We start from the raw sequence: 124866 nt of genomic DNA, 5'->3' as shown, positions 1-124866 counted from the left end.
CTTTCTTTCTTTCTTTCTTTCTTTCTTTCTTTCTTTCTTTCTTTCTTTCTTTCTTTCTTTCTTTCTTTCTTTCTTTCTTTCTTTCTTTCTTTCTTTCTTTCTTTCTTTCTTTCTTTCTTTCTTTCTTTCTTTCTTTCTTTCTTTCTTTCTTTCTTTCTTTCTTTCTTTCTTTCTTTCTTTCTTTCTTTCTCCCTTGTCTACCATTCCTTGATCCAAATGGCTAGATTAAAACCAAAATAAAGGCTCTGCTATGACTGACAAGACTTGTTATAATCTGATACCTATTACATTTCCAACCTACTCTCCAGTCTCCCCCCTCCCTTTATCACTTTTTTGATCATAGTGGCCTGAAATATAAAATTTTCTTCCCTCTAATCTTTCACACGCTGTTCTGTCAACATGGAATGCTCTTTACCATCTCTAAACTCTAACTAACATCTACAGATCTTCATATCATGGAGACACCATGTCTTCCGAAGAGAAGGCTTCTCTGTTATCACCAGACTAATTCACCCATGGTGAACAACTGTGGCTTTTGTGCCCCTGTATCCATTCAACCTTCTAATAATAAGCCTATCCCATCCTTTCTGGGGACCTAGGCTCACCCTCACTCATACACCACACATCTCATTCTGGTGGAGCTCCATGGGACACAAGCAGAAGCCAAAGTGACTGGCATGGAAATGGGCTTATTACCCAATCAGACCTTTTTCTGAGAATTCTGGTATAAAGATTCTCATTCTTTTCCACTGGGCTTGAAGTTGAGATGTAAGATCTAGAGCGGCTGTATCTGCAAGAGCCTTCTGTAAACAGCATGTGACATACACACAATAGTAGCAGAGATGGGAAACCAGACTTGGATGGCTCTGGAACCCCTACTGCGAGATACGCCTCAAGACGTCAACTCTTTAATTATGTAAGCAAATAAAACGCTGTTTTTTCTTAAGCCAATTTGATTTGGATTTTCCCTCATTTTTAAGAGAAAAAGTTCCTGAGAGCCCTGTGTTTTCTTGGATTTTGGCAGCCATGATAAGGGCAAGCATTTGTTCAATTTCTGTCTTTCACACAAATTAGAAATTCTATGAAAGCTGGAACCCTACGAATCTTATGTATTGTTGTGTTCCAGTTTCTAGTACAATGTGGAACACATAGTAGAATATCAATATTTTTGAATGAACAAAGGAATGAATAACACATGAATGGAAGATTCTAAGATCCCAAGGCCTGTCACCTTTTTGTTCCAAGGTCCTGATCTAAAAAGTGATTCTAGTTCTCTGTGTCTCATGTTGGACTCGATGTTCTGGAAAGAGTTCAATTAGAGGATGTTCCCACTTTCCTGTTACTCCTTCCTTCCCAAGAGAGTAACTTACCCGTGTGTACCTTAGTTCTGTAGCTTGGAAGCCTCTTCACTCACACTCCCTCCACCGCTGCACAACTCCTGGAAACTGCCTTGTGTGTGAGGGTAGTGGAAGAGGAAGCCTCCATGCAATGCAACTCCTTACGACCTTCTCACCCGCGCCGTGGTCTCCAACCGCTTCATTCAAATAAAGATGCTATGTCCATCTTCAGCCTGTCGACTCCATAGACTATCTCTCAGTGTCCAAACTGGGGCAAGAAAAAAATGGGATGCTATTTATTTTCCTTATGAATCCAACATTCAGTTTAATGAGCTGGAAAACTTCAGAAATAGAAAAGGGTTCAAATTTGGAAAACTAAACAGCACCTGTAGATTAAGGTTCCCGATGGGGCCATGATTGCAGGCTTTAGGTCATAGATTTTAGCAACCATGGGTTTTGTGGAGCTTTGACCTTATGCCAGGCAGCTGGCTGTTCTAGTTGTGGGTTGTAAGGCTTTTATCTAGTGCAGCTTGTGGAGGCAGATTAAGGTCTCAGGCTTTAGAAGTCAACCATATGGGATTTTGATGTTTGTAAGTCACTAGAGTTGATGGCACTTTTGTTCCGCAGGTTTGTAGCTTTTTCCTCAACACCCACACACCATAGCAAGACGCCCAACAAATGGGGGGGCTTAGTAAGCGTGTGCAAGCTGTGCCTATTCTAGCAAGAATTTGACCACAGGAAAAAAGTCTTGCTAATACAGCCCTGCAGGCCTTGTGGTGGGTCAGCGAGGAGCTGGGCAGTGTCCAGGAAGGGACCCTGCAGAACAACATTGGCTGTCTCTGCTGCATTTCTCCGACCAGAAAGGAGGTCTAGACTTTACACTTCAAAGGTAGACACTTTTCTAAACAGCAAGGACCTCCTGTATAGCACAGGGAACTATATTTAATATTCTGTAATAACCTATATGGGAAAAGAATGTGAAAAGATTATATATATAAATGAATCACTTTGCTGTACACCTGAAACGAACACGGCATTGTAAATCAACTATACTTCAATAAAAAGTAAATAAATATAAAAATAAATTTGTTTTAAAAAAGTAACCACTTCCCACCTGTACTGAAGAGCACTGTGATGTGACACGCTAGCTTTAAGTGTTTAAACCAGGAAGCGTTAGTCTTAGATCAGCTACCCATAATTTTGTTCATCTTTCCATGTTGTTTTGAAGCCCTTTTAGAGCCCAAAGAGGAAAATGAGGAAGGAATAACTTTGAATTCGTGCAGCTTATCTTAGCAAGAGTCACCCCAGAGTAAATGGTGTAACTTAATCACATATGTTTAGAAGGAGGCTTTAGACGTCGGAGTCCCAAGCTACAGCTCCTCCCACAGAAGCATATTATTATAGATTGTTTTAGGAAACAAAGAAAAAGGAAGGAGTCTTTAATAGTAAAAGAATATACCATTATCTTGGGAGGACATAAAGAGAAAAAAAAAATCAATGGAATCATTGTAAACCCAAATGCTAGAAGAGAATTTGAAATACCTATATTTAAAAGGCTTGACCTCTAGAAATCAAGCCTGCCTAGGAAATTCAAGAAGAACCGTAATTGTTTGCAAAATCAAAACATGTTTGAGTCATACAAACAGAACAGGGGTAATAAAAGATTAAGAAAAATTGCCCAAAACCTGTAAAAAATAATCAAAGGGGAAGATGGTATTTTCTTTCAATATCATACAGAAACGTTGAATAGGCCTGCCCAAGCATTCTTTAATTTTCTTGGGGAATTTGTTTATGTTTGACTTTCCTATTACAGTTTGATTATGGCCCAGATGCTGTAAAGTTTCAGGTTAACTAGCATATTTCTTTCTACTAGAGAAGATAATCCCAAAGGTTACAGTTTTATTGTCCTGTTGAACATTAACCAATTTGGTACCTATCCTAGCAATCTTATTCTAACATTCTTTTTTATTTTTTAATGCTTATAAAATATCCAGTTCCTCAAAGCTGTCCTCTCTGAGGCAGCTTTACCATCTTACTGGTTTCCTCAACGATGAAAAACTATGAGTAATGTTGGAGAAGTAGTCCTTCTACATGTGAATGAGAGTCATGTTTTTAACTTTTTGAAAATTATACTTTAACAGTTGTGGAGATCCCACTGAGATGCCTACAGAGCCAATTAAACTGAATTATCTAAGTATTCATTTCATGGAGCAAGTCCAGAAATCTCCTTTCTTGGTTCTTGGAGTGATTCTCAAGGGGCACAACAACTTAACCTGTCCTGACTCTTTTTCTGGTCTTTTCCTCCAGATTTTGTGTTTTTGTTTTTGTTTCTATACTTAGCCAAGTTCAGTTCTGGGTCTGATTTGTGCATGGCTGATCAGTTATTCCTTATCGACGGCAACAAGATTGGGCATCTAATTCTATTAATCTGACCATTTGGTGATTTCTCTTGGATGATGGGTATCTATTCTAAGCTGAGAAACAGCAGAGAATCTGTTTTATTAATTTTTGTTTGTCTGTCTACTTATGAGCTTAAATAAAAATTATATGTCCTCTGAGAAGGAGAACTAATCTTTGAGATCTAGTCTGGTGAGTCTTTTTGTTTACTCTGACCCATGGTTAAAGTTGTAAAACTGAAGCCAGGGCATCTCTTTGTATAAGGGAGGAAAGTCTTTATCCCTCAGTGTGTGAATGTGAAATATTTTTCTACCTCTAGAGTATATTAAGAAATGAGATCATAATGTATTTTAAATTAAAAGAGCTATGTTTTAATTAGTTTAACGAAAATAAGTGCTTATAAATATATATATATAACATTTTCCCAGAATTCAGAATATTTTCCCAGAAAATAAAGAAACTAAACACCTAATACTTTAAATATATTTTTAAGAGAATAAAAAGTTCTTTTCATAGAAACTGCTAGCCCAGAAGTATTTTTATGTAAAAATCCAAGTTTACATAATTAAAGTGAATCCATACTGATTTGGTCATTTTGTTTGAAAATAATCATATTTTCAAATCCTGATTTTATTAATGTTAAGTATAATATAAGCGTATACCTTGTTTTTATAAGATTTGATGTTCAACTAAATTAAAATATAATTTCAAGTTTTAACATGTTCTGTAATGTTTCAGCTTAAAAATAAGTGTAAAGATTCTTAGTTAACTTTAACTAGAACTGATATTAAATTAATTAATGACTAATCTCTGTACACCTGAATAGATTCTAAGTAAAATAGAATACTAAAACATTGATCATAATATGTACCTAATCTATATACTTTTGTTTCTTATTTTTGTATGTTATGGAGTGACTATACCTTTGGGTCATGTTAATGGATATATTTATTTTGTCACTTTAGGAGGTTGTAAAATGGGTGTATGTGACTGTGGGTAGTTGTACCATGTATATCATATCCTAGCAATTCTGCTAAAATGCTTACGAATGGACAAATAATTATCAATCACCTCCCTCCCAGTTTTTTTTCCTATGAAAGTAGAAGTTAGTTAACTTAGTTAAAAGTTATAGTAAATATGGGTGATTAATACTATACTAGCAGACATAGTGGCAATAAAATACAACTGTGTTTTCATAATAATGGGAAATGTTTTGGTTTATCAAGGAAAACATGAGGGTGGGCCAGCAGGCTGGACACCCAGGGAAGAGCTGGTGCTGCAGTTCAAGGCCACCTGTTGGCAGAATCCCTTCTTACTCAAGAGAGGTCAGCCTTTTGTTCTAGTCAAGCCTGTAGCTGATTGGGTGCAGCCCACCCACATGGTGGAGGGCAATCTGCTTTCCTCAAAATCCACCAATTTGAATGTTAATGTCATCTAAAAACACCCTCACAGGAACGTCCAGAATAATGTTTGACCAATTATCTGGGCACCTTGGCCCAGCCAAGTTGACACATAAAATTAACCTCCACACTATTGTTTCTCAGGCACCTGTGATACTGTCTTAATCAAGCCACCAAATCTACTTTTAGGACTCTTTTGAATTTAGTTTGCTAAGAGCATATCCCAAATTTGAAAAACAAACAAAAAAATAGAAATTGCAATTTCTTTTACACCCGAAACTATTTTTGAGATTTCCCAGAAAGCCCTGGACAGTCACAAAGATTTGTCCTTTCACCTTCTATAAAAAGAAATACTAGAAATGATTAGGTATACTTGGTACGACCTGTACTTCTTAATTAGCTCAGTGCTATTTTCAGAACAGCATGGGAAGAGTTGTTAAGTCAAAGGATAATTTTATGTAGGTAAAATGTCATTAATATAAATATTTCTGAAATTGTACACTTTTTGAATTGGAAGTACCTGGAGATTTATTAATGTCTTTATTCTCTATAATATGTTCTTATCCTCAGGAGAAACACTTGTCAAATCTTTATGAAATGGTTACTTATTGTCCCCCAGTAGAGAACTTTGTACTTCTCCATTTGGATATTATTGATGACTGTAATAAATTAACGACACAAACTATGGTTAATTTTATCCACACATATTTTCTGCTTTCCTCAGATGCTTACCTGAAAGCTCACAGCTTTTCATGTGTTTAACAAAGGACAATCTCAGAGCTTCATGCAAAGGACTCTACCAAGTACTGTTAACTATTGTTATTTCAAGGAGTAGAAATTCTAAAGGATGGGCTTCAGAGCTTACAGCTGACAATGCTGAACCAGGGGACTGTACCAGGAGTCTTTTTAGTTCAAAAGCAGATAAATTCAAGAACATAGACTGCTGTCCAAAATCCAGCAGCACAAGAATTAATTTCACAAACAGAATAAATTGATGAGGGATATTTCGTGACGATTATTTATTTGGTAGATGACTTATCTCTTAATGTTTATATTTTGATGGAAATAATGAGAAAGTTCATTCCTTTCCCTTCATAATCTACCGCAGATTTTCAATTTAGTAAACTATGCTCTTGCAACTAAAATAAAAACGTGTAAATGGTATCTGATCCCCAATGACCACTCAGAACTCAGAAATAATTTGAGGCTTTGCAGCCCATATGGCCTTGGTTGCAACTACTCAATTCTGATGAATATATCTAAATACTGAAACAGCCATAGATTATATGTAAATAAATATTGTGTTCCAGTAAAACTTTGCTTACAAAAACTGGTGATGGGCCTGATTTAACTCAGTGGGCTGTAGTTTGTCAACACCTGATCTGGAGTATCCTGAAGTTTCTCTGTTTTCTGCCCTGAATCTTGACTATTCCAGTGCCAACATAATTTTTAAGTCTAAAGTGTATCAGGCATAAGCTTTCTTTGGTGAATCATTTTTAGGGTCTTCGAGTTGGTGAGACTGTTCCTCCAGCTCTGTCTAAATGGATATTTTATCTCCAACATGGCAGAAGCTAAACAGCACCAGCCCTCTTCCACCGAGGTTGGAATTAACTAAGAGAGAAACACTGGCATTAGACATCTGCGGATCCGAGTGTCAGGCTTTTTTTTTTTTTTTTTTTTTTTTTTGCCTCTCCGGGGGCCCCCCACTGTTGTGGCCCCTCCCCTTGAGGAGCACAGGCTCCGGACGCGCAGGCTCAGCGGCCATGGCTCACGGGCCCAGCCGCTCCGCGGCACGTGGAATCTTCCCGTACCGGGACACGAACCCGTGTCCCCTGCATCGGCAGGCGGACTCCCAACCACTGCGCCACCGGGGAAGCCCCAAATGTCAGGCTTTTTTACAGATAAAATCTATTTTGGAGAACGCAGCTGAGGTTCGTAGCCAAGAGGGCATGCTAATACCTCATTCTGAATTAGACAGTTACCCAATCACAAGTACATCCGGATGCAGGCCTCTCCATGTGGACCTATCCCTGTAAAAGTCAGAGTGCAAGTAGCAAAGAGACACACTCTGCAGGAATATCTTGGGAGAGGAGTAGGAAGGGGGCTGAATAACACATGCCCGGGTGTATCTCCCAATTTCTCAGAAAAATAATTCCTCCTTCCCTGGAGATGTTTACATTAGGGGATTCAGAGGCCAGGAGTATTTCTTTACTAGATATTTATCCGCAATGAGATATAAACCAGGGTAAAAAGCCAAAAGATTTCTCCCATTACCTAAATAACCTTTGATCCTTTCACTCTCCTGATCAAAATGTTCAATGACCCCTCTTTCCTAGAGCACCAAGTCTGGTATCTTGCTATGGTATTGGAAGTGATTAGCTATGAGGCTATAAATTGCCATGGTTATATTACTATTAGCTACTACCTAGTAGCACTCCGGCCAGATGAGTCTATTCACAGTCTCTAGAAGATGCCATTCATATTGCTGCCTGCTTTTTTTCTGCATGCCATTGTTTCCACCTGGAATGCCCTTTCCTGTCTGCTCCAGCCTCTGCGAAAACTTCCTTGATGACTCTAGTTCTCAGTGACCTCTTTGCCCTTGAACTAGGGAAGCCTTTAGTGCCTGTCCCACTCATTAGGCATTTGCCACTTTTGTTGTCAGTAAATTTTGCACAATTACATTCTATCTCCAAATTTAGACTTTGACTTCCTTTAAGATCAGAAACATTTAGTAAGATTCTTTGTATTCTCAAAGCAGCCAGCATAGTGATTTCACCTAATGCAGGTGTTCAAATATTTGCTCATTGATTATATACTCTTTAAAATGATTTGTTAAATGTTATACAAATGTCTAACAACTAGGATTCTTCACTAATCCAAACTACTCCCGTCAGTAAAAATGAATGAGGACTCGCTCTATTCAGAATAAGTCTCCAGGAAATTTCACAGGTTTTATGCTGATGTTGACCAAGAACCATGAAATGAGTTTTTAGCTGGGCTGTTCCTACTTCTGTGGAAATGTGGGCTTCCTGGGCTTCCAGACCACATCCTTCTTGTGAATGGCACAGATATTAAGGGCATTTGCTTCCAGAGACAGAAATGGTGTATTCAGATCCTTTCTCCTTCAAGGAAGTCTGTTGAATCCTCTTTTGCAATTATACCAAAGTAATTTGAACACTTGCGTGGAAAGCATAGGCCTTTCAAATAACACTGTTTCGTAAAACATGAAGGTGAACTAGTCAAAGCAGGTTTTTCTACATCAGTAGCTCAGCTGCTGTGGTACCACACTGGTAAAAAAGCCTTAGAAATTGAAAATGAATTTTGCATTGTCACACCATTGCCATTTAGTGGGGAAAAGCCGGGGGAACTAGGTATCCTAGATACAGTGAACATTCCCAGGCAACGAAAAATTACCCCACATTCCACATGGTTTGTTTTCAGAAGTCCCTTCAGACATTCGTGTGGGTGAAAATCTATTTGTAACTATCTGAGCCTAATACTTAATTCCATTTACATATAAACACATAGGACCTAATTTTTGTACAATTTTAAAGCAGGGTTTCGTGCAGTTTGCATTTTCCATAAATGCAGCTGCTATGTAAATCGAGGGAAGACGTTCTTTTTTCTTGTACGGAAAATTAACAAGTTTTGTTAATCATTCTGAAAAGTCATATTGCCAAGGGCAGCACCACTTATGGCATCTGAATACCCATGCTACACACTCATCAGGTATAGGATCATCTTCTCAAATATTTTCTCCATATAGCATTTTCCAGAAACCTCTTTTTTTCCTCTAGATGTATTCAACCAACTACTCTATCCTTCTCTCGTTGACACTGTAATCCTCAATTACACTTATTAACTTGGGCTACACTTTTTATTTACACATGCATGTCCCAGCCTTTAAAAACATGAACATCATAAGTGGAAAGGCTGTGCGCCATTCATCCTTATATCTTTAAAATTTTGCCTAGTACCCAATATGTAGACGGCACTATAAATGTTTAGTGAATGTATTCATTAATTTTGTATTTGTTTTATAACAAATATTTATTTAGCATTTACTATGTACAAAACTGTGCTAGATGAAAAGAGTATTTCGGGGGGCAAATCTGATCTCATGGAGCTTAAACTCTAATCAGAGAGAGAAAAAAATTCTTAATTGCACAATTTTTAACTGTGATACAATTATCATATATGCCAAAATTTACTAGAACAAGGTGCCATGAAAATGGACAAATGGGAGAACAAGATCTGGGTTAGAAGAGAAACAGGAAGTGATATTGAAATGTATCAGCTATGATTTGCTGTATAACAAATCAACCCAAAACTTAGCGTCTTGAAACACCACCATTTATTACTGCTCACAAGTCTGTGTATCAACTGAAAGAATTGGTTGATCCAGGCCAGGCTCTGATCTCAGTTGGGCCTCCTCATGAATTTGTGGTTCATTTCCAGATCAGCTGGGGTTAGCTGGTCTGAGATGGCCTCAGATGGGATCCACACGCAGGCCAGACCAGGCTTGTTCACATGGTGACAGTGGGGTTCCAAGAGAGGAAGCAGAAGCCTGCAAGACTGCTGAGGCTCAGGCTCATCCCTTCTGCAGAATCCTGTTGATGGGGGCAAGTCACAGGCGAGCTCAGATTCAAGAAGGGGGAAAAGAGACTCTGCCCCTCCACAGGAAGTCACATGGCAAGAAGTGCCGCTGGAGGAGGGCTGAAGAATTGTGACTACTTTTAGTAGCTGCACCAAGTTAAGACCTAAAGAATAAGTAGAAGTCAATGAGACAAACAGGGAAGGGAATTGTGGTCAGCATGTAAAGACCCTGAGGCGGCGAGAAGGCTGGAACATTCCAGGAAGTCCAGAAGGCCCGAGTGGCAGCGTGCTGAGATTGCAGCTGTGCTGTGTGAAAGGAGGCTGGTCAGGAGGGTGGGGCTGGTGTCACAGAGTCAGGGAGGAAAGCCAAGCTATGAATCAAGGCCTTTATTCAGGAAAATGTTTAAAGCAGGAGAGGGACATGATCAGAATTTATATATACCTAGCTTCTGCCTGGACCATATCTCAGACAAGTTAAATGAGCATCTCTGAGTCTAGGCACCTGTAGTGATGAAACTTTCCCAGGTGATACCAATGTACAGCCAAGGTTGAACCTCTGTGTATCAGAGAAAGGAAAGACTTAAGAAGTTATTATTACCTGTTATCCAGGTGAGAGATGACAGTAGCTTGAATTAGTATGCTTGCTTAATGAATGAATGAATGAATGCAATTGAACCTCCTGTGAAAGGATCTACAGTAAAACTGTCTTATCTCAAAGCACGCTCAACCATGAACTAGCTGGGTGGCCTTGGGCATCTTACTTACTCTCTGGGGCTCAGCGCCCTCATTTTCACAAGGAGGACAGCAGTAACCCCTCCCTGCACAGTGTGTTATGAGGACTAATGGGGTCATCCTCCCAGAGCACTGAGTGCCGTGCCCGGCAAATAATGGGCGCCCAATAAACGTCAGCTGCTGTTACCATCATTGTTAAAAGGATGATGTCGGCAACGTCACATGGTCTCACGCAGTAATAGCTTTGTCCCCATCAGTCTCCCGAAGGAAACTCTCTTCTAATCCCAATTCCACTCTGTAGCTCTGACTTAGCTCATGTGGTTACGATTAAGCCAAAGGCCGATCAGGGACCAGATATTGTCTTCCTCCGCTTGGCTTGCCATCCATCCTCCCGCTGCCCCTCCTCGGGTCTGTCTCAGGCTCTGTCATCTGGCTTTAGCTCATCTGGGGGAGGACAGGGAGAAGCCAGACGGCTGTGAATCTTGCTGTCTGCTCGTGAATATCCGCCATCTAGAGAGGGCGGAGAGGAGCTCCTGTCAGGGAAACGTATAGCTACAGTAGCAGGGGCGATGCCCTTTGGCTGTGCCAGAGCCCAGGGTCAGTGAAGATCCTTCCGGAGACCACAGCGCCCAGCCAGAGCCTGGCTTTACACAGACTCCTGTGCAACTCACAGGTGATGGGCAAAGGGGAAAGGGGAGACTTTGAGCCTGAGCCCCAGCTGTGTACGTGGAGCTGGGGTCCCAGGCAAGTTCCACTCACAGAAGGAGGTGATCTTGCATCATTACACGTACAGAATTTCTTTGACTAAATTACATATTTTAATATGTATATGCTTTGTTGAAGTCTAGAAAGACGACAGGACCCTAAGATAGCACAATGGTAATAGTGATTGTCTTTGCTAAGAGTAGAGATGCTTTCATTTTACTTCACTCTTTTCTGCATGTTCTCATTCGTTGTCCATAAGCCTATATTTTAATAATCAGAAAAAAATGGAAAGTAAAAAATCAAATGTTAATTATGTCAAGAGTTCCCCCCACATTCCTAGTGAATTCATGAATTGCTTGTCATAATTCCATGGTACAGTTCTGGACACAAAACTTTCGCTTAGAACCAATCCCAATTTACTCCACTTGGGTGTATTAGACACACATGTGGTCCAACAAAGTGGACCCACAGTCTGCTCTGCCTTTTGCCCTTTTGCCTCCTTTTCATCAGCTCTCACCACTTAAGACTTCCCTCACCCATTCCTTAGGGCTTTAGAGCTCAGTTTACAGTATAAGAGGTGAGTTGAATCTGAGTCAGATCCTTCTTAGTCATGTAACCTCGGCTGGGTTTTGCAACTCAAGCACATCATCTGTAAAATGAAGATAAAAGGAGAATCTGTATTAGAGGATTTTTGTGAAACTTCAGTGCGATACTAGATATAAAGTACTTAGCAGAGTGCCTGGCATATGGTGACATTTGAAGAAAACTTATCATCTTTAGTCCAATCTCCCTGGCTATAGCACGCTTGATGTTGACTGTAATCTCTGCGCTCTGGTCCTTTGCCTGATATGACATATAAACAGGAAATAAAAAGGAAGTCAGATCATACAAACAGGCCACTGTTTTTATTATGCCAGCCTGTGCCTTATTGAAATCGGCTAGGCGGGATTGGCAAACACCAAATGTTTCTTGAGGAATGTAAGGAAAGAGGACCCTCCTCCTCGTATCTCTCCACCCGATAAGATGTCTCGGTCTGAAATTGGGAGTGGTTAAAAGCAGAGCTTTGAGGGAATTCCCTGGCAGTCCAGTGGTTAGGACTCAGCGCTTTCACTGCCTGGGGCCCAGGTTCGATCCCTGGCTGCACAGCACATGGCACGGCCAAATTGAAAAAAAATGGAAAAGCAGAGATTTGACAACAGACCTTGGTCTGCACCCTTTCTTCCCTACTTAGAGCACTGGGACTTGGGCAAGTTAGTCGTAGGCTTTCTCATCTCTCCTTGGGGAGCTGGGGTGCACACCCAAAGCCATGATGTCATCCAGCACACGCCCAGGAACCACCAGGAGGGCTTCCTCACTTCTTACAGGCTCTGATCCAATGGCAACCTGTTGAAGGGCTTTCCCTGATCAGCCCGTGTAAACAGGGGCTCTGCTCCATCTCCGACACGGACACACACTGGCTCTCTGCAGCCCACAGCTCTGCTTCACTTTCTCCAGTCTTCTTATGCCCAACTGACATCTCACAAGTATTTTTCTGTCTGTCTCCTCTCAGAATTCAGGTGCCATGAGGATAGGGTGGTTGCATGTTTTGTTCACTGCTTTACAAGTACCTGTCATGTAGTAGGCACTCCATAGTATTTGTTAAATGAGTATAAATGAGTAAGTTAGTAGGTGACTGGATTAATTAACTTAAGGACAGCAAATTCCTTGGGAAAGAAGAATGCATGAAGACCTCAGCTTGATGTGGGAAGAAGTCCTAAGATGGGTCTCAGACAACTACTTATTTGCTGAAGTGACCCTGGGCCTGTAAATTTCTCCCTGAGCCTCAGTTTACCCATCTCTAAAATGGAGACAATACCTTACTTACCTCAAACAGCTAGTGGGAGGATAAATCTCAACCACGGAAATAAATCTGTTTTGAACACCGTCAATCACCATATCAAAATGTGATGTTAGTATCACTTTTTAAGTAGCGCAGCAGTTTATTTCCAGGGTGACACCCAAAGAGAAAAACAGCTCCAGTTGGAATGGGATAAAGTCAAGGCTTCATTTGGGACCCATATCTGCCTTTAAGCCTTGGTGCCCCTACTTGACTCCCCGCACGCCCTCACTGCCATGGCCCAAGGTCCCAGCTCCACGGGCACCGCAGAGGGTACGGCTGGAACTGTCCAGGCCACCCTCCCAGGCAACACGCCTTTGGCATGTCCACAGCCCTGGAGCCAGCCCAGGCTTAGTCACGGGATACAGAGCTTGTCGCCGGGCAGAGGAGGGCGTGCGTCAGGAGCTGTCGCTTTCTGGCGGTTGCCTGGTGACCTTAATGGAAAATGAGCTGTGGGGACCTAACCCCAGGAGCCACTCCCGGAGCTGGCGGGCCCATCGGAAAGCCCGAGTGCCACAGCAGGGGGAGGGGCCGCCTCCAGAAGAGCTGTCCCCGGCGCCTGTGTGTAGGTGGTGGCGGGGATGGGCAGAGAAGTGCGGAACCGAAGGAGGGCTTGGACCAGGGCCTGGATCTCCTTGCAGCCTGAGTTGCTGTTGCCCATAAAGCACAGTCATTAGTGCTGGTCCCAGGCCTGATTTTAGGTAAAAAGCACAGCAGAAAAATCCCATCTGTGCTCCACACCCTGCAGCTCCCCAAACACATGAGGATGGGTTCTGAGTTTCTATGAGGTGCTCACTCAGACGCATGGCATTGCTGATTCCAGGAACCATACAGGGGAGGTTGGGGACACTCAGGGGGAGGTAACCCACCCAGGAGAAGCATCACACACAGGACAAGAGAGGCTTCCTGGCTCTGGGTCTATAAGAAAGAACACCGAGAGAAGAGTGGACCCTGGCTGGTTGGAAGATATACGCTGAGCTCCATCGGTGGGAAAACAAATTGCCTCGTACATTTAAAAAAGATTGAGCCACAGATTCAGCCAAGCCCCCTAAAATGCCAGCTTGTAAAGGGTGTGCAGAGGCCCTGGGCTGGACACCATTAGGCTCTCTCCCATCCCTGCCTCATTTCATCCCAGGGTTACTATCATCATATTTGTAGGTACTAAATGTCTTGTTATAGAGATGAAATTGAGGCCCAGAGAGACTGAACAATTTGTCTGAGGTCACACAGCTACCGAGTGACAGAGTCAGGATTGAATCCTTGCTCTTCTGATTTTAATTCTAACGTTGCCTCTGCTAACATCCCGCCAGCACCCCGGAGGGGAGAGCTCTTCTCCACCAGCACACCGACTCTCTTTCCCGATTCTATTCCCTTTCACCCAATCTCTGGTTTAGTATGACCTCAATGAATCAAGAACTAATTTCACTGATTTGATCATTCATTTTTTCACCAACAACTATGCACTGAGTAGCTACTGAATTTTAGGCATCAGGCTAGGTGCTGGGGATGCCACAGAGAACTGAAAGATGTGCTCTTAATCCTCAAGGAGCAGAGGTATCGACTTATCCCTTGAAAAGAGAGTTTACAGAGTTAAAAAGCAGCTTAGCAAATAAGACACAGCAAATAACCTTCTCTACCCGGTGCTCCCCATTACTACTGCTATATTTAGAAGTAAACAACCTTCATTTCGTTTCATCCTTCTCTGTTCAAAGAATGGCCTCAGTCAGCAATCTTCCCAGTCATGCTAGTGATAAGGGTCTATCCAATGAAGAGGTTATGAGGTTAAGAAAAACAATACATAACGCCCCTCTTTTTTTTTTTTTAACAAATCTACCCAAGGTAGCTCAAATATCTTACTGAAAATCAGAATAATTAAGAGTAGTGGGCTTCCCTGGTGGCGCAGTGGTTGAGAGTCTGCCTGCCGATGCAGGGGACGCGGGTTCGTGCCCCGGTCCGGGAGGATCCCACACGTCGCGGAGCGGCTGGGCCCGTGAGCCATGGCCGCTGAGCCTGCGCGTCCGGAGCCTGTGCTCCGCAACGGGAGAGGCCGCAGCAGTGAGAGGCCAGCGTACCGCAAAAAAAAAAAAAAAAAAAAAAAAGAGTAGTTACCACAACGGGCAATTTCCCAGTTCTTGGTGCCTTAACTCAGAAGTTTACCTTTTTTACTTACGTGATGGTGTGCTTTGGGTGGCCTCTGTTTTGCTTTGTTTTTGTGGCTTTGGAACAGACTTATTTTTTTAAATTTTTTATTGAAGTATCGTTGATTCACAATGTCGTGTTAGTTTCAGGTATACAACACAGTGATTCAGTTATACATATGTATAAATATATATATGTGTATATATATATATATATATATTCTTTTTCAGATGTTTTTCCCTCATAGGTTATTACAAAATATTAAGTAGAGTTCCCTGTGCTGTACAGTAGGTCCTTGTTGGCTATCTATTTTACATACAGTAGTGTGTATATGTTACTCCCAAACTCCTAATTTGTCCCCCCAACCCTTTCCCCTTTAGTAACCGTAAATTTGTTTTCCATGTCTGTGCGTCTCTTTCTGTTTTGTAAATAAGTTCATTTGTATCTTTTTTTTTTTAGATTCCACATGTAAGTGATACCCTATGATATTTGTCTTTCTCTGTCTGGCTTACTTAGTGTGATCATCTCTGGGTCCATCCGATATTGTCTTGATTCATGCATTTCTTTCTAGGAGTGAAAAAGATTTTGCTAAAACTATTTCAATGAATGTGTTCCCAGCACTTACGGATAGAATGGGCTTGAGTGCAAGGAAGGGTGGCTGAGACAGCTGAGATCCGCCCCATTCATGAGAGAACGAGGCAGTGACTCGGCCAGGAGTTCAACCCTCCCTGTCTACCTCCAAGCCCCTGTGTTTGGAGCAAGCCTCAGGTTTCTGGGTGCTTTAGCTCATCTGTACTTGGCTGAGGACGGTTTCCTGTTTCTAAGAAAATACTGCTCGGATATCTTACCAGGTCCCTTGGACAGTGAGTCCTTGTGGTCCAGGCATGACTGGGGGTAGAACCAGAGGGCAGGGACAGTCCCCGGGTGGCAGGGGGGTTGGTCCTCATTAACGCCCTCCAGCCCTAAGGTGTCCTGAGACTCACAGAATGAGGCTCTTACAAATATTTGTCAGATTGGCTGAAAAATGAAGAGAAGTTTACAACAGTGCTGAATATGCCCGAGTTCTCCAAAGAACATCTGGATTCGCTAAAGCCTGAGCCAGGAGACAGGACATGACAGGGACGATGGGGAGGGTCATGTGTGTAACGCCTTTGAGCCCTGGCGTGGACGCTACCCTCTCCACCTCCTACTCTTCAGCTCCCACCCCGTCTCTCTCCTTCCAGCTCGGTAGTCCGCAAATCACTTTTCCAGTGATATCACAGGCAGTTACCATGGAAGCAGCTGTTATGGCAAAACAGAAGTGGCCTATCTTCACCTCCCGGCTCAAATCCTGAGGCAGAGCGAGGAGGGCAGCCATCCTGCGACCACAGGCCTCAGTGGAGCGCTCGGTACAAACACAAACAGAAGCCCGGGACCCGCTGTGGTGGGGAAAGGAGACCCTGTGAGGAGACGGGAAACTCCCCTGGGAGGGCGGAGGGAGACTCCTGCTGCGGCCTGGCCAGCCATCCAGACTGAGATGCAAGGAACAGCTGCCTTCCCCACCACCAGCCCAGCCCCGCCCCAGCTGGACCGTTCTCCCATCTCCGCTGCTCCCTGCATCCGCTGGTCAGCCACAATGAACAGCATCACTTGAGCGGCTCTCAAAGCCCTTTGAGGGGAGGAGCAGTCTACAGAAAGTTGATGAAGCTGCCTGGGCTCCGTTCCTGGTCCCACACTCACCAGCGTACGACCCAGCAAAAGCCACTCAAGGTCCCAGAAACTTGAGTTTCCCAATTAAGATGATACGGCATCATCCCTCACCAAGTTGTTATGATAATCAGTTGAGATAATGTTGGTAGTTTCCTCCTAACAGATCTCCTGATTTCCCCTCTTGCCTCTTTTAATGCTTATCGACCAGCAGCCAGCACTCTCTCGAAAAGATGCCTCAGACCGCAATGCTTCCCTTCCGAAGCCTTCTAGTGGTTTCCATAGGGAGTGGGATTCTCACGGTGGCCCAGAAGGCCACGCCTGCTGGAGGTCCCCATTAAGCTCATCTCCTGCCCCAGCCCCAGGCCCAGGCCACCTCCAAATGCCAGGCCCTCTTTCAGGTTCTCAGGACCTTTACACATGTTCTTCTCTCCCAGGAACACACCCCCCACACACACAAGAGCCCCCCTGCCATGGGTGGCTTCATCCAAGTCCAGCACATCCATCACCTCTTCAGAAGGCAACTATCTATATAAAACTGTTGTATCTACCCTCAGAGACTCTCTTTCGCATTTTCTATATTATTCACTTCACGGTACTCATCAGTGTCTGAAATTACCTTCATTAGCTTCGTATAATTGTTTACCATCTGTCTCTCCCAGGAGAAAGTAAGGCCCAGGAGAGCAAGGATCTTGTTCTCAACTGAATTGCCAGTTTCTAGGACAGTGCCTGGCACCTAGTAGGCCCTAAATTAATATTTGTTTTATTAAAATAAATAAAAATATTTAAGGCAGTGTCTGTTAAATAAATACTAACTGCTTATATTATGAACTGATAAAATGAATGCATATTAATAGCATACTGCCTCGTTCGGGTAATAATAACAGTCACCTCTCACTCGGGAACAGTCCATTACGGATTGACTGGACGTGTTGGCACTCTCACCTCACCTGAGTCTCAGCTAGCCCACAGAACAGCCAGCACTGCTCTTGCTTGTATTGGGTTGGCCAAAAAGTCCATTCAGATTTTTCCGTAAGATGTTACAGGAAAACCCGAACAAACTTTTTGGCCAGTCTGATAGATGGGGCGTGAGGAGATTTGGCCACTTGTTAGATTCAAAACCTAGGCCTCCAAACTCCAAGACAGAGGCTTTTCAACCACTGAATGACCAGCCTTCAGATAACATGGCGTCTCAAACCAGGAAAATGTACGCCATCCTCTCAGGAGGCCTGGAGGGTGAGGTGAGGAGGGATTCCAGGCTCTAGGACAGGGGGCGGGTGGACCCTCAGGCCACCTTCAAAGCTCAGGATCCCTGAGAAGGGCCGATTCTGGCTGCTGTCATCTTGGTTGACCCACCTCCCTGCACCCATTTTCTGAGGTACGGATTCCCTCCAGGCCACAGCTCCCACTTCCCCGCCCTGTTCTGGTACAAGCAGTTAGAAGATAGGAAAACCACAGGCCAAGAGAACCTATTGTGGGCTCCAGGCCCCAAGAGCACAGAGCTCGTGTAAAGGGCACAGCAGCAGGAAGAGGGTTTGGAACCCACCCACCTACTCAATTCTTTTTCTTCCCCCAAAATGTCAACAGGGTTTTCCCCATCCAAGTATGGGGCATTGAGGCCAAAGGAAAAGGGGAGGACCTGGGACTACAGCTTCTGGGCAGACTGAGGAATTGGGGTATTTCCTTTTCCAAAGTATGGGATTTGGTCGTAAGAATCGTCAAAATAAGAATAATAGCCAAGTCTGCACAGGGTGGCCACCAGAGAAGTGCCCCACTGGGCTCTAGGAACTGTGGGAGAATCCAGGTCCTTCTAGATGAACTGGCTGATCCCAGCAAGTTCTCCTCGTTCGACCCAGACCTGGCACATCCATCACTGTTCTACGTCATGCACAGCCTTCTCCTTCTCTCCATCACTTCAAAGCGGGAGGGGAAAGTTGGAGGAATGGAATCACCTGTCATCTTCTCACCTTTCCTTTTGATTTGCTCAAAGAACGTCATATCCTGACATTTCCCGTAATTTGGACACTCCTTCACATATTTTCAGTGGGTACCAGTAATCACGTGCACCCTTTCCCGTTCCCACCTACCTCCTTACATGGAAATAGAATTAACACGAGTACCGAGACCACAAACATTGCCAGGAGTGATTCCCGGGAAGATGGAAGAAGAAAAGTACTAAACATCCAAGTCCTGGAGACCTGCCTTCTTAGTGCTCCAAGTATCAATTGTGTGTACTAGTTAGGTCAGCAAGGGTATGATAAGTGATGTCCTAGGAGGTGCTGGGCTAAATGTTGACTTACATCTCAGGCTCCACGGCTTCAGAGCAGCATCAAACATGGTAGGGGCACGTATAGACTCTGCAGTCAATCAACCGGGTACAAATACCTCAGCAAGTATTAGTTGCACAAATCTGGGCAGGTTATTTAACCTCTTTCCCCAAGCCTCTGTTTTCTCACACGCACAATGGGGGAAATAAGAGTAATTTCCTCTTAGCACTGTTGTGGCTTAGGCCGAGTGATTGGTACAGTGCCTGGCACACAGTAAGAACTCAACAAATGTTAAATGTTGTTGTTTTTACTATTATTATTCAGTCTAGGCTGCATGCACGGCTCGGCTGAATTCAAACATGTTTGTGCATTTCTGTCAAATTCATAGTTGAGGCCATCCGAAAAATTTTAGTTTTACTAGCCCTGTGGGGTCTCTGGGAGAGAACTCATTCCAAAAAAAGTTGGAGCTAGGTACAGGTATGGTGAATTATCCCAAGAGCAAAGCTTTAGCCAAACACACTGTGGGGAAATTCCCAGATGTTCCTGTAAATAGAATCAGGTAGGTCCCTCTTATGGGACTTTGCACTTTTGTTTGTAGTAGGGGGTGGGGTTTTCTGTTCAGTTCAGACACTCAAAGTCTCTCTCCATCGCCCTCAGGCTCTGATATTAGTCATGTACCTCTTAGTATGAATTCCACCAGACTATTGCCTCTCCCTCACAGTAGAAGCATTGAAAAAATTATTCTAAGGGTTAAATGGAAGTCTGTAGCAAATGTTGTAGAAAGCCAGAGGTTCTTCCTTGGAATTCTAAAAAATAAATTGGAAAGGAACTTGTGCAATGGGAACTTTTAGACCTAGGTTGTCAGGAATGGTCTCAATTTTAAATCATCTTATCTGTTATTCTCATAAACCATCCACATTTTTCTGGAAACTACATTTCCCAGGCTTTTTCTCACACTTGGATATGGTGCAGAAATCCTTTTTTATGCTTGTGAGGCTCAAAGTTAGTCTGTTAAAGTAGGCCGAGTCATTCATGGGAAGAACCCTAGACAGAGAATCAGTTCTGCTGTCACTCTAGGACTTTGATGGGCTGGCAAGTGGAGGAGACCACAGATGATACCAAACAAAGCACTGTACCACAAAGGCCCATTCCAGATCGTTTCAAGTTCTTCAGAAGGCTTGAAGTTCCAGTAAAAACCTACCCCCATGAATGATGACGTTCATAATAGAGAACTATTATTAACACCATTAACAGAATCTCAAAGCAAAATCTAGTCATTCCTAATACAGCATCACCTGAATTCTCCATGCTGATGAAACAAAGACCTGGAAGCTAAATGATCTATACAAAGTTTCCGTGTCTATAGGAGAGCTCAGACCGGAACCTGATAGTCCTAACAGGTTCATCTGATTTTCTTAGCCTGTGGAACCTTGTGCCCTAATCTGGCTCTCACCAAACGTGGATGTGAAACAGCTTAATTGTAGAAAGCAGCTTAAATTTTAAAGGCAACACTGTGATAGAGAAACTAAGTTTTACCACCAGCCCTAAAGAGATTCCAGAAGAGGGCATTTCCTACTACTTATTTTTTATGGGCTCACAGTCTCCCCTGCCTCAGTCTGTTCCCATTTCGCTACTATTCCCTCGTCCTCTGGGCGTGGTCTCCCTGCCCCTGTTTACTTTCCTGTGAAGTCTGTGGGCGGCAAGTGCAGAGCAGGAGCTTTGGCTCAGACCCAGGCTCTGCAGAGACTTTCTCATGGAAGGATACCCTTGTCCTTATGTGGATGGGGGGCCAGGAAGTGTAGACACGACTGCCAAGATTGAACCGCTTAGAGGCTTTGCCTACCGAGAACGGCAAGGAAGGGTCTGAACCATCCATGGACCTGCACACTGTGCGTGTGCACACACACACGCATGCACACACACACACACACCACAGTCTGCCCACTCACTCCCTACTCCCTACTTGTGCAGAGAAGCAACAGGACTTGGAGATATCCCAGGCCACCTTTCTTTACCAGCCTTTGCCACCCTCCCCTGGATTTGGCTTTTTCTAGTGAAAAATGAGCCCCAAAGCCCTGGAGGCTTCTCGGTGATTTACGGAGAACTTTACTTCCACAAGGGCTTTCCGGCTGCAGCCAACTCCAAGAGTCAGGGGGAGGAAGAGGGAGAAAATCATAAATGGATAGTAAGATGAGAAACAGATGTTCGGAGCCTTCGCTGGCCGGGAATTCTCCACCTCGATCCCCTCTCCTCATGGGATTAGAGAGGCTTAGTCCCTGAGAGCAGACTCTTACTCTTACCTGCATTTCACCTCCCACCCTCTGCCCCCCAGCAACTCCTACTCCAGCTCTCAAGGTTCATCCTGACGCCCTGCCACATGGGTACTGACCTTGTTGGATCATTTCTTCCCGATTTTACCCAAAATAAACGAATGCTAGGTGATCAGACCACAGACAGGTATAAACATAATCCTTTGCCATCAAGGAGCTCAAAAGGTAGAAAACGAGACAGAGAAATGAATAGGCAGTTCCAAGTGGGTAGGGTCTGTCCCGGGACAGAGGTCAGCGCTGGACACTGTGGAAGCAAACAGGAGGGGCTCTGAAACCAACCTTGGGCTCAGGTGAGTGGAGGAATGTCAGAGGATATGTGCGCTGAGTTTGGAAGATATTATTCAGTTAAAGGTGGATGGAAGTTGCTTTGGAGGTATCAACTGAGCCTGTGTCAATAGTATTTATTCAGTGTAACGCAGTGGTGAAGAGCAGCATCTCTGAAGCCCGAGCTTAAAACCCAGATGGGCAATTTATTATCCCATCAGGCAAGTTAGTAAATCTCTCTGTGCCTCAGTTTCTTAATTTGTACAGTAAGGATAGTAATACTTATCCAGAAGGGATTGTTACAATGAGTATGTGAAATAATATTTGTAAAGCATTTAGAGTAGTACCTGGCACATAGGAAGCACTATATGTTTTTTTTTTAATGAAAAGTTCAGAAGTATTTTGAGCCCACTATAGAGCAGGCAATGTGCAAGGCTTTCTGGATACTTAAATAAAAGTTGTAGTCCCTCTTTTTCAGGAGATCACAAACTAGTGCTGCTGAATTATCAATGAATTATGAGGCAGTATTTTAGGTGGTCAGATAGCGGTATTGATCGGAGGCATCTCATATGATCAAACCTGAAATCTAGGAGCCAGCATAGACCCTTATCTGTCATGTTCAACCACCATGTCCTACAGAGTCCACTTCTTTATGATCTGTTGAATCCCTCATCTTTGCTCCTTTCCCACTGTCATTGCTTACTCTGGTCCCTCAACACCTGTCACATGGACTCGTGCAAAACCAGTGTCCATACCTCCAACCATCTTCTTACATCCACCAAGTCAGTTTCTTTTTTGTTTATTACAGTTGTATTGAGGTATGACTGATACACAAAAAACTGCACTTTTTTTTTTTTTTTTTTTTTTTTGGCGGTACGTGGGCCTCTCACTGCTGTGGCCTCTCCTGTTGCGGAGCACAGGCTCCAGACACGCAGGCTCAGCGGCCATGGCTCACGGGCCCAGCCGCTCCACGGCATGTGGGATCTTCCCGGACCGGGGCACGAACCGGTGTCCCCTGCATCGGCAGGTGGACTCTCAACCACTGCGCCACCAGGGAAGCCCAAAACTGCACATATTTAATGCATACAATTTGATGAATTTGGAGACATGCAGACACTCGTGACACCATCACCACAATCAAGGTAATAAGCATATGCATCACCTCCAAAAGTTGGTCTCTTTGCTTTTTTTTTTTCTTTTTGTAGCAAGAATGCAACATGAGATCTTCCCTAAGCTCACAACATCACATCGTTAACTATGGCACTGTGTTGTAAGCAGATCTCTAGAGCTTATCCCTCTTGTATAAATATAACTTCATACTCTCCAACAATAACGTCCCATTTCCCCCTTCCCCATCCCCTGGCAACCACCGTTCTATTTTTGCCTTCAGCTATTTCAGATGCGTCATATAAGTGGAATCATGCAGTATGTGTTCTCCTGGAACTGACTTATTTTACCTAGTATAATGTCTTCCAGATCCATCCACGTTGTCACACATGGTAGGATTTCCTTATTTTTTAAGACTAATATTCCATCACATGTATATACCATATTTTTTAAAATCTATTTGCCCATCGATGGACATTTGGGTTGTTTTCACATCTTGGTTGTTGTAAACAATGCTACAATGAACATGAGATTGCAGATATCTCTTTGAGATACTGATTTCAATTCTTTTGAATACATACCTAGGAGTGGGATTGCTGGATCATATGATAATTCTATTTTTAAGTTCTGAGGAACCTCCATACTGTTATGCATAGTGCTTGCACCTTTATAGAGTCCCACCAACAGTGCAGCAGGGTTACAACCTCTTCACATCCTCACCAACACTTGTTATCTTTTGGTTTATGGATAACAGCCATACTGACAGGCATGACGTGATACGTCGTTGCGGTTTTGGTTTGCATTTCCCTGATGATTAGTGATATTGAGTACCTTTTCAAATTCCTGTTGGTCATTTGTATATCTTCTTTGGAGAAATGTCTATCCAAGTCCTTTGCCCATTTTTTAAATCATGTTATTTGGGTTATTTGCTATGGCGTTTTGGGAGTTCTTTCCATGTTTTGGAAATTAACCCCTTATCAGATATATGGTTTGCAAATATATCTCCCATTATGTGGGCTGACTTTTCACTCTGTTGTTTCCCTTGCTGTGCAGAAGCTTTGTAGTTTGATGTTGTCCCACTTGTCTGTTTTTGCTTTTGTTACCTCTGCTCTTGCTGTCATATCCATGAAATCGTTGTCAAATCCAATGTCATGATGCTTTTCCCCTGTGTTTTCTTCTAGGGGGTTACAGTGTCAGGTCTTACTTTTAAATCTTTGATCCATTTTCCATTCATTTTTGTGCATGGGGTGAGATAGGGGGCCAGTTTCATCCTTTTGCATGTGGATATCCCATTTCCCCAACACCATTTTTGAAGAGACTATCTTTTTTCCCATTGTACATTCTTGGCGCCCTAGCTGAAGATCCATTGACCGTAAATGCATGGGTTAATTTCTGGGCTCTCTACTTCATTCAACTGGTCTACATTGTCTGTCTTAAGCCAATACCATACTGGTTTAATAACCAACCCTGTTTCTTACCGCTGCTATAGTCATATTTTTGGCACCCAAATTCCCTCAGACCATTCCTCAATTCAAAATTTCTTAATGGATCCTTCACTGTTATAGGAAAATAACCAAATTTCTTAACATAACAGAGCCCTTTGTGATATGATTCTTATTTTCCTATCGAGTCACATCTCTGGAAACTCTCAGCCCTTCAACTCAGATGACACATTCTTCTATGAAATCACTGTGCTAATTTTGTGGACATGTTGCCCTCCATATTAGGAATAGTTTCTCTGTCCCGTCCATCCAGCACACTCCTACTACTTTACTAGAGAGTTCAAGCATCACCTGCTCTGTAACAACTGATCTGATTCCTCTTTGAGGGATCAGAACATAGCACCCCTTTTTCCTATCTGAGCTCTGAAATAAATTGTTTTAAAGATCAAAAAATAGAAAGCAGATGGAACTGGATACCAGAATATTACCTTTATTACTGATAAAGCTGACTTAATAGTGTGGAGTTTATACCTATGGGCAAGTGGACAAAGGAGCTTCCTAAAGACCCAAAATTTAGCTAACTTACCCTCTGAGGCACAGGCTCAGATGGACGGAGTCAGACTTCCCCACTGGAAGATTTATGGGATGCCCTAACAGAAGAGAATATGAATCCGCTATGAGCAGGATTAATCTCTTCTTTCAAAATTCACCGATCAAATGCATCACTCCTTGGAGCAGAGCAAGTAAGGGTCAGAGAAAGGCTCAGAGTGTTAGGCTAATGGACCTCCTTCCACATTTAAGGCAGCACCAGGAGCAGTACCAGGAGCAGAGAAGATGATTGCCTATCCCTTCCCCGATACACACATTATAACTCTCAATCATGTTATATGGTGTTTTTCTTTTTTGTCTCTCCATGAAATTAAATGATACTTGTAGTCAAGAAATATGCCTTTTCATCCTATATTTTCAATCTATACAAGTCAAAGACTCATACTTGGCACCAAATAGGTATTCAACGTATTTGTTAAATGTTGCTGAAGAGAGAGGAGCCAACGTATAGCAGGTTCACTTAAGAAGGAACAGCTGGGACTTCCCTGGTTAAGAATCCGCCTGCCAATGCAGGGGACACGGGTTCGAGCCCTGGTCCAGGAAGATCCCACATGCCATGGAGCAACTAAGCCCGTGTGCCACAACTACTGAGCTGGTGCTCTAGAGCCCGTGAGCCACAACTGCTGAGCCTGTGTGCCAAAACTACTGAAGCCCGTGTGCCTAGAGCCTGTGCTCTGCAACAAGAGAAGCCACTGCAGTGAGAAGCCCGCGCACTGCAAGGAAGAGTAGCCCCCACTCGCCGTAACTAGAGAAAACCCGCGCACAGCAACGAAGACCCAACGCAGCCGAAATAACTAAATGAATAAAAAATTAAAAAGAAAAAAAAAAGAAGGAACAGCTATATCAGCAGAAGTGGAGGAGAAGGAAAAATGGGGGGTGGGGGAAGACTCCAAAGAGCAGGAGATATTTGAGCTGGACTTCGGCAAACAAGTAAACTTTACCTCCACAGAAAAGCCAAAGGTGACAGTTGCATAAACCCAGAGGCATGAGATGGTATAGCAAATCCCTGGATGAAAAAAAAAAAAATCGTTCATGAATGTAGTACAGAACGTGGGAGGTGAGGTCGTTCTCCACCCGGGAATACTTAATAGATATGCCTAAATACTGAACAGCCAAAAGGGTGACTCTCTCCTTGAGTTTATTCTTTTTTTCTTTGAGTTGAATTTTGGTCATTAGGGCAGTAGGGACAATATTATAAGCTATAGGGAAGTCTCCTCTTCCTGTCTGCTTACACTTTCTTATCTGAAAATAACACGTATTAAGGGTACAAAGAGCCTCTGGGCTCACATCTGGGAAAACCCAGAAGACTGATGTCACCCCTGTGGCGTGGAGCAGCAGGGATTTGGAAGCCACAAACCCTGACATCAGGGGAATTACATACTGCATGTCTAGATGTTGAAAAATGAGGGTCTGAAAAGGCTGCTGATGGCTGGTGCTGTGATTTTTCTACTTAAATGAAAGCCAGGAAGATGCCTTTCTTTGCACTTTTCAGGATTTTTTTTCATGAAATAGTTATATGAAAATTTCCAGCCTAATATTAAGCTTTATTTACTTAGGGAACCCATATTTGAACCTGAAGTTCAGCAACAGTATGTAGAATATATCCCAAATTCTGACTTCAGACAACGCTTAAAGCCCTTTCCATGATGTTTCAATGACTCGTGTAAAGGCCAACGATAGAGTTTTTTCCTGATTATCCTGATTATCCCTCTCTTTTGGGAACAACACTCCCCATCCATAGGGCTGATAACCTCTCATATTTCTGCTGCATGACCCTGACCCCCGGCTGCATGTAATTTGTTCAGAAATAGGAACGTGACCCACTCAGAGACTTTGGAATTGGGACTGAAAGATATAGTCTGTCTTCATATGTGCCTTAAATCATAAAATCTAAACTTGGGGGCTGAGGATCTGCCATTCATTGCCTTCACGTGGATTGAATAACAGAGATAGATGGTGGACAGATCAGAAAAAAAAGATGCTTATGCGTACGGCCAAAACCTTGGCAAAAGATTAGATACAGCAAAGGAGGGAAATGCAGAAGTCCAGGTTGATGTCTCAGTTTCTGGCCATAAATATTATAAGACTTCTGGTTCTAAGGATAGAATAGAAAAGCAGTTAGCAAGGGGCTGTAGACATTGAAGATCATTATTACAAGAGTACTAAATGACATCACGAAAGTTGGTGAGCTCCCTGAGAGGAGGCACGCCCTGAACGCTGAGCCCAGATCCTTGAGACCCCCCAAAATCAGGGACAGAAGAAAAGGAGACTCCAGTAAAGGAGTGCAGAAATGAGTTGAAGACACAGGAGACACGCTCCACAGTAGGTGAAAAGCATAACGTGAGATTCTGTCTCTCCAATATTTCATTTACCTAAGCTGAACGTTACATTTGCAAAGCTTGGATGTAGTGGAACAAACAAGAGAGTTGTTCATTTATTTATTAACTTGTTTTTATGGCCCACATTTAAAAATTTTATTTCATCGGAGTAGAGTTGTTTTACAATGTTGTGTTAGTTTCGGGCGTACAGCAAAGTGATTCAGTTATACATATGCATACATCCATTCTTCTTCAGATCCTTCACCCACACAGGTTATTACAGGATATCGAGTAGAGTTCCCTGTGCTATACACTGGGTCCTTGTTGATTATCTATCTTATATATAATAGTGTGTGTATGTTCATCCCTAAGCTACTAATGTATCCCTCCCCCGCCCCATGCTTCCCCTTTGGTAACCATAAGTTTGTTTTTGAAATTTGTGAGTTTGTTTCTGTTTGATAAATAAGCTCATTTGTATCATTTCTTAAATTAGAATCCACATATGAGTGATATCATATGACATTCGTCTTTCTCTGACTGACTTACTTCACTTAGCATGACAATCTCCAGGTCCATCCATGTTGCTTCAAATGGCATTATTTCGTTCCGTTAATTTGATTTAGAAAGTGTTGCGCTTATATACCATTTGTGGAAATGTAGGCCATTTGAAGGAATTAAAATTGTCACATACATAAACTTTGACCCAGGAGAGTGGAAACACTGAGTTGCCTGCCCAGACACTGCTCTCTGGACCCCCGCTCACCCTACCACAAGTGGAGCTCCCAGCAAGAGGGTGTCTTTCCCCACAGCCAGAGCTAATGGTCAGGGGTAAGCATGTGACCCATGAATCAGAGCCCTTTTCCTGGGAGTTTTAAATTGTGACAGAGGAAAAGAGATTTGGCCTCTTGTTGTGTGGCAGGGTCTATGCCATCTAAGCTCTGGAACTTTCCCAAAGTCGTGTTTCCCGTCAAGAGGAGAGAGAATGCTACAGAAGAAATACAGAGGGGAAAAGAAGAGATGGATAGGAGGTCCTGATGACTTTTCAGTCCCTCGTTCTGGAAACTTCACAGTTCCAGCTGCCTTCCTGATGGTCACAGAGGCCGATCACTGAGTCCATGAAATAGGTGTTTTCCTTCAGAGAGCTCAAGATGCCTCCTGTTACTTGCAAATTAAATGAGTTTCAAAAGTAGTTTCACTTCTAAGAGTTTGGCCTTAAGGAATTAGGAAATAGTTGCAAAGTTATATATGTAAAGATAAATATCAGTGTTGCATGTAACTGTGATAAAATGGTCAACAATTCCAATAACTATCAAGTCGATCAGGTAAAGTAACACCTAGTAGTAGCAGTAGTAGATCAATATTGTTAATTAATACTTAGTCACTTACTTAACATTCATTTTGTACCAGGAGTTGAATTTTGTTATTTATTTGTTCGTTTGTTTGTTTTTTAAAGAACTGGTCACAGTGCTTTTTGTTTTGTTTTGTTTTGTTGGCCTCGCCGCGTGGCTTGTGGGATCATAGCTCCCGGACCAGGGGAACAGTGAAAGCACCGAGTGTTAACCACTGGGCCTTCAGGGAATTCCCTGTTTTTTACATATAGCATCTATTTTAGTCTTCATAGCAGCCCTAGAAGATGGGTACTATTATTTTAAAATAAACATGCAAAGTATTTAGCACATTGCTTTGCCTACAGCCAGAGTTTCTTCAAAATACTAACTACTACTATTCCGATTTTATGGGGAAATAAGAGCTAAGTTTTATGACCCCAAATTCCAAAGATGTTATTCAAATTAATGTAGTGTGGAAAATGGCATAATGGTTGGGAATATGAGAAGGGTGGAACACTCAACAGGTACCCCTCCCTAACCATTGATCTTGACAGTGAGTATCCGATAGGACCAACTTTGTCAAGTGGCAAGAGCTAGTACTTTTGTTCGTGATGTGTAAAAGGTAACAAAAAGAATTAGTTACCAAAAAAGTTACACTCAAATTATGGAATTAACTACACACAGACATACAAACACCTTTCCAAATGACAACAGAGCCACAGATTGTATTGGCAATTGTTACCCAACTTTGCCTCCTGGCAAAGGGAAACCTCAGCTCCCTAACTCTGTTTCCCTTTTTTCACTGTCACTGAGCTGCTTCTGTGTCCCATGATAATCATTACTAGTGAATGTCGGGATGGTCATTTCTTTGAATAAGTCCTTACTAACTGCAAAAGGTCTTTGGTAAGTGCCCCAAGGCACGGTTGACTATTTCTATATTTACAAGATACCTCACAAATATGAGAAAACGCTGGAAATGTAACTCTTCTCTAGTCACTACAAGTACGCCTGCTGTGACTACTTGTCTATGATATTTGCACTGCAACTCAGAGCTGGAAGTTTACAGTTTGCGGTGAATTTTCCAGACTGAGTTGGATCATAAGATCTTCCTCATTACACAAGATATTATCACTCAGTGGTTATTTCCCATTGCATGTTATGGAAACCTACACTGCCATCAGAAGGTGGATTTTTAAAACACCAAACTTGTGACTTCCCTGGGATTTTTTTGTTTACTGTGTTTTGTTCACTTATGTGTAAGATACAAAAGTACCTTCAAATTCGTAGAATAGCATGGAAATTATATCACATACTATACCTTCCACTACTATATTCTTGGCATACACATGATATTTGTCCATCATGACATTAAATCTATTTCTAGGTATGAGAGATTAATTTTTATCACTGATTTGACTTATTTGATGGTATATTGAATACAGGTCAGGGGATGAAGGGATTTCAAAATATTAGTGAGAGCCCATCTCGCTCTTGATTATGAAAACTACATCCCAGAATCATCAATGACCCTAAATATTGCAATAAGGCAAAAAAAAAAAAAAAGGAAATAAAAGACATACTTATTGGAAAAGAAGTAAAACTGTCCCTGTTTGCAAATGATATGATTTTTTTAGTGAAAATAAAATCCGAGGGGATCTACAGAACAACTATTAGAACTAATAAATGGATTTAGCATGGTTATAAGATACAAAATTAACATATAAAAATTAATGTTATCCTTACACACTAGCAACATACAATGGAAAACAAAAATGTATAAGTTCCATTTGTAGTTTTGCCTCCAAATATAAAATACTTAATATTAAATCTAATAAAAGAGGCCTAGGACTTTACACTGAAAGAATAAAATATTCCTGAGAGATATTAAAGAAGACCAAATAAATGGTAAGGTATACCATGCATATAAGTAGGAAGACTAAATATTGTAAAGATAGTAGTTCTTCCCAAATTGATCTATATATTCAATGCAATATCAACCAAAATTCTATCAGGCTCTGTTGTAGAAATTGACAAGGGGATTCTAAGGTTTATATGGAAATACAAAGGATCAAAGTAATTTTATTTAAAAAAATAAACCCAAAAGTTGGAGGTCTTAGCTGTTTATTGATACTTTCAAAGTTTATGATAAAACTACAAAAATCAAGATAGTTTGGTTTTGGTAGATAAAATAGACATGAAGATCAATGGAATAGAATGGAAGGTTCAGAAATAGGCTCATATGTATTTATTCAATTCATTTTTGACAAATACACTGGAATTGTTTGGATAAATCTTTTCAACAGATGTTAGTGGTAGTACAACAATTGCTTATGTGCCTGCTTGTTTGAACTCTGTTCGACCATACACAGAAATTAACCCAGAGGAATCGTAGACCTGAACAGAAAAGCTAACATAATAAATTTTGTAACAGCCAAAACTTGTAAACAACCTAATTATACGTCAACAAATGAGTGGATAAGTAAGTTGTGGTACATCTGTACAATGGAATACCACTCAGCAATGGAAAGGAATGAATTGCAACAGTGTAAGGGAATCTCAAATTTATTATACTGCTAGAAAGGAGCCAGATCCCCCCCAAAATTACATAGTACATGATTCCACTTATACAAAATTCTAGAAAATGTAAAGTAATCTGCAGCGATGGAAAACAGATCAGTGGTTGCCTGAGGACAGGACATGGGGTGAAGGATCGTGTAGGAGGAAGGTATTACATACGGCTTGAGGAAACTTTGGGGTGATGGACATATTCATTAGCTTTAATGTGGTGATGGTTTCACAAATTGTCAAACCCTGTAAAATTGTACATTTTAATTTGTACAGTTTATTACATGCCAATTATACCTCCATGAATCTACTTACATTTTATTTAAAAAAAAGAAAGAGAACAGATATTTAGATGCAAAGAAATGATATGAAAATATAAGTTTACATGTGTAAGTGACAATTATTTAGATCTTTAGTCATAACGTTTAGATCTAGTGTTAAGGGCTAAAGTAAAATTCAGAACTAAGTAGGATTAGTTAGAAATCATTTTTAGAAAAAAGAAAATGTAGTGCTCTTCGTTATAAACCCAAAGGCTTGCTAAGATCCATTGCCTATACGTAAACAATTTACTTGGAGAAATTATTTTTTCCCTTGTACTGGTTGTGGGTTTCCCTGAGCCATCCACGCTCAGATTCAATGACCTTAAAATTTAGGAAAAAGAGGTACATTTTGCTGCTATTGGAAATAGAAGCTAACTGACCTATGACTGGACTCAAGCTTATGGCCTTGGCCTCATTGACACTGGACATCAACAAAATGAACTAACCGGTCTCTGACAGCATCACAAAGAAACTTTATTGAGGTAAAATTACAGTGCACTAAACTGCACACATATAAAGTGTACAATTTGATGTACTTTGAAATATGTATATATACACACCCATGAAACCATCACCAAAATCAAAATAACGAATATTTAATCAACTCCAAAATTTCCTTTGTGGCCCCTTTGAAATCCATTCCTCTCTCCATGCTCATCCCGAGTAACTACTGAGCTGTTTTCTCTCAGTGATGAATAATTTCCTTTTTCTGTAATTTCATATAAATGGAATCATACCATGTGTACTATTTTATCCCTTATTATATTTAATATCTTTAGAAACTAGTTATGCCACCTCTCTCATTCCCGATATTAGTCAATTGTGTCTTCTCTCTTTATTTTTTTCTCATCGGTCTAGCTAGAGGGTTATTGATTTTAATGATCACCTTTTGATTTCACTGATTTTCTCTATAGCTTTTCTGTTTTCTAATTCACTGGTTGTGGTTCTGTTCTTTCTGTGTCTTTTACTTTCTTTAGTTTTTATTTGCTTTTCTTTTTCTAGTTTATTAAGTGGGAAGTTGAAGTCATTGATTTAGACCTTTATTTCTTTTCTAATATAAGGCATTTGGGGCTATAGATGTCCCAAGTATTACTCGAATCCACTTATTTCAGTGTTGTGTTTCCATTTTCTTTCAGTTTAACATACTTTACAATTTCTCTCTGGATTTATGTATGACCCATGAGTTATTTATGAAGATTAGCTTGAACTACTTAGAGGCTTTCCAGCTATCTTCCTGATACTAATTTATAATTAAATTCCATGTGGTTATAGAACTGATTTTCTATGACTTGACTCCTTTTAAATTTATTAGGATTTGTTTTATTATAACACATGGTCTCTCTTAGTAAATGTTTCATTGATTCTTGAGAATGTATTCTGCTGTTGTTGGGTGTAGTGTTCTAAAACTGTCAATTAAGTCAATTTGATTAACAGTGTTGTTCAAATCTTCTAGATACTTACCTTGCGTCTACATTTTCTATCAATTATTAAAATCTCTGGCTTCAAGTGTGGATTTGTTTGTTTCTGCTCTCGGCTCGTCACTTTTTGTCTCATGTATAATGAAACTCAGTTATTTGTTACATAAACATTTAGGATTGTTGTATCTTCTTGGTGAATCGACCACTATATCATTATTAAGTGACCCTCGTTATCCCTGGTAGTATTTTTTTGTTCTAAAATCGACTTTTTCTGATATTAATATAGCCATTCTGACTTAATTTCGACTATTATTAACATTGTATATCACTTTTCATTTTAATTTTAACCTGTTTGTATCTTTATGTCTGATGTATATTCCTATAGGGAACATACAGATGGGGCTTTCTCTTTGTCAGTATGATGGCTCTGCCTTCTGTCAGGGCTAATTAAACTCTTTCTACTTAGCGTGATTATATATTTGGTGAATATGGTGATTTAAAATTTACCAGCTGGCTTTTTTTAAATTACTATTCGCTCTGTTTTTTGTTCCCTTTCCTCTCTCTTTATGCTCTCTTTTGGATTAATTGCATATTTTTTATTATTCCATTTGATCTCTTTTTTTGTATTATTTTAATTGTTGATTTAGGGTTCATAAACTATGATTTAACTTATTGCAACCGGCCTTCAAGTAATATTATACCACCTTACGTATATTAAAAGAATTTTACAACAATGTACTTCCATTCTCTGACTCCTGAATTTTGACTACTGTTGTCACACATTTTATTTCTACACATGTAATAAGCCCCACATTACACTGCTCTTATGCTGCTTCAAACGATCAATTTTCTTAAGTAAATAAGTCAAAGAGATTTAAATAATGAGAAAAAAACATATTTTCTATTTCTCCACATAATTATCATTTCTAGGCTCTTAATGCCATTGTGTAGACCCAGATTCCCACTTAGTATTATTTTCCTTCGGCTGGAAGAATATTCTTTATGATTTCTTATAGTGCAGCTCTGCTGGTGATTAAAAATCCTTCAGTATTTTATTTCTGAAAAAGTCATTGTTTTGCTTTTGTTTTCAAAAGATATTTTCACTAAGTATAGAGTTCTCGGTTGGCTGACATTTTTCTTTCAGTACATTAAAGCTGTTGTACACTGTGTTCTTGCTTGCAGTGCTTTTGATGAGAAATCTGCTGCTTTCCTTGCTTTTCGTCTTCTGTATATAATGTGTCTTTCTTCGCTAGTTACTTTTAAGGTTTCTTTTGTTTCTGGTTTTAAACAATTTGATTCTGATGTTTTGCTGTATTTTTTTTCAATTTTCACGTGCTTGGAGTTTGTTGGACTTCTGTGTCTTACATCTGTGTGTTGATAGTTTTAGTCAAATTTGGAAGAATTTCAGCCATTAATTCTTCTTCATGTATTTTTTTCTATCACACTTCCTGCCCCTCTGGGGACTCTGATTACATGTTTATTCAGGCATTTACATTTGTCCCACAGCTCACTGACATTCTGCTCATTTTCTTTTCAGTCTTTCTTTTCTATGTACTTAACTTCACATATTTTTTATTGCTATGACTTCAAGTTCGCTATTTTCTTCTTCTGCATTGTTAAACCTGTCATCAGTCCCATGCAGATCTTTCATCTCATACATTACAGCCTTCATCTCTAGAAGCTTGACTTGGGTCATTTTTTAATATGTTCCATATCTCTACGTATCATGTTCTCATAACTCTTTGAACATGTGAAATTGTTACTCTCTTTTGATATCTTTGTGGACTAATTCTAATACCTGTGTCATTTCTGGGAAATATCCAACCATCTGATTTTATTCCCCCTCACTTTGGGTCATGTTTTCTTGCGCCTTTGTGTGCCTGGTAATTTTTATTGAATGCCAGACCTTGTGGATTTGCTGGATATTTTTGTATTCCTAAAAATATTCTTGAGCTAAGTTACTTGGAAATAGTTTGACCCTTTTGAGCCGTGCTTTTCAGCTTTATTAGGCAGGAGTACAACAGTATTTAGTCTAGGGCTAAATTTGTTCCAGGACTGATGCAAAACCTTTCTCAGTACTCCATCCAATGCCCCATGAATTATGAAGTTCAAACACTGGCAAAACTCACTTACAGTAATAGAAATTAGAATAGCTAATGCCTACAGGGTGGGAACTTTCTGGATATGCTGCTTACACAGATTTGTCAAATGGAACAATTAAGATCTGTGCACGTCGCTGTATGTAAATTTTACCTGAGTAAAAAAGCATATTTAGTATCAAATATACATGCATATCTATAAATTCTGAGAGAATTTATACCAAAATATCAATAGGGAAGACTAAAGGTGTTTTTTAAATTACCTCCTGAATATTTTTCAGTGTTATCTAAATTTTCAATAAATATACAACCTTTTAGAAAATACGTAAAATTAATATTTAAAAAGAATGAAAGTATTTTCAGGGGATTCTCTACCTTATAGAATGGATGACCGAGAGGAAACTAACACTTATTGGGCATTTGCTATGTATCAGTTCCTTTAAAAGCCACTTTATTACATTATTCCATTTGATCATATTATCCTATTTGCAAAAGAAGAAATGGTGCTTCAAACAGCTTGTTATGTGTCAAAGGTCCCCCAAGTTGATCTTAGGGCTGCATACTTCTGAAGTCCATGTTTTGATTTTAAGAGAATTAAGCCCCTAGATGGATTTTTGAAATTCAGAAAGTAAAGAGTACTGGGCAGGATGGAAAAGTCCCAGAAATTTATCACTGTCTACAGGCTTAGGAAATGCCACACTGGACTCTGGGAGTTCACTCTTAAAAAGGCAAAGCAAATTATTGGTGAAGGGAGAGTCACAAATCAAGCATAGTTCATCTGAAACTCAAGGAAGTCTGGCCTGAGAAAAAAAGAGAAGTGGGTGGCTCGGAGAATATCCACGAGCTCTACACCCTACATGGCAGGTGGAAGGAGAGGAAAGGAAGCTCCGTTCCCTCCTTACAACTTGTGGGCAGCTTATAAGGACAAAGGCTGCTTTGTCCCCAGATGGAGTAACCCCTCAGAGGCCAAGGGGTCAAGGCTGTCAGGTTACAGGAATAGGTGTATTCTCTGTACCAGCTGCCTCCTGCCCAGGCAAGCCTGACTCACAGGTTGGTCACCTGTCTGGAATGGACTGCAGGAGAGGTCACCGGTGAGGTCACCCAGAGAGCAACGGGCCAGAGCAGTTTCCGTGTCAACCCCTCAGGTCACACCAGCTCCCTCCATTTTTTGCTGGAGTCCGTTTCTTTGCGAAGTGAATCTCTTCCAATATCTATCGATACAACATACTTTGAACGCTAGGCTTTAACAACCTCATTTGCTTTTGCTTGCATCTCCCAGCTTAGAACTGTGAACGAAACGTTCACGGAGTGTTCTGGTGCACTCTGAAATGGAGCTTCTGACTCCCCACCAAGCTCTGCCAGGTCCAATCACAACGGGGTGGAGGACCTGCGATTCAGACTTGAGCCTGAAGCTCTGTTTAGAAGGGGGGTCTGAGGGGTAAAGGGCGTCCGTGTGTACACGTTGGTCGATGTTCCCTCCAAGCTGGCACGTGGCTTTTACGAGATCATCCAAATCCTAGTTGGAGCAACAGTCACGGGTGACAGTTGGCAGAGAGGAAGATGATGGCTCTCACACTTTGATGGCTTCACCAGTCCTTCATCTTGAATCCTCATGTGCAAAATGGGAGCCGGGGAGACGGACCAGAAGGACCGAGCCCCACTGCCCATCACGGCCCCTCACCCTGCTTCTTCCGTAACAGAGCTGGGAGGTGCCAGACCCTCTGCCGAAGGCCGGGCCCCAGGCTCGGTGTGGGCTTCCTCGTTTCCCCCCATGAATGAGTGAAGGCTCATTCACGTCTGAGATCTTTGGCTGATCTGCATCATGGTGGGGACTAATTATTGCCAATTGTAGCACTGCGGGGTTCCACCTTCTGACGTGGAAAAATGGTCTGCTGGGAAGCCAACTAAAACCAACACAGGGCCATTTATTGTACACTTGTTAGAAAGCCACCAGGAAGGCCTACCCAGGCTGGTGTTTAAACACATACACACTCAAATCTTCTTTCCTCTTACAGCCAAGAACAGCCAGTCCCGTGTTGAAAAGCACAGGCTCACCTTCTCGGTCACGAGGGAATGCTCCCTGAGGGTCAGAGTGGGATTTTGGAGAGAGTGAGCTCCATTCCATTTTGAACTGTCTGACCTTCCCCGGTCCCAGCAGAAGCAAGAGGAGAATGAGAAAGGGGGAAGGAGCGCTTCCTGTATGTTAAGTATTGTTCTGTGCGCTTAACATGAATTATTATATTGATCCTCAAAATGGACCTATGAGGTGACCGTTATTATTGTGATTTTGTGGAAACTGAGATGCAAAGATATTGAGTAGTTTATTGAGTGATGGAGTCAGGATTTAAACTCTGATTTTAACCGATTGCAAATGAGCTTTTTTCATCATGAGCAGAAAAATTGCTGGCTCACAGAAAATATTCCTTTAGGGCAGTCATCTCAAAACTTTTCTGGCCCTATATCCCCATCAGTAAATATCTTCAAGCACCACTTCCAATAGATGAATATTTATTTGTAGATTAGATGCACTAGCTAATATCTATTAGCATTGATTGATAATAATATTAGTGCCCGGGGCACTGATGTTTATTGACGACAATGAATGTAAGTCTATATTTAATATACTGTTGGTAATTTGGAAACTTTTTGGGGCCAAATATAATTAAATCATTGCTGTCTTAACCTCCCTATATGGATGACAAGTAATTTGTTCCACGGGTTGAAGAAGTAATCCGGCTTTTCTTTTTCTTGTCTTGGTGTGCCTGAATTGTTCCTACTGTCTACAATCCAGTTTCATTGCAGGAAACATTTTAAGCCCCTTGTCCATTTTGTGAGGATCGTTTGGTTAAAATTAGATATTCTGGGTTGTAAATCTACTCGTTGCGTACATGTAAACCTTAAGACACCATAATTTGCTGAAACAGGGGCAGCAGCGTAGACCCCCTTCTATGCTGCATGATCCCACCCTGGCCTGCAGAGATTTGAGTGCAGGCAGAGGAGCCAGAGAAGGCTGAGCAAAGGCACCGAGGTGGATAAGCATATTCCTTAGTAGTAAATAAAAGTGTGTCTCCTATTTTCAGAGTGAAAAGAAATAGGAATCAAAGTCCTTCCATAGTCCATGTCTTATTCTGTGCGATCCCTGGAGTGTGCACCCCCCGAGACCCCTGCTCCAGAAGAAGTGGACACGATAGTCCTGAGTTGCCCCTCACTGAAGGCCGAGGGCCTGGGTGAGAGAAGCAGCCTGTGAAGAGCTGGGCGGGTCAGTGGGGTGCGGGCACAAGAAGAAGCAACGTCAGTGCTCAGGCATCGGCAGGAGCAAAGCTCGAGGGCTTGGAGGCCACACCAGCCATAGGTTTTGGGCCAAGCCCAGCAGACCCCCATCCTGAGAGGGTCACGTGGGCCCCGACGGCCTGGTGTTCTCGACTTCATCTTTTCTGAGCCCCGCTCTTTCAAAGGCCTCCCTGGCAAATTCTCGAATCCCAGGGCAAATGGAGATGCTCTCTGCAGCACAGTGATCCCTTAAGGTTTGTTTTCCAAGATGGAAAATAAAGGCATTTCAGCCCTTCCGTGGATAAAAATAACTTGCCGTTGATTTTGAAATTTCAAAATCATTTGTCTCCCGCAGACCAACTCGTACAATGGCACTTTGTGAGCGAGAGAGCTCTGTGCAGGGGCCACCAGGCCCGGGGTCCTCCGCCTGCTGACGGGAGGAGACGGGGAGGCCTTGGAGCCGGCCCAGCGTTGCTGTTGGACGTCATTCAGAAGCCCCCGCTAGGCGGGGGGAGCCCAAAGAGGAACACAAACAGAGAGAAGAGTAGTGGAAAACGCTGAGTCCTGGAGCTGGCCAGAACAGCGTCCGCCTTTCCAAGCCTGGAGCCAGTGCTCTGCCCACCTGCAGCTGCGACAGCAAGCTGGCCGTGCCAGGCAGGGGAGCCTTGGCACTAGAACCTTCCGTGCTGAGGCCTGGGAGGGCAGAGCAGACACACCTGACTCTGCAGACAGCCCCTTCAGAGCCCTTACCCTGAATGCCGAAGTCTTCTCCTTGTCCCAGGAATCCAGGGGAGAAAACCGTTCTCCCAAAAGGGAGAAAAAGACTTTCTCGAGCTGTAGTTTCTCATTTACTACCGGGTCCCCTTACATAACACTTACTATGTGTCAAGCGTCAGCACATATTAAATGGCGATCACCGTACCAATCCTGTCCCGTTGATACTATCATCCTTATTTCATGGATGAAGAAATCGAGACACAGAGAGGTTCATTAACTTGCCCAAAGTCACACAGCCCCAAAGCAGCAGGGCTAGGACTTAACGCCATGCAGTTTAGCATCAGAGTCTCTACTCTTAAAAGTCACTGCCTTTTCTCTCCAGCCTATGACATTTCCTCTCTAGATATATAAGATAAGAGAGACAAAGAGAGGAAACTCAGGTGGAGAATAAAGGGAATGGGTGAGAAAAAGAGGAGGCGTCACCAAGAACTGGCATAACAGAGAGATTTAAAAAAAAAAAAAAAAGCAGGAGCCTTTCAGTCTCAGAGAAGCGGTGTGAGACCAAGATATAGAGATGGTAAGATGGCCTGGTAGTGAAGGGAAGCTGTCACAGAGCTGGTCAGACCCCTGCTCTTTCTTCCACGCCAAACGGGATTCTGGGAATAATGCTCAGCGATTGCGAAGCAAGGGGGGCTGAGACAGCTCCCAGCGGGCGGAGGAGTGACCACTGGAGCAGAGAAACCAACACCTCCTTTTTCTCTTCAATTTCAGCCTGGGGTGGAGGCGGGTGCCCAGGGCTCCATGGAGATCAGCACCCTGATGAGAGGAGACAGCCTATGTCATCACACCGGGAGGCCTGTCACACCCATTTGTAAGCTAAATAGCTCTTGTTCTCAGAAGGAAGGGAGGGTAGGAAGGAAAGAAGGAAGGGAGGGAGGGAGGAAAGGAAGAGGTGGACTCTTTCTTGCCTGTGCTGGAGGGACAAGCCCTCAACCTTCACGGGATACATAGGATTGGCCTTGGAGTCAGCAGAGCTAAGACCTAATTGTGCCTGTCACCAGTTAGCTATGGGACCTCAGACCAGTAACCTAAACCCCCTTCACCTACACGATGAGGGGACTGGATTTATCTCTAAAGTTCTTTCCAGATGTAACATCCATGCACTGGGGGTATGGTGACCGAGCACAAGGACTGTCATAGTCATCTCTGGGTACCACCCAAATCCCCGTGCTCGTACAGCAGCCTACCACCCACCCAGTCCCAGGGATTCCGTCACCTGAGCACCTTGCTCATCTGCTCACGGCTGACACTCTGGCAGGCTTCAAATGAAATCGTTTGCCAGCTGGTCTCTCTTCCTCCATCCTTGTCCCCTCTGATCTGTTCTGCTCTACAGGCAAAATAGTCCTTCTAAGGACATGTGACTTAGCCTGTGGGAAGATCCTCAGGGTCCCGCCTTACTCTCACCTGGCTCACAAGGCCTTGAATGATCTCCTCCCCATTCTCCCCTCCTCGCCTGTCACCATGACTCCTCGCACCCAGCGCTGTTTCCACAGAACCACTTCCAGACTGAGCAATGGAATCTTTCCTGCCAGGTCAGTAAACAAAGGATGTCGCAGTCATCACCGATTGCGGCCACCACTGCAATGGATGTGAGCTGGTGAGCCCCGGGGGAACTCAGGAAGGAAAGAATACCTGCCATCTAGCAGCCATCAGGCTGCAGCCACTCCTCACGGTGCACCCTGAGGAGACCCGGGATGAGAAAGCGCAGGATACTGGCCCCAGAGAGCTGAGGTGCACATCAAAGGAATGATTCCAGTGATATAAGCCTTCCACCACCCCAGGATCCAACCTGAACACTGGCACTTAGCAGACTGTTGGAGTCCATCAGAACTAATAGAAATTACTGTCACGATCAATTCTGAATCAATCAGTTTTATGCCGGGATGTTTTTCTGCCTGGAAAGCGAATGAGATTTAATGAGTAGAGGAAGCCGTTTGAGGCTGGGAGGAAGGGCATTAGAGTCAAGAATGAAATTTCAGGATTTGCCTGTTCCTGCCCAGGGCCAGTGTCTTGAGCTGACAGCGTAGAATGGGCAGGGAGAAGGTGGCGGCATTCTCTTGGCCCCCGGCAGCTCTCACAAGTGGCTACTGAAAACCTCCTTGCCCCTCCACATGCTATCATGTGGAGAGACCAGAGCCAACCTGACATCAAAGTTCTGAAAGATGCTATGGCCGAGAGCCCACTAGAGCCTGGATGGCAGGATAAGAGATTAAGCACAGCGGGGCTTCCCTGGTGGCTCAGTGGGTGAGAGTCTGCCTGCCGATGCAGGGGACACGGGTTCATGCCCTGGTCCGGGAAGATCCCACATGCCACCGAGCGGCTGGGTCCGTGGGCCATGGCCGCTGAGCCTGCATATCCAGAGCCTGTGCTCCGCAACGGGAGGGGCCACAACGGTGACAGGCCCGCGTACCGCAAAAAAAAAAAAAAAAAAAAAAAAAAAAAAAGAGATTAAGCACAGGACCAGCAACTCACCAAGGCTCTGGGGACTGCCCGGCAGCTGGTGAGAGCCGGCCACTGTTGAGTCCCCAGCGCTGCTCCGGGCAGATGGATCCCTGTCATTACGCTGGGCATCAGAACGTTGAGGTACCCCGGGCAATCGAATGGAGCCGGCTTTCCCAGGGCGAAATATTTTCCAGGAAAATGGAAAGAAAAACGAAAGGGGCTGGGGCATTCAGTAAAACAGGAAATGGCAATGACCAAAGGGCAGAGAGGCCAGAGCCACCTTTCCCAGCTAATTTGAAGTTGTCAATTCCCAATAAATGGGATTTTTCCCCCCCTCAATTTCAAGCCTTTTAAAATGTTCACTGGTCAATCAACACCTGCTTTTATCAGACTTTCTTAAATCCCTGCCTCATTGCAAGAGAAGCCAAGAAAGCACTTTTCTCTTCTGATATTTGCGGTTTCTGGAGAGGATTCCTGTAGCTGGGAGGAATCCCAAAGAGCAGTGGATAACCAGCAGTGTGCTGAGTGGTAAGCCCATCAAAGGGCATCGGCCAGTCCTCGGAGGGTCAAGTAGCCCTACACGTGAGCTAGAGAAAGGCCTCTGTACAAGTGAAATTGCACCACAAACCACCACCCAGCGCAGCGCTGGGGAGAAGCAGGGGTTGGAAAGGGCTGTGGGAGTGGAAAAGGCTTCCTTACTGAAAGAAGACTGTCCTTGTTCCACACGCGGTGCATGAAGCATCCCTCTTAGTAACCAGGGCTGTGGCTTCCAGGGAGGGTGAGCCATCAGCCAGCATCATCAAAGGAGACCTTTCAGAGCTCCTGGGTGGCAACATGGCGTCATGGAGACAACAAGGGTTTAGAAGTCAGATGGTTCTGATGAACCTGATGACCTCTTGTGCTCTCTTCCACTGCTGGTTTCCAGAATAAAATAAGTTTCATGCCAAGTAAACACGGGAGGTGGAGAGATACCTTCACGGGGTTGACAAACTCACATTCTACAGCAATGAGGCAGGGATGTAAATGTGTGGGGCTGAGCCATGCAGACAAAACAGGAGATTCCTGTGCATCTCGAAGTGGGCAGCCTCCACTCAGCGTCCAGGGGTGTTTGCTTTACAGGAATGACAGGATTCCAAGACCACCCCATGGCCTTACTGCCGGACACTGTTCACTTGAGTTGCAGAAGTGAGTCCCAACACTGTGAAGGCCACGCTGAACATCTCTGTGGCATAGACTCAGTCCTCAGTCAACCTGTGTGTGTACCCTGTAGTCTCCACTGCCTGGCTTCTTTCACTCAAAGTGCAAATTACAATCCTCTTCCTTTTCCAGGTTAAAATAGTTATACTTCATTATACAGGTAAGCTCTTTTTGGCCAATTTTTGGTCATGATTTATTAATTTATTTTTGGCATGGGTGCTATAGCTTGCTCCAAACCCATAGCAGTCTGGAGCCAGACTAGGCTTGGGCCATTACTTTACCCTACAACCGCCCAAAAGCCTGTCAAAATCTGTAGAATTTTGACCACCAGCTTCTTTTGAATGATTCCTCTTTTCCCTGCATCTCCTTCTCACCTTATCCCATTCCCCCAAATCTGGAGGGAGTTTTAGAAGATACTGTCTCTCCACCACCCCAACTCCAATATGGTGGTCCCAGCAGTGTCATTAAGAGAGCACCAAAGCCCAGGTGTCTGAGAGTTCCCCAGCTAAACTCTCTCTAGCTCCTAGTTTGAGAAACAGAGACCTAAGCTGTTTTCGTTCCAGTGTATCTTGTATCTTTTAACCTGGTCAGCATGAAATCACATACTTTGGGGGAATAAACAGCAACTTGTCACTGAAGGAAAGTTCTCTGACCAAATCCTAGACTGAGGCAGAAACCTATTCTCTGTGTCCTGTGGATTCAGGGGGAGAAGAGCTTAGATGTGGCCTCGGGTTGGCTGCGGAGTTGTGGATTTGCCCAGGTTGGCAGCTGAAGACTGAAAAATGTAAGGACCTCCAGCCGTCTCCCCACAGTGCCCCAGTGAGTGGCGGTGGCTTGACTGGGTTGTAGACCGGAGCCCTCCTCGCAGCCAGGCCAGCTCCCTGACCACTGGACCACACAGTCGGTGTTTAACGTGCACTCAGCAAACCTCAGGCTCCAGGCCTGAAGAGACCGATTTTCCAAAAACAGAGCTCTCTTTGTGAACAATTCAGCAAAAATTCTCTTTCCAGCTGTGAGTTGGGATTTGCGTTGCAAATGCTGGTGTTTTGAAGACATACACCTTCCACAGTTCCAACAAGAGAAAAGCACCACGCAGGATGTGTTCCTAAACCCTCCTCCCCAAAGCACCTATAAATACGATCGGATTGATGACGCTGGCTGCTGGGGGCTCGGACGGATATTATCATTCCCAGTTTTCAGCCCCAGTGAAAGAGCTGGGGCCAAGGAGATGGATGGGATGGGTCTGCATTGGCACAGGACAAAATGAATGTCAGAAGGAGGGAGAAGAATGCTGCTCCTGAGCATGGACCAAAGATGTTCAACTCCCCGTGTTAATATCAGAAACTTTACCTAGTTGAAATCAAATGTTTATCTGTTGAGTCATTAAAAATTTTCCTCACGTGCCTCTTAGTTCTCCAGACGCGATCAAAATGCGATATGATGAGGCCGGGGACATTCCACAAAGGATGATACCATCTATTTCTAATTGGGATGTCACATTACACTTCCCCCTATTCCTATTATAGTTCTCACTTTATTAGGAAATCTTTATCTGAAATGGTGTAGAGCAAGTTGAGATCAGCAAGACAGAGTTGCGTTCCTTCCTGTGCTTGTCTCTGGTTGGTTAATCTGTCCTGCTTTCACGCATGAACCAGACAGGAAAGACTGAAGCCAAACCCACATCATTATGAATGAATTTCTTTGCTTTTAATCTCACACAGTTTAAAATACAATATGAAATCAGGCTACAGTATATAAAAAATTCTCCAGCAAAATGATGTGCCAGCATCAGCTACTAAAATAAACGAACAAAAAACTCCCCCATAAGAAATTTTTTTGCATTTAAAAAAAAAACACATAGAAACTTACATCGCTACATCTCTAAGCTACCTCAGTTCTGATTTTTAAAAAGCACCTGCTTTTCCTTTTTTTCATCTTGCTTTTAAATTTTCAGCTTTTAAAAAATATAAATTATATGAAAATACAAGTTGGAAAATAGTCAAACACAATATAACATCTTTTTCACCCCATACTTCTGAGCTTAAAAAAAAAGTATTCTAAAAAAAGTTCAATAACTGAGGCAGTATTCCTGATAGAGATAATTTCCTTTTAATATATATATTTTATATATGTATATGTATACATATATTTATGGTTCCTCGAAACTTCTTTGGAATGTAGATAAGAGTTCAACACATTTATATAGACCCCAACAGAGAAAGCAGCATGCACAGCATGACTAGGATAGAGAAGGTGTCATTTTCACCATGAAGATTAGGCAGGTTAATGCTCTAAAACCCAGAGTGTTCGTCTCCAAAGTGAGGAAAAGCATATCTGATCTTTGAATGCTACCTCCAATCCCCAAAGCCACAAAACCAGGGCTCTGTGTAGGGAAGTCCCTCCCCTGAATGCAGAAGGGAACAAAAGTGACCCTGAACCCTACAGCCAAAACCAACACAGGTTAAGGCATCTCCAGGAAAATAAGAGTTTCACCCAGCTCAACCAGATTTGCCCATCCTTCCTCTGAAGTTAACATGTTTTTTTTTTTGTTTTTTTTTTTAAAGCAGAACTCCAACAATTCTGCTACATTTCCAGTGTATAAACCACCCACCACTCTTCCTGGGATGGTCTCTGGCCTTTGGACAGAAGGAGAAAAAGCATCTGGCCAGATCGACAAAGCTGTCTGAACTCATACACTATCTACAAATACTGAAAACGGTGCACTGAGAGAGAAAGGGCATCTGAGCAAACAAGCAGCTGAAGGGCATGAGGAAGCACTTGCTTACATCTTATCTGCTAGGGAATTATGGCAGGACTCACACGGGGGAGTTCTCAGCATCATTGTACGAGGGAAGGTTGTTGATGAGTTGAGAAAGTGATTTTATGCCTGGTGGCAAACAAGCAGTGACCGATGCCCGGCCTTGGTCCTACTCTCACCCACCACTGAAATGTGGAAAGACTTCACAAGAAAGCCCCGGGATTTTCTCAGCTGCAGTTTTGCATGTCTGCAAACACACACACACATGCACACGCACACGCACACGCATGCACACACATGCAGGCGTACACACATCTTTGCCAGTGCCCAACAGAGATCACATCATCTAAGAGAAAACAATGTAGTCCAAACAGTTCTGCCTAGCACTCCCTGAGCAGCTCCTAAAATATTTCGAGAGCTTCATTAAGGCACCTGCATCCGGAAGAAGATCAAAATACACAGCTGGGCTAAATTCAGCCTTTGCTTTCCAAGCAGACGCTCCGATTTCTCAGTATGAGGAAACGCGTGAATCACAGAGCTAAGTTCCTGATCATTCGGGGTCTCCAAGAGGACCTGGGAGAAAACAATCCACTTTCTTGAAGCTACGCTAGAAGGTAGTTAGTACTTCCAGTTTCTCAGCTGGAGCCCGTCCTAAATGTTTCTTCCCCTTCCTCACTGAAGCCCAAAAAGCCATCCCTCTGTCACCTTCCTTTGAATCAGGCACCTGTACAGCCGGGGAAGGGGGGAGGATCCTAGTTACAGGAGGCGCTTTTCCTTAGTGGTCAGATGTTGGTCCTCTCTCCCCAAACTCCATTTTCAGGTGACCCCTTACAACACCACAGTTGATTATGTTTGTAGTTCAACTTTGGGAGAACTAAAAGTAGATTTGAATCCCATGGACCACCTTATTCCTACACCCCAGCTCCTTTCCTAATAGTTCCTATATCCCTTCGAGTCTTCCTTCCTCTGCAATTACTAACCTTCACTTACCCTGTGCCAGAATAAGGGATCCAAAGCACAGGGCCCCCACAGCATCTGTGCTATGCACCTTGCTTGCCCACCCAGTCTCACCTGACGCCCGACTCAGCTGCCTTAAACTCTTCAAAGGAAAGCCTTGCACTTCTCCCAAAGACAGCCAAGCCCCATTGTATTCACAGGCTCCCTTCATTTCCACGGCTCCTACAACTCAGGACATCTAAATGGCTTTATCAGACGCTCTCCAACTCATGTCATGTCTGTAGTTACTCTTTCACTCACCCATCAGAAAGCTGTACATCTCTCTCTACTGAACAACAGAGTGGGGGAAGCAATAAATGTGGGATGCTGGGAAAATAATACACAAAGGAGAAAGTACAGAGTGTTAGTTGGGAATGACGTGCATTCAGGACTTATTTCTTAAGGCCTGAGGGGTAATGCCCATGCATACAGATTTTATTCCAAGTCATGTACGTTACAGGTCTAAAACCAGTAAAGAACCAGGTCCATCTTCCCCCTTCGATCCCCTTTCCATGACTTCTACAGTGCTCCTACATTTACTGTGGTGCAAAACCAGGGCTGCAAAATACATTCAGTTCGAAGACTTAATGCTTAGCTCAACGTTAAGTCCAGACTCTGAGAATCCACTAATGACAAGTAAGTAGAAGGGTGTGATCACAATTTTTAAAAACTTATAGGTGAAGTTCACATGCACAGTTCCCTTGTACCCAAATCGGCCTTATTTTTCCCTCCATACATCAGTCACATGAATTTGGGATCCCCGATCTCAGTGACAGCGCTTTGTCTTTCCAGTGGGGTCTATATAAACAGTTTCCTTTCACTGTGACAGAATCCTCAGCCAGCATATAAAAACAAGATTGCATGGTACAGCAATACTGAGACCACTTGAGAGCTTAAGACGATTTTTAAGAAAAAAAAAAAAAATACTGGCACAAAATTTAATAGAATAAATTTTAACACAAAAACCGTTTTGGTCCCTCCCCACTGAAGTCCATCTTTGTTTGGAAAGTAGAATAAAAGGTAAATAGTCCTTGGTTTTTAGTGCATCCCCCAAAAAAAGGCTTTACCCCACCTCCCTCTTTTTCACCCTCCCAGACCTAACAACAAAAGGAAATTAATTGCCTTTTATTAGTCTCATGACTCCTGATGCATCAATTTCTTTTGCTAATAGGTCCGTAACTCAAGACACATTATTTTTTTGTGGATGATTTTTTTTTTAAAATGATTGGACACGTTAGTCTCTTCCTCCCTTAAGCCAGATCCTTCAAGCTTCTAAGAAGGCCCTTGTCTCTCTCCTGAAAATCCGCTCAAGAATTTCCCGTCCCACCCACCCCACAAGTCCTGGCTCTCCTCCTCCAACGGCGCACAATTGATTATAGCTGCAGCTTACTTAGCTCCCACCCCTGAATGTAAAAAAATGAGTTCTGGAAAATTAAAAATAGAATAACAATTAAAAATTAAGAGTCCGACCAACGTGGTTGTTCTTTGAAATGTCTCAGCAGAGTTTCTCTGGCCCCTTGGTGTCCATCACTCATCGGCGTCGGGCTTGACGTCCAGCATGGCGTGCAGCTCCTCGGGCGTGTACCCCAGGAGGCTCTGCAGGTCACACACAAAACGGTACACATAGCGTTTCCCCGCCGTCTTGTGGATGATGTTTTTGTCATAATAGTAGCGAAGGCCACGGCTCAGTTTCTCATAATTCATCTTAGGTTTGTTTTTCCTTTTTCCCCATCTCCTAGCCACCTGAAATTTAATTTTAAAAAAAGGAAGAGGGGTAAACATCTACAGGATAATCCAAATGTACATGTTTATTTGCCTGCACCCGTCCATGGTGACCCATGATGTTCAAGAAAGGGTTAGAGATTCACGTACGTAGAAGTTACTTTTCTGACCAATCTTTTCCGAATTCCGAATTACAAGGGTTGGGCAACAATGACAGTGAAGTTGATTCTCTGAGTTGATGAAAACACAGTGGCCCTGAACTTCTAGGGAATGGAGTTAAAGCATCTGATCTTAAAAAAGAAAAAAAGAAAAGCAACACTATAGTGTCTCCTCTTACCCTGTATTATTAATAGAATGTCCTTGCTTTGAAAGCATGAAATCTAATGCAAGGGATGGACGGCTGAGCTGCAATCACACCTGCCTTTCATCAACAGGAAGCATTTTTTTTTGTACTGGGCACAGGGCTCCTCATGTCTGCCGGAAGAGAGAGGTTGTCTCTCTTGTTCATTGTTCTTTATCCTCAGAATTGGGCGTGGCACAGAGCAACCACTCGCCAAGCGTTTTTTTGTTTTGTTTTGTTTTTGTATTGAAGTATAATTGAGTACAATGTTGTGTTAGTTTCAGGTGTACAGCAAAATGATTCACTTTTATATATATATATTATATATATAAAACATATATATAATATATATATTATATATATATAAGACATATATTATATATATATATTTTATATATATATATATATATATATTCTTTTTCAGATTCTTCTCCCTTAAAGGTTATTACAAAATATTGAGTAGAGTTGCCTGTAGTATACAATAGGTCTTTGTTGGTTACCTACTTTATAAATAGTAGCGTGTATATGTTCATCCCAAACTCAATTTACTCCTCCTCCCCTCACTAAAGCATTTGTTAATGAAAACACAAGTTAATGTGAAAATTGTACCAATCTTCCAAGGCCTCTCAAATTGTCAGACCCCTTCCATATTCACAGAGCCACAAGACCAGGGAGGGCGCAAAGTGAGAGAAAGCAACTTGTGTCTACAAGGGCCTACTAGGTGCCAGGCACTTTATGGGCATCGTATCAATTAATCCTGGAAAACAAATGGCCAATGTAGATATTTTCACTATTTTCCAAATGATGAAAGTAAGGCTCAGACGAGGTCACCCAAGCAGCAGGTGGCAGAGCTGGGATTTGGACCCTAGAAAATGTCATCAACCCCCCAGAACCCATCTCCAGAGCTCTCTCTCATCCTCCCTCAACAGGAGACTCTGTGAAGTCACTCCCTTCTTACCTCGTCTGGGTCAGAAAGCTTGAATTCCCAGCCATCTCCAGTCCAGCTGATAAAAGACTGGCAGGATTTATCGGTGAGTAGTTCCAGGAGAAACTGCCACAGCTGGATCGGTCCACTGCCTGGAGACACAAGCCACGGTGAATCATCATACCAGATGCTCCACGCTCTCAGCAGCCAGTCCCATCGCAGGGCACTCCCGACCCCTCCCCTCTCAGCCCATCAGCCAGGGGAAAATGAAGGCGGCACAGAGCGCAAGCGGTACAGGAGGCGCTAGCAGCTTGAACAGACGGAACAGGTGAAGAATTCCTACCAGAACAGCCTTTAACACACAATAGCAAGTGCCCTATTTGGATCGACTTAAGGGTCAGTCCGTTTTTATTGCTAAGCAAACTCCAGAAAGAAAACACTGTATCGCTCCTCTGAGATATTCCAAGGCAGCAAGTCATTATTTTTGCCTTACAAAGGACTCAAGGTATGAACCAAGCAAGGAATGCCTTTACCAGTTCCAATCAGAAGTCAAAGCCCGTAAGCAATCTGGACACAGTGCGGCTAGGAAAGACCCAGTCCATATAGATGAAGAAAGCCTGGCACGCTCTAACTCATACAGGAAAACTTGACTTTTTTTAGACTCTAATCTTCAACCTGAGTTTCAAATTTGTCTGATCCAAAGTAAACTGAGATTCAATAGGAAACAAGCTTTACGTTGCCTCTCAGTCTAAAACAGAAATGTCCTTTACGACCTCTAAGGGCAAACTTTTGTTACGTCTTACACGTCTATAAGGCACGTTCACATGCACCACCTTGCTTGCTCCTAAAAGCCTCTCTCTACCCTCCTTATAGGCAAGGCCCACTGGGCTGACTGTTTCCATTCTACTGGTGCAGAAAAAGGTGCTCAGGAAAGTGATGTGACGTTGCTCCAGGCACAATTAGAGAATGGTGGGCCTACTGCCCGGACCTTGACTCCCAGGCACCAGGGTAACCTTGATGGACGCCTGTGAGCAAAGAGCAGCTGGTCGGGGAGCTTCCTTTGAGCTCTGGGACAGCCCAAAGAAGCAACTGCTATAGCAACAGCTTCCTAGTGGTCCCTCCTCAGCACAGCCCAGGCTCAACGGGGAAAACGAAATATCTCTACCTCATTCTCACTCTGAGTACTTTAAACCCATCTGGCAAGAAACAGCTTACACAAATTCTAGAATTAAATGATTCAGCAAATGCCTACAAAATATATTAACGTTTGAGGAAACAGTCCCAGGAGCCACACCGGTAAAGCCTTACGGTTCTCTGTTTCTACCCCTCGCTGAAGAACAATTTCATGGACAGCTCGGACACATTTGCAGCTTTCTTAGCAGTTGAATAGTCACCAGCTACCACCCTCTGCCTGGAGTAATGTCCTAAAGTGACTTCCTATGAGGAATCACTAAGAAGTCATCCGGATGGACAGGAGTAAGAAAAGAGATTTCTATTAAGAAACGCTATGGAATTTTTGGTGGCAAAATAATAAGAAAAACGCAGTTATAATAGCCCTTGTGACATAATAGGTTCCCTGAAGAAGTGGAGAATGAGTATAGATACTCACAGGATCCCTGAAACGAGACATGTAAGGAAAAATCAACTACTACGGTCCAAAACTATGTAAATAAGCCAGGGAGTTCACGGTCCTCTCCTGGGTCAATACCACATAACACAGACAGGAGAGAGAGTGGGGTGCTGCTTTCAGACACCTGGCAAAGGAAAATATGAACAGCAGCTATGATTTATCGTGTACCTACTATGTACCGTAGTAACATGCGATGCTTTATAGCATCTTATTTATCCCTCACAATAAGTCCATGGGTGGAGGCTGTTGTTATCGTATTCGTTTCTCCCACTTTACAGCAGAGAAAACTGACCCACTGTGAGGCTATATAACCTGCCCAAGGCCGCGCAGGTCAGAAGTGGTGTGGCTGGAACCCAGGCAGCCTGACGCCCAAATTCTTCATCTCGACACTCCATTGCCCCTAGGCAAGACCAGCCCAGAAGCTGGCATCTAAACTGCCCGCTGGCTGCAGTGGTCCCAGGGATCAAAGGACCCGGCTTTCTAAACACATCTTCTCTTGCCCGCTTCTCACAGCAAGCAGTCCAGGACACTGGGCGGCCAGTGGTCCTCCAGACAGCCGTCACTAGTGACCTTGGTGTCCACCGCCACAGGTGGCACTTCCAGCCCAGTCAGGTCCCCTCGTGGTCGCCGTTAGCCTGCGTAACTCCATTATTTCTCCCCCCACTAGTTACCTTAAAACCTCTCCCACACTACTTGTCTTAAAATCCCTTTGGGGAGACAAGGGGGGCTAATTATACCAAGCTGAGGAAAGGGAAAGAAATATGGGGATTCTTGTCCCCAGGCAAGTCCTGGCCATTGGCTGGGAACAGCAAGCACGTCCCGAGTCCGGGGAGGGCGGTCCAAGAGCCACCTCCGTCCTCCACGCTCGAGACGTGCGGCCATCAAGTGGGGAAGGGGCTTTGATTAGCGTCGCTGGGACCGGCGCGTGAGGAAGGGACGTCAGACAGAACTATTGCCACTGCTCATGCTGCCGCTTCCCGAACTGAGATGTCTGAGCCGCAGGCCCTGCAGCTCCAGACTGTTCTCTGTGTGCCTCTGACCCCTGGTGTCTATGGATGTGGCCGAGGGCGGGGTGAGCCCTCGCATGTGGGTGTTTTCGCTTTTCCGTCATTGTGAGTCTTCCTTTGCTCATAAGGAACATAAAACTGAAATCTGGGAACTGGGAGGCCAGGTCCTAGGTGTGGTGTCCTCTAACTCTTTTTTTTTCCTATTTACAGAAGGGAAGGGGGAGGATCAATACGAAAACCAGATGCCTAAAGAAAGCACAGGGCCTGAGATGGGGAGTCTCTGCTGGGCTGCAAAGTCAAAACAGCGGTGATGTCAGCTCAAGGCTCCTTCCTCAGTCCTTGAGGAAGAATCCAGCCAGCCCACTCAGGCCAACCACGCACACAGGGCTCCCACCCAGGGCTTTCTGGAAGTTGCTGCTAACCCTTCAGAAAGCGCTCACGGTGACCCCGAACGAAAGGGATCCGTGATGCCTCCCAGAGATTCCTCTCTTGTACACTTCTGCTGACACCCTGACCCTCCTTTTGGCTGTGGAGGCAACAGAAATGGGAAGGACGTGGGGTTCTTTTGCCGGCCAGAAACGCTGGGTCAGGGCAGGAATGTGGGCGTCAGGACGGCTTGTCCGCCGGCTGGACCAGTGGACAGTCCAACATGGGAGCCTGTTTCCACAACAACGGGGTTGTGGGAGGGCCTGGGAGGGGAAATCAGGGCCACCTGACAGGCCAGCACTTGGAGGTGGCTCTGGGGTCCCTGGTGACACTGACCTCCTGGCCAGCACCCGAGTCCAGCCCCAAGGGAAGTTCTCAAGCCCCAGACTTGTGCAAACAATGGCTGAGGCTGGCCCTCCCGGTCCGAGCTCTCCCAGGGGCTGTTTCTGCAGCGCTTGGAGTTGGTCTGTTCAAATCCTCAGGGCCGGGCTCCATCCCGTGCCCTCCCTCCGACACGCCCTCACGTGGTAAAGCCTTTTCCTCTATTTTCCTGGCACCTCCTCTCCGCTCTGGGCCCAGGCCCACACACCCACCCAACTGGACTGTGGTCCCAATGACCTTTGTCCCAGGGAGCAGAGAATGGTACTAAGAATAGTGCCAGTCATGGGAAGGGGGAGCTCATACACCAAATGTGACTCACAATGGTGTCCCTGTCCAGGGGCCCCGAGGCAGTCAACAGCGGCCTTCACCAGGCTGCCCTGGGGTGTCACACTTCAGGAATCCAGTGGCATCACTGGGAAACTATGCTTCAGAGCTCTGAACCGCAACAACAGAGGGGTCCCTGTTAGAAGGAAGTCTCTCCCCCAGGCGGTGCGGGAGGGAGGGCCCCTGCCCCACTCACACACACCACCCCCTACCCCGCCATCAACCCCCTCCCTGGCCGCAGTGGGGAATTTCCTCTGACTGCTTTGTTCTTCTCGGCTTCTGGGGGGAAGAGGAAAACTCTTAGCGCAACACTGACAGTCCTGATCTGAAGACTGTGACACAATCTCAGAAGAGATAATATCAGGTGGGTACCTGGAGGGACCGCAGGCCAGCAGAGCAAGTCTCACGAGGATGCTTCCCTTCAGAGGCGACCCTCAAAGCACTTCAAATCCAAGGCTACAATCTCTTTTTTTGTTAAGGCGAAGCTTCAAGTAAAGTCTTACTCATTTGGTTGTTTATGTCCCTTTTCTTTGTCTAGGGACTAGGAGATCCCCATATCCATCTCAATGAGACAGGGATGGTTATTTAAAAGCCCCTGCTTTTTTACTCCCTTGCTCCGAGGCTAAGAAGTGAGCAACTTCGGTAAAAGGAAAGCAACGGGCTAGGATGGGATGTTAGAAAGGCGCTCCAGATGCTCAGGATAATAATTCTTTCCGTGTGGCCACGTATAGGTATCTTCTCAGTTTCTAGGCTTGGGGGTTGCCTGCCATGGCAATGAGCTCACTGCTCATGAACGGGGGTCAGGGTGGGACTTCAGTTTTTCCTTTCCAGTTCAGCTGCAAGTTCTCACTCTGTCACCTGTGCCCAGCGCGAGGTTAACACACAAGAGTGGAGCCCGGGGCAGCGGCTCTCTCGGGCAGCCTCCCATCATGCTTTGCTTGCACCAAGACCGGCTCCGACAGCTTTGTTCTCCCTGCATCTCTCTCACCACTAGAACACATGCTCCAAGGGCGGGGACTGTGTGTTTTCACTGCTGTAACCCAAAGCCTGGGATGGTGCCTCACCAACAAACACCAGCTATCAAAAAGCTATTTGTTGTTAAGTGACTCCAGCTGTTGGCTCCCTGCAAGCCTGGGCTGCGTCTGATTGACCCTTCTGTGTTCAATGCCAGGCCTGGGACCTCGTCTCGGACAGGTGCTCGGTAAACATTTACTGAACTGCATGATTCAAAACAACCGTCCTCTGCAGAAAGGTGTCAGGGTTTAAAATGCGACCCAAACTGCTTCTCTCTATTAAACTATATTTGGGGCCAAACAATATGGGTGACTCCCAGGCTACGTTTCATCAACATGGTCCCCAAAATAAAAACGACCACACCTCCTGTCCTTTGGGGAATTCATTTGCTACTTTGAGAATCTAATCTCTGCAGCTCGACTCTCAAAGTCAAATACCTCAGTGTGGGCAGGACACCACATTTATTTTAACCTATGAAACTCTCATGGTTGGTCACCCTTGCAACAGGGCTCACTCTGCCCCAATAGCACACATCTGACAGGTGGTTCTAAAACAGAGGAACGGGACCGACTGGCCCCTCCCTTTCACCCAGGTGTCTCTACCCACAGCCAAACGATGATGGCAAAAACAGAACACTCAAATCCAGAAATGACCCATCTGTTCACAAGTGTGAACTGTCTTTCAGACTACTGCAGGAGTGCCTACGTCTGGGGGTGGTGGGTCACCCCGGAGTCTCTAAGCATCACCCCCTTCTTGCCAACCCCCTTCTAAATTATCATTCACAAAAGATCTCCAAGTCCCTCTGTTTCCATTCAGCCCTTATGAAATGACGTTTAATGACAAATTGAACAGAAAGCATCCTGTCAGTCTCTTGCCCTCTGGGCCAAACTCAACATGAAGCTGCACCGTCTTCTGCCTGAGGATGAATGAGCCAAGAGATGTACTGCTGGCTGGTCTGGCATCCAGAGCGCTGGGATTTTCAAAAGAAGGAAGAGTAGAGACTGCTTCATACTTTGGCTCGGCTTTATGCCTGTAGGTGCCTTTTCCCACCTCTTCTGAGTTATGTCCCTCCTTTGCCCTCAACTCAACCCAATTTCACCTCATCCCCAACACAATCTGTATATGTACGATACATTCCGTAACTGGCCAAGGTGCCTCGGTTCAATGAATCACTGTAGATCAATATGTTCTATACACATGTTCCTCTATCAAGGGCTAGTAACACAAGGGCAGCAATCAGGGATACGAGTTCCAATAATTCAACTCATAACCACAAACAACATTCTAACAGGCACTTGAAAAACACACCTCATGGACGTCATGAGGGGCAACATGTTCGTGCCCTTGTGTTTATGTATTGCTGGTACAGCCAGGACTTAACAATGGAAACAAGTTAGAGAACAATTAAAACCAGCTTTTGATGTCAAGTCCATGTCTCTGACACGTTAGACCAAATGAAAGGAGGAAGCATTTCAAAAAATTTAAACAAACAAACAAACAAAGATGTCGGGCGTTGGACATACTGACAGAGCGATAACAGCAAATAGTACCGCATAAAATGAAAATATATACAGGATGGTGGGAAACGCCCAAAACAGGGAGTCAAGCGTCTAGAGCTTTGATCCCAATTCTTGCCCGATTCACTGAGTGATCTCACGCAGCTGGTTAACCTCTCTGGGCTTTAGTTTATCTATCCCTAAAATGAAAATAGTTATCCCTGCTCCTCTCTACTTTACAGAGATGTAGATCAAGTCCCTATTATTAAAAATAAACATAAATATATGCATATATATATAAAGAGCTGACCACAGCGCAGAGCAGTCTGGGAACAACATAAAACACGACAATAGAGGGAATCCCCTGGCGGTCCAGTGGTTAAGAGTCTGCGCTTCCACTGCAGGGGGCACGGGTTCAATCCCCGGTTAGTGAACTAGGATCCCACACGCTGTGCGGCGCAGCCAAAAAAATAAAATAAAATAATAAAACACAAAAATGGAAGAATTAAACAACAGAAAAAAATATTTTTAAAAGCAGACTTTTCCAAAAGGAAAACAAGAGAAAAAAGAGATGGAGTTGAAAAAAAAAGCACTAGATCAAATTCAATGATTCTTCCAAGAATTCAACTGGCCTTTTATATGGCAACTTTGAAAAAGGAGAAAGTTAGAAGCTAAGACAAAATGGTTAAAGTATGTAAGTGTGAAATGTTTTAAACACTGTAGATGAGAATAACCGGTTAAGGTTTTTTAAAGTGAGGGATAACTCTGAAGTTCTTGCTCTAATTCAAAGTAGGCAGGCACAAAAAGACAGAGCAGATGCAAACTGCTTTGCAAGTGAAAGTATCACCGACATTTTATGGTTTGGGGAAATCTTGGCCACAGACAGACTTAGATCCTCTTTCCCCCAGTGCACGTTTTTCCCCTCCTAATCATTTATACTCATCACCAAAGCACACTCCACCTAATAATTATGTAGGGCTGAGCTAGAATGAGTCCAGCATTCCCCACAAATGTCTGTAGTTTGGCCCTAGAAACAGATCCCATCACTATTAACTGAAGGAAGAGCAGAAAGTCTTGCCCAGCTATTAATGTCCAGGACAGTCTGGGCAGTGAGTCTGGGGCTGGCAATGGGTCAGCCGGGCTGCCCCACCTGGGAAAGACGAAAGTGAGGCTCACTTGAGTCTGCCTGGGGCCTGAGAACAAGACAGTTACACACTTAAGTGTCTGGAGGAAAGGCCCCTGTTTTTGCTTGGGCTCCTTACACCTACGTGTGTTCAAAGTACACATGTGTGGGAGTGGCCGCAGGGAAAGGAGACCCTTCCTCTCTTAAAGGGGCAGCCTGTACTCGAATGCAGGCACCTTTCCTCCAAACCCAGGAACTCTGCCTAACCATGTTCAATCTGCCACTCAGACACACACTTGGATAGTGAGCCAGCAAAGCTGAAGCCAGGAAGCGGGCTTCTTTACAGCTTTTCCTCCTGAGGTCTTCGAGGTAACTGATTGTTTTAAGAAGTCACCAGAAATGGGTAAGGTTTGGATTTGAGGGTACGGAGTGAAAATTTTGTTTAGAAACCAAAACAGAAAGAAAAAAAAAAGCTTTATGTCACTAATGTAAATGTCAAAAGAAAATGCCTTCCTAAGTATGTAGGTGACAAGAAGAAAGAAGGAGGTCTTCACTGATTAGAACTAGAAAATAGGACTTGAGAGTTCTGAAGCCTGGACCTTTTCTAGTAGGTTCTCAAATGCAATCTGAGCTTTATCTTATCCTAGGGGGTAAAGTTTCCCCCTCGTACCAAGTTTCCCCCTCGAGAAATGACTAGTTAACGTATTCAAATTCTTGGGGAGGTGACTAGATCCTAAGCCATCATTTGAGCATATAACTTTTCAAGCCTTTATCTAGCAAATAATTTCTGAACACCCCTCAAATGTAAAGCATGGTAGCCAGATTGGGTGGAATAACAGAAGAGGGTATTAAAAGCAGCATAGAGGCAGCAGAAGAAACACTTCTGTTCCACCACAATGGGATGAGCTGAAAAGGCGCTACCCACGCCTTTAAAGAACAAAGGAGCGAGAACCCAGCCTTGAGGGGCCTTCACGAGAAACTGTACCCATCTCAGCTCTGAAGGTCAAACACCTCCACGGAGCCCAGCCCTAAGAGCACCTCTCCCGCCAAGCAGGTCCCAGCTTCCTCACCGAGTTCAGACTTTCACATTCACCCACCTTAGGACAACTTTCACTCTCATTATCTCTCAGGGAGAGGTGAGTCACACAGCAAACAATGCAGTTCGGTAAGTTAAAGTCAACAACAGGCACTGAATCCAGAAGCCCGTCATGGGCCACCAAGAGCGTCGGGACCATGGTCTAGAGTCCTGCTGTACGACCAGCCAGACACCACGCTGATCAGTCAGGGATGATGGGGCCATGACCGCATGCTGCTGGGCCCTCTGGCCACAGGCAGCATATGTGACTCCATCCACCCTGTCCCCAACCAAGGTCAGGCTTCCTGGGGCTGCTCCAGCCAGGGATGGCACAGAGGGCACATGAGGCCATTCCTGCAAGGCAGAGAGCTCCCCAGTCTTTGACCGAGGAGTCCCATCAGCCTGGCCACACCTCTCTTGGAATTGAGCTGCAGTTGGAGGCTCTTCCTACAAATCTCCTTCCTACCTGCGGCACAGCTTGAAGGCTCCCCTGCCCTTTCTTCCTCTTCCCACTGTGTCCTTCAGATGTTCTCCCCCGAGTCTAATCGTGCCTTGGCATCTGCAGACCCAAACTAACATGCTACTAACGTTGGATATTTTCCTACAAATTGTCTGACGTTGTGAAAACCTGTGAAAGGCCTCTCCTTTGCTGTTTGCCGTGTGACTTTGGGCTAGACTTCTTCCCCCTCTGAACCTCAATTCCCTCCTTTGTACAATGAGGATAACAGATTTTTCCTCATGTGGTCATTGGAGACAGTTAAAAAAAAAAAGAATGTGTATGAAAGAGTCTAGCACATAGTAGGAGCTCAACACACATGTGGGTTGAGCTGAATAGCTGAAGGGACCTAATCTGATATGAAATATTGGCTGTGCCCCCGAGATACTGCCCGGAATTACTGGAATTCAGTAAGTCAAATCCATCATCCCCTGACCTCAAAGAATGTAGAACTGTATTGAAGGACAGAAGGTCTGGAGAATAATACGAAACAGTGGTAACAACGAGCACCTAGAGGGTGCTTCCTGTGGACCTAGCACTGTGCCGGGTGCTTTCCATAAGCTATTCATGTAATTCCCACAATAATCCTAGGAGATAGGAACTCCTATTATGACCATTTTGCAGGTGAGAAAACTGAGGCACAGAGATGTCAGCTTGCCCACAGTCACGCAGCTGGTTAGTGGCAAAGCCAAGACACACTCAGGCTGCCTGGCTCCAGAGTCCATGCTCTTAACCCCACCACGATGAAACCTCTGCAACATACCCAGTGGTCAAACAGCCTGGATGGTCTCCTGTCATGTGCTTAACCTGGATTTAAGTCTGAAGGCATAAAAGGGACAGACGGGGCGCTGATAACCATCCTATCTGTAAGCATCACATGAAAGTCACTTTAGGGAGAAGAGGGAGGGATATACAGAGGCCCTAGAACAACAGGGGTTTGAACTTCATGGGTCCATTTATACATGGATTTTTTCTTTATAAATACATTGGAAAACTTTTTTGTAGATTTGCAACAATTTGAGAAAAACTCAGACAAACCGCATAGCCTAGAAATATGGAAAGACTAAGAAAAAAGTTCGGTATGCCATGAATGCATAAAATATACGCAGATGTACACAGAACAGACCAAATGTGTGTAAATCGACTGTTTATGTTAGCAGGTCAACAGTAGGCTAGTAGTCCAGTTTGGGGATTATACTGGGATTTCTGACTGTGTGGGAGTCAGCGCCCCTCACCCCCGTGTGGTGTTCAAGGGTCAATTGTAGCACCTCTTGAATGGAGTCTCCACGCCGGGGAACCACTGGTCAATCAGTGTCCAGAGAGGCAAAGGCATCCAGGGAACCAGGAGATGCCAAGGGGCGAAATCTAACAGAGCCCTTCCCAGCAGAGGCTGCGGGAGTTTCCAGGCCGGCTGTTCAAGGCCGACAGGACCTGTGTGGATGCCTCGGCAACACACTGGCTGAATTCTGTTCAGTGGAAACATCTGACTTCAAAGACAAAAAGGTGGAGCTTCAAAGTGGAGACAGAGTGGAATTCCAGAACTGTCACCACCCAGTTCCACCACTTGGAGTTAGATTTTGTTAAAGAAACAGTGACCCAAATAAATGGGAGGCTCAGAGACTCCTTTAAAGCTGGGGGACTGGGTCCCCAGGAGAGATGTGTCATCGTGTAAGTTTCCTGCCTCCTAATCCAGGCACCCACAGGCCTCAGCGAGTTGGAACACCAGGGTCTGAGATTCTGTTTTGTAAAGTATGAAGGGGCCTCTCTGCCCCAAAGGCAGCTCGCCGGAGCTACCGTAGCTGCATCCAGGCCCCGGGGTGGCTCAGCCAGCTGCGGTCTTCAAGGGCAACTGACGGAAACAGGGAACCTCCCTGTCCATATTTCCGAAGCCAGTTAGAAGAAAAAAATGAAGAGTGAGGCCAGATCCTCCCACCGTGTGATCTTTTCCACGGGTGACAGGTGATTAAGAAAAATGGTCCCAAAGCGAACCAGTCAGGAGGCGTTAGCAGTGGAACGTCCATGCAGGCAACACCAAGGGGCTTCTGCCCCCCCCCTCCCCCTCCAGCCCGGAGCCGTCAGGGAGTTCTCCTTCCCCAGGCTCCAAAGTATTTCCCCAGCAGCCTCATAACTGAGCAGCATGTTAACCCGTTACTCCAGTGAGATCCCAAATGCACTCCACACACCCCCTTAGGACCCAGCACCAAACACAGCACAGAGAATCAGAGTCCCCCCCGGCTTCTGGCAGCAAGCCTCCAGTTAGGCTCAGGGGGTCTGTCTGGCTTCCTACAGCCTGCTACTCACAGGGGCCTGTGAGGAGGAAAGGGAAGATGCTCCGTCTGCCTTTCTCACTGCCAAGCTCTTTTCTTCCCAGCCACCCAGGTGCTGCCCAAGGATGGTCTACACCAAGACTGTGATGCTTCCTGTAAGCCTGAGGCCAGGCCCAGCCTTGCCTGGGCCAAGAACCTCAGGGCCCCTGTAATAGGCAGTACTGCACACAACAGGCACCAGAGTTCTACACTCATGTCAGCAAGCTGGTTCTTCTTGACTTTAGTCAATTCACACCCTTATCGCAACAGCAGGGACATGGAAAGACTATATTCCAGAGCTTGGCTCAGGGAATAACCACCCTCCCCCAATTATAAAACTCCAAGCTGTTCCTAATAACATACCCACCTGTAGACTAGCATTAGAATTTTCTGCACAAATTCACACTGCACTACATTGCTCCGGTGATGCACCGCCCCCCTTCCTCGTCAGTGACTTAGGCTCACACCAGAAGCTTCCTCGGTGGTTGTTTGTACCTGAGGACGCTGGGATGATTTTGCAATCCAGCCTTCCGTCAGAAAACTGTGATTTCAGGAAATGCCATCCAATCTCAGGTTTCATTCTGAACTGAAGGGCTTTGAAGCACTTCTTTTTGCAGGAAAGTTGTTTATTTTCAAATACATGTTTTAGCAGTAGCTTTAGGTTCCTGAACCCTAAAACTCAGTGACCAGTCAGATCCCCCAGGTTCTGGGCATGGCCCAGGGACTCTGTTATTGTGTGACGGTGGACGGGCTCTAATTTATCTACAAAACAGCGAGAAGAAGGTATATCTCAGGCCAAAAGCAACAGGGGAATACCTAGGGCTTCTATTTCTACAAGGCTGGTACAGCTTCGCGTGATGCCTCGCGCAAAAATATTTGCAAGTTGGATTCCTGACGGTCCCATATCGAGCCTTTAGGAGACTGAGGGATCAACTATTCACAAATCTGCCCAGCATGGTAAAACATACTTTCGTTATAGTTACTGACTAGCTTTGGGCTTAGCTTTTCTCAGGCTCCAGGATAAAGAAGAGACCCTCACCACTTCATCAACAATTACAACACAAAGCTGGGGCTTCTCCTAGACAACGACAACACGACAGTTACCAGCAGGCCTGCTCCATACCAACTGCAGAAGTGATAGGAAAGGATTCCTTATTTGTAGCAACAGAAGTCTGGCAGTCTGGAGTGGAGTTCTATAAAGCTGATTTACAGAGCAATAGCTCCACTCCCTCCTGCCCCCAAGACCCCCCTCCCCCACCCCCAACACACAGTGTGAATTAGTGACAAGCAAGAGACAAGACTCTTAATCTACTCTATGGGAGCAACTGAGATAACCAATGAGTGTTCTCATTCTTTAAGAGGGAGAAAGATTTCGTACTCAGGTGAGACACCTGGCACTTAAGGTTCAATTCAAGAGCTACCTTCCTGCAGAAGGCCTGGAATAAGTCCTTTTTGGTGCCTCAGTTTCATCATTGATAAGAGGGGCCTGGAGGGACAGAGAGGAAGGGAAAATACTCTTTGACAATCCAACATATTATTCTACACCTGCTGAAATGGAAAAAAAAAAAAATCAGAGATGCCCATGTGTGTCAAGGATCTAGAAAGCTTTTTGTTTAGGTCCATCAAATACATAGAAAACACCAGGCCACTTCTCTCAGTTTGTTTTGTAATCAGACGGGGTTCATAATGTATCTTCGAACAAAAGAAAATGGAGCTCTCTGATCGTATCAGTTTGATAACCAAAAGCGGTCCCAGTAAGGTAAGAAGGTGCATTCTTGGCGGAAGCCAGCACTGCATTTGATGTATTCTTAACTCAGCTAACAGGCAGGCTTTCAAGCCATGTTATCTGCCCACACATCTTGACCTAATTTAACAAGTTGCCATGGGAGCCCAGTGAAGGTTGATGCAATTTTCTTATCTTGGGAGGAAGAATGCAACTGTGCAAGAGAATGTGAAAATTCAGTTTCTAACTGATTTCCACACTTACGGTGCAGTAACTAAGACAGCATTGGAAGAAGTAAAATGTATTCCTTTGAGAGTGAGATGAACAGAGACCTAGGCTCCTAGTGCACTGGCAGGAAAATGGATTCACACCCCAGCACAGGGAACCTATACGTACATCCTTTAGTTCAAGCCAAGTCATAGTGATGTAAAAGGTACACGTGCTCCTACCGTGTGGCCACACATACTCTGGAGTTAGTCAAATTTTAAGGAAACAGATAAAAAAAAAAAAAAAGAGCTCAGAACTTGAGATAGAAAATAGGTGTGACATTTATGAGCAATGAAAAGTCTTGCCAACACTTATACAATGATTTCCACTTTCCAAAGTACTTTTCCAAACTTCAGCTCATCTTAGCATGTCTGCATAGACTCAGAGATCCATTTATAAAAACTCCAGTCACTACACGCTCCCCGCGTGGTGGAGGGGGCTGAGTAAGCATGTTCCATCCCCCTTCCCCGTTCCCTAGGATGTATGTGAAATGATAAGGGGTCACAATGAGGGGCAAGATATAGTTTGCACTGCGGACAGGAGAAGTCCACCAGGCACTGAACACAGGAAGAAAAGCCACCCAAATTTGGACCACTCCCGACATGCCTAACAAATTCCTGACCTTCATCAAACCACAGCAATAAGAAAATCCAGTTCAAGTCTAAGGACAATGACAATGTCTTGAATTCGTCAAGATAGTGAACCTTCCAAGGCTACGAACACGTGTCTGCACTCAACATGGGCTCAGATTTGCTGAAATAATTGATTTGTTACGAGTGAGCTCTCTCCCCTGCGTCTAGCACCATGTCTAGCACTCATTTGTCTCGTTAATTGAGTTAGTTCAATTACATTTTCACAGATCTCCTACCACCGAGAGAGGGAGGGACACTTCCATTTCACTAAAAGTAGAAGAGGGTACAAGGTAAATTTGCCTGAAATCACACAGTGTGTTAGCGCTGGGAGGAGCACAGAGGACTTCTGTTTTCTGGGCTATTGTTTGCACCTCCATCTGAGATGGTTTGAAAAGTTAAATCCCCAGTTATAAAGAAGAAACAACTGAATGGTAAGATACTTAAAAACAGGTTTTTTAGTTCAAATGACTACTTGAATTCTTGAGATCTTTAACTGATAATCATCCTCTCTTTGCTTCCATTCACTGAATTAGTTTTATTCCCCTAGAAAGAAAGAGATAGAGAGACAGAGACAGAGATAGAGATAGAGAGGCAGAGAAAGAGAGAGGAAAAGAGAGGGAGGGAGGGAGGGACGGAGGGGGGAAGGGAGGGATGGAGGGGCACCCATTAAAAATAATCTATCCAAATAAGGGATGACATCAAACATAACTCACAGCTCCAGGACATTCCTGTATTTGTCCTGAAAAGAGCTTTTGAGGTTCTCATCCGTTTGCCTCTGGGTTAGGATTGCCAGAGAAGCCTCACAGGTGGCATTTTGGTGTTGACGGCAGCTCATGTCCCTAATTTGTACTTCACACTCATTCCTTGTTCTTAAAATTTCCAGTTCACCCTTTTCCTTCTCTTCTTGAAACTGGGACACGTGGAGAGATTCCCAACTCTCAGATAATTCTTGCCAAGGTACTGAGATCATCTTAGTCAAAACCCTTTAAATCACTCTTGTAGACTATTAGCTCTGCAAGCTTCTCCCACCTACGAAATCCAATAACTAATATATACATATACCCCTTTCAGAGGAGTTTCTATTTGAGGTGGAGATGAGGCTTTCACCATTTCTAGAAACTTCTATACTTTCTGTAGTGTAGCCACGAATCCTTAACAGAATCTTTTCCCATGAAGGCTGACCTAAATCATAAGACTCTCTTTGGCCAGAACCCAAACTTTAGAACTTAAAGTCAGTTTATTTAATATCAGTATCCACAAAACCGCCCTAACTAGCAACATTTTCAGAATTGTACACCAAGCTGAGAGAGAATGATGAAAATTGTCATATGGGAGAAAATTATAATCGTGCCTGGTAATGGTGCTTATGGTGGAGATTATGCCAGAGGGAATAAGGCAGGACCTTTAATAAGGAGAAACTAAGTTGAGGATTTGGTCCTGGAAGCTAGGGCAGAAGGAGGAGAAGAGGTGGCCTTTACACTTGGGCAAACGACAGAGCCGAGTGTAACCTGCGCCATAAAAACAGAAGCAAGCTCAGCCACTTAGAGACGTCTGCCACCTCCACAGCCCAGAGTCATGTCAGAGCTACCCCGGCCTCTCCGCCTCCTAATTAAGCAGCACTTCTCTCCTCCTTCATCAGTGTATCCAACTGGAGTCCAGTTCTTACAATACCTAAGAGTTATTACAGGAGCCAGCACTCCTGTGCCTATTGAAAGAGACTTGATATACTTTCCTTATTCCAGGTGTCATTAACGGAAAAGGGCAAACTTTCATTGTCTGCTGCCCAAGATGGGAAGGAACTCCCCGGCAAAGCAGCAAGTTCCCATCTACTCGTGATGTTCCAGCAAGGACTTGGGGAATACTGCAGCAAGAAAAAAGTAGGGAACCTTTAAGCTCCTTTCTGGCCCATGACTCTATATACAGACCTTGTCGCTACCTCAAAATCCAGACCTAACTCCTGAGCACCTATCCATGCACTGAACTGCATGGGGAGCTGGAAGAATGCAATGTGAAAGACACACACACACCCCTGATCCTTGAAGGAGGAGGAACTTTTCTAAGCATGTGAGCTGTTCTCAAAGGTCAGCTGGCTTTCCTAGTAAAGACCTGAGATTTCCCTCACACAAGAACAGGGATCCAGCACGCTCTTCAGATCAGACAGACACGTCACTAGAAACACAGATTTTGCTGTCTGTCTTCATCCATACAAAGGGTCCCCACCAGTGACCTGTCCAGGGTGGATAAACTGTAAGAGAACAGAGGGCAAGGTCACAGCTGTGTCATCCAAGCTTAAAATAAGCTCTGCTCGGGACACAATTTCTAATGTTTACAAAACACGACAATCTTACGGAAAGGGTCTGATCATTAACATGCGTCTGCTCCTTGGACAGTTGTCAGATATATTCTTCAAACCCTTCCAAGGCTAGACAGCCTATGAGCCACACCTTGCTTGGACAATGAATCATTTTGCTCTAGTACCAGATTCTCAATCAAAGCCCAGACTCTCAACATACATCTTCCTTCCTCTGTGATCTTTCTTCGGTCACCACTACTACAACTTTCACTCCTGGAAAAAAATCAACAGTAAAGCTAAGCGACAAGAAAGGTTTCCTGTATAGGGCAGGATCCGGCCAGAGTGTCCGGTGACTGAGGGCACTTTTCCCATCGGAGAGACCAGCCGAATACTGAGGATTCTACTCCAGATGAGTCCAGGGTGTAGGCCATTCCGTGATGGCTTTGAGAGATGCCACTGCCGGTTTTGGGTTTAGAGAGACCTCCCAAGAGCAGGCGAGAAGTCCTTTGATGCTAGACCACAAGGCAGAGGTTCCAGAAACACCAAATCAACAGAGTTCCCTTCTCCCAGAGAGGGGTAAATATCCAAAATATCAGTTTTCCCTACCAATCCTGGAAAGGATCCCTTGGGACAGAACGACACTGCTTGCTTCCAAAAGCCAACGGCTATTCACAGAGTGGCTGGAGAGGCTAACCCAACCTCTCCGAGTCTACTTCTCCCCACCCGCCACCCCGGAAAGAAAGAGGCTGACTTCAGGGGCTGGGAATGTGCACAGAAGCTTCCAGGGAGCCCACCCTCAGCGAGCAGGAGGCGGGGCGGGTGCCTACCTGTGTAGCCAGCCAGGGCCGCAGCAGGGATGACAGGCTTGTCCTTGTTGAGGTCAGCACGGTCACGCACATAGTCCTTGAAGGTGCCCTTGGGCTTGTGGTTGGGCAGGGCGGCTGGGTAGTCCTCTGAGTCGAAGCTGTCGTAGGACGGGACGCGCTGCAGGCTGTTGAAGGATGACTGGCTGCTCCAGGACTGCGTGAGGCGGTCGCAGCTATCGTAGCTCTCTATGCTCTCAAAGGAGTCCTGGCCCCCGAGCTTGCCTGGAGGAAGAGGAGGTGGGAGGAGGGCAGGGAGGAGGGATGGGAAGAGACACTGTGAAACCCTCTCGGTGAGGATGCGCAGGACGGATGGAGGGAGTGGCCAGTGGGGATGGAGGCGTGTGGGTTTGCTCTGGGGAGGAGGGGCTGCCTGGGCCCAGTCTGCGAGCCCCCTGCGTGGTCTCGTCTTGCTCCAGAGCCCCTAGGACAGAGATTCAGAGTCGGGCGCAGCTTCCATCTGCCAGAGGGAGACAGCAGTGTTTGGGACCGCAAGAATTCCAGAGCCAGAAATCTACAGGCTGAGAATCATGTCTGCTATGATGGGATTTCTGGCTGATGAATTAGACCCAATGAGTAGATGAAGAAATCTGAGTAGCGTCAGGCTCAATTCATTCCCTATCCTAACTCAAGCCAGGGAGATGATTTCAAAAGGCCCCATTTGGCAAAATATTCTGGTCATGAGAAAAAAAAATTCCATTAGACTAAGAGCAGATTGACCTTCCTTGACCTTGGAACTAAAATATTATATTTTAGCCTTTTTTCCAAACACTCTTTTAAAATGAAATAAATGCAGTACTGCCTCTATGCCTTCTCAAACAGAGAAAGAAGTTATGAGATGCTTTTTCCAGGAGGTTAAAAAAAGCAAACACTATCACTCTTCTAAATGGAAATCCATATTCTTTATCCCCTCCAAGTGCAGCTTTGTACTTGAAATTTGTACTTTATTAGGGAAATGTAGGCAATAAAAAACAAAGAAGTTGATTAAAGAGTGAAGGTCCATAGCAGTGTCAGAAATCCTTTACTGTATGAGTTGCTTAAGGCATTCTTAACTGACCACAAGATCATGCAAGTTCATTAATTTCCCAAACCAGGTTATAAACAGCTGCTATGATTGCATAATAGCTGCTAGAGAAATTTCCACTGGCGAAAATGCCATTAAAAAGGAGCCTAACAAAATGGGGGGGGGGGGGGGGGGGGACAAAAATAAATGCATCTAACTACTGAAGAGGCTCACAGGAATATTTTTTTATGTTTTATTTCCAGATACTTTCCAGGCAACCTAAATTAAATCATGGGAGATTAAATGGCCACTTCAGCAAATTCAAGAAGCCAAAGGATGTGACAAATGTGTATGCAGAAATACCTGTGAGTCAGGGCTGGCTGGTCTACCATGAAATTTCAATCCCAGAATAAGGGCTGGCATACACAACGTAATACTAATATGTCTCTGGTGTATTCTCCCCTTCATAACAGAGGGAAATCGTTAAACCAGTGAAATTCAAATATTTAATCTTGGTGTCCAAACCAAAATTAAATATACAGTGATTAAGAAGGAAGATACATTGCTTCCAAAAAGAAATTTTTTTTAACCCCAGATAAAAGATACTCAGTTAAATATGTAATTTTTGCATAATCTCCCCTTGTAGATTTCCTGAACCTCTTAATCCCTCCAATGCTGCTTGGAACAGAAACATAGTTATTTAGCTGCTTCATCTCATTCCTTCTTCCAGTCACTCATTCAAAGAAGGGTAATCCCCAGAAGGTAGGTAAATGGAAGAGCTTCATGGAATTATCGGCCCCGCCTACCCAGTCCACTGTCATATTTGCAACTTTTTATTATTATTATCTACTCAGTACTCTGTAATGACCTACATGGGAAAAGAATCTGAAAAAGAGTGTGTATAGGTATACCTATAACTGATTCACTTTGCTGTACACCTGAAACTAACACAACACTGTAAATCAACTCTACTCTAATACAAATATTTTAAAAATAAAAAAAGAAGGGACTGTCCCTTCCAGAAATTCACATTAAAAGACGCAAGAAAACAGCCCCCAACCAAGAATGCAACAGCTTCTTTTCAACAGAACAGGAAATTTTGTGGTCTCTCATAGAAAGGTATTTGCTCACACCAGCTATCCATCTTACACATACCAAAAACCTAAGAAAGAAAGTTTATATTTTCATGAAGAATACTCCCACAAAGTCACCGACGTTGAGGCTGTATTTATACTCAAATGTCCCTGAGATGATTCTCTCAGTCATTTTTATATTTGGAGGGCACAGAGACTGGAATTTTCACATGCAAGACAGCTGAGCTTCCAAGGAGTCCCAATAAGCAAGGGCACTAAACGAGGCCAGAACCACTCTCTGGCAGCCTCTCAAACATGAACCGAATGCAAGTGTGTGGAGAGTTGCAGTTTATAGCAGTAGGCTACTTTCATTTTAGCTCTCTTTCACAATCCTGGAGCTGGGAACCATCATTTACGGGTATTTTTTCCCAAAATGGGTTGACTCCAACTGGATTAGACACTCGGTTAGGCTACTGTGCTCACGCAGGGAAGCTCGTGTCCTCCACGCCATCCATCAGCTGGCTTTCCTGAGAAATGTCTCAGCGAGGTCCTCCCAAAGCTATTCCACCACACAGACCTCGGAGCACCCAGAACAGTAGGTTGGGGAGGACAACGGCGGCCCACTGAACAGACTAGCACAAAGAAGACAGCTCTCCAAGTCCAAAGAAGTGGAACATCGAAGCACTCTGTATACCCTAATGCAGTACACGGACACTACGATGATTGCTGATAATAAGCAGCTCACAGTGATGCTTTCAGTCTAGACCGATCCTACCATGTCAGAGCCAATCAGCCCCTAGAATACATCCTGTCTGCGGCACTTCTAACTCGCCAGAAGCAACCGTGAATGGACCGGTCTCCCCTTCAAGTCTGTGTGGTGTGAAGCTTGGTGCGAGTGAGGGAGAAGGAGGCCAGAGAGAAAGCCCTCCTGTCCCTTTGTACAGGTCACCGTCTGGTCCATCGGGATTCATTTGGGGTCGCGGGGCGGGTGGGGACCAAAACCAAAAACCAAGAGAAGGAGAGGGAGAAGGGGGGATTGCACAAATGCAAAGCCAGACGCAACTGGTAAATGACTTGGCAGCAGGTCTGCCCAAAGTGACACCACGGCTGAGTCCCCACGCACACTCAGCCTCATGACACACGCACAGGAAGCCCCGTGAGAAAGAAAGGCGCTCTGTTGCTGTGACCCGCCTGAGAAAAAAGGTACACATATGTGTAAGTATTTAAATAGACCGGCATCCAAAAATAAAGAAGAAAGGGGAAGGCAAAGCTGGTCCCACCCATCCCCTTCTGTCTGAAACACAAACACCCCGGGGCTGCAAGAAGGCAGATTACAGGTTCCGATTTTGCTGGGGACTTTCCCTCTGCAGGCTTGCTGGTCATCTCGAGGCCTGCTGGGAGGAAGTAGGAACCTGAACACTTGAAGGAGATGACAATGTGTGCGGCCTGTGAGGCCTTTCGGGCCTCACTGAGGAGAGGAGCAGGGTCATCACTGAGCAGAAATCACCACGAGGCGGCCAGGCCCGACTTCCGTGACCAAAGGCCTCGCAAGCATCGCTCGGAAGGGCTTTCTCCTGTCCTCTTCCTGTCTGTAATTCTCTCCCATTTATCCATCAGAATAGCCATCTTTTTCAACTTGTTAGAAATCAGCTATAGTTCTTCCTGGATGAACAAGTCCCTCTTTACGATGGACTGCACTTTCGTCAGAAACAAAACAATCTGGACATGTCACTAGGTGAGCCGTGCCTCTGAATGTTTATGTCCTGATCTTAAAAATTGGGCGTATTTAACCTTTTTTGCTTTATAAAGTCAGCCAGCTCTATTTTGAACCATTTATTTCACCGTCAGTGAGTATTTTATCATTGTCATAACAGTCATGGCAACAAGAGTACCTTCTTCTGGAAGCCTCTGGCCGCCTCCTTCCCTGGTCCTCTAGCTAAATACACACTTTCACCACACTGCTGAAGACTGGTTCCAAATAAGCTGTCGGTTAACCATCTTCTATCTTCCCAAACCAAAGAAGTCACAGGAGGCTAGGAAGCCCAGGCTGAGAAGCAGAGGTCATTCAGATACCAAGCCAGGATGTGCAGTCTGACCGGGAATATTTGGAACACCAGATGATGCAGAGATAAGGGCTCTCCAGGAGGGTCTCTGAATCATTTTTACGTGATTGTGTCCTCCTTAAGCAAAATCCTCTCCAAGAAAATAACGCATACCTTAAAAAACAGCTACAAGCACCTGAAGTTATCACGTGGTGAAATGTTTTACCCAAATAAGAAAGGCGATTGTTCTTCCTGCCAGATTTCAGTTCCACCATGGACCCAGAGCCTTTGTCATCATGAAGGACTTGGCTAAAAGTCCATGATACAAAGTTCTTAATATCTAGACATTCTAAGACGGAAAGGCTAAAACTCAGGAATGCCCAGGGCTAAGAGCAAGGGGGAAAAAGTGGGACCTGGAGAGCTCACAAACTCAGGTAATTCTTAGAATTTTCTAGAGCAGAAATCCGACCTACCACGACTGGTCCTCCCCATGCACATGTTGTCTGGGGTCACCACTTCTTGTTTGATGGCAAAGTAGTCAGTCTGCAAGGTGTCCGTCTGCAGAGGGTCCCGGAGGATGACCGAGGGGTAGTCGTTCTCATACTTGAGGGAGAGGAGCTCCTCCGAGCTGATGGGATGGAGGGTCTGGTAGGACTCTGTAATGAAGCTGGGCTCAGAGAACTCCGATGGAGGGACACACTGGGCATGCTCGATACCGTAGCCTGGAAACACAGAGCATGTGCAATTGGAGAGAGGAGAGATGAGTACCGGAAACAGGCCGTTCCTCCCCATTTACAAGGGCCCCGCAATGTCAAACAAGCTGACTGCCTTTGGGAATGCAAGAAAAATATTTTAAGTGAAAAGGGCCTGGGTTTTCAACCTTGCTCCACTACTCAAGAGCCGTGGCCCTTGACGAGACACTTCCCTTTTCTGACTTGATTTTTTCATCTCGAATATAGGAATGGTGGCAACCTTCCTCGGGGTGTTGCGATGCAGATCCAATGACAGCGTACATGGAAAAAGCCTACCAACATTTCTAGCACACAATAAGCTCGTTGTTGTTGTTAGGATAAAAATCATAATAGTAAAAAGATAAAGTGAAAATAAACCTGCTTAAGATACCCTTTGAAAGCAAAGCCATCAGATAAGCACAGCCCTAGGCTAATTCTCTCCCTCCGGCCACCCAGGCAGCCTGGTGAGGGATAAGGTACTACAAGGAGAAGGCTTTAGGTTCCTGAGGCTGCAGGGCATGCTCTGGAGGAAGGATTTCAGAGGAAGTGCTGCCACATCTACCAGTAAAAAGGAAAGAACAAGGTCCAGGGCAAAATCCCTAACCCGAACCTCTGATGGCCACCATGGGGCACATAAGAGTTTGGAGGCAAGTCATTGTCTGTCTGTGTGACCTTCATGCTGAAGACATGGGAAAGACCCCAGTGTAGGTGCGTGCAGGTGAATAAAATGTGCAGATAGGTTGAAGCCTTGTGCTTTGTGGGAAGAGCAAAACAACCAAGAGTCTACATTTAAGGAAATATTATTTTCTGTAGAATTACAGGCAGGGGCCTGAGATGGCCTAGGACAGGGATCCTTTCCTAAGTTCCCATGACAGGAAGAGGGGGGAAGAGCAGGGGGTGAACTTACTAATGAAGTAATCCGAGGTATAGCGCGACTCTGGGTAGGGAGGGTTGACTCCATTAACTTGGTACGGCTTCACATCCTCTGCAACAGACAGGGGAGGGATGAAACAAAGAGGTCAGCGTGCAAGCAACGCTCAGCCGAAGAGGACCCTGGACAAAAGGACCACAGTGATCTCAGCCCCTCTTCGCAGAAATCTGCATGTCCACTGACTGAGCTGGTGTCGGAGTCTCCCCTGACTGGGGCCTTGTCTAGAGACGAGCTCACTAAAGTATGGCTAAGTTTATGATTCCAGTAGCTGCAGAATGGGATTTAATATCTTGGAGAGCGCATTCTAAGGGGTGGGAAGGCATTCACCCCCTTTCTGATGCATGCGTGTGCTGCCAGCAGCCGAGGCTTGAAGGCATCTTGGGAGGTTACCAAAATCAGTCGCCAATACTCAAACTGATCAGGTCCAAAGCTTTTCAGAAATATAGGACAATCTCTAGACGGGTAGATTTTAGAGCCTCCATTTCTTCCAACAGATAGATGTCTGGTTTTTTGTTTTGTTTTTTTTTTTTGCGGTACGCAGGCCTCTCACTGTTGTGGCCCCTCCCGACACAGGCTCCGGACGCGCAGGCTCAGCGGCCATGGCTCACGGGCCCAGCCGCTCCGCGGCATGTGGGATCTTCCCGGACCGGGGCATGAACCCGTGTCCCCTGCATCGGCAGGCGGACTCTCAACCACTGCGTCACCAGGGAAGCCCCAGATGTCTGGTTTTTGTTTTGTGTTTTTTCTGTTGCCCTCAAATGTCAAGTTCAGGCCCAGATAAGATGCTAGTAAGGTGACTCTACTTAGTGAAATATGACAGGGCTCATACAAAGAGAGAGAAGAGCCACATAACCAAACTCCTGTCCAGGTGCCAACCTCCGTAGGAATGAGAATGGAACATAGATGAAGGTATCCAAGCAGAGGAAGGCTCTCTCCATGGAACTAAGGTGAGCTTGTGGATCATCTAATGACCCTGGAATCTGGTGGTGGGCCCTGACCGTTGTATGGTACGGTATGATTACGTTTCACTGTAAGGATCAGACGTAAAGACAGAGGGTTGGTTTGGGTTTCTCCTCAGGTATTTGATAGCTTGTTGGGAGCAGAGACTGCTGGGAAAACAAGTTTATGCCTGCACAGAAAAACAGTTCCCAGCTGAGATAAAATGATTAAACTCGGCTTTAGCAGCTTATCAGATTGAAACATCCCCTGTACCTTTGGCCTGCCACCCCACCCAGCAAAGCTATGTTTTCTCGGCGCTGGGTTGCCTTAGTTTAATCACAGAACAAAAGCTGTAGCCTCAATACAAACATCACGTTCAGTTGTTCAAAGACCTGAAGAAGGACGATCCTCCTGCCTCTCTCCCTTGAAAATGTTGTGAGATGTTCTCAAACCCACCCCACTGTTTCCCAATTCTCCTAAATTTGCTTGTATTATTCCTCCGCAGGAAGGTAGGCCAGAAGCTACCCCACGAGTCCGCATCATTACACAAAGAACACAGGACAGGAAGTTCGACTGAAAAGACCTAGGTTTAAGGAAACAAGTGATGTTGAGGAAACCACCTAACCTGTCCTCATTTTACAGACAAGGACACCGAGAGAACATGCCCTTCCCATGTCCCAGGGTTGTTTTGAGAGTCCTATGAGAAAAACGGAGTTTCAAGCCCTTTGGAAACAAGGAGGTGCTGTACAGATGAGTTATAACTGATCAGAGGCAGGTTTAGACACTCCAGGAGAGCTGGCTGCCCCAGGGTGAAGACTGGAGGGAAATGGTGAATTAGCAGCATATATTGGGGCGACACGGTCTGGTGTACCCCGCCCCCCACTGCTGTGTTTATAAGCCAATGCTTGCATCAGATCTGTTCTGAGCCTGCTGTATCTTTTCCCTCTATACACAGGTGCTCACGTCAACACGTGTGAGTCGTCTGTGTGCAGTTACACCGAGATCACGGCGTGGCTTCGGGGAAGGCTAGATTCACCTAGCTCTCGACTCTGCTTATATTTTTCAGCAGAAGCTGAGGGGAAGGGGAAAAAAGATAACACTTCTGTGCCCAGAGGAGTCTAATTTGGGTCTCTCCTGGGCATTGCAGAGTGGAAAATATCCTTAAACAAAGGAAGGTATTATATGGAATAAAAGTGCTAAGCCCGAGTTCTGCTCCTTGCCCCACCCCCCCCCCCCCCCCCCCCCCCCGTCACCGCGTCTGCGCCAGGGCTTGGAGCTGGTGACCACAGGGAAAGGGTGGGCCTGGGTCAGAGAGGGCAACAGGCTTCTAGGCTTACAGTCAGCTGGAGGGCACTGCTGACTGCTGGTAACTGCAATTTATTTTAAGAAGAAATTCAGAAAAATAAGCGCAAAAACACCCAAGTTTGCCGCCTGCTGCTGTTTCTATACTCAGCCAGGACTGTGGTACATGAGTCACTTGGTCCAGAAAGGTTGGAAGAGGCTGGTAGGGGAGGCCATGTCATTACAAGGTTGCAACACGGCGTCCTGACATAACCCCGGTTTCTGCTCCAGATGGAAAAGGTGTACCTCGCGACTGCAATTCCAATCTAGTTAGTGGGCAGAGAAGCCTGCTTATTAAGAAGCTCTGAGAAACGAAGAAGCTTGGATGTGGCCATGGATCAAGACAGTGTGTCTTAAGATTATCAAAAAAAAAAAAAAAAGAGAGAGAGAGAGAGAGAGAGAGAGAAAGAAAGAAAGAAAAACTCTCTTGTTGCTGGCTGTGGGCACTGCTTGTTCAAACAGTACATGAGTCTAAGATAAAGTCTGGGATCAGAACTTTGCATACCAATAAGCTTCAGGAGTACAGTCTAGCTACAGATTAAAATTGGAACCTCCAGTACACAGAAGAAAAAGAAACTAACATTTATGGAACACTTGCTATTTACCAGGCACTGTCTACGCCGTGCTGTGATTGGATGCCCAGGTGATGGCATCGACGTTGCGCCACTGGGCACGCTCCCGGACCTACTCTCGAAGCCACGCCCCCCCGGCTCCCACCTCACCCTGCCCCCATGCATTTACCTTTCTGCAGGATCTCCAGATGCTCCCACAAGATGTCCCCAACAAAGTCTGGAGCCAGCTCGAGAAAGCAGTCTTTCCCCAGCGCACAGAGGGCTGCCCCGTTCATACAGAACTTCTGGAAGTCCACACCCTTTAGGCTGAACTCATTGACGGCCCACATTACCCAGTCCCGAACATGGGTCTCTGTCCACTGCCGGGGGTCTGCGGGGAGAGATCAAATGACGTTCCAGCAGATCGAGCTCTTAACTCTTCCCCGAGCCTCAGAGACAACACGAAAGCATCTGACCTTCACTGAGGATGTTCTCGGATTCATAGAATTGGGAATGCCTGATGGGGCATCTTCCATAACCCTCCCCCCCACCCCCAGCCCCGCATCCAACAGCCCCATCTTCTCTATCCTGCCAGCTAGAAGATCACTGTCATCAGCTAGAAAGGAGCAGAGAATTCTCCACCCTTAGAATCTTCAGACCGAGATTCCAGGAATCTCCTCTTTCACTGCCTTATTTCCATCAGACTCTTTTAAAGCCTGGGACAAGGGAACAAATGACTTCTTTAACAGCAATAATAACAAAGTCAAGTGTGCTCTGGACGTTGCACTCACCTCTCCCTGCTCTTAACTCTTATAATTTACTTGAGACCATTATGCTTAATTATTTTTATCTTAGTTAATCATGGTTAGCCCAGTTGTCCCTGGGTATCCAAGGAGGATTGGTTTCAGAATGCCCTCGGATACCAAAATCTGTGGATGCTCATCTCCCTTATATAAAAGGGCAGGGTACAGTCAGCCCTCTGTATCCGTGGGTTCCTGCATCCGCAGATTCAACCAACCAAATCCGACCTGTGGTTGGTTGAATCTGCCAATGAGGAACCCTCGGAGGGCTGACTGTAATCACAGCAATTACTAACAGTAAGCCATTCGAATGATACTTAGTAATAACGACATTATTAGGTACCTGTATTATACCAGATACCCTTCAAAATATATACACATCACAGGCCCTGCGTTGAGTAGAAGTGTAGGACAGACGACATATAATCTTCACGCATGACCCCTGTTTTAACATGACTACACCAGCTAATGACACTTAAAGAGCTCAGATGATGGCAGGCTGTGATGCCGACAGCATGCCTGCTCTCAAGGTTACCCCCTTCAATCTAGACGATGACTTTATGAGATGTTGGAAAACCCAGTGGTCAGAATTCGCTGTATTCTGCCTTGTGATTGGGCATCGCTGTCAGCTGAGGTTTGTGGGAAAGTAGAATACGTGGAAAGGTAGACAGATACACTCACGGAATCTACCAAAGGCTTTCGTCTGGCAGGGTGGAAGCCTCTCATGCAGCAGTAGCACTGGCCTGGTCTAAAGACAGCTTTTGTTTCTCTGACTCAATAGAAAAGTGTTCTTTCTGCTCTCAGCTGTTCAGGAAATGCTGCTTGGTCAAGGCTTACGTCTTCCCGCATCATTTTTCCTTTCTGACAACGCAGGTCACTTCCCCTTACATTCCTGAATAAACCCTTTTGGATGAGAACACCCAAAGGTAAATACATTTCACCAAAGGACACGGAAAAGAAAAGAGTAGATTCCCAGAAATGCAGCTCATCAAGTTCATCCAATGGTGGCCCAGAATGACTCCAAGACCATGCCTTCCAAACTTGTCTGTACTATGGAGGCACTTGAGAAGCTTCAGAATTACTGATGTGACCAAAAATTGTGACTTAATTGGTCTGGGACCTGACCTGGACTGTGGAAGTTTTTGACGATCCCCTGTCTAATGTGCAAACAAGTTTGGACACCACTGCCCTAAAACCAAGATGGCAGGGGCAAGCCTGGGAGATGAAGGAGCATCAGTATGCGTCCATGCTTGTTCCAACAGAGGTCTGCAACGATCTGTGGCTGCCGACTGAAGCACGGTGAGTAATAAGGTCTATCTCACTCAACAGGTAAGAAAACTAACCATACCTCGAAGTCTGATCCCATCCTCTCTCCTTCCAACTACAAAACCTACCTTTTGGAATTCCCAGCCGTTGCTGCTCCTTAGAGAAACCACTGAAAGTAGCTTTCAAGGCTTGAGACATCATTTCTTTGCTGCTTGGAGTTAGAAGTGGAACATCTGCACATTCCATATCTGTAAGGAAAAAATAGCACATGAATACTAACAAAAACGAAGTAGGTGATGGACGTTAGCTAGACGGGTGGTGGTGATGGCGGTGCAATAGACACAAATATCAAATCATTATGTTGTACACCTGAAACTAACATAAGGTTCCATGTCACTTAGACCTCAATTTTAAAGCTAAAACTAACTAGGTAATTAACCACCCATAAAATATAATGGAGCATGAATGGTCTGAAGAAGACAAGCTGAGAAATAACTGTAGTAGCATCCTCACCAGGGCAGGTAAAATTTGGGGGGCTTTCTACAATGTGGTAGGGCCCTTAAAAAAAAACCAGAAAAACCAAAAACCTGACTCTTGCCTCATACGCCCTGCCTCTCTGACAAAATACGTTTATTCTTTCTGTATAGCTCTACTAATTCCCCCATAGCCCCTACCCATCCTTCACACTCACTGAGAATATTAATGTTTCTACGCACTTGCTGTTACCTATGAAAAGGAAGTAACAACATTCGTTCAGTAAATAATTATTTAGCATTTGTTACGTGCAAGCGATTAGCGAAAGAACAGTGAACAAGACAGTAATGATCCCTACCCTGATGGAGCTGGATATCAGATTCTGGCAGGGAAATCAGTCATTAAAAAAACTATTTACACAGTTAAACGTTCAAATACAATGTCAGTAAGGGCTTCATAGGAGGAGTAGAAGATGCAGTGTTAACACATAACAGGGAGTCCTGCAGGTCTGGAGGAATCAGAGAAGGCCTCCTTTAGAAGTGAGATGTTTGACCTGAGACCTGAAGGATACACAGGAGTTTTTAAAAAACTACTCCAGACCAGTGGTTCTCAAAGTGTGGTCCCCAGACCAGCCATATCAGCATCACCTGGGAGAACTCAGCCCCACCCAGGCCTCCTGAATCAGAACCTCTGAGCGGGCGGAGCTCGGAAATCCGTTCGTAACACAGAATCCAGGTAATCCTGATGAGCACTAAAATTAGAGGGCTGTGATCCGAGATAAGAGAATAGCACAAATGAAGGTCCCGAGATGGGGGAAGAGGGGAACCTTGGCCTGTTTTAGTATCAGAAAGATCAATGCAACTGGAGCAGAGTGATCAAGGGGACAGCAGCTTTAGAGGAGGCTGAAAACGTAAGTAAGGAGTGTGTTAAGGAATTTATAATTGTATCCTGAGCAAAATAGGCATTGAGAGTTTTATGCAGAGGAATGACATGACTACATTTTGTTTGAAGAATATCATCTTACGGTAAGTCTATTTTTATTTTATTTATTTATTTATTTTTGGCTGCATTGGGTCTTCGTTGCTGCGCGCGGGCTTTCTCTAGTTGCGGCGAGCGGGGGCTACTCTTGGTTGCGGTGCACGGGCTTCTCATTGCGGTGGCTTCTCTTGTTGCGGAGCACGGGCTCTAGGCACATGGGCTCAGTAGTTGTGGCTCATGGGCTCCAGAGCGCAGGCTCAGTAGTTGTGGCGCACGGGCTTAGTTGCTCCATGGCATGTGGGATCTTCCCGGACCAGGGATTGAACCCATGTCCCGTGCATTGGCAGGCGGATTCTTAACCACTGCGCCACCTGGGAAGCCCCAGGTAATTCTATTTTTAAATTTTCAAGGAACTGCCATCCTGTTTTCTCACAGTGGCTGCATGATTTTACAGCCCCACCACAGTGCACAAGGGTTCCACCTCCTTGCCAACACTTACCTTCTGCATTTATTAGCCATGCTAATAGATGTGAAGTGGTATCACATTGTAGTTTTGATCTGCATTTCCCTAATTATTAGTGATGTTGAGCATCTTTCCATGGGCTTATTGGTCATTTGTGTATCTTCTTTGGAGAAATGTCTATTCAAGCATTTTGATCACTTCTAATACAGTGATTTGTCTTTTTGTGTTGCGTTTTAGGAGTTCTCTATATACCCAGAAGAGCTGATAGCAGGGTCTTGAAGAGATATTTGTACACTCATGTTAATAGCAGCGTTCTTCACAGTAGCTAAAATGTGGAGGCAACCAAGTGTCCATCAACAGATGAGTTGGATAAGCAAAAGGTAGTATAAACGCACACAGTACAATACCATTCAGCCTTACAAAGGAAGGGAATTCTGACATATACTGCAACATGGATGAGCCTTCCCATTATGGTAAATGAAATAAGCCAGTCTTGAAAAGACAAACTATATAAGGGACTTAGAATTGTCAAATTCATAGAGACAGCAAGTAGAATGGTAGCTTCCAGGGCCTGGAGGGAGGAAGGAAATGGGGGGTTGTGTCCTGGGGACAGAGTTTCAGTTTTACAGGATGAAAAGGGTTCTGGAGGTGGATGGTGGCAAAGGTTGTGCAACATTATGGGTGTATTTAATCCCACTAAACTGTAACTTAAAAATAGTTAAGTTGGTAAATTTTAGGTTATGTTCACTTTACCACAATTTTTAAAAATGGGTTAAAAAAAAAAAAAAGATCGCCTTAGCTGCCGGTAAAGAATGGTTTAGGAGGTTAACTCCAAATGGATGCAAGAAGACTTGTTAAAAAGCTCTTGTATCCGTTGTGGTGAGGGATGATGGTGGCTTTAGCTAGGAAGATGGCTCTGCAGAAAATGTAAGTGGTCAGATGTGACATGCATATAGGAGGTAACACCTATAAAACTTGATTTATGTAGGTGGTGAAGAAGAATGAGGAATCAACACCTGCAGGTCCACAAATGCGTCCTCCTTTGCTATTGCCACATGCATCTTTATCTCTGCTGTGTCCCTCTTGTACTTGCAGACCATGTTCAAAGCCAAGATACATAGATATGGTTCAAGTTAAAAATCCTCCAAATTCACCTCAGGCACAATTTCCAACAAAAAGCAAACAAGCAAAGAAATGACTTGAGAATTCCTACTAGCTGTCCTGTGACCTTTAGACAGCAATGCACTTTACTGCAGTAATTTCCAGAAGCCCGCCTGCTCACCCTGAATCTTCAGTGTCTCATATGAAACTGACAGAAAATGGCGGGGCCGCTAGAGAAGTTCCTCCACCAGCCATCTCTAAACCCTGGCTAGTTAAAAAGTTCCCTGGATGTAAGTAATGTGTTATTGGCTGGATAAAATGGAAACATAGGAGGGAAAAAAAAATGATAATTGGTGACCTCTGAAAAAAGAAACAAATATATTGCCTCTGAATATCAAAAAGAATGGAAATTACGTGGCAAGAAAGAAGGGCAGGCAGCTCTTTCCCTCAGTTTGCTTTGAGCGGTGCTATCAGGAAACTGCCCAGAGTCTGCCCTGTGCCCTAGAAGAACAGAAGGGTTCACTGCTGTGGCTCTCCCAGGCCCTGCACTTAGGGGGATCTGAAGTTATAGGGAGTGGAGAGTTTGGGTTGCCCTGGGACATGCCCAAAAAAAGCCTAGTGGAAAAATCAACACACTTCCAGGAAGGTTGACAAAATGCTGGAAAATCCCAGATTGTTAGGGGGGAAAAGTAGGGGGATGGGATAAAATGTTGATTACATAACATCCAGCCCTTTGAACAATGGAATAATCATCACATGAGTCACTAAGAAAGACATCAGTGCTCCCCCTTCGTCCCCACTCTCCTCACCCAAGAACAGCTAAGGGACAGGTCCAGGAGATCTTCCCTTAGAGTGGAAGTCAGTTTGACTTTAGAGAAAAGGGCTCTCTATTTAACCAAGAGTATCGCTTCTGAAAGAAGGAACAAATGCAGCAACCCCAGCTCCCAGCACAGGAGTCAATCAACAAACGCTGGATGAATTCAAAGTCTTCCAAATCTGAATCAACTTTCCTTCCCTTCGCTCCCATCCAACACCAATTCATGAACTTGAACTGTGTGGGTTTTGTTGTGTGTGTTTGTTCCCTCCACTGGATTTATGACTCGATGAAAAGGACTCTACTGATGGCAGAAGTGGGCCAGGAAAATGCATGTGGAAAATGTGGGCCAGGCCAAATGGACCAGCAGTGGTTCTGCTGCAAACTGGAACTGAAGGATGCGGCTAGGAGGCCCCAGACATCTTCTGACAGGAAAGCCTGGGCAGTTGGATGCTAGGGTGATGTGAAGGCTGAGGATGGCAGCAGGGAGCCCGGAGCCCGCTTCCTATCACAGCAGTGCCCCAGCAGTCCGGCCAGGACAGGGCCTCTGGGCTGACAACTCCCCATGCAGGTTTCCACGTCCTGTCAGGGAGCCGGCACTTCCAGGTTCTGGCTTGTTCTCTCCAAGGGAAGCAGCTGGAATTAACTTGTACCTGTCCACCGCAGTGCCATTCTCAAAAGCCTGGTCCACATGGTGCTGCACGGCACCCAAAGGCTGTGCCCCTGACTGGGGACTCAGAGCGCTGGGTCTCTGGAAGAGGTGCTCCCAGGCCCGCTGGGGAAAGCCCACCACACACTTGGGACACCTGGACTTGATGAGCTCAGGAGAAGGCGTGTCAGTGCCTTTGGACCCAAAGGATTCAGACAGGAAAGTCAGAGTTTTATCTATTTTCATGAAGTGTGGAATGGAAGGTTTAAAAAAAAAATCAAAACTCTTCTGTAAGTGAATGAACCATCAGTCAGGATTGTCTTTTTTAGTAGCACAGGCACTGCATGTAAATGATGAAGAATAACCACTTTCAAAAGTGGTATTAACATAAAACACTAAACTCTCATCATGAAGAATATGAATGCAAAAATGCCCTCTGTGTTGCTCATTCATGTTTGTGGCGGTTCTGTCAATTACACTGACCAATAAAAATAATGAACTCATTACACAGGTGGAGAAGCTGACATGGTTTGGCCCAAGCAGGCATCTCTGTTATTCTGACCACAGCTTATCTCATTACCTATTAAAATACTTTGCTATTAGGTACCAAAAATATTTCTAATTTTGGCAACAGCATCTATAAATTAATCAATGCTCCACAGAAGTTAACTAATTGTATTTTATGGACAAGAACTAAAATTGCCTTTGTGCTAATAATCGTACTTGCAATATCTTGAATTGCAATAACACATTTGTTTCAAAATGCTGAGCACCTGACCTGGAAATATACTAGGCTGATACGGTGGAGGCTCTAAGTATATTTATGAAACATAAACATATTACAAGTATATTCGATTTCTGACCCAGGGGTTATTCCTCAGGACCCTAAATCTGAGTTAATATTTATAGGAATCACCCAGATTTCTGAGAGCAGAGTTGTACAGAAGCTAGTGAGCAAATAACGGTCCCAAACTCTGTCCAGTCAAGACTGCACAGTATCGGAGTAGAAATTAGATAGTTTTTCTTGACTCAGTAGGAACACAATGAATTGTGGCCTTTTCAATGCAGGGAAACATCTGCTTCTTTTTCACTGTGACCTAATCCTGAACAAAAGCTTACACAGCCCAAGGATGTTTTAAGTCAAATGTGGAACAAGGGTTTCAATTCACTCATAATGGAACTCAAAGTTAAGGACTGCTCAGCGCCCAAGAACCCATCAACGACATGTCACGTGACTTTTCATACCATTCTGTTAAGTCGTTTGAAACCGAACGGCTCGTATCAGCAATGTTACCTAGAGTCTAAGCCTGAAGTGGCGCTGGTTCCAGGAGAAGTTCAAGACCTATGGCCTTGCTGAACTGAGATGTTCCTCCTCTCACCATCCTCAAATAAATGGCAGGAAGACTGGAGCATCTGGGACCCGAGGGTTAGGCGATGGACTAGAGATCCAAGGTGCACATTCCAGTCTTGTGCAGCCATTGGACTGGCCAAAGCCTGGTGGGTTACCATGACGACACCGGCCACGGGTGGTGGGTATTGCCCCAATCAATAGCAGCAGGAAAGAAACACCAGGAATGAATGATACGCCTTACATCTGAAAACCGCTACGGTCCACCGAGACCCCTCCCATATACTGTTCCCCAATATGCTCACAACATAAAGCTTCCGGGGGGCCTGGGAAAGTATTACAGGGCCCCCACTTCACAGATCAGAAAACCAAGACTGCAAGAGATCAAGAGCCTGCCTTAAACTCCATCTTTCAACTCTCACACGTCCAAGGTCTTTCCATTCAATGCCACTGCTGCTGCAAACAGGAATGCATCAGAAATCCAAGAACACTAACATTTCTACAGCTGAGACACAGAAAACGGGACTTTTATTTCTCAGTTTGAAAATGAGATACACTTGAGTCAGTAAATTAAAAACTTAAACAAGACCATTTCTGGATCGAAGAAATCCAGGATTTCATATAGCTCGCCCCATAAAGACATAATTAAAAGCCATTGACAGAACCGACTGTAATCTTTTCCTTTCTTGGAACCAAGGGTCTTGAGGCTTCCTTCCTTCCATACGAAGTAACACACGGTAAGTGACAACCTGGCCTCCTTCCCTGTCTGTGTTCACCCCTGAGTCACCCTGATGCGCAATTGTGCACATAATATAAGGTTAATTAGTTACATAAAGTCTGGCTGAAATAGGTTTCTTAAAGTGAAAGGACCAAGGAGAAACCTTCTCATTCATACAGAGAAGAAAAAAAAGGACACTTGTCCCAAATGGAAAGAGAAGATTCTGAAGACAGGGGGAAAAGACACAGTGGGACAACGCACTGGGCTTGCTGCCTTAGCTTGCTGGTCAAAACCCACGGGTTCTCAGTTTTGCCACTTATGTAATCATGCTGGGTAAGCCACTCCATCAGTGCATTGTTAAAAAGAGGTCTGTTGATAGGTAGTGTCTATATCCCTCATAGGGTTTTAAATTTTTCATTACGCCAATTTTTAAACACACACCAAGGTAGAGAGACTAGTATAATAAATCCCTATTCAAAATCCATCAACACTACCAGTTTTGATTTCGTCTCCTCCCCACCAACACAGAAGAACTGTAAGGCTAATCCCAGGCAACATGCCATTTCACCCACAAATATTTTATTGTCACGAGGATATTCTTGAGATAAAGGAGGATCATACCATGAAAGCTTACAAGAAACAGATAAGCTCATGGAAAAAGAAAATAAGGGCTTCAGATTACTTTCCACGGTGCTTAAATCTAGGTCTACATTTCATTCATTGGTCCACTCGAACCACAGAACTTCTTTTAAAGCAACATTATCATGATCTGGAGAGTGATGAAGTTGGATCAGAGAGGGATGATTTCAAATCAGGGCAGCCAGCCATTCCTTTGACCACCACGTCCTACAAGCAAAAGACTGCAGAGGTAATTCCTCCTGACTGCTAAGGTCCTCAGGAACTTACAACTGTAACTACGAGTGGGCAGAAAGAGCTGAGGATTTTGGCCAGCACCCAAAGGGCAGATGTCAAACTGCCTAGAATAAGAAAGGAGGCACCTTTACCCCTTCAGATCAACAGAAATGGCAAAATGGCTGTGGTCAGTGACTGATTCTGAACAATCAACATTGTCCTTAGAAAGTTGTTACTGGTCCCTAGGAGAATTTACCCAGTGAAGACACTAATATCTCAGAAGGCTGTGAAAAGGAATCTCATTCAAACTTTCTCTCATTCATACAAGGAGGCATTGGAACTAGGAAGGAAGGGTCCTCTTTGTCCTACACTCCTGACTCCAAATCCCGTTACAGGCGCTAGAAACTTGGCAAGGCAGGGCTTCCTGTTGAGGAAGTCAGTATAATCCACAAAGCTTCTGGCTGAGGCTAATGCAAAGAAGGGAAATGTGTTCCTCCTCGGCCCCTCGACCCCATTTTCGCAAACCTAATGAAGTGACAAAGTGATGAGAGACAAGCAGGACCCTTGGCTCCAGCAAGAGCTCAGCAAGAACAGCTCAGCGCCATGGTTGTACCACCCAACCCAACCAAGCAGTCCATCGCTGCCCCAAATGATGGGACACCCTGACCCCAAAACAGAGTTTTCTTATCAGTCAGGGAAACACAACTGGGCTTTGGTCCTTCTCTTGATACCAATGCCCTTGAAGTCACCAGCGAATTAAAAAAAAAAAAAAAAACTCTGAGGGATGGAGAAAGAAGCTGCACAGAAAATCCCCAATTCACCCTCCAATGATCTGACTGACCAAAAATTCGAGCCAGTCTCCAATTACTGCCTCGGGGAAATGAAGCACGCTGCTGGGGTACAGCGTACCAACTCAAAGGTAGATGCCTCTTCTCAGAGGGAACTTGTCCCAGGACAAAAGAGATGGTCCTCTGAGAGGCAAAGCAGGCTGCAGACTGCCCAGGGAAGCCTGCCTCGGGCCCAGCAGCTGGGCCTGGGAACCAAGGCTGCAGAGACAGCCGAGGACCCTGAACATCTGTAGGAAGTGACTTCAGTCCTCTCCCTTCTCCCCTCACCCACCCCTGTCCCATCCCCCAAAAGGAGTTTTAACGCATTATTACCACTGAAGTCCTGAGGATTTGGTGACTCACCAGGCTCACACATGGTTCCAATGAGCCCTTGACCATTACATGGTAGGGAAGCAGGAAAAACAAATGAAAGCGGTTGTAATTCGGCAGCCAGGAGCTTAGACCTGCCAGACAAAAGGGACTGTGGGCGTGTTCCCCAATTCGTTCAGGCACCTGACATGCACAAGCTATTTTTAATCACTGGATTTATTTCTTTCCTCCCCAACCCCTCCTCCAACCTCCACCTCAGCAAATGTTTCCAAGTCAGAGCAAAACCCAAATCAATCCCAGGTGTTCAGGGAAACCCAGAGAGGCTCTTCCGTTCCAGGAGCTGCGCCAGAAAGCAGAACTGCCCCCTGGGTCCTGCAGCTACGTTTTCTTGCTCTTTTCCTTACTTAGAACAGTTCAGATCTCCCACCCCAAACATTGGGCACATGGCCTGAAAGAGGAAATATCTGAATGAATGGGCCCTGCTGGAATGGCTCCTAATCCTGTGTTTTCTCCAGCAGCTCTGGCAAGTGAGGGTGTGTGGGAGAGTCCTCGGGGACCACTGAGAGCTCAGGAGCATCCTTCACTCGCTAGGATTCTCTACCTACCCGGCAGTGAGGATTCAATTAAATATGTGTGAAAATACCAAAGCCTAGTAGGTGTTCAATAAAGTATTGGTGACTTGAACTGAACTGAAAAGTGTCTTGTAAAATAGAAAGACTAAAAAAATATATACGATTTTATTTCCCAAAGCTTAGAGAGACAGCAAGGAGAAGGAACCTGGCGATTTCCCCAGGGACGTACGATCAAGCAACTGAGAAAATGAATGTAAAAATCAGATTCTGAGATATAAATGGAAATTGACATCCCCTGAATCTGGCTCTTTGTTTTAGCAGACAGACTGACTCCTTACCTATTCTGTATCCTCCAATCCGCTATGGGGGAAATCTTTTTTGTAGCAGTAATCATCTAGAATATGTGTTTTGCCATGACAACAGCTCCAGGATCCAGGGGACCTAAGATGCCTTTTGGTTTTAAAAACTTCCTAAGACTGCCAGCTTAGAGTCTATATGGCACAAAACAAAACTGTAATTTTGTGCTCAAAACTCTTTTCTTCATGTTTGGTATTTACCAGAACCCAAGCTGCATTTTACCCAAGCCATACATATACCCTTAAATGAATGACATGCTCACAGTTTAAAAGAATGTTTTAGCTATTAAGATTAGGATTCCTGCATAGAAGGCCCGCCTCAATAGGGTACTTTAAAGAATAAAGTTCTTTAATGGTCATCCAAAGCCATTTACAGAACATATCACATGTTTCAAATCATTTTCTACATAGACAAGTTACACTTGACTCCACACCAGGCATTTTACAAGTCCTGGATGTCCCAGAACAGTGTCACTTCTTTTGTCACGGAAAACACAGAGGCAAGGTCTCTATATCACTCTGGAAGAAAACATACATTGGGTCCTTTCAGCTTCAAGGTTCGCAGAGAGCCATGGTGCATCTCACTGGTTTCCCCCCCATCCTTCGATTTCTGAGCCAGGGCAAACTCCTGCCCCGTCCTGCCTTCAATTAAGATACTCCTGACAGGGATTCCCTGGTGGTGCAGTGGTTGAGAGTCCGCCTGCCGATGCAGGAGACACGGGTTCGTGCCCCGGTCCGGGAGGATCCCACATGCCGTGGAGCGGCTGGGCCCGTGAGCCATGGCCGCTGAGCCTGTGCTCCGTGGCGGGAGGGGCCACAGCGGTGAGAGGCCCGTGTACCGGAAATAAATAAATAAATAAAATACTCATGACAGGGTCAGAAGGCTTTTGGCAACAACATGGCAAAGGACAACCCCACTCAAGAAGACTATGGAAAATATTTGACATCCTACATCTTGCTATTATCCCAGCTTCCGCGATTTCAGTTTACATATTACTCTTTGATGCTTCACCCTCTGAGGCCCCGGAGATGCTGTTTAATCAGGCTGACCAATGCATTTCCATGTCACTTGATTCCCACCTATGATTTTCAGTGCTGCTTTCTGAGTAGAAGTTTACATTTTAGAAAATGTTTTCTCCCCTATTCTACTATGAGCCTGAGGACAACCAAGGGTTTAGTATTCTCTCTGTCACATAGGTGAGGGTATGAAGGCTCACAAAGGGTACTTCGGTGATTGAACCAAGATAATCAGGCCAGTTGACTGATCTTACCAGCACTCAAACCCAGAGCACCGGGCACGAAAGCCGGGTATTTTCCACCCGTACCTGTTAACAGAGTTAAAAGCAGGGGAGGCAGAAATGGACACAAAAACATTTCCTTTCATGTTTCTCCGTCATTTTCATTACAGAGAAAGTAATGACAAAGGAAGCGCCTCCATCCCTGGGACTCTCCTGGCAGACGGCAGCTGCAACACCAGAGCTTGTGGCTCCCACCCAGGACCCTGAGTCAGAGGCCCCCCCCCGCAGGGCCCCCTCCGCACTTGGCCTGGGGGCAAGACGGGCACGGAGGGGGCGTCTGAGCATTTCTAGGAAGACTGGGCTGGTCCAGGTGAAGGATGAGTTTTCTCGGTGGGCAAAGGAACAATCTGGGCAAACAGATGGAGTGGAGCCCCTTTATTTAGGCTGGAAGAGGTGGAGTTTTTCTGCACTTTTGAACTGTTTTCTCAAGGCCTGCCTCTCCCTCCCACGCAGGAAACAAACACAGAGACAGGCCTCTTCCAGTGAGGGCTCTAGTTGCTGAGGGCTGCCGGGGAGAGCAGAAGAGGGACTTAGGAGCAACGCAGGAGGAGTGGGGGCGAGCGGACAGGGAGCAGCTGGGAGAGGAGACGAGAGGCAGAGTGGGCAGTGAAGATGGGGGAGGGCGGATGGACGGCAGAGAAGGGAACAGAGGGAAGGAAAGGGAAGAGCAGAGGAAGCCCATATTGGAAAAATTTAAACCAGAATAAAGGGATACATGGCAGAGTGGAAGTGGGCTGGGAAGGGCCAGCAACTTACTCCCAATTAATGATGTTCAGAAAGCAGCATTTTTCCATAAATTTTGAAAGGAAATTCTCTCTCGTCTTTCTTATTTATTTATACATTATATAAATATATTTTCAAACCAAAAAAATGGGCTGTTTTTTCCAATGGGAAAAAGCCTTGTTTGAGATGAAAGCCGGTCTTCAAAAACCCCTTGGAGGAAGCTGAAACCCCACATGTCTCGGTGCTACAGAAAGAAAAACAAAGTGGACATTCTTCCTGTGTTCTAAGGCTTTTTTATGCAGATGTGTTTTTCTTTTAATAAATAAATCTGGACAGAGAGGGCAAAAGCATACTCATAGACATTCACACAGTGCAACTGTCTGTTTTCAACCCAGGGAAACCGCAGTGAAAAATAAGAATATCTATGTCCATTTTCCCAGTACAGAGACAAATGATCTCAAAATGCCAACTGTTTTCCAAATGCCAACCACAGGCACTGAAGCAATACGCTCTATGTGCATGATCCACCCCCCCCCCGCCCCCGCCAAGCTTCCCAGACCCACAAAGGTTTATCTGCAGAAGTAATGACAATCAGAGGTAGGGCAGGATCTGGGACAGGATGGCTACACTCCCCAGGAAGGCCTGGAGGGGTCCTTTAGTATAACTCCTCACTTAAGACATTCAGCCACTCTCTACTTTTTGAGCCACTCAGTTTCACTTAAGGACTGCAATAATTATTTTAAAACAACTGCATACACTGAGTTAATGTCTGCCTTCTTATGAGTTCCAACCATTGGCTCCAGTGCTGTTGGCTGAAATCAAACAGTACAATTTTAATCTTTCTTCATCTATCAGCTTTTCAATATTTTTACTCATCCCTTTATCATCACTTCCATCCAGGTATTAAAATTCCTTGGTTCCTGCAACCATTCACAATGGCCTGGTTTGGCCATGCCTCCACCCAGGGTCATCCCTGTATGTCCGTGTCCCTAAAGAGCATCATGAACATTCACAGGTGAACCAGACTTCTCAGGAGACAAATGAGAACACGGAGATGACCAGCCTACTCCCGCATTTCTATTGGTGCAGACCAACCCCGATCTTTCTAACAGCCATACTGCAAAAGCCACTCACTCGAAGTGCTCCGCCAGACCTTCTCCATGGGCGCCGCGATTGAGCCAGCTCTGCACTTACCAACTGAGTCTCATTAACCTCACGCAGAGGCTGCATTTACCCATACTGAACTTCACCTTGTTTGGATCCATTTTTCCATGCGTAGAGATCTTTTCTGTATCATGAATCTGTCCTCACCCTATTAGCTTTGCACCGTTCGAAATTTTGAAGTATACTTTCTGCATCCCTCTCTAACCTGAGCCCCTGATAAAAACGTTGAAACGTCAACGACCAAGTACTGTGACCCATAACATAACACCAGAGACGAGGCATCATTCCAATACTGACACGTTAATCAAGACCCTTTGGGTTTAGCTGCTCAACCAGTTACAAATCCTCCTGCCTTTACAGTCATTGGATCCACAGGTCCACATCTTGGCCACAAATCATGGAAAGGCTTGGACAAAATCTTCAGTGGAGTCTGTTGATCTACCAGTTGGGGAGCTCCAGACAAGTGCAAAGGCGGCTGAGGGAAATGGGGGAGCCGGGACTCTGATCCCTGCACAATGAAAGAGGGAAAGAGGGAGGAGAGGGGAGGGGGGAAGGGGGAGGGGAGGGGGAAGGGGGAGGGGAAGGGGGAGGGGAAGGGGAGGGGGAGGTGGGGGAGGGAGAGGGAGAGAGAGAGAGCACAGAGCTTAAAGCTCTAGAGCCACAGCCACTTTGCTTCCAGAAACAATGGGCACTTAGAGAACAATGGCTGCAGACAAAGTCTTGGTCTATTTTTATCTGCCACTGTGAGTCCCAGACAGGAGGAACTGGATTTCTGCCCTGTACGCACAGCTCCAACTGGATCTGGGCTGGGAGGAAGATGAGGTCACCCAGAACACTGCCTGCTTAGAAATAGGCTCCTTTTTCACTCACAGAGTAGTTTCTTCTTAGCCTAAAGGATCTCTTTAGCCAAGTGAAGAAGTGTGCGTGCCTACTGCTAAAATACAGCCACCATGGAGAAGGGGTAGGTCCAGACTGTAACTGCTGCTCGGCCCAGCCCAGAGCAATGAAGGCAGGGGTGCACGGAAAGCCTGACCACTAGAAGGAGGTCAACTCTCTTGTTCCCGAGACAACAGCCCCGTCGGTCCCATCGGGTCTGTTAATGACACATGGTTGGAGTCCCTCTCAGAGTGTTTCTTCATGGGAACGTTCCCTCCTCATTTCTTTGGTGCATAAAGAGGCTGAGGGCTGATCTTCACATGTATGTGTGCCCCACATCTCTATAAAGGCCTCTGACTCCCCTTTAGTTCATCCTCTTTGGACAGTCTCTCTATTTTCTGGAAATGCCATCTTCTGCTCTGACATAACTTTGGAGTGACAATTTTAATCCTTCCCAGCTGTGTTACTTATAGTCTTAATCCTCCTAGAGGCTTACTAACAAGGACCAGCAATGGTTGCATAAGCCTGTGATAGACACCAAACCGAAAATGAGCAGAGCCTGGGCCTGGGCTGGGGAAGGAGGCACAGGGACCCTGGAGCAGGCCCTGCAAGCAGCCCTCCTGCCGCAGGGCTTCACTGTGAGTTTCCACCGACAGCCCGGCACTGACCGGCAACTGATAGAGTCAGTAACTGCACGCCCTGGATCCAGTCCAAGCTTACAGACTTCAGAATCCTAACTGCAAAGCTGGAATCTCCTAAAGGCAAGACATCCAGGGATTCATACAGACGCCCCCCTAAGGGAAACTTTAGGCTCCCCACGCATGCCTACGAGTTCCTGCCATCAACCTCCTTGCTCCTGGAAAACTAACACTAAGTAGGTAGAAAGGAACCTGAAAAAGATCCCTTTCGTCCCTTCCATTGAAAGAGCTTAGGGTGTTTCACTGAGAACGTCCCAGGTAATGTCACCACAGCGGGAGGGAGCTGAAGACAAGCACTTAAATGTCGTGTAATCTAAAAGCTTAAGCACAGAGCAGGCACGTGCTGCACACAGCTGGGACCGATGTAACCAGCGAGTGATTAAAAGTGACGCACCGTGTTCCTTCCCACACTCTCTTCGCTGGCTTCAGGAGTGCAGGGATCCAGATGTCCAGGGGTCAGACCATCTGTAGGGTGGCCTGGTGAACCTGAGATACGAGGATATCTGAGATGCCACCTACAAGGCCACGACAAGCAAACACCCCTATACGCTTTTGTCCTAAGCAGATGGTGGAGACTGAAACCCAGTTGAAACCTATGACCACCTAAAAGGCACCAAACTGTGAAGATCTAAGTGGGTACCTGGGCCCTCCAACGTGGTCCAGGACCTCATTCAAACACTGCTTCCTCGACTTCTCCCCCACCCCCTGCTCCCAACAGGCTAAGTAAGCATCCCCTTCTTCTCCAAGGGCCCTGCTGACTCATCCCAGTGTCATTCAAGAGAACCACGTGGGAGCCACATGGCAGGAATATAGGGAGAAGGCAGAGGAACACACGTTCCCGCCCCTAAGAGACTGACATCAGAGGAGATGCAAAACTTCCCACCCATAGTATATTTGGCAAGCGCACGAGACAGCGCTCCTCTGGACCTATCACAGTCTTCAAAGACGCCGGCTAAGTGCCCCAAAATGCACACCAGCTACATGCACCGAAAACCGATGCCAGTGCCCTAACGTAGAGCATCTGGAATTTACAGCATCAGGCTTTACATGTTCAACAACTAGTGAAATAAAGGCCCCACTCAGCTCAGTAAATCCAAATGTACATCCCTAACGAGGAGTCAGAAATCCTGTTGCTTTAAGGGTTTTAGGGAATAATCTGAGTCCCAGCTCAAGTTTCCTGAGCTGCTAGGGAGGTACTTAGAACCCTGAGAGACAGCTTCAAGGGATTATGGGTCCTCTCCCTAAACCATTAGGTTCCCTGCTCAACCTAGCATCTGAGGCTGCTTCCGGGTATTCCTGATCTAGAACTTTGGCCCCTATATCTCTTCAGCTTTGGCCTTCTCCATGGCCTTGGGTAGGAGCTAGTACCTCACGCGCACCCTGCTTGCGTGTTCACACTCTTCCCTGCCTCTGCGCCGCTGTCTTGCCCTCGCTGTGGCTATCTGATGCACACAGCTTATCCTCGGCCAAAAAGGGAAAAGAGGAATTCACAGAATTTGCTATAAAGCTTTAACAAGTCCTTGGAGGGATGTTCCCCTTCCTGGCAACTCGACGTAATTACAAGATGAATGAGAGGAAGCTGCCATAGAGATGAGGGTGGGTGAGCGCCCGCCCTGGTCAGGTGGCCCACAGGACTCCCGATCGATCCCGGAACACACAGGATTAGAAGGGACATGAGACATCACCTAGTTCAACCCCTTTCTCTTACGGATGGGGAAAACGAAGCTCAGCGAAGTGACATCACGTGGTTACTAATTAGAGACCTCTTGGCTCCATGCCAGTATTTTTTGTCCTCTGCACCACTGCTGTTTCCTTATCGTGGTGGATTGGGAGAGAGACATCTCCCTCCTGTCTTTGCTGCTATCAAGCCCTGGTCATCACTCGAGACAAACTCTACTGCTCCCCAGGTTCGTAAGAACAACAGAGGAATAAGCCATCCAAAGATCTAAAAAGCACGGGATATAACGGGCCCAGGATGGGATCCGCTGCTGCTCTAGGTTATAAATTTTCAATCACGATGGCCAGGCTCTACGGTAGAAGAGCTTCCTGCCAGCAGGGATCCCAGCTGAATGCCAGGGATCATAAAGCAAGAATCTCCAACACCCAACTTCAACTGCACGAAACCACTCTGCGTAACAGGTCTAAAATTTGAGGGTGCTACTCCTATCGATCCAGAAAGAGTGAAGGCGGCTGTTAATTTCAGCGATCCCGTGACCTTCATCTAAAAAGCACTGAAAGAAGAGGAGAGCACCATCGTGTCATCCACAAGGTCTGTGACGCAACCATTCCAGTCCTGCTGGAAGGGTAAAGAAGACACGGTGATGGCAATGAGGGGATACAACCAACCCCACTGACAAAGGCAGAACATAAAATCAGGGGCACTGGCCTGTAAGCTGAACCTGATGCATCTAATTAACAAGGCCATATGTCTAACTCAAAAAGGCCAGGTCCTGGAGCCATACAAGCAGCTCCTGTTCTAACTGCAAATGCATCCAGAGTGCAGACAGCTAAGGGTTGTGCTGTGGTCTCTTGTAGCCTCCACAGGTTTTTTTTTTTTCTCTCTCCTTTCAGAATGGGGCCCCAAACAACCAGCCCGGGGCATTCTCGCAGCCCTAAGGCGACCCCAGAGTCTCGCCCACACTGGCCCAGAGCAGACAGCATCGGAGGCCTCTCCCAGGGGCAAACCCAAGAGGCTGAGAAGCCACCAGGCAGACCCCATCTCCAGATCAATGGGTCTGATAGGCCAACGGGTGGAGAGCAGAGAAGAAATGATCAATGCAAAAGGGGAGGGAGCAGAAGCCACTGTCCATCCGCAGCCTCAGGTGGGAAAGGGAAAGACCCGGTGCGGATACACAGCCCCCATCCGCTGCTGAAAAGTGGCTCTGCCTCATCAAGAAGCCATTAGGAAACTGCAGCCACCACAGCCCGAAGCTCCGGGACTGAACAGCCCTGCCGCTAGTGAAAGGGCTCATTATCTGTGCCCAGACAGACACTAGCTTCCTACACAGCAGAGCCAAAACAAGCGAGTCCCCAGCTTCCCGGGTCTGTGGGTCCGTGCTTGGAGCATCAGGGGAGAGCAGTGGGGGCTCTCACCAGGAGACACAGCTCCACGCCCCCCTGTGCCCTGCTGGGCAGCCTGACCAGCACGCCTTCACGCAAAAAGAGCTACTGACTGCCATGGGCGGGGGGGCTTCTTTCAGGGGTGGTAGAAATGTACCCAAGTCAGTTATTGGTGATGGTTGCACAGCTCTGTGAATGTACGAAAACCCACTGAATTGTACTCTTTAACACGGTGAATTTCATATTATGTGAATTATATCTCAGTTAAAAAAGCAATATATATTTTTTTAAAAGAGCTAATGAGCCACCTGCTACGAGCCATGCAATGGGAACACCTCCCGGTGACTGGGAGACATGGACCCTTCCCAGAAGCACACAGACCACCTCTCCACCTCTCCAGTGATGGGCTGGCTTCCAGAAGCACTGGGGCAAGGGTGCCGACGTCTGGAGTGTAGGGGGGTGAGGAAGAAGAGGGGCCAAGGTGTCAAGGACAACTCCAGTGGCAGGTGGGTGGCATTAGTGAGAGGGAAGAGACATCGTTGTGACCTCGGCCACAGGGAAGCCTCAAGAGATGCAGACAGGCCCACTCACTGGGAGGCCACGGAAACACTGGGAGAGGTCGTTTCCAGAGGCGGATGCCTGGAGGCTACAACTTCTGGGACCACTTACAGGAGGACTGAGAGGGAGGCCACAGACTCCAAGAGACAGGCAGAGAGCATCAAGCTCGCCTCACCCCACGCCATCCCCAGAAGAGGCTGCCCCAGGGCCCACGGAGAGTGACATTAGCATTTGTGTATTTCGATGTTGAAGGAGAAGGAAATCTCCATCAGACCCGGCTCTTTCTGAAGGTTTTTCTCCCAACCCTTGGGGATAAAAAGGAAGGGCAGACAGAAAAGGGCTTCAGGCATACACACACGGGACCAGGCTCACTGGCCATGAACCGAGAAAAGGTGCAGTCGCAACACTGTGACCAAATGGGACCTTTTGGAAAGTTCTCTTCCAAGAGGGATCATGAGTTTGGGCCCCTGGAATGCCCCAGAGCAGCTCTGATTGGTTCCCCAGCCCTGACTCAGATGCAGCAGCGCTGGCTCTACCCTCCGGTGAGTAAATAAACTGACCCAGGGTCTGGAGGGGAGGGGGCAGGCGAGAGCAGGATGGGAATCCGGAGAACCAAGTGCTGATTCTGGTGCAGGGAACAGACAGATGAGATGTCCAGTCCGTTCCAGAGACGGGTGGTGTGGCAGAATTCAAGAAAGAATGCCCTGAGCCTTAACACTTAACACTTAACCACTCCAGTTGGGATCCAGCCCCGCCCTGGCAGCCCGCCTGTTGCTGCTTTATAATATAGAGAATTAGTCACTGGATTAGCAAGCACATTTACACACACTGGAGCACAGCTGTTTAAAGACACAGGATCCCCTTTTCCAGGTGCCGGATTCCGGCTGTAAATCCAACCACTGCAATTGGCCAACAGGCAGATTCCAGAGAAGGCGTCTTCAGTTGCGAAGCGCTTTAGCGGAAGTTGGCTAGTACTGCGAGGGTCTACTGGGTGCTTGCTGCGGGACAGAAGGGACACGGGGTGTGGAGAAGGAAGCAAGGCCAGTGGTCTTTCTTCCGACCCGAGGCTCGTTATCTTTAGGAGGGCATCGCGTGGACTCACTGACCTGGCCCTTCCCAGCAGCAAGCTAACGTGGAGGGCAGCCTGAAGGAGGCAGCTCTACTCCAGGCCAGCTGCAGTGACAGGTCGTAGAGGTTTCCTCCTGAACCTCACATGCTTAGGTCCCTCCCAGAAGAAAAGAAGAGGACAATTAAAATAATTCTATATCCTGATAACGACAATTCCAAGAACCAGCCCCGTTGACCTGGCCAGGGCCTGAACATGATGCTTTTAAAGTCGGACCCATGACCTGAGGCCAAGCTCAAGTTTGCTAAGTGTGCGTGAGAGGAAGAAAACACTACCAGTGGCCACAGGGACCGCTCCGGCCCACTTGGTTACAGGGGTGTCGAGTGGAAAATTTTCTGTAACCAGGTTCACAGTAACCACAGTCCTAACAACCACTGAAGTAGCAACGGCGCTGTCAGCAAAGAGCCTCTGTACAGAAATGGCGGCCTACGAGACACAAGGATAACACACCATTTACGAGACCCTGTGTCAGTGGAAAAGTATCTTACAGGCATTATCTCAAATCCTTGCAAGAGCCCTGAAAGCTCTTTATGATTACCTCCATTGTAAGGGTTACACAAGGAAGGCTTGGAGAAGTTAAATACGTTGCCGAAGGGCAAATTAGCAAGCAGAAAATTCAAACTCAGGGCTGTCTCACCTCCAAACCCTGTTCCTTCCAGGACAGGGCGGTGGCTACAGGGAGAGCCATCATCACAACCAATGTCATGAATGAGAGGCTGTGGGATTCACAGACAAAGAGGACTTTCTACGGAGCCACCAAGAAATGGATCCCTCCCCTGTGACTATGAGGCCTCATCTACCGAGTGGGAAGAGAAGGCGTCTGTATCTCAAGATGATGCTAAGAAACCTTTGGCATAAACAGACCATCTGATGGATATAAGAACAAAACTCCAATGACTAAAAAAGTGGACCGCATTTAGGCTCCATTAGAACAGGAATTTGAAGAAGATGCTCAGATTCCTGGCTAGTTTGTGTGGGAGGAGCCTCCTGCGTATCTTGCACCAGCTTTTGGAAATTCAAATACTAATTCCTTGGAACTGGTTTGCCCATAAAAACACTGCGAGTGTTTTCTTACAAAGCAAGGCAGCTGGGGCCCCTGGAGACTGGACTCACCCTCCTCGGTCACCGCTCGTTGTCTGTAGCCGATGCCCGTGAGTAGCTCACGCCAACCCGACCCTGTGAATCCAGCAGCAAGTCGCCGGGGCCCGATCTCATCTAAAACATGAAGTTGCTGTTTTGCTCATCCAGCACCCAAAACCCTTTGGAGACACTGCAGCCAGCCTGGACTTTCAAATTTCTCCCATCAGGCCATCCATCACAGGTGAGGACACAGAAAAGCCACAAGGCTCCCCTAAGAGAGGCCTTCAGAAATCCAGAAATAAAGAGATTTTTCTTTTTTTCTTTTTAAATCTCCAAATGAATCAGAGGCTAACTCCAGGTCCATCATGCAGACATTGATTCGTTCCATGTGTGTGTTTATTTTTCTACCAACATTCCTGTTGCATCAAGTGGCCTCAAGGCCTAGACGTGTGCCTCTGAATATCCACTCCCTGGAGGGTTCTCAAGAATGGGTGGAGCCCTTACTTCATTCCTTGATTTCCCAATCTGGAAAATGGAGCCAAAAGCACCAACTCTCTCTATGCATTAGTAAATTTAGGTACCTGCGTTTCATTTGTCCACTTTGAATTTGAAAATGCACATGGAAACGATGGGAACTATGTTTTTGGCTTCCGCTCTATTACACATCCCAGTGATATATATTTATAGATATACTGGATGTTTTTCTTTCTTAGCCTGAGAATAATGAGGAACCCAAAAGAGCACACTGCGCAGAAGGACGCACCAAGAATCAAAGCCTCTGATGAGAATGTTAGCAAATTTTCTCTCCAAACAGATTCTAAGTTGGTAGGACTTTGTAATTAGAAGGATCTAAGTTTAAATTTGTGACTTGAGAGTTCTTGGGAAAATTATTGCAGCCTTTCTGAGACTCAATTTCTTACCTTCATAATGGGGGTTAAGACACCAACCTTGGTACAAACTCTTATGTACGAAAAAAGCTACAAGGAGATATAATACAACACAGGGCATATAGCCAATATTTTATAATAACTATAAATGGACTATGACCTTGAAAAATTGTGAATCACTGTGTTGCACACCTATAACTTATACAATATTGTACATCAACTATGCTTCAATAAAAACAATTTTTTAAATAAAATTTAAAAACATTGAAAAAAAATAAAACACCGACATCCTAGGGTTGTTTAAAGAATGTGATTATTTGTGTGAAGCACTCTGCAAAGTGCCTGGCACACAGCAGGTACTCTAGAACTATTAGTTTCACTTCTCTCATGCCTCCAAACTGAAGCACAGATATGTACAGAGACCAAAAACAAGCACCCAGCAGTTCTGGAGAATGTTTGATTTCCATTAGGAGGCAAGGAAGGTGTAAGATTGAACTCTTGATCTGATGTGAAATCAAGGATGCATTTCCTGTACACACACACCCATTCACCCTTAGAGAGTTCCTAGGTATTCAGCATCGCCACTCTGTATCATATCTCCCAGTAATTTAATAACACTCCTTATATCACGGATGCCTCCAGAGTTCTCTGTAAACGTGAGCTCATTAATGTTCCCACTCTCTCCAAGCAAAGGCAGCTCACTCACCAGGAACGCCCTTCTTCCAGAAGAATACGGAGCTGACGGAGGTGACAGGTGACGCAGAGACGTGGCTAGAGTCTGGCAGCTCTAAGTGAATCATGTATCCTGATTCTCATGCCAGGCAGAAGGTAAAGGATGAGCACCTATCTGGGTGGACCTGTCTGGCTACCAACACAGAAAATGCTCCAACCAGGAAAATGGAAGGCCAAGCACACTGCAGGCCTGACCAAAACGACTCAGAAGTGGAGGCCTGAACCCCATTTTGAAGAGGTGACACTTGGCAGCCACAGTAAGATTTGCTTTACAAGACTAAATGTTCCTGACAAGACTAAAGTTAGTGCCCACATTCAAAAATGCCAAACTTAAACCTATTCTCCATTCTGGCTGCAATCAGGTGTACCAAGCTCTACAGCCATCCCCACCTCCTCTTCCCCAATAATCCAGAAGCCCCCGAGGGCACTGCTGGCCATTCAGAATTAAACTCACTCCCAAGGAAACAACCACATGCCAAGGGGCCACTTCTCCGTGTAACAACCTGTCATTTGGCTTTGCAATGCTCTTGCTTCCAGAATGACCAAAACAGGGGGAAGAAGGCTTATTTTTATTGCTAAGGAACAACACATTGTATTAGGGGGATAATCTAATATAACTTCACTAAACTCCAAGTGTATACACCCGGTGCCATAGCAAATGCCCCTGCCCCAAATGGAAACTCACAGGGGAAAAACATAACTCACCGAAAATGTAATTCTTGTACACCTCTCTGGCACAATTCTTTCCCATAGCATGCAGCATGAGGTGCAAAGTTTTCTGGGTTTTGTTTTACTTTTTATCCTGAGGTGCTCCTCTGCCTACCTGAAGTGGACCTCATTTGCTAAAAAGGGTAAACTGAGGCTCAGAAGACCAAAGCAATGAGCATATATTTCAATATAAGGCAACGGGGGTTGGACAGGAATGCTTTTAAAAACTCTTTAGATTAAAAAACAAAAAAAAATGCATTTCTCAAAGTCCAAAGTCAGCCTACCCCAGAGGAAAACCGCATCTTTGTCTAGAAGCCTGGGGGGTAACTCACCTTTTTCTACTTCTTGAGAAAGAACTAACCTACCATCCTACTTAAAGTTTGGCCAGCGGTTTGGCATCATGGAAAGCTGTGCAAATTTTCCAGATCCCGTATGATAGTGATTTGTGCAACCCACTTGAAGCTCAGTCATCAGCCAACTGTCTACAGGGGACCGACTAACTATACATAGAAAATATGCAGGGAACTCAGTCTCTAGCAAAAGAGCAGAGGATGCCTCGGTAATACTTCTACCTCAGGCTAATGTGTAGCAGCCATAGTAGTAATGTGAATGCACTATGTATTCATCCAATCAAGGAAATATTTAAAATGTGTGTGGCCGAATGGAAATGTCACGGGGTTTGGAGAATTCCAGCTTCCTGTTCTAACTCTGCCACTTACTTACCAAGTTACCTTGGGAAAGGAACCTGGCATCACAAGTGGGCATCAGTTTCCCTACCTGTAACATATTTGTAACTCAAGGGACTGTGAAGCTAAAAGGGGGAGTAAGTCCCATGTCCAACTGCGAAATGCTACCAGATCACAACCAAGTAATAAGTGAAGTGGTAAACAATAGGCACAAACAGACCTTAGTATTTCCCCAAAGTCAACAAATATCCAAATATTTCTGAGAAGAGTGAGCTTTGGAGTGACCTGCAGCTGGGCTTGAATCTAAACTCCGCTCACCCGCTGTGTGGCCTTGGGCACATTGTTTAACCTCATGGTTTCTCCATCTGAGAGATGAGAAGAATACTTAGTTAGCTATCAGGGATAGGGGTAAAAGAATGAGGTTCTTGGCACGTTAATAAGCTGGCATCCAATAACTAACAGAAAAGAAAAAAACAAGAAAAAGGTAAAAACGAGATGAGAGATGCCTACACAATTACGGATAGATCAACTCTACCCTCTTATCAGTGGCAGTTTTTCTTGTTTTTCCCCCAAATTGGCACGCCGGTCTTAGGTCCCTGCTCCTGAAAGAAAAGGGCAACTGTGTCAGACCTTTCTCAAAACGTAGCAATAACATCCAGAACCTGATTTTCAGATAACGACTGTGCGCAGGCGCCGTGCCTCCACTGCTGTAAATGCAGGCTTTGAAAGGCCGGCAGCCTGTGCTCACCACACCCCAGCACACACTCGCAGCAGCTTCCTGGACCCGGGGAAACCAGAGCAGGTGGGATCTCCTGGCAGCCAGCACCTCCGGGAGGGCCAGACCCCATTCCCGAGCGCCCAACAGCCAGGGGCCCAGCCCCTGCCTTGGTACACACAAGAGGCACGGGCCTCACCAGGGTGGCTTTGAGCAGAATGCGTTCCTGCTGCAGGAGGGGCCTTTTCTGCCCAGAGCAGCGCCCTGACAAGGAGTAGCCGAGATGAAACAGGTCTGGCTCAGACCACACGCTCGGCTCCGAGGATGCAGCTGGGGCTGCTGGCTGCTTCACCTACCAGACCCCCAGCCTACATCTCCTTCCTCCAGAGCAGACCCCCCGCGCTGGAGCTGCTTTCCGCTGCAACCGTAGCAAAGGCTGATGGAAAAAGGAAGCTGTTTCATGGAGAGGGACCAAGAGGAAGGTATGACGCCTGGTCCAGCGTCACCCCAGGGACAATGTGTTTCTCCAAACGTAGGCAAGGCCTGTGACAATTCCTAACGCCTCTCCCCATGAAAGGTAATCTTCACAAATGCATTCAAAATCCTCCCAATGATGGAACTGTGACGAACAGAATATGGGGACCAGGAGAAAAATACCCCCATTTTGCCTACCTCTTGAATGACATTCCATGCTCTCTCTAAGCCTTCATTATTTTAAATGCTATCTAGATTCATACACTCTCAGTGCTAAGAGAAACCTTACAGGTCATCTTCTCCAGTGAGTTTATTTAACGATGAAGAGCTGGAGGTTCAGAAAAAAGAAATGACTTGCCCAAGGTCACACAGACAAAGAGTTGCAAAGCCGTGGCTAGAATCCAGGCCTCCTGGGTCTCCAGGCAATGATGGGTTCCCCGGAGTAGACACTCAGCTTAGCTTATACACAAAATGTACTCCTACTAGGCTGATAGACCTCCCCTTATTAGTCCTGAATCCTCACTGCATTCCACACATTTAACTAGTATTTCAATGATATAAGATAACCAATGCATAATGTATAGAATTAAAAAAAAAAAAACCTAGGCAGGGAATCTCCAATAGATAGGAAAAAGAAAAATAAATACTAGAAGTATAGAAGTCAATACATGGAAACTCTTCCACTGAAAATGCCCTGTAGTGGATTTTCTGAAGGGTATTTGAAAATCAAACTCAACCACGCACTCTCATGAATGATAAGTAACGACAGTGATTATCCCAGCACAAAACTCTAATTGCACAAAAATATCATTAATTGAGAGTAGGTATAGTACCCGGCACATAGTAGGGGTTTCTAAATATATACTTCAAAAAACCATGTATCTACAAACACTCACCAGATTAGGAACCCCGTGGCCTAACCTAGATTCTTATTTTCCATTTGTACCTTGAAAATATGTACCTGATTGATTTGTCATCTTCTCTGAGGTTTAACGCTTATTCTGATAAACTGATATAGAGGTTTTAACAACTAACAGTATGACTGGGAGGTAAAGTAATGCTACCAAAAGAAAAAACAAATCACCTCTCTCATAAGCCTTTTCAATAACACTGCTCTGTCCTTAAAATCTCCCTACTTTCAAAGGCAAAATTCATCCTGAGATGCAAAACGCTCTCACATAGGTCCTGGTCTCACACTTCCAACTCTCTTCCCTTTCTACAATCAAGGTGTTTTTCTTCATATTTATGTAAGCCTTTCTTTCACTCCAAACTTTCAGCATTCTCCCCACGCTGTTCTCTCTATCTAAAATATTCCTCTCCTTGTTTTTAACCACATCTTCCAAATTTTTCTGAAATACCCATGGTCTCCCTGAAGCTGACCCAGGAAATTATTCTAACCTAGAACTGTTGGAAGAAAGCGCCCAACAGACACAGAAAATAGAATCATTGATCCCCATGTACTTCCACAAGTTCAAATGATGCTCCTCCTGCACTTTTACCCATGAAAGCACCTAGAGCACAAGGATTATTCCCTCTGGGTTGCCCTGACCTGCCATACAGCCGTGCAGCATGTGAAGTATTCAGAAACGATTACAGAGACAAAGAGTGGAAACAGATTACCCACCTGGCCACTTGGACTAGAATTCTTACCCAAGTGCAATGTTTGGTCCATATGGGGGGTTTTCCAAAAGTCTATGAAATATCACTTAAATTCTTTGATCTTTTTTTCACTATCTCCTTTCATTCTTTCATTAGTCCTTTCATACTTTCTAACTCTTCTCCTGTCACCTCTCTTCTTTTTTTCTCTTCTTTTTTAGCCAAACGGGATGTTGCGGTTGAATCCACTATTCCATTCCCTTCCTCCCGCCCTAAAAAACTGAGGGCTTGCTGTTTTACTTTTCTTTTTGTTTCTACCCATTTTAACAGTACAAAAAAAAAATTTTTTTTTTTGCCCCTTTTGATCCCAACGTAAAGCTTCTCATCTTGGATAAACATTAAAACAAAACAAAGGAAAAATGTCATTGTCTTCACGTGTGTAATGATGGCGTTTCCCCCGACTCAAAAGTTCATTTTCACACACACACACACCCTACACGCAGAGAGTTTACAGTTCCTCTGCAGAACTCTGCAAAGCAAAAATCGACAGCTTAGCATAGCTCCTCAAAGCTACCAAGAGGTTTCAAACGCTTAAAGTGAACTCATTTGAGGTTGATCTTTAGTTGTTTCCCAGGTGCTGAGAAATATTATAATGTGTCAAAAAACACATTTACAAATATAACTCATGCTTGGGGGAAACCACACTGAACTTGAATTTCTTCAAACTCTTAATTTGGTCCTTTTAGCTTACTCTGGGTGGCCTAAGTAGATATCATAAAGAATATTATTGTCCCAAATCAGTGTCCAAGTAGTATGCGCCCCATTTCCAGGGACAGTCCTAGTCTATCTCTCATTGTGGTGTCATTATTAACAGCACCCATTACACTCTCAAAAGTGTCCCAGTTTGGATGGTAAATTACAAGCACACACCATCAAGATCTGAAATCCAGTACCCTAAAACTTTCCAATGCTACATTGGGTCTTAAAGCACCATCTGGGTCAGTATCTTACAATTCTGAGACCAAACGAAATGCTACAGAAAAAGGACAATGGGGAAAAGGTGATGGGGCAGTAAGAAGCCACCTTCCCAGTGCCCAGTGACAGGCCTGCCCCCAAGCAGCAGAAACTGGAAAGCACCTGAGAAATATGAAGTTGGCCAAATAATCAATAAATATTTATGGCTCAAACAGCACTATTTTGAGTGTTTCTGTCAGCATGGCTCCCCGCCAGCGATACTGGATCTGCTGTAACCTACACTACAGACCAATTTCCTTCTGGACGTGCATAGAGACTATAAGCTACCCAAGTGAAAGAAAAAGGTAACATAGATAGGCACAGAGCTTCAAGAAAAGTAGCCAAATAGCCTGTTTCTGCAAATGTGAAAAACACCTACTGAAGTTCTGGAGAAAGAGCTCTTCAACCCAACTGAAAAAAAAAAAAAAGCAAACTGGAGCTGTAGATACCTGACAAGGAAAAATGATAGATTTGGGGATTGTCTCCACATTCCTAACTCAGAGTTAAGAAGAGCTTAACAGCTGGAAGCAAAGGGTGAACCTAGAATACTGTGAACAGGGAGGCAAATCCCATCGGAGACTCTGTCTGAGCAGGGGGTGGGGCCCCCACTTCATTCGGGAGCACCCAGATAAAAACATGAGGACTGTGTTGTGAATATACAAATTCCTCTCTGGGATGACCGTGGGACCCAAGGGTATTAAGTGTTTGGAAAAAATGCTCCCCATAAGGCAGTGACAGAGGAACCAAGACCTCGCCCGTGGACAAGTCGCCAGGGAGTCTGTTGGTTTCCCACTGAGCTGTGGGCCAGCGGGGTGGGGGTGGGGGTGGGGGGTGGGTTGGCGTGGGCAGGTCTCCAGGTAGCACCCTGGGGCTCAACTTCCCTCCTTGTGCCAGAACAGCTACATACTATGTGCCCTGACCCATGTCATGGGCTTGAAAACCCTACATTTTAGGCAGGGAAAAAGATAAAACTTATTTGCTGTGCAGACAATAAAGGCAGGTACCTCTGGCCTCCTTGCAGGAAGGAAAATTAAATCACATCTGTACTAAGAAAACAAACTGCTGCTGATCTGTGTCTCTCGTCGCCCAGATTGTGAGTGAGATACATGCAGAGCTGTGTCCGTGACGAAAGAGGTAAATCAGGCCGAATGGGGAGGCTCTGGGAAGGATGTGACCTTGGAAGTGAACACAATCACGTCCTCACCTGTGAGAGAACGAACTACATCTGGAAGACATTGGAAAAGCAAGAAGCCTGGTTCTCTGCTTGGTGATCTCAGGCAAGCCTCGTTGCTGGAACCCTCGAGCATCTTCTTAAAGCAACACACCTCGACTGCCAGCCCTGGAGGGAGCTCATGGGACAGGCCCTAACCCCAAGCTCAGAGGAGTCATGCAGGGGTCCCCTGCACCCCTCAACCCCCAAAGCACCGACCACCAGTGCCTCCTCGTCTCCCCTCTTTTGATTCCCTGAGTTTCTGTGAATAAGACGGTGCTTTACATTAGGTAGAAAATGCTCGCAACACTCAACAGTTTATAAATTTCTATCAGTGCGGCCTAGAGCAAATTATGGCATCTCTCAGAATATCCTCTTCCTCATGTGAACAGTGGATGTACTAATTTGTGCCCGTGCCCCGGAGTTAGTGGTGTGAAGTGGGAAAGAACCTGGCACGTGATGCAGGTTCAGTACGTGTTTCAGAAACATCCCTACAGCTTGGGAACGGCAGGAATCTACCTTCACTGCAAGCTCAGGGAATGCCACCACAGCCATGGGTGATTCATTCCGCAAACCAGGGACGGCTGTAATTACACTGTCGCTGTCGCCATTGTAGAGTTATCTGTGCTCTTTGCAATAGGGAGCCTCGCTTTCCTGAAAAAAATAATCCTGACCTACACTAACCAGCTCTCGGTTTTGAAGAGATTTTGATGGAGCCCAGAGCAAGCTGGGCTCTGGGAGGTTGACCGCGGGCTGGTTTGTCTCCTAGGGGGAGGTGATCCCCCTACAGGGTGGTCTGGTCTCTTTAAGAAAGAAAAAAAGTTACACAGACAAAAAAACAGCAATACAAACCAACCAAAAATGCCAGGAATGCGAGCTCTGCCAAACAAATAAATAAATAAGATGTGAGATACTTTATAATAACTGGACATGATGCATTTCCCAACCCTGCATAACTGAAGAACTCTACATTTCCATCAACCCTGTAAATGTTCCCCGGCCCCTAGTCTTGGTGGCCTTCTGGCTCTGAGGCAGCACTGACAATCTCCATCACCCATAGTAACTGATCCCTGAGCGTGTAACTGACAGCCCGGTCCCGGAGATGCCCTGACACTCTGAGAGTTACCTGGCTTGCTGTTTGCTGCTGGGGCACAGAATGGAGTGTGAGATCTCAGTGAGGCAGGTGAAAAGGTTCTCTTTAACTTTACTCTTCTTTCCCTCTCAAATAAGCGATTAGGGGAGGTGCATAGGCAGCTGTAGCCCCTATAAAACACTTCAAGGGCCCCTAAAAATTCTACAGCCGTCGTCATTTTGTGTTGTTATTGTGGATCAGCAGTTTTAAGATTTGCACACAGTAATAGATTTAATTCTCACATCAACCCTATGACGTAGAAGGATTATCGCACTCATTTTACAGATGCAGGAGCTGGAGCACAGAGAGAGATGAAGTAATTCGTCCAAAGTCACACAGCTAGTAAGTGGCAGAACTGAGATTCAAACCCAGACAGGCTGGCTACAGAGTCCCTGCTCGGAAATGCTGGGCTCATTCTCACTAATGGCGCGTGGTCCGTGGGGGTCTGGAAGCACAGTGAACAGGCGATCCTAAGAGCCCGGAAGCTCTGCCCTTCTTTCTGGTCCATACAGATGAAGATACAAAGACTGACCAAAGGCACTGGGAGAGGGACGGAGCTTCTTCCTATCTCTAAGGGCAATACAGGTCCCCGAGGGATGGACATCCTTTCCTAGGGTAGGAGGGGGGCTGATCCTTTTTCATTCTTGTAAAAGCGCAAACAAACAGAATTAGAATTCCTGATCTTCCCTGGGCATTATGCTCACCTCACCGAGAAAGTGGAGTGGGAAAGGAGAGGAAAAATTAAGCAGCTGGGGAATGTATTTGCTTTGGCACCCAGCCTCCACCCCTTCTCAGCAAACTCCACACCAGGAGGGAACTCCATGGACACTCTACGGCTTTGCTTGTTTTAACCTATTTAAGCTCTGAGAACCTGGCAATCATGTATTACAATCAAAATGATATATCCAACTTTACACCTACAAGGAAAATTCAATGCCAATGTTATTTCCAAGTATATGGTAATTTGGCACGTAAAGCTGTCAAAACTCCTGGTGAGGTCTCAATCCAGAATCAAAGTGAATAAAGGTTCTTGATAAGGTCCTAGCCACTGAGACTGGCAAATGACCCAGGCTCCTGCTGGGACACCCACCTCCCTCTTGCCTCTCTCCAGCCCTCATATATGAGGGGAGGGGGGGAGGGAGAAATCCTGGTTTAATTATTTAAACCAGGTAAGTTCCCAAAATAGTTGTCTCCACACATAAGAAACTAAACAACCCAAAGAACCATTCTGACAAATACGAGTCACAGCTGTAGACACAAAACCACGCTATGAGAAGTTAAACTTTAAAAATGCCCTGTATGGTCTGATGGGCAAAGCAAATCCCCACTTTGCCAGTCAGTGTCTTTTCCCACCAACAAAAGCAAGCAGCCCTGGCCAATGCTTCCTGCATCCTTGCACCTGCAAGTTTAAGTCTCAACTGAAGTTTCTCTGCTAAGCTTTACAGAGTTAACTTGCAGTAGTACTCAAGGCAACTGTACACTGAGATGGTAGAAACCGGGATGCATGTTACTTGAGCTGCTGGCTCACTAGACATTCTTAGGTAAATAACTTACCTTCTCTGTGCCTCCATTTCCCTTCCTGGGTTATGGGAATAATATTCACGTATATGCTACTAAACCTCCAGAAAAAAATGATCTCAAACTTAGTTGATAGCGCCAGAAATCAAATCTCGTTACAATGAATGGCAGAAGACTGCCTAATTTCTTTGATCAGTTGAAATTTTCTTGTATTGAAGGTTGCTGACAAAATATTTTTGCAAAAGAAGGGCACTGTAAATTTGCTTATTATAATGGGTATGACTGCAGCAGTAGGCCTCACTGTCCCCATTCTACAGATGGGAAAGCTAAGAATAGTTACTTGCTCAGGATTTATTTTTATCAATAATCAACAGAACGGTACCATATACTTAAAACCTCTAATGTTTACTAAATTACTCCCCCAAAATGCTTCCGCTGTTTACTGTGATCCAAAACATGTGTTGCTAGGGGCTCTTTTTCCTTCCCAGCATGCCAAATCCATTGTAGGTTCGTGGACTGACATATTGACACCATTTCCCAGACAACCAAATCTGTCTCTTCCCCATAAACACACATATAAACAAGCCATACTTAAGGAAAGGACCTATTGGTTGAGATCTATCTTTGCTGGGAACTATCCTTTCACTTCCTCTGTAAATGGTCTGAATCAATTGTGACTAACAGAATTTATTCTGGCTGCCTTGAACTCCCCAAAACCACCATCACAGCAGCATCATTTCTGAACTGTAGCTCTATGTACCCGAAATGTCTCCGAGGTGCCAGTTCATCTCAGCATCCTTGTGACAACAAACAGCCTTAGTCTTCCTGCACCTCCCAGGGAGCAACCCTGGGCTTGAGTGTTAGGGGGTCTAAGAGGAGAAGACACCAGCCACTACCATGTCTTTATTAAGATTTCTACAGGATCTCCAAATGACAAAACGTCAGCTTGGCTTGTGTTGAAAGTTTAAGCAGATTAAGAAAGGGTTAAAATAAGCAACTAATTATGGCGGAGGCAAAGAAGTCTTAAACATGGGGAGCCGCTGAACTTACTGATAATCCAATACAATAGAGAAGCACATTACTGCGATTAATTTTTTTCCAAAAAGCACCACCTTCTCCCTACATGTTTCTATATACCTTTACCTCCAAAATAACGAATCTCTTAAGGATAGCTGGCAGTTCCCTATCCTATAAGAAAGCATCTTTTCTTCTCCAATTGCATTTATTCCAGAAATTCTGGAGCTCCAGCGTCCATTAAACTGCTTGGCACCAAAAACTGTGTCTAAGACAAAATGAAATTTCTGTCCTACCCCTTTCCTTTTCAAATCCTACAAATCCAAGAGTTGGATAACACACCAATCAAAGACCCAAAGTCACGTTTGGTGTTGGGAGGTTTTCCCTCTTCTAACAGATCTTTGGTACCAAGGGACAAATTTACGGCAGATTAGAAAGATGGATAAAGTGAGTAACCTGCATGAACAGAATCGGGATGTTTCCTGCAGTTAAGATGATCATTTCAGCTCTGCTCCCACCTCCCTATCCTCAACCCAGAAAAGAGAAGCTAGATAGCAAAGGGACATGTGACAGGGGAGCTCAGGAAGGCAAGACATTTGAAAATGTGCATGAAGGCCAGCCAGTTAGACACCGTTTGGGTTCTTACTACCCAAGGCCCTCCATCCGGCTCCAGTTCTGGGGCATGACTGCAGGGTCAGGGGATGATGTCCTCGGCGGCCGTGTCCACCCCCCTAACGTTAAGGAATAAGGCCAGAGGGTTCCCGCTCATTTGGAAAAATAAAAAAGCAGGAATGGGAGTGCTGGCCATTCTAAAAGCTTTTTCCCATTACTCACAAAAACACAGCTGTGAAAATAAATACCACCCCCCAAACAAGGGTCTCGGGCCACCAACGTCCTCTTCTTCCTCTCTACCTCTCTCCAGCTGCCACCAGCATCGCCTGCTCAGGCAGAAGCTCTGGCAGAAACGCACCACTGCCTGTAAGGGAAGAGCGAAGGGGGTAGAAGCGGAGGGGACCCCGGCCTCTGGCCGAGAGCTGGAGTGGGGGCTTCGGCAGTCACCACTCACCCGGGGATGGGAAAAGCTCCAGATCCACTTTTTCCGTCTTGATGATTGTGAGAGTCGGTTTGAGATCGACGGCCGCCTTCATGGTGCCAGGAGTGGGGGGACAGACGGGACTAGAGCAAGTTTGCTGTTATTCTTGTTGTTTCTCTTTTTAATGGGGATAAGTAACAAGGGACAGGGGACGGGGGGATCGGACCTTCTTCCCTAAAATCTCAAATTCCCGCTGACTTTCCCTGGCGCCCAGAAGGTGAGCGGCCGGAACTCTCTCCCGGGTAGTTGGCACTTTGCGGGAAAGTGCGCGCGCCGGGTGCCCGCCTCGCCTGCGCCCCGCCGGCTACCTCCTAGTCCTGGCCCGGCTCCCTCCTCTCCGCGGGCAGCCGCCTGCGCTCGCCCTCGCCCTCGCTCTCCGGAGCCGACTCCCTCCCTCGCCCGCGCGCTCTCCCCTCCTCTTTGGGGCGTTACTCGAGGCGCCGAGCCCCGGCCGTGGGTCTGCGCGCCCGGCCCCCTCCCCCAGGGTCTCCGCGGGGGGGGGGGCCGGGAGGGACGAGGGGCGGGGCGGCGAGGGGCGGGCACGGCCGGGGGCGGGGCCCTGGACCCGCGGCCAATCGCCGGCGGCGGTCCAAACCGAAAGGAAGGCTGGGCGGAGCTCGGCGTCCGCCGCGCCCTCTGCCCCCCGGGCACTGCAGCCGGGCCGCAGAGAAGCCGCACGCGGAGCCAGCGGGTGCCCAGGCCGCTCCGGCCCTTCGGGAAAGTCCGTCAGATTCTCCACGCATTCTTGAGGGCTTGGTCACCCTCTCCCGCCCCGTCCCGGGAGCGGCATAGTTCTCCAAGTGCGTGTCTATCATTCATTCACAAAGACTGACACACAGGACGTGAGGCAGCGACTGGAGGGGCCTGCGTGCGAGCAAGCGCAGGGGGCTCCAAGCCAGTGTCCTCAAAGGGCTCTGGGAATATTGGACTCCAGCCGATTATGAGTCAGGGATCGGCACTGGATTGCTGGAGGAGCCTTCGACTTTTCAAGGGTCAACAAGTGTCATCGTTAAGAAATTAGTTAAAAATGACCTGCCCTTGATAAGGATGGAGCCCAAGGCAGCCTTCTGGAGACCCAAAACAAAGGCCCAACGTCGTCTTTATTACTGGGAGAGTCAGGAACAGGGCCCCCAAACTAGCATCCACTCCTGGGCTTCCTTAAGCTTCCAGTTTCCCTACAGCAGTGGTTGGGTGGCAGGGAGAACTATTATTCTGTTCCTCTAATTATGTCACCATTGGCCAAAAGTTTTGTCTTTCCTTTCACAGATTCTCCTCTACTAGAAAGAACTGACAACCCTCCTAGCACCACCATCAAAAATGTGATGCACAAGCTCTGTGGTTTCGAATTTCTGGAGTACGTCATTTGCAGCCATGACAGAATCCCAGTACACAGACCCCTTTTCCATTTGGGAAGCCCAGACACTTCAGACACCACAACATGATCCTGCATAATTAATGGTTTGCCACTGGCACACTGGTTATCATAAATGGAGAGAGTTGGTCTGAATTAATAAATCAAGCATTAGACATAGAGGTGCAACCCTAGACACATATGTATAGCTGGAGCCAGGCACTGATAGCTATCTCTGATGAACTAAAAGATTAAACGTAAATCTTTCTGGGGCTTCCCTGGTGGCGCAGTGGTTAAGAATCGCCTGCCAATGCAGGGGACACGGGTTCGAGCCCTGGTCCGGGAAGATCCCACATGCTGCTGAGCAACTAAGCCTGTGCGGCACAACTACTGAGCCTGCGCTCTAGAGCCTGCGAGCCACGACTACTGAGCCCGCGTGCCACAACTACTGAAGCCCACACGCCTAGAGTCCGTGCTCCGCAACAAGAGAAGCCACCGCAATGAGAAGCCCTTGCACCGCGATGAAGAGTAGCCCCTGCTCGCCACAACCAGAGAAAAGCCCGCGTGCAGCAACGAAGACCCAATGCAGCCAAAAATAAAATAAATAAAATTTTTTAAAAAACATAAATCTTTCTGAACAACCTCAGAGAAAGCTATTTTTAATACTGTTTCCTGATTTCTAAGCAAATGTTCAGCTCCCACCACTTGGCTGTAACTGTAACCTCAAGCTCTGATAAGTTTTAACACACCTGCTTACCTTCATCTAATTCCAGTTCTGTCCCCTTGAAGTATTAGTAACTTACAGGTTTCCCACAGCCAAGGAGGGGAGGAGCCAAGAATAGGAGATAAATCTCAGATCTCAGGCTCCTGGTTCAAACTGCCGATTATGCTAGTCTTCCAGTGACCAGAGGGAAGTATTGGTATGTGATAATCCTAATTGTCGAAGGAATGTTGTCATCCAGCTGTGTTTCCAAAAGGTATCAGAAAACAATGCTGGCCCCCAGATGACAAGAACAGACCCGTCTGATCCTGGGAAAAGCTGAGGGAAACAACGCATGAATGAATTGTGCACTTACACATTCAAATGACCAGCAAAGGAAAGGATCTTGAACCAATCCTGCCTTACCCGCTGTGAATACATCAGCAAAAGAACTGTGCAAATCAGGAGTTGCTTTGTGGAGTTTTGTTTTATTGATGTTATGCTAAGGAGATGCTGGTATTTTTTTTTAATCCAGGTGTGACTGCTCTATTTCAAACGCAGCTTCCTCAGAGCAAGTCCTGTCTCTCTCCCTCAGTCGGTTTCTCAGCTTTCTTTCCCAGGCTAGCCTAAACACGGCTGCTACCTCCCTCACCCCCAAACTAGACACTAAAAGAGCCCGCCATGATGAATCCGAAAACACTGTGCACTTCAGCAATGGGGGAATTTATTCCTTCAGTTCTTCAAGGATGACAGCTCAACTTGTCAATCATCCTTTCTAACCCCGTCCTGAAGCACAGAAGTTTGAAAGGTTTGACTGTGCAAATCAGGGAGTGGGGTTTGGAAGGTAGCCAGAGGCCACCACAGACTTCCAAGAAAGTTACTCCTGCAGGAGGCCAATTGTGAGTATTGATGTTATCAGAAGTTATGCATCTAACCTCGGATCTGGTGGAAACAAGGAGCACTTAATATGGACAAGTGAAAGTATTTTTACATATTTGGGATATTAATGATCTGATCAGGCCTACAATGATCCCACTTGATTAATCTGATCAATTTTGATCAACTAAATTTTTATTCTTTCTAGGACACAGGTAGGTTTTTCTAAATGTTCCTGTGAACTTTAGATGATATTTCTATCTTACCGTATCCTAAAAAACAGTGCCTTGCCTGGTGCCTGACACATTGTAGATGCTCAATCAATAGTGTTGAATAGTGAGCTATCACCTTCCTGGTCACTAGGGGCTTTTACTTTGCCACCATGGCTTTCCAATTCAAAGGTTAAGTGAGTTTGATATGCTAGCGCTTGTGAAAATGAGCTAAACAATGTCAGTCACTCTGCCTCTAGGTCTGGCCTTGGCCGACCAGAAGCTCTGTTCCCCAGCACTCCTGTCCACTGGGTTTCATTTGCGCCTCAGTTTCCCCACTAACAAGACAAGATCAGAGGAGCTTTGCCTTCCATCCCCTTGGGCAAGTTGTTTCAAGACTGTATCTAATTTTTAAGGCACTCAAGAAAAATCAACCAAGGGACAACTTTTTGTTTTTGCCGGTAATGCAGCAGTCTGCTCCTCCCGTACTTGGGAGAAACCAGAATTGTATTTTCAAATATCCCCAAAACTTGGGAATCACACCCAGCAAGGGCTGAAATTCCTTAAACTAGAAGCCTCATGTCAAAGGGGTTAAAATAAAGCCAGCAGGAGTTGAGGGACAGGGGTGTGAAGTTAGACGTTAATGACATCAAGAAAACAGTCACATTTTTTATAAGAATTCCCTCAAAAACATAGAGTATGTAAAAAACATAAACTTTCCCTTTTATGCTCCTCCCTCAACTCCCGCTCCAACCTCAATAAAAAAGAAATATAAAAATACACCTAATTATAAACAATCCTGAAAGACAGACTCTCCTCCTCCAGAAGCGTGCTAGAATAAGTTACTTTTCTATTTCCCACATCTTGACCGTCAACAAACCGAAGAATCTCTGAGTTTTGAGCTAAAATATGCTTTATTAGAGGTAGGTGCAAAAACATTCAGACCACTAACGGCTGATCCCGAGCAAGTTTATGACTCACAGATGTTCATTTACTGGCTTAAATGTAAGATTGAAAAGAAAAGAAAAAAAAAAGTCCTCGATTAACAACCTGCCCGTTTTGCATTTGTGGTTGTTTTTTCTCTGAGAAAAAAAGCAGCAGTCCTCCATCACACACAGAAACAGGCTTCTAAAGCTTAGCTCTAAAGCAAGTGGCTTCTGTGTGATAAATTGAGTCACTGAAAAGCACCGTGGGGGGAGAAAGATGCCTGGGGCTTAGATATCTACCTAAGTTATGGAGCTGCCATAAAATGGAAAATTGGAGAAAATGAAAAGAACTCTCTTAATTAAACTCTGATGCCAAAAGGCCTTAGGGTCAGTTCAGGAACCCAAGTGGGGGATCGGAGCTGCTGTCACCGACTGCAGGCTGGCTCTGTGACCTCACCAAAGCCACTTAACCTTTTTGTGTCACAACCTCATCTCTGTTTCAGGGAATAAAATCACCCCTGGCTCTCCCGACCATGTAATACAGACTCATTAACTATTGTTTAGAAGGTACAATAAACAATGAGCGATAAGTAAGGAGGGAAGCCAGGGAGGAGAGCGAGGGTGGGCGGGGAGAGGGGAGGACCGGGGCCCGTTTGCCCTGGGAAAGTTCTCCAGGATAAAACCAAGATGAGCGTGAGTAACATAGGCTCTGGAATAAGGCTCAGATTCAAATTCCAGCTCTACCCACTAGGCAGCTGAATTACTACGCAGAAGTCATTTAAACCATCCTGAACCTCAGTCCCTCTCTGCTTAAAGTAGGGTCCTTTGGAGGATTAAATGAGATAGTGCATGCAAAGCATTTAGCAGTGTCTAGGTCAGAAGAGGAGCTCAAAGTTAAATCACTGTTACTGCTATTAAGAGCCAGTAGACCATAGGCTATAGGAGGAACCACATAAAAATCTTCTGCATGGTCAGCCCCTTTACAGAGTAACATGGACCCCCTATTCACCTGAACTGTCTTATGGAGAGATAAGGAGAACGATCATATCTAATTGAAAAAAATCTCTCCAAGCCCCTCCCCTCAGTTCCTGATTTGGGAACCTGCCCAGCTTCGGCCTCAGGTGAGAAATTCCAGCACTACCTGGTTAGGAGAGAAAACTGCAGACTTGTATTTAAGAGTCACCGAAAAGTTGTATTTCAAATTCAGAAGGAAGATCACGTTCGTGGTGACAAAACCTTAGGTCTTGGCTTTGTCACATGTTAGAGTGAGATGGAGACTCTTAGAGATAGTCAAGGTCAGCCCTCTTATTTCCAGAGGAAAACAATGACTGTGAGAGAGTAAGTCATTCTGCCCAAGGCCACACAGCCTGAAAAAGACAGTGTCGGTTCTAGAATGGGATCCCCTGATCCTCTCTCCGGGCATCTCCTTGGGTTTACAGATACCACACTGCAGGGGAAGTCACTGCAGTTCAGCTTGGTCTGTTCCCAGACACTCTTGAGAAAGGAAGCACACAGGAACAGATAGATGATCAGCCTCAATTTCTAGAAATCTAACAGTCTCCTCTGCACTGGACGTGTTGTCTTTGGGCAAGCACGCTGCAGAGTAACCACACCAGCATTCCCTGTGGGTGAGAGCTTGGCATGGGCTGTGAGGAGAGAAAGGGTCTGGGCTGGCTCTGTTGCTGTCTGCAGTTTCTTTAGACTGTAATTATGAACCACTCAGCTGCAGCTTCAGCCCCAGCGATGTGGGATGGATGGGCCTCATCCACAGACCAAGCGACATTTGAAAATCCACCAGTTCAGACGGCACGTATTCCTCTTGAAGCAGCTCAGGCTCTGCCCACACAGAAGGAGGTGAGGGGCTGCCGATCAAGGCTGCAGGGTACGGAGGCTCCCTCCACACCACGGTCAGCTGGCTTCCTTGAAGCGAACGGAGCACATTTCCCAGGATTTTTTGCTCCCTCCTGGGCCTGGGTCATGCAGAATGCAGGCTACCCTGGAGCCTCTGGGATCATGTAGTATGAATTCCAATGTAAGCTGTCCTAAATTGGCCTCTGGAGGAGGTAGAGGGACGATGGCATTAGCACAAATGGCAGGAGACCCAATATTCTTTAATAACAGGGTGGAAGCAGAGAACCAGGCTCCTGGCAGGGAGCTCTGAACCCCAGGAGGACAGGATCCAGGCTCCTTCCCCACACGGCAGGTGGTTTCTTCTGGTGGAAGGCTAAGGCCTTCCTCTGATCTTACCCTGCTTTTCTCTTGGGTTACAAAGACAACACCAGATTTCAAAACAGATGTTCTTTGCAGTTGTGGTCTAAATCTTAAGATAATTTTATTGTGGAATCTTCCCCTTTCTTTTCCCCCTTTCGTTTTGAAATGCCAAGTCCATTGCCCCAAAGGAGGAGCATTTACCACCCTAGAGATGAAGGAGCGGGGATGGGGTGGAGAGTTTCTCCATCCAGTTCTAGATGCTGGAAGTTAGGCAGAGGAAGCAGATTGTACTAGAAGAATAGCTCTAAGAGAAAAAGGAAAGATAGTACAGGAGGAAGCAGTAGAGGGGAACTTTGCTGAGGACAGTGGAAGGATGCGCGGTGAGGGGGGACACGAGAAGGTAGAGTCACCAGGGATTCTATGTCCTTGTCATTCTGGGACTTAAATCTCCAAGATTCCAAAATGAAACTGAGGCCTGGGCATGGATCCAGTACCTTCACAGAGTCGATTTCTTTGACTTGCGTGGCCAACAGTCAAGGGATGACAGTCAAACAAGTCAACAGGAGGTCCTCAAGCTGGAAGAGTTGCAAAGGATTCAGAGCAGAATGGAAGTGAAAGGAGGTGACCACAGAAGATGCAAGGGAAGGTCAAGCTGAAAATCTACACCAAACACAGAGGGTATTTCTCAGTATTTCCCCAACATGGACATTTTCTGTATGCAAAGAATTTTCCTCCCCACACCCACAAGGTGCCCCTTTCTGCCCAACAGCCCAAGCACACCCCAAGGGAGTATTTGAATAAGCACGTCCGCCTCCTACACTCCCTCAAGGCAGTGATTAGTTTCTGTCATCACCTCCAGTGCTCAGCTCAAAACAGTATGAACTCAATAAATTATGCTGTTTATTTACTTAATGAACAGATAACTTCCTAAAATTCCAAATACCGATCTTGAACTCAAATATCAGTCTTTTTTTTTTTTTTTTTTTTTTGGTGTAATGTGAGACTCAAAGTTGCCCAAAGTTTAAGACTAAAGAGATAACCGGGTGACTCTTTTCCAACTGGAAAGGTCTTTATAAAGTTTTACTCTGCTGTCCTCATCACCTGCCTCTCATGCCCTTAAAGGAAAATGTTGTTGAGGTCACCGTATTCATTTTGTTTTTCATCTGAGTGTATACAGGTATAGCTGTTTGTGGAAAATGGCATTTGGCTTTACCACCAAGCAAACCAGTCATTTTGTCATCGGTCTGAACTTTTACACAGCACATTGTTCATATTGTCAGAAGCAGGCTTCAGGAATTTCTGAACTTTAACTTGAATCTTTTATTTCACTGATTATCACGAAGGGAAGGTGTAGAATAGCTATATCCATTGTTCGTAAGATAAGAGAATACATGGAATGAACCCAATTTTCTCCATCTTTGTGAGAAAGAATAGTTAGACACTTTACAGGGAGTCCAGTGCCTGTTACAAATCCCCTCCACCTTCTCAAATTTACTATAACTTGTCAGGTCCCCAGAAGCAATGCATTTTTTTTTCTAATTGTTTGGCCATGCTATAGGCATCCTCTCCAGTGAGAAAGGGGATATGTTGAGAGATGATGGGAAAGGGGAGGGGAGGGAAAGTCAAATGAGCTGCTACCACCTAGCAGGTGGCACAAAGACACTCAAAGAAGGCCTAACCTCTCTGGCTGGCTGGACCATAGCAGATGACACCTCCCTGCACTTAATTTGTTATATCTGCTGATGCAATAATGGAAATGTTGCAAGGGCAATGCAGGCTGATTTTAAACCATGGAAACCAAGGAAGTAATGGGTTTGGTTAGGGTCCACCATTGCCACTAAGCTGTGAAGAGAATTAGAGACACACATCATTTTACGTCACTTTCTCTGAGCTAGTTACACATAATCGACCCAAGAAAAAATGAAATGTGAGAACACACTGAGAACGTCTTACTAGCCAAGAAAATTAACATACTTTGAAGCTGTCATCTACAAATATCTCACTCAGACATCTACCCCTCCCTGGCCTTCAGCATCCTCCAGTGCACAACATCACTGCCTCGTAATGAATTTATACGAATTCTCCGTTTGTTGATGCTAAATCTAGTAACAGAGGAAGTGGGATGCAGAGCACTTTTTAAAGTCCTTTGCTGTTTCGAATCTCTTTTTGTATGTGTACTGTCCCGAAAACAAATGTGCACAGAATCTAAGTTTCATAAATATGCAGGAACACAAATCCATAAAAACAACTCTAGGGTGTCCTGAGTAATTATTCATATTTAGAATGTACTGAGCCCCAAATATGCCACTGATAGAACAACGACGGTTGAAAAACAATCTCAAGAAGGGATATGTCAACTTCTCCGGGATTACAGCTCCCATTTAATTCTCAGTTCTCCAGGGCCAAAGAGATGAAGCCATCTTTAATTTACAAGAAGACAGCTGGGCTCACTAGGCACATTGCATCACCCCTTATGAAGGTGTCGGAATGTAGCGGATGGTGGAAGAGACCCCAGCTCACATCTCATCTATCTGGATTGGCTCCTGTACAAGGAAAACCTTTCTCCCTTCACACTGGTGAAGAGGAGAGAAGCAAATCCAGCATATGTGACGTGCAAGAAGGCGCCATGTAATCAATCGGGCCGGGGAAGTCCTTTCAAGCCTTGAGGGCTCGAGACGATGGGTAATGATAGGTAAGGTGGAGAAGGAAGAAAGTAGAAAACAGAGAAGTTATTTCTTAATGGAAATGTATTTCATCAGATTGATCAGAAACATGTGTTTTCCCCAGACAGGGAGACCATCTTGAAAGACTTCATCACACAAAGGCCTTGGGTGGAAGCAAGCACCACCAGGGACCCGCTGGGGAGGGGAGGGGAGGGGAGGGGAGGGGAGGGGAGGGGAGGGGAGGAGGAAGGAGGAAGGTCCAGCTGCTTGGGGAGCTGACAGCAGAGAGTGGGAGGGCAAACGGCAAGGGGCTCTCTTGTGGCAGGTTCCCAGGAGAGGTCCCTTTCCAGGAATTAAAAATTCTAAATAATGTTCAGAATTTTGAAAAATCAAAAAGATCATGGACTTTTCTTTCAGGGAACTCCACAACCTTGAAAGAGACCAGATGGCTGGCAACCACCATTCCAGATCCAGGAAAGGCCCAGCATCCACATATACTCCCCATTTTTATTGAGCTAACATTTTCTCTCCCGGAGAGTATTTTTTTAATTGAATGGAGTGGAACTGAGGTGTGGAGATAAGGAAACAATTCCAAATAAATGTCCCTGCTTCCAAGGAGCCCATTTTTTTGCCAGATCAACTATCAGGCTTTGGTTTCCTAACTACAAGGAATGCCCTTAAACTCTAAAAGAACTGAGGAGGCAGTGGGGTAGAGCGGTTAAGAGCACAAGCTTTGGCCGCAGGTGGACAAGAGTTTGAGTCAGCTTGGCCCCTCTCCAGCTGTCAGTCCCTTGGCCTCAGAAAGCCTCAGTTTCTTCATCTGTAAAATGGAGCTGATCATAGTGCCCAGCTCACAGAGCTGATCTGAGGATGGAATGAATTTGTGCCACGCCATTTGCACTATGTCTAACGCAGAATGAGCACTCGACACAGCTTCGCCGCTATTAATAATTTAAAAAATCGGAATCGTGACTTTGGATTTCGTGACCATAAAATTCTCATGGAAGTTAATCCAAGCTGTGGTAGATAGTGTTCTCACCAAGAGATGAGGACATGGTGGTCCCATGAAAGTCATGACATAATAATAAAGATAGTTTTAAGTCTGAGTATGTAAATTATGCAGATCCGGACACCAGGCCCCTTGGATGAAAGGGAGTTGATACCCATTCTATAGACATGAAATATGGTTATGGAAGTTCTAAACATATGGTCACAGCTACATCACACACTAGCAGGGCAGAGAGGAAGATACACCCTCTAGGACTCCTTCCAATACTGGGTTCTCCCCACTCTGGGTTGTATGTTTGATACCCATTCAGTGATTTCATACAAACTGAGCAAAATAAGATCCCAAGCAAACGGCCTCACTATTTGGCTTCCGAGCCAATCACTAACTTAGCAGAATCTTACACACACTGTCCAGTACTTACCTTGTATCTCGCTGCCTGAAGCGTTCCCCAAACTAGCACCTCACCGCCCCCCATCCACACACCATTGCAGTCACTTCACAGAAGTCTTTTCTTACGTTATCCCCTCTGTTTCTGACAGCTAGAAGTTTCCTAACAACTTAACTTGTGCTGTAAACCTGAACCTCTAACCATCTCTAATTGTGCTGTACCCATGCCTTTTTAGCTACAGGATTCTGGGCCCATGTAGCGGCCCCTCTCTGAGCTTGGACTTGCCTCCTGGCATTCAGATGAAGTGTTTTACTTGCTGTGTCACTACCTGTGCCGACCAGTTGAACCCTAAGGAAGATAGCCCACCCTGCCCCTCAGCAACACAGATTTTGCTATTTAGGGGCATCCGCTACATAATTCATACTCTGGCATCGCCAATGCCTGGCATCTGGCCATGAAGACTGGCAGCATGGAACGCACAGACTCTCCTTGCGAGTTGCCTGCTCCATTTGGCAAGATTAATGCCATATCACTGGGAAAGTGGACTTAATTGGATTTCTGAAATTGTTTAGTTAAGTCACCCCACCTCAGCTCCAAGTTGATTAAAGGATGGCTTTGCCCTTTCCAACAAACATAGCAAATAAGTGATGGGGAAATACTCTAAGATGTATATGGCTGGGTCCTCTTACTCTCTCTCTCTCTCTCTCTCTCTCTCTGTCTCTCTCTCTCTCTCTCTTTTTTTCCTAGTGACTTTGGGGAGGTTTGGGCACAGATCCTGCATACACAATACTGTTCTTGTTCTTCTTTTCTCTACAGGGCAGACTTGAATAGCTCTGTCTAAAATTATAAGCAGGGGCAGCCCTGGGCTCCAAGAGATCAGAGCCCTCATGCTGGGCCGGAACAAAGACGCTGCTTTTTCCCAACAATTAGCCCTGCAAAAAAGGACATCTATCTGCCTCTATTAAAACCACCACGTGCCTTCAAGTCAGCCCATTGTAAAGCTAATTAAATAACACGCCTCTATCCCCATGCAGGTCTCCTGATTAGCTTTCCTCCATCCAGAACCTCTGCAAAGCGCCTAGAGATAGACAAGCTAATGTTCCACTTCTCCTACTGTTCCCCCATCACAGATCGCTGGCCTTTGAAAATCCACCGCATCAGTATTGCCGGGTTTGTTCAGGCTCCACATTCATCCAGAGCTCAGGCTTGAGTTATACTCAGCTTAAAGAAAGAGACAAATTTTATATTATTTTGAAAATAAGGGACTTCCCCGGCAGTCCAGTGGTTAAGACTCCGCACTTCCACTTCCACTTCAGGGGGCTCAGGTTCAGTCCCTGGGTCGGGGAGCTAAGATCCCACACGCCCCGCGGCACAGCCAAAAATAAATAAATAGATAAATAAATGATTTGGGAAGGCAACACTTCTGTCACAATGCAAATCCTTTAGTGGGAATCCACCCACATCGCAGTCTGGAAGTGCTACCCCAGCAGTGGAGCGTTTCCGAAGGACTTTCCATGGAAGTCGAGGAGCCTAGGGAGGATGCAGCCAAGACATCCCCCCAGACCTGCGTGAAACAGAAGCACAAGCTTCTCAGAAGGACACTATATAGGAAAGCAGAGATATGAGGGAACATCTCAACCCCTTTTTTTTTTTTTTTTACCGTGACGCAGAAATAACAAATTCCTTCAAAGACTCTGGAGTGCTAACCAGATGAAATCCAAGCATGGGGCAAATGGCCCAAATTGGCCCCCGCCCACCTCTCAGACCGGTTTCACCTTCTTCCCCTGCTCTCCAACAGTCCTGGACTTGTTGGAATCCCTTGAACATGCCCTAGTGTTTCACCGTTTTGTGTACTTTTACAGGCCTTTCCCTTTCTGGAAAGCCCTGGTCCACCCATCCCACTCATCCATCAGGAAACAGCAGCAAACATCACATCTGCCCTGCCCACCCTACCCCCACCCCCCTGCAGGTCTCCTGGGTCTTTGGGATAAAATCAGGCACTTCCTCCTTTGCACTCTCACACAAACTGACTTCAAGTCAGTGCCCGTGGGCTCCTGGCTGAGCACTTAACCACCTGGCTTAAAATAATCTCAGCCCTTCAAGGTCAGGAGTCATACTCTACTCAAATTTTAATTTCCAGCTTAAAACACAGTGACTTGGACCTGGTGACATAGTAAATGCTTAATAAATGTTGAAAGAATAGATAACTGAATAAATGAATGAAATCATGAAGAAATGGAGGAGTGACTAAAACAACCATTTGATATTAAAAGTGATCTGAGGGACTTCCCTGGTGGCACAGTGGTTAAGACTCACACGCCCAATGCAAGGGGCCCGGGCTCCATCCCTGGTCAGGGGACTAGGTCCCACATGTATGCCGCAACCAAGAGTTCACATGCAGTAACTAAGGAACCTGTGAGCCACAACTAAGGAGCACACCTGCCGTAACTAAGAACCAGCACGACCAAATAAATAAATAAAATATATTTATTTTGAAGTGACCTGAGATGGTAAAATCAGGCCCACCTCTAGCTTCACTATAGATGGCCCTGCGTGTTTAGAAAAGGGCATTATTACCTTATGACATGGTTCTCCCCATTTGAAATTGTCCAACCTCATACACACACATACACACTTTTCAGACACAAAAAAATTTTTAATAATAAAATGAAAGGAGACCAGCCCTTTTCTAAATCTGTTTAATAGTTCTAGAGCTTAACTTTTCAAATCAACTCCAGTCTTTGAGGTTTGTAGCTCATTTAATCATCAAACCATAACAACCTTTCCTTCTAAGTGTTTTTAAGAAGAGTCACCAATCTTCTCAAATGTCCTATACAGATGAATGGATGGCTAAATTATAAAGTAATCCCATATACAATTTAAGTTTCCCACGTAATACTCATGGACCTCAAAATTAGCAGAAAAAAAAAATTAAAGCACTTGGCAAAACAGATTTTGAACTCTGCCAAATCCACAAACATTTAAAAACAGTCAGAGTCACTGAATGATTCCCATCCCTAAAACATAAAGCCTTACAATCACTCCCTGATGGTTCTTGTATAAATTCACTTCCATGCACAATGCCATTTGGGGTCAATTCTTCCCTTGTTATTTTACCATCACAACCTCAACATTTAGAAAGATGCGTTTTTCTAATATTTGAGGGTACCTTCTATATAGAGAGAGAAAGCAAGGGGATAAAGACACAGAGAAAGATTCCATGATCTTACAGCGATGAGTAATCATATCAGCGAGTACAGAACCTCCAACCTAAGACCAAGGGAGAAAACACTGCCATTCCTTTGGCAGCCACTCTGTTCTGGCAAGCCTCCTACTTGCTAAAGTGGAATGCCCACTTTATAATGATCATAATGGATTGAAAGCTGTAAAATTAGATTCTGGCTGGCAATAAGCTCTTTATTACTTGCCTTTACCACAGTGCGCCTCCATCCTCAGGTCTTGCCTTACGGAAGACTCATCCAAGACCTCTAAGATCTGTATAAAGTAGGATAATAAATGAAGGCAAATCGATCTGCATTTTTATAGCGATCTTTTTCCTCAACGTACCACTTAGTATGACAACAAAGCAGCCACTGTGCATCGAGAGTGTAAAAATCCCACCTGTTAATTTATCAAGGACAGATCAAATAAACTACATGGCAGAAATAAACGGCTAACAACAAAGATAAATAGAAAACATAGTAGAAAGAGAAGAATGATTGGAAATGAACGTAGGTGTGAATGCCATAGCATTAATCAAGTAGAACTATCAGATGTATATCATCAATGAACTTTAATCAAAGAATAGGAACATAAGGAAAGAAATATGTATTGCAAATATGACTGCTGTCATGAAGCTATTGGGTACAAGAATTAAGTACAACGGGTAAACACAATATTATTAAGGTCTTAGAAACTAGCGTACATTATGTGTGATAGCAATGGCTGCTTTCTAAATCCAGTTGTGGTTTGGAGCAATATTAAAACGCACAATATAGACAAATCAAAACACACAAGGAACCTCTTATTTGGAGCAGGAAGAGATTGGAATTGACCGTTGGGAGAAGCTGCGTTGATAGTTCCTGTCAATACATTCCAGTTAGCAGGTTATTTAAGCAATGACTTCAGGGTAAGCTGGCCATGTAATTCTGCAAACGGGGTCCCTTAGAAGAGTAACTAGGAGATATCCCTTTCACACTATCTTCATAGAGTTTGGGTCATTTTAAGTCCTTTATGTGCCAAACCTCAGAATTAAATGTGAGTAAGCACAGTTCCTTTTCTCTGATTGAGATAACAGCAACATTTTACCTTATAGCCTGGAAGGTCACTTCCATCAACATCTCACAGCACCTCTGAGAAATGTCCAAGAGGAAGGCAAGCCTCCTGGTCCTCAGCATACAGCATCCGTCCAGGGTACCGAGACTTTCCTAGTCTGCATGATTCTGATCCAAGTCAGCTGTGCAAAATACTGAAGGCGCACATTCATGCAACTCTTTCAGATTATTCCTATGTCCCGAGTTACTCTCCTCTATCATTCGGGGACTTTCAGATGTGGTTTTCTCCTGCCAAGTCTTTTGTCATCATTTGTTGGATT

General features: G+C 45.2%; 1 protein-coding gene across 1 annotated transcript; it reads right to left on the bottom strand.

Moving 5' to 3' along the window:
• Positions 1 to 45059: 45059 nt before the first annotated feature.
• Positions 45060 to 110327, bottom strand: ETS1 (ETS proto-oncogene 1, transcription factor). Its single transcript, XM_029207989.1, has 8 exons — positions 109913 to 110327; positions 77224 to 77343; positions 75220 to 75420; positions 72175 to 72252; positions 71010 to 71258; positions 66383 to 66643; positions 49396 to 49514; positions 45060 to 48118 (listed from the first exon to the last, which is right to left on the bottom strand). Exons 1-8 carry the CDS (start codon positions 109992 to 109994, stop codon positions 47903 to 47905), a joined length of 1326 nt encoding a protein of 441 aa, XP_029063822.1. The 5' UTR covers positions 109995 to 110327; the 3' UTR covers positions 45060 to 47902.
• Positions 110328 to 124866: the final 14539 nt, after the last annotated feature.

The sequence above is a fragment of the Monodon monoceros genome, unplaced genomic scaffold (genome assembly GCF_005190385.1).
Source record: "Monodon monoceros isolate NGI ecotype Baffin Bay Population unplaced genomic scaffold, NGI_Narwhal_1 Super_Scaffold_7, whole genome shotgun sequence".
NCBI lineage: Eukaryota > Metazoa > Chordata > Mammalia > Artiodactyla > Monodontidae > Monodon > Monodon monoceros.
This window is presented reverse-complemented; position numbering and strand designations above follow the sequence as displayed.

What these genes read in the sequence shown, in the direction of transcription:
- ETS1 (XM_029207989.1), bottom strand. Translation starts at nt 109,994, where the DNA reads ATGAAGGCGGCCGTCGATCTCAAACCGACTCTCACAATCATCAAGACG. An exon ending in TCTGGAGATCCTGCAGAAAG is followed by an intron (nt 72,253 to 75,219) that starts GTAAATGCATGG and finishes TGTCTGTTGCAG; the next exon opens with AGGATGTGAAGCCGTACCAA. An exon ending in TACCTCGGATTACTTCATTA is followed by an intron (nt 71,259 to 72,174) that starts GTAAGTTCACCC and finishes CTGTGTTTCCAG; the next exon opens with GCTACGGTATCGAGCATGCC.